At 38.2% G+C, this 130,496-nt stretch overlaps 9 protein-coding genes and 1 long non-coding RNA gene across 14 annotated transcripts; 5 read left to right on the top strand and 5 right to left on the bottom strand.

Moving 5' to 3' along the window:
• Positions 1-14,347: 14,347 nt before the first annotated feature.
• Positions 14,348-65,493, top strand: skap1 (src kinase associated phosphoprotein 1). Its single transcript, XM_028477173.1, has 12 exons — positions 14,348-14,477; positions 15,803-15,908; positions 16,146-16,171; positions 16,890-16,988; positions 39,698-39,778; positions 39,857-40,065; positions 41,153-41,216; positions 42,603-42,719; positions 48,317-48,370; positions 48,457-48,563; positions 62,959-63,061; positions 64,952-65,493. Exons 1-11 carry the CDS (start codon positions 14,435-14,437, stop codon positions 63,049-63,051), a joined length of 999 nt encoding a protein of 332 aa, XP_028332974.1. The 5' UTR covers positions 14,348-14,434; the 3' UTR covers positions 63,052-63,061; positions 64,952-65,493.
• On the bottom strand, positions 63,937-69,872 carry snx11 (sorting nexin 11). Its single transcript, XM_028477174.1, has 7 exons — positions 69,738-69,872; positions 68,602-68,637; positions 68,434-68,520; positions 66,980-67,080; positions 66,686-66,781; positions 66,258-66,482; positions 63,937-65,314 (listed from the first exon to the last, which is right to left on the bottom strand). The coding sequence occupies exons 2-7, from the start codon at positions 68,620-68,622 to the stop codon at positions 64,948-64,950; spliced, it is 897 nt and encodes a 298-aa protein (XP_028332975.1). The 5' UTR covers positions 68,623-68,637; positions 69,738-69,872; the 3' UTR covers positions 63,937-64,947.
• A 1,154-nt stretch (positions 69,873-71,026) lies between these two features.
• On the top strand, positions 71,027-77,275 carry cbx1b (chromobox homolog 1b (HP1 beta homolog Drosophila)). The gene is made up of 6 exons (XM_028477175.1): positions 71,027-71,321; positions 72,471-72,544; positions 72,619-72,775; positions 73,064-73,217; positions 73,508-73,602; positions 76,907-77,275. Exons 2-6 carry the CDS (start codon positions 72,490-72,492, stop codon positions 77,043-77,045), a joined length of 600 nt encoding a protein of 199 aa, XP_028332976.1. The 5' UTR covers positions 71,027-71,321; positions 72,471-72,489; the 3' UTR covers positions 77,046-77,275.
• Positions 77,276-77,601: 326 nt separating this feature from the next.
• Positions 77,602-89,543, bottom strand: nfe2l1b (nfe2 like bZIP transcription factor 1b). 3 transcript variants are annotated; one of them, XM_028477170.1, is made up of 6 exons: positions 89,339-89,543; positions 86,250-87,046; positions 82,924-83,148; positions 82,682-82,771; positions 82,453-82,602; positions 77,602-81,767 (listed from the first exon to the last, which is right to left on the bottom strand). In XM_028477170.1, exons 2-6 carry the CDS (start codon positions 86,796-86,798, stop codon positions 80,409-80,411), a joined length of 2,373 nt encoding a protein of 790 aa, XP_028332971.1. In that variant the 5' UTR covers positions 86,799-87,046; positions 89,339-89,543; the 3' UTR covers positions 77,602-80,408. The 3 variants fall into 3 exon arrangements, with proteins under 3 accessions (XP_028332971.1, XP_028332973.1, XP_028332972.1); XM_028477172.1 differs by having other exon boundaries at positions 82,453-82,554; XM_028477171.1 differs by lacking the exon at positions 89,339-89,543 and adding an exon at positions 88,502-89,318.
• Positions 89,544-90,162: 619 nt separating this feature from the next.
• On the bottom strand, positions 90,163-96,821 carry cdk5rap3 (CDK5 regulatory subunit associated protein 3). Its single transcript, XM_028476530.1, has 14 exons — positions 96,684-96,821; positions 96,438-96,483; positions 95,361-95,492; positions 94,576-94,676; positions 94,436-94,484; positions 93,793-93,971; positions 93,039-93,175; positions 92,832-92,973; positions 92,109-92,192; positions 91,953-92,037; positions 91,788-91,876; positions 91,393-91,598; positions 90,321-90,492; positions 90,163-90,248 (listed from the first exon to the last, which is right to left on the bottom strand). Exons 1-14 carry the CDS (start codon positions 96,687-96,689, stop codon positions 90,183-90,185), a joined length of 1,494 nt encoding a protein of 497 aa, XP_028332331.1. The 5' UTR covers positions 96,690-96,821; the 3' UTR covers positions 90,163-90,182.
• Positions 96,822-98,162: 1,341 nt separating this feature from the next.
• On the top strand, positions 98,163-105,789 carry prr15lb (proline rich 15 like b). Of its 2 annotated transcripts, none has more exons than XM_028476533.1 (2): positions 98,163-98,330; positions 104,333-105,789. In XM_028476533.1, the coding sequence occupies exon 2, from the start codon at positions 104,348-104,350 to the stop codon at positions 104,681-104,683; it is 336 nt and encodes a 111-aa protein (XP_028332334.1). In that variant the 5' UTR covers positions 98,163-98,330; positions 104,333-104,347; the 3' UTR covers positions 104,684-105,789. The 2 variants fall into 2 exon arrangements, with proteins under 2 accessions (XP_028332334.1, XP_028332336.1); XM_028476535.1 differs by lacking the exon at positions 98,163-98,330 and adding an exon at positions 103,962-104,016.
• A 243-nt stretch (positions 105,790-106,032) lies between these two features.
• On the bottom strand, positions 106,033-111,002 carry pnpo (pyridoxamine 5'-phosphate oxidase). 2 transcript variants are annotated; one of them, XM_028476532.1, is made up of 8 exons: positions 110,817-111,002; positions 109,964-110,088; positions 109,788-109,887; positions 109,328-109,381; positions 109,118-109,246; positions 108,154-108,224; positions 107,909-108,086; positions 106,033-106,205 (listed from the first exon to the last, which is right to left on the bottom strand). In XM_028476532.1, exons 1-7 carry the CDS (start codon positions 110,991-110,993, stop codon positions 107,924-107,926), a joined length of 819 nt encoding a protein of 272 aa, XP_028332333.1. In that variant the 5' UTR covers positions 110,994-111,002; the 3' UTR covers positions 106,033-106,205; positions 107,909-107,923. The 2 variants fall into 2 exon arrangements, with proteins under 2 accessions (XP_028332333.1, XP_028332332.1); XM_028476531.1 differs by lacking the exon at positions 106,033-106,205 and having other exon boundaries at positions 107,078-108,086.
• Positions 111,003-111,321: 319 nt separating this feature from the next.
• Positions 111,322-114,041, top strand: mrpl10 (mitochondrial ribosomal protein L10). Its single transcript, XM_028476699.1, has 5 exons — positions 111,322-111,405; positions 112,007-112,179; positions 112,408-112,572; positions 112,640-112,784; positions 113,767-114,041. Exons 1-5 carry the CDS (start codon positions 111,363-111,365, stop codon positions 113,970-113,972), a joined length of 732 nt encoding a protein of 243 aa, XP_028332500.1. The 5' UTR covers positions 111,322-111,362; the 3' UTR covers positions 113,973-114,041.
• Positions 114,042-115,247: 1,206 nt separating this feature from the next.
• Positions 115,248-128,628, top strand: osbpl7 (oxysterol binding protein-like 7). Its single transcript, XM_028476223.1, has 23 exons — positions 115,248-115,278; positions 117,942-118,104; positions 118,189-118,332; positions 118,403-118,464; positions 118,853-118,958; positions 119,805-119,939; positions 120,024-120,135; positions 120,741-120,859; positions 120,943-121,032; positions 121,368-121,391; positions 123,080-123,230; positions 123,759-123,850; positions 123,924-124,092; positions 124,381-124,527; positions 124,590-124,726; positions 125,486-125,623; positions 125,692-125,755; positions 125,831-125,909; positions 126,291-126,435; positions 126,510-126,660; positions 126,779-126,905; positions 128,005-128,127; positions 128,488-128,628. The coding sequence occupies exons 2-23, from the start codon at positions 117,970-117,972 to the stop codon at positions 128,594-128,596; spliced, it is 2,559 nt and encodes an 852-aa protein (XP_028332024.1). The 5' UTR covers positions 115,248-115,278; positions 117,942-117,969; the 3' UTR covers positions 128,597-128,628.
• On the bottom strand, positions 117,918-122,736 carry LOC114481410 (uncharacterized). Its single transcript, XR_003676243.1, has 4 exons — positions 122,657-122,736; positions 120,928-121,023; positions 118,805-118,945; positions 117,918-118,127 (listed from the first exon to the last, which is right to left on the bottom strand). It is a non-coding gene; the product is annotated as an uncharacterized LOC114481410 (long non-coding RNA).
• Positions 128,629-130,496: the final 1,868 nt, after the last annotated feature.

Raw genomic sequence — 130,496 nt, 5'->3', positions numbered from 1 at the left:
TTACGACATAACTGTACTTAATTAACAATTACGCAATTACAATTCTAACTGACCCCAACCCTGGTGCATGTACACATGCACATGTACCGTCCTATGGCTCCTGCTCATCTGACCTGACCGCCAGGTTTGCTCCTGCGGCCATGGAGGGGGTGCAGGCCCAATATTTGCACTGGGTGTTGGGTTTGTTCTACTACTTCCTTCCTCTCTCTCCCCACCCCCCCACCCCACCACCACCCCAGCTCCAGTTCACACAGAGTTCAGCTACAAATGAACGCAGGGACGATCAGTCAAGACACTAGGAGCCAAACGTGGGCCATCGTTGGTTCAGGGCTGGAGACGCGCCATCACTCCCACTAACAAGCCCCGACACAAACATTCTCCACACACACACGTTAAAAGAGCTGCCGTGTTTTAAATCCACTGTTTTGATGCAGGGCTATGGAATAAGCAACAATTTTGATGGTGAGGATAATTTTGGGAAAATCAAGAATAAAGCCAAAATGTCAAGATTAAAATTTAAATTTTAAGATTAATGTCAAAATTTCTAGGTTAAAATCGAAATGCCAAGATAAAAGTTTAAATTTTAAGATTAATCTCAAAATTTCTAGGTTAAAATCGAAATGCCAAGATTAAAGTTTAAATTTTGAGATTAAAGTTTAAATTTTGAGATTAAAGTTTAAATGTCGAGATTAAAGTTGAAATTTCTAGATTAAAGTCAAAATTTCAAGACTAAAGTTGAAATTTATAGATTAAAATTGAAATTTCTAGATTAAAGTCGAAATTTTAAGATTAAAATCTAAATGCCAAGATTAAAGTTGAAATTTTGAGATTAAAGTCGAAATGTTGAGATTGAAGTTGACATTTATAGATTAAAATTGAAATTTCTAGATTAATGTCGAAATTTTAAGATTAAAATCGAAATGCCAAGATTAAAGTTTAAATGTCAAGATTAAAGTTTACATTTCTAGATTAAAGTCAAAATTTCAAGTTTAAAGTTGAAATTTCTAGATTAAAGTCAAAATTTCAAGATTAAAGTTGAAATGTCGAGATTAAGTCAAAATGTCGAGATTAAAGTGGAAATTTATAGAATAAAGTGGAAATGTCAAGATTAAAGTTGAATTTTCTAGATTAAAGTTGAAATGTCGAGATTAAGTCAAAATGTCGAGATTAAAGTGGAAATTTATAGAATAAAGTGGAAATGTCAAGATTAAAGTTGAATTTTCTAGATTAAAGTTTAATTTTCTAGATTAAAGCTTAATTTTCTAGATTAAAGTTGAATTTTCTAGATTAAAGTTGAAATTTCTAGATTAAAATTAAAATTTTTAGATTAAAGTTGAAATTTCTAAATTAAAGTCGAAATGTCGAGAATAAAATTGAAATTTCAAGATTAAAGTAGAAATGTCAAAAATAAAGTTGAAATCTTGGGATTAAAGTTGAGATGTCGAGAATAAAGTTGAAATTTCTAGATTAAAGTTGATATGTCAAGATTAAAGTTGAAATGTTGAGAATAAAGTCAAAATCTAATATGGTGATAAAAGCTGCAGGTTCGGGGCGGTGTGTAGCTCAGTGGGTTGAGCGCCCGCCCCATGTACGGAGGCTGTAGTTCCTCACCTGCAGCGGGTCCAGGTTCGATTCCCGGCCTGGGACCCTTTCCTGCGTGTCATTCCCTGCTCTCTCTCACCCCCTTCCTGTCAAGCAACTGTCATATAAAGGCCACTAGAGCCAAAAAAATCCTTAAAAAAAAAAAAAAAAAAAAGCTGCAGGTTTGCTAATGAAGTCAAATCTACAGAAGCTGACTGGGACCAATTCACCATATACTCCAACAAACATCAAATCGTGGCCAAGTATCAATGAATATGTTAAACTACACTTCAAAGTTGGCTTTAATAACAAAGATTGTATTTCTCTTTCAGCTCATAAACACAGTGCTGTTATCTCTTTAAGGACTTTGAAAATATATTGTGTTCAGAAGTAAAAACCAGTGAAGAAGTGGAGCATTCAGTCCGTCTGTGGCTATTGAGGAGCTACGGAAACACCTTGACTCACGGGTTGAGAACATGTTTAACTTTCTAATTCAGTGCTTTCATTTTTCTGACTAACGAGCTCACAGGAGAACTTTAAAGTCTTTCAGGCGTCTGAAAACATGTTTCTGGCAAAAAGAAATCAGCATTTGTTTGTAACTATTAAAAATGAATGTCGTTACAGTTGGAATCTCACCAAGAACATTACGGGAAATTAGAAAAGGTTGGAGGCCGTTCTTCTGTGGATGAACACGAGACTGAGGAACAGCTACAATCAGTAAGGAGGGCGAGGTGTGACCCTCCATCTGCAGCTGGAGGAGGAGGAGGAGGAGCTTATTCACTTCCTCACCCTCTGAATGTGCATAAATAATACATTAACAATTTCCAGGACTTACACCCCGACACTCAGCACCAAAATAAAACCAAAGCGTATCTCTTATCTAAGAATGTCACATACACAGATGTGTATATGCACAGAGAAAGTGCTCTGCATCCTAAGTAAATGTCTTTCAAAATTAAAGCACACTACATGTTGAGAACCTGTGTGTTCCACATGAATCCTGCCTAACACAACATAACCTCAGCTGATGTAATCAGATGTTTGTGTGGTTATTGTTCTTATTATGTGATTATTTAGTATATTCTGTGAGCTCAGCTGTGTTTGGGCCCCATGCTGCTCACAGTTGTCTCAGCTTCTTTACACGTCTATATCCAGGCTCACTTCCTCAGTTTTTCACCAGTTCCTCTGATGCTTGTCTCTCAGTGGGACTCCAAAACATCAAAGGACAAACAGAGCAGGACACACATCAAACACAGGCTTTATATAGGTTAACACTGTTAATCCATCACAGCACAGCCTTAATCAGTTAGCTAACATCCTAGCCAACGTGCTAGCGAACGTTCTAGCTAACTGCTTAGCTAACATCCTAGCTGCTTTCATGTGATTATTTCAAATACTGACGATGAGTCGTAGCATTTGTTAGTTAGTGTAAAATTATGGTGAGCAATGTGTTTAAAGTACAATAACAAACCCTGTGTTTTGTACCTGATGAGCCACTGTAGTCTTCAGTTCACTCAGGTAGCCAGTAGGTGTGTTACCTGCTTCCTTAGCGGTTGGTTGCTAAACATAATGCTAGCATATGTGTGTGTGTGTATGTGCGTGTGTGTGTGTGACGAGATATCGAGTCTTTCAAACCTCCAATAAATGGTACGTTCCATTGTTTTTACACTGATAAATTGACCTGATCACATAGCCACGCCCCTTTACGCTTTGACCCTGCTCATTCAGTGCTGCTATGTGCTAAGCTAACTAAACATGTGCGACTGGTGGCTACATGCAAAGCTAATCAAACATGTGGGACTGGTTGGTACATGCTAAGTTAACCAAACATGTTGACTGGTGGCTATGTGCTAAGCTAACCAAACAGAGTTCTGAGTGTCATTAGCTGCGTTTCCATTACCCTCGGAAATGCGTAAAATCTAAATAGTGTAATAAAAACTGGTAATGGAAACACTCAAATTTCGAAAAAACCCTCATATATCACAAAAAATGTTATGTTTTTATCAGAATCAGAATCAACTTTATTGACCAAGAGTGTATGAATACACACGAGGAATTTGTCTTGGTGACCTGTGCTCTCTCAGATAGTGTAACATTAAATAATAACAATCAACTAGAATAAAGAAAAATAAATAAAAAAAGAAGCATAAACATAAATATAAATATATAAGTATAAGAATAGTTAGACAAATATGTGCAAACTAAATAAAATAAGATAATAATAATAATAATAATAATAATAATAATAATAATAATAATAATAACGAAATAAAATAAGAATACAATAATAATAATAATAAGATAATAGTGCAGTAGTGCATTGATGAGTAGTGTAGGTGAACATTTAAATGAAAATATTATGTCCATGAACATTCACAGTGACAGGTTGATCCAGGGTTGTTATGTTTAGTTCCATGGTTCTCTCCGAGTAAACATGACATGGTACGTGTGGACAGAAGAGGAAACCGGGACATTTCTCAGCGTTATACTCAAAAAATTATTACTGCCACATTAGACAGTAAACAACAAAGGAATACAGAGTGTTATAAGGAGGTTCTGAGCGTCCATCTTCCTGCACCAAAGTCTCAGGAGTTGCGAGGCTCCAGCCCAAAACAATATTCAATGGAAACACGATCAAAGCGCAAATATATTTTGTCGACATTTAGAAATATCGCTTTTATTTTGCAAAAATCTGTAATGAAAACCCAGCTACTGAATGCAGCATGAGAACAGTGACTTCCTGGTGACGATGAACCCTGTAGGCGGGCTTAAGAGTCCATGTGGGATGCAAGCCGCTGATTGGCTGAAAGCCTTTCACTCAAAGCTGTCCTTGGTCTTGTTATTGGATGAAGAGCACCAGGGTGGGCCTTAATTAAAGTAGTGCCGTGGGTGAACCGAACTCTGTATGGAGTTCCTTCCTGGGCTTGTAATCGGAGGGTCACCGGTTCGAATCTCACCTGGGCCATCACTGTGGGATGTTGAGCAAGTCCCTTAACCCTAACTGCTCCCCGGGCGCTACACTGTGGCTGTCCACTGCAACTCCTCTGGGAAAATGGGTTAGATGCAGAGAAAGAATTTCACTAAGGTTTCACTGCGGTGATTAATGAAGGATACATTATTATTATTATTATTATTAAAGATACACAACATGTTTGGAAGGAATATGAAACTGACGCTGCACAGACTGAGAGAGAAAGGTGTGGAGGAGATGTTTTTTGTCTTTCAGTGAAACAGCTACATGTTAATGTGTTTTCATGTTCGTACTTGTAGGAACAGATCTATTCATTATACGTCTGTAACAATGGGTAAGTATGTAAAAATGTATAATTTCAAATATCAGTTCCCAGTGTCGTAGCTGAACACACGTATGAACGGCGCCCTCTCCTCCCTCCTCTTCCTTTGTTGTGGCTCTCTACAGCCCAGCCTGGCAGATTCTTGACAACCATCCCCCCTCCCAGTCTATTGGACCCACCTAACCCCCCCACATCCACAACCCATCAGCATAGTAACTGAGAGAGACAAGTGACTTGGCCTGGGTTCACGTCTTAATGCTCCCTGGGATTGCCTCCAGGAGCCAAATGGCTCCTTTAATAGTTTCCTCCTCCAGGAGCAGCTGAGACGGAGACTAACCAAGCAGCGCCGTGAGTTAATGAAGGACGGAGACAACTTAGCATGGAGGGAATATTACAGCGTTAAAACTACACCCAACTCATTTACAGCAACACTCTGAGGACGACAGTGACAGTTTTGGTGTAAATTACAGTTGTTGAAACATTGTTACATTCCAATACTTTTCTCATATTTCTGTGCATATTTGTAGCCATCTTGTGTATTTTTGGAATCACTTTGCATCTTTACATTTTATTCTGAGGGCTGCCCCGTGCTGCCAGTCACCCCTGTTTGCCCCTACAGTGTTAGATGAACTCACTCACACTTACAAAAATGTTAAATTTACTCACATCTTCAAATATTTTAACACTCACACCTGTGTGATTTATTAAAAGTATTGGCTAGTTAGGACAATGTGTGCCCAATGGTTCAGGAAGTGTATTTGTTGGTTTGAATCCACTGTGGGTGGTCAGTGGCCATGTTTACATGAGAGCTTTAATTCAGAATACAAGTTAAGTCCTGTTTAAACTGACCTTGTAAACATTTAATTACGCTTTAAGTTATTTCTGGTCTTTCTGAGCATGCTCGTCCTGTCGATGACGCACTGGTGACAACATAATCCAAGATGGCCGCCTGGACCGGAGCCAAGACTGTTTAATTAATAAGAGCCTAGAAGACATGGACATAATGAAGAGTGGATGGACGGAAGAATAAACATGAGGACATTCGCACACACAGACTTATTTCCCACATGCACGGACATCGGTAAACGAAACATACTTCATCAGGGATTTGCACCAGGACACAGAGCTTCACTAATGATGCCATTATAAAGTTATCCTTCCTCTCCAATGGCCTGTAGATAGAGGTAAAGCAGTCACCGCTGGCTCTGATTGGCCAACGTAAGGTCGCTACCTTCCTTCTCCTGCCCAGCTGACCAAAGTGAAACTGTATGTCATTATCGAGCTGCTGCTTCAAAATAAAAGTGAAAACAGTTCTTATCATGTGGTCTTCTATGTTGGAGCCAGAAAAAAGTTTTTGTGGTGTTTTTTATCCTGATAGACATGAATATGTCACGTTCTCCCCCTGTCCAATCAGAACCCTTCCCAACCCTCAGACCTACAGACCTTTTTCCAGGTAAACCTCAATTCGGAATTACTATTTCCATGTAAACACAAAGCAGAACACTTTAATTCTGAATTTTTTAATTCTGAATAATTAAAACATCATCTAACCGTGGTCACTGTGAGCTCATAAGCAATAATTATGAAACAATGAGGCTCCGCCCACTGTAGCTATCGATGACGTTGGTATCGGTCTGATTATCAGAAAAAATCTAAGGAAGCCGCTTGTTTGCGTTCGCCATGTTTGGTCGGTAACGAGAACTCTCCACCAATAAAAGAGCCTTGTTTCCACCGTGGCGTTCAATGGACCAATGAACGACCAATGGAGCGACGTCTTTGAGAATATTTTGATCAAATGTTAATTTACTCTCAGCGGTAGATACTGGAAAAGCTCAAAGGTTTGGATTCAAAGCCATTCGGGCAATTTAGCTTTGTAGGGTCGGATGAAGAGGAGGAGAAAGAGGAGGAGGAAGAGGAGGAGGAAGAGGAAGAGGAAGAGGAGGAGGAAGAGGAGGGAAGCAGAACTCAATCAGTGTCACGTCACATGGTTCAAAGCGGCCAATTGGCTGCAGCAGGAGGCTGAGAAATGTAAGGTGACAGTTTAATTTTAGTGGTGACAGTGAGTCGGTCTCAGTGGCTGGTTCTAGTCAATACACACACACACACACACACACACACACACACACACACACACACACATTGGTGCACATTGACTTTGCTCTGCTTTGTATTCCAATTAAGTGACAGAGGTAGCAGCGACGCTCGTGATCGTAGAAACATCATCAATACTACAGTTCCTTCTCTTCTCTTCGCTTCTCTTCTCTTCTCTTCTCTTCTCTTCTCTTCTCTTCTCTTCTCTTCTCTTCTCTTCATAGATCCTTCTCTAACAGCCTTTGGGGACAATGTCGGTCTAATGAATAATGGACCTCATACATCACGTGTAATAGAGGCGTGTCACCTTTAACAGACACCTCAGATAATGCTGGATTAATATTTGTTAGCATCTCATACATCCTGGCATAACACCGCAGGGATGGTTCTCCATCTCTGGGGAAACATCCAGAACAAGTCGAGCTCACTCAGTCCACTGAAGGTTTGTGAATTTACCTCCACATGTCTATTGTGCCTGATCTATCATCACCTTCTACTGAGCAACGAGACAATGAATGTGTGTAAATCCCAAAGGTAAACAAGCTCTTTCTGCAGCAACCCAAACGTTTGCAGAGAGATCCTGTAGAATCATGTGTACTCTAGTACTGTAGTACTGTAGTACTGCTTCATCTGACTGAAGGCTTCGTTTACTACCTCCAGTAGACTCGACCAATGATTTACGCCGCTTGGAATAAACAACTCCTGATTGCATGATGTTAAAAATGGAGTTTTGTGTCAGACTTTTATTGTCTGCTCTGAATGAGGGATTCGTCCTTGGAGGACATTTCTCTCTTTTTTGACAGATATCATACTTTTTTTAAGACATAAAAATACAAAGTTAATCACAAAAAAGCCACTTATGGAAAGACGTGATGTCAGAGTGAAGATTCACCAACAGAACTTCTCCACATTTATCCCCTGAACATCTAAGTTTCCATGCCTGGTTTCACCATGTTTGATGTCTCCATGTCCTCAGGGTCAGGAAGTGGAGTCTAGAACACTTTAGGACACTTTAGCCACAGACTCAGAGAAGACCAGACCCAATCCAACCTGTTGTTAAAAAATCCTCAGTTTCATTTTGTTCTGTTGATCCACAGTTCTGACACTGCTTCTCCAGCCTTTATTATGTCAGCGAATGTTTTTCCTTATTCTAGCTCTTTATACAGCACATTTTTACCTTTTTTCTGCAACTACTCCACTTTTTGCTTGGTTTTAACCTATTTTCATCACTTTTTCTTGTCACATTTTAGCTCCTTTTAATGCCTTTTTGCTCCCATTTCTTTTTTTTTTTTTTTTTTTTTTTTTTTTTAAAGGATTTTTTTTGGCTCTAGTGGCCTTTATATGACAGTTGCTTGACAGGAAAGGGGGGTCAGGGAGAGCAGGGAATGACACGCAGGAAAGGGTCCCAGGCCGGGAATCGAACCTGGACCCGCTGCAGGTGAGGAACTATAGCCTCTGTACATGGGGCGGGCGCTCTACCCACTGAGCTAAACACCGCCCCACATTTGCTCCCATTTCTGCCACTTCCATCACATTTCAATGGCTTTTCTGCACATTTCTTCCTCTTTCAGGACATTTTCACTACTTGTGAACCTCTTTTCACCATATTTCATGATTATTTTTGCCAATTTATTCACATCCACCATTTGTCATGCCCATTATTTACCAGTTTAAACTAATTGTTCCAATATTGACACTTTGAACCCCTTTTTTTTTTACCACTTTTCCTCTCTGTTTTTGCCCACTCTAATGTGCAACTTTTCCCAATTTCTGTGGTTTTTAAAATCCCATTTAACCATATTTTCCACCAACTTTGGTCACTATTAACCCATTCTATTTTTGATTAAAACAAGGGTTTCTATCTTTAAGATGACTATATACTATGGCCCAAATAATAGTATACTTCATGGATAACAGTGGATGTTATTCAGATGAATAAATAAATGTGGTTATCACAGAACAATGGACCAAAAATCTCTCCCTTTTATTCTCCCTTATAAAAGGCCCTGTCTCCACGTAACTGTTCTTCATTGTTCATGTCTGTGTTCTACCACATCCAGCTACAGTGGGGATCCCCAGTCTCTGTAACCTTTATTTTGGGGGTTGTGGGCTGAAAAGGTTGAGAACCACTGATATAAGCATTGTGACTCCTTTAAAGTTCAGTGAAAGTTATCAGTGAATCAGCAGGAAGTGATTCTCCTGATGTTTGTGTAGATTTAACCCAATGAAGGACATGTTGTGCATTCATCAGCTTTACTGTCACACACTCAAAGCTTTTTATCACTTATCACGTATATTTCTACCCACTGACAACATGAATCGGGTCTGTCACACAGTGTGTTATGGATCGGGAAGGATTACAAATAACTCGATTGATTTTCATCCTGAATTTAAGATTGAAAGTGGAGAGTCACGCTGCTGAAGGACGGGAAAACTTGTCCTCTGAACCGCAGAAGACGAACAGCAGCAGTGTGAACACATTCTTGGCCAAAACTAATGAAAGATTTCAACAGAAACTTTTTCTTTTTCTTCTTTTCCCACTGTTTTATTAATTACTAACTATGATCAACTTGGTTTTGATGCCATTTACTGATCATTTATTGTAGTCAGACCCTTTTCCAGAGCAGAGCAATGATGCTCATCAGTAAATAATAGAGATAAGACTTTAAAGATATCACTGTACTTTAAAGTACAGTGATATCTATTTTGTGTTTTTGTGTTTAAAACGTCGTCCCCAATCTATTGGTTTTCTTCTGTGGCTAAAAAAGAAGTGGAATGATCAGTTTTCGGTTTCCAATCTTTCAGAGACCAGAGGGTTGACTCTGTGTGAAGTCTGACACAGTTACACAATCAGAGAACGACTGTACAACACTTAGTTGCATGTGTTTTTGGATAAATGCTGAGAAAAGCAGGGGCTGACTTGACTGTGTTTAACTGAAGCTTCTGAGCACAGGATGTTTGAGGGTTGACTCACATCATGGTGAGTTATCACACCAACATTTGGTTAACACTTTAGAACAGTTTAATGAGAGAAAGAAAAGCCCAACTCTTCATGGATCTGGTGATGGTTTATTTGATACTTTCACTGATCAGTAAACTCTGATCAAAGAAGCTTCAGAGATTGGTTTGTGTTTATCTAAAGAATGCACTGTGTGTGTGTGTGTGTGTGTGTGTGTGTGTGTGTGTGTGTGTGTGTGTGTGTGTGTGTGTGTGTGTAGCCCTCTTGGCTCCGTCACATCTTCTCCGTCCCTCCCTAAATGTAAATGTGGAGGAATGTGCTGATAAAAGAGCAGATCTGTGAGATGAGATGAGAGGAGGACGGCGGCCAAATGCCACAGAGAGGGTGTGGGGTGGGGGTGGGGGGTGGGGGGTTCAGTGTTGGTGGTGGTGGGAGATCATAGCTCTCGCCCCCCCCCCCTCAGCGGTGTTTGATACGGGGCTTTTGTCGCCCTTTGTCGGCCGGTGTAATCCCTGTCGGATTACAAAGGGCTTCCCTTTTCATATGGGCTCACCCAGCAGGCGAGGGGCGGCCCCTCTGTGGAGCTGTCAGGGGGAGGGGACCTCTATTCCAGGGGAGGGGACCCCTAGTTCCTCTCACCTTCCCAGGGGCTTTTAGCTGGGAGGCCCGTTGGAGCAGGTCAACGTGGGGACAAACCTGACGTGGCCTAAACTCACCATGGCCTCATGGCGTCCTGCAGAGAGCCCTCAACCACATGTTTCAAACATGGACCAAAACATCTTTTATTAATACTGTCACACTGACGTGAGTCTGAGGTCAAAAAACTGAACCATACAGTGACATTTTTCATCCACTGCCTTAATGGAAGCTATGGGCTACCAACATGCAGTGGGGGGGGGGGATTTGAACCAACAGCCTTCGACACACTAGTCTCAGAGGTAACCTGGGGTTACGGAGCATAGAGAGTCTGATTCAGTTTACACATTTCTCTTTGGTTTCCATTTCCTCATCCTCCCATGTTTAAATAAATAAATGTTCTAATTCAGTGGTTCTCAATCTTTTCAGGCCATGACCCCCAAAATAAAGGCCCCAGAGACCGGGGACCCCCACTGTAGCTGAAGTTAGTTGAACACAGACATGGACATTGAAGAACAGTCATGTGGAGACAGGGCCATCTATAAGGGGGAATAAAGGGGAGAGATTTTTGGAACCCATCCATAAAGTCAGCAAAATAATGGTTCATTATTCTATGAATCTGAGATAAACACATTTACTATTATTTGGGCCATAGTATATAGCCATCTTAAAGATGTAAATCCTTGTTTTAATCAGAAATGAAATGGGTTCAAAGGGACAAAAAGGGTGTTAAAGGTGGTGAAATGGGATTTTACAAACCACAGAATTTGGTTAAAAGTTGCAAATTAGAGTGGGCAGAAACGGACAGAAAAAGTGGTAAAAAAGGGTTCAAAGTGTCAATATTGGAACAATTAGTTTAAACTGGGAAATAATAAGCATGATAAATGGTGAACGTGGTTAAATTGGCAAAAATAAGCATGAAATATGTGGTGAAAAGAGGTTAAAAGTGACAATAATGGGTCAACATATGAGACATTAGGTTGAAAAGTAGTGGAAAGGGTTTATAAGTGCTGAAAATGTCTAGAAAGTGGAAAAAAATGTGCAGAAAAGGCTTTGGAATGTGATGGAGAAGTGTCAGAAATGGGAGTAATGTAGCAAAAATGCATTAAAAGGAGCAAAATATGGCAAAAAGTTGATGAAAATAGGTTAAAATATGCTTTCTTTAACTGTTTGTGTTACTTCTTTTATATATTAATTTTACATAGTTCAACCAAAGGTTTTTTATTATTGATAATAATAATAATAATAATAATAATAATAATAATAATAATGTTAAAGATGAGTTTTTAAACAACTTTATTCTGATTGATTTGCAGTGTTGTTAAAAATTGACTGTGAGTTTTCCATCAGCCGTGGAAACGTGTCTTTTCTCTTTTAAAATTGGAACATCAGCGATGGATTGATCATCTGTCGATGTGAGGCAGTCTGATCGAGCTTTAGTTGGTGATGGATGTGCTTGTTGTGTCTCATCCACTGTCAGGACGTTCATAATTAGCCTTTCAGCTCCAATAAAAGAGCCACAAAAGTGGTAGATTTTCCAATGGTCAAAGCCCAGAGTTTTTTGTGCCACACAAGTTCACTTTGGAGATAATGTTCAGCCATTTGAGTTTTTTGTTTATGGTGGCTGAACTGCCACCAGCACCTTCGCTGCTATTTATCCCCCTATCTACAAACACTAGACACTTTTATTGCAGAAGGTTTATCATCTGCTGTTATTCGGCCTGCTGCTCATGTTTGGGAGTAAAGTGGACCGGCCTGAAAAAATGACAGGAAAAAACAGAATCTAAGAATTTAAGCTGATAGAAATCAGATTTAAACTCAAACATAAAGAAAATAAAGAATATAATTCGGGGTAAATTATGCAAATATGCACAGAAACATGAAAAGTGAAGGCAAACAATCATGCAATGAAAGTAAGAACTATACAAATTAGTTTATTGACCCCAAAAAGTGTTAATCTGCAGAACCATAAAACAAATAAATCACATAGATATGGAAAACAAACACAAATACAAACCTAAAAAAAAGACAACAAATACACATAAAAAACACAAACCACAGAGGACAGAAAACAACACAAATAGACGAGAAAAGATCACCTGACAAATAAAATTCAAAAATAATAGTGGCACAAAAATAATAAGTCAATGAAAAGGCAATTTACATAAAATAAAATAAAAACTGTTTCAAAACATTTTTTATTTCCCATTTTTCAGTGTATACCAAAGAATGATGTTGTGACAGCTTTAACGCAGCATTTACAAAAACAGCGACCAAACGACTTAAATTATAAAAGTAAAATATTACCAAAGTATAACTACATGATATTTATGGATGGACGAGTAAGATGAAAATATGTAGAAACAATATATAAGTTAACAGTCGTTATCACTTGCCTTTACATGTTGGTAAATACAGTGTAAATTATATTTACGTTACCCGTGATATAAAAATAACTGACGGTCTTTGAACACAGCACAGGTGTGTGAACCATCGAATTTGTCGTCACACAAATTAAAGAGTTGCGTAACGGGAAATGTGCTCCGGTAAAAGGTAAAATCGGTCCTTTTTCTGGTTCTTTGGACCGTTTGTGAAATGATAAACAATCCAGAATAACCTGCGATGATGTTTTACGTAAACGCTATCCATTCTTTTTTTTGTCATTATTTACCCTGTGACTTCACCGGACTGTTGTTAGCTAAAGTAGCATCTATAACAAAAGCAGTTACACACACACACAAAAACGTAATATGTAGTTATTGTCTTTATTTATTTGTTTATTTATTTTAAAGAAAATAAGTAAATAAATAGCAATTTGGCTGGCCGCGGGATTTTGGAAGTCACCTATTGAGTCGGTTACTGTTTACACCACAACACTGTTAGTCATTAGCTAGCCTCATACTTGAAGTATGTGAAATATTTCTGTTAATTTATCACATGCAGATTATTTCCAAGCAAAACAATCAATTTAGTGGATGTGGTAAGATTTATTTGTGGGTTTTTCACGACCTGATTGGTTTAATTATCGGATTATGATCGGTTAGCATTTATAGCAAATAACTGCCAACGCATCAATAATGGTAAGATTAACCTTTTCTTTTAGAGTAAATGTCGGTACAAAACCTTGAAATTTGTACACAAATGGAATATAAACTGTATTTATTTAATATAATGTTCAACAGGTCACATTAAATCGATTAAATGCTATTGCTACGTTTTGCTTAAAAAAATATTGTGACGTCAGACTTAAGTGCACATAAATTATGATGACGTGCTACTGTTCTGGAAATGTTCAGGGAGTGTGTTTTTTTTTATTCATGGGAATTTCTGTCTTTATTCTTACAGAAGCATATTTGTCAGGTGAGGCGCTGATGTTGGATGAAAGGGTGAGGGTGGAAGTTGCCACCTCACTTAAATCCAAAGGCATTTTTTGTCAGAAGTAGGTCATGACCCCATGTTTGAAATGTAGTAATTTAAAAATTGTTTGAAAATTATCAAAAAAAACGCGAAAATGTGCTTAAAAAATCCAAACCAATCACGAAAAAGTCAAAGTAACTGAGAACTACTGCTATAGAACAATGGAGCGTTAGTATACAATTTGTTTTCCATTCACAAATGCTTGTATAGGCAGAATAAGTTCATTTAATACGCCTTAAACAGTGTTTAGTGTGTATTCCATGCTTTGCACGGTATCAGCATCAAATGAAAATTAAAGCGTGCACAGGAAACACTGAGCGTCTGCTTCCCCTCAGGCAGCGCATGTGCACGGAAGTTAAGTCTCACTACAGCTCCGACGTAGGCTGTTGTTTTCACTAGTTTCTCCTGCACTGACCGTACATGGAACAGAAAAAGCAAAGTTTAATGTGACAAAAGAATGGCAGAGATGATCCCAAACGACTTCAGGAGACTTTTGGATGGTAACGTGTTTTATGTTTTCATCACTTCAAACCCGTTAAACAAAATAGTTTGGTAAGATGAGGTTAAGATGAGGTTAATTTTCTCAAACATATGGTTCTGTAAGAAAAAATAATGTTAATATTGACCAATTTCTAAATAAAAATGTATGTTATTCATACAATACACATTTCTAGATTTTATCATTAGAAAATGTTTGCAATGACGATAATGAGGCAATAAATGCGACGTTAATAGGATTTTCTTTAGGGTTTCTTGGAGTTTTTATGAACAAGCAGCCTGCACCAGGTGATTGTTGTGATCTTTGAAAACTGTGTTAAGCCTCGCGTTGGAAACACAAAAATCAGCTAATCAAACATGTAGACCAGGGATGGGCCCTTTATCACAAATATATGATTGTATCTGATCAGAGGGTCATATTATCAACATTATTATGTCAGCATTAGAATAATGATTGATCTGAGCATTAATACAGTGAGGTAAGGGTTTTGTCTTTGTTTGCGGTTATGCTGTTTTGTCAGTTTTTAGTCATTGTGTGTTTTTTTTAATTATTTCTTTGTGTTCTTGTTGTAACTTGTGCATTTTTCTGTCATTTTCTGCATTTCTGTTGTTAACATTTGCGTTTTTTGGGGTCACTTTCTTTATTGTTGTTTTCTGTATTTTCCTGTCTTTTTGTATAATTGTGTTTACAGTTTGTGTGTCTTTATTCTGTTCGATGTGCTGCTGTTTTTGTGTATTTTCGTGGCGATTTTGTTTGTTTAAGTGGTTGTTGTGTTTTGTCTTTGTCGTTTTGTGTTTTAGGAGTAATTTTGTGTATTTTAGGAATTTTTTGTGTGTTTCAATGTGTATTTTGCTGTTTATGTGTGTGTTTTGGGAGTTATTTTGTGTATTATGTTAGGCTTTATATTCTTATAACAACTTGAATTACAATTTTTGGAGATTTGTTTTGGGGGCTGCACAATATTAGACCGAGGGCCACATGTGGCAATCAATTCAATCGCCTGTTTTCTGGTGAAAAAAAAGGTGTCTAATAGTGTAACATTGTCCCATATCATTTTCATGCCCTGTTGGGGATTTTAAATAGATTGAGACAGAAAAAAAAAGAAACGTATCAGCTGGATTCTTCTGTTTCAGAACAGGAATTTTGAACGATTTGTAACCTTTCCAGAATGTATCGATTGAATATTGAAACTAACTGTTCTTTTCTTTCTGAATGTGAATATTGCATCGTGAAGAGTGTTTTTTGTGGGTGTTAAATGTTTAATTTGCCCTCTTTATTTCCTTTTTTCAGCCTTTATCATAGTGCGTCTCCTTTCTTTGTCCTCAGACTGTGAGTTGTTTGTCTCAGAGATCCTCTCTGATGAAAACCTCAGTGAGCACGCAGAGGAGACCCGACAGGTCCTCCTCAACAACTTCAGAGTGGTTCGAATCAGGTAGGCCTTTAGCGTTAGCTGCTAGCTATCCTTGTCCCCACGCTTGGTTCCAACATCGTTTGTGTGATGATAAACTGTGGGAGACAAAGTGAAAACGGTGAAGCAGGAAGTGACGGGCTGTGCTACTGAAGATGTGTGGTTTGTGCTCTCGTTCCTTTACAGGAAACGCTGCGTTTCACAGGAGAAATATCTGACATGACAAAGAACACTAAAACCCTTTTTCATCTCATTTCACAGGAATCCACAGGAATTCCCTCCAAGATGTGAGTAGAACACCAGAGAACTTCTTAATATCACTGACATGTTGAATTCATACCCCATCATTTGCTTGAATCCATCAAAGTTTTATATTCATGCAGCAAAATGCTGACTATGCACAAATAAAACCACATACTTCTTTAACTAAAATAAATGCTGTTGGACACAATGTTTAGGTGATAAGTCATTGAACTGTATACAGTATATCAGGGGTTCTCAACCTTGGTGTCAGGACATTGGAAAAGGGTTGCCAGATGCTTTCAAGTAACTAAGAATCATTTTTCAACAATTTGAGCCCATTTTTGCTTATTTTTTATCCTTTTTCTGCAACTTTTTTCAACAATACTTCCATTTTTGACACTTCTCCATTAAATTTCAATGTCTTTTCTGCACATTTTTTCCACTTGTAAGAAATTTTCAACACTTATAAACCTTTTCCACCTAATGTCACATACAGTATGTTGCCTCGTTATTGTCACTTTTAACCTCTTTTCACCATATTTTATGCTTATTTTTGTCAATCTAACCACATTCACAGTTTGTCATGCCCATTATTTGCCAGTTTAAACTAATTGTTTTGATAGTGACACTCTTTTTCTGGTAAAATAAGTATTATTTTTCAGTCTTCATTGTCTCAGAAAGTTGGTTTTTGTCATTAGTTCTGATATGCGTTTCTGTTTAAAATGAGTTTAAATTCATTTATGTTTGATGTGACTCTGTCAGTGGATGAAGACGGCTCTGATGACAACCGCAGCTCCAGTTTGGGTCGCTCTGACGGCGCTTCCGTTGCCTCGGACGACCAAGACGACGGAGCTCCTGACCGTAAGTGTGTGTGTGTGTGTACAGTGTTGGCATCTTTGTATCAAACCTGTTTGCGTCACATTCTTAGAGAAACCCACTTTGAGATAACAAATGTATCAGATTTTGCATCACCCTGTTTTATCTTCTTCATGCCGTCTACGAAACGGCAGAGTTGAAATTGCGGTCACAGATTTTTTCGGCACATGGATTTTGTTTATCAAATTTTGGTAAACAAGAGGTTTACATCGACATTTTAAACTTTTACTGATTTTTAGAGCAACCCAAAGCAGCACAAGTAGTCATTTTGACCGAAAAAGCTCCTAAATGATCCTGAATGCTTCACCTCCTACTGAACTCAATGGGATGAAGGCACTATTCGTGTCATCAGTGACGTAATTTCAACATTGCGGTGCACAGACTCTAAAACGGTAAAGTAGTCTCATTTTTAAAAGCTGATAAAACAAATATGGTGCAAAATAATGCGTTTTGTTAGGCATAGATCTTCTAATAAGGAGATTTCAAAGGTTTTAGGCCACATTTGTAAAAATGGTGGAGGATCCCTTTAAGATGACTATATACTATAGTAAACTTCCTGGATAACAGTGGATATTATTCAGATACATGTATACAGTGTATTTACTATAAAGAAGAAAATATGTCTGTGTAATAATAATAATAATAATAATAATGCATTGGGTTTTATATATTTCTCCTTTCATAGACACTCAAAGCGCTTCAGATTCAATTATCCTTTCACTTCACCCACAGTGGAGGTAAGCTACTGTTGTAGCCACAGCTGCCCTGTCTGAGCACAGCTTTGTCCTGCAGTGTGATTGGTCGGAAATATGCTGTAGGTGTGGTTTGTGTTATTGCCCCGCACCTGGGCCAATCAGCTGTGTGTGTGTGCGTGTGTGCGTGCGTGCGTGCGTGCGTGTGTGTTGGGCTCCTGCTGGGAGCACCCTGGTTCTGAATGGTGAGCTAGAGCTCCCTCCAGTGGTGGAGTGCATCCTGCTGCTCCTCCCCCTCCCTGTAGCTTCAGGCTAACTAAGGCTCTGATGGATGGACCTGGAGCTCCTTCTTCTCTTTCACAGGCCCGTTTGAAACCCAACACTGTACCTGAGGGGCCGCGTGTGTCCCTTCCCTCTCTGCCTTTATCAATCTTCCTCTCTATCGTCCATGCTTCACGCGCCCTCCCACGCACTGTGTTTCAACAGCGACGCACCAGGAATTTCTGGGTTTTCCAGCTTGTGTTTGATGGAGTCGTGCTGGAGCAGAGCCCGCCTTCCTCTGCAGCAAACCAATCAGGGCAGATGGTGTGACGACAGAGCTCAATGAGTCAAAGTGTTCACTTCAGAATCAACAGAGACTTCCTTTGGGGAAACGCACACACGATTAAAGAGTGAAATGTAAAAAAAGAGAAGAGTCCCCCGGAGGCTGCAGCAGTAACACAGCGTCTGTTCCTGAGCTTAGTTAAATGTGGGATTGTCTGCGTTCAGCGTGTTTCTCTTCCTTCTGTTCAGAATGTGAAGATTTAACAGCTTCCTGATGTTAAATTACAGTCAGATCGATAATCATAACGTTGGATGTGCTAGAGGAAGGTGCAGCTGGCAGCTGGCGTGTTTTATGGGGGGCGTGTCCTCAGTGAGAGGGCAAGTGGAGGTCATAGTTCATCCTCTGTTCACGCACCTACCCTCCAAACTTCCAGGGTTTGTTCTTTCAGTTGTTGCTTAGCATGCGCCTATAGATTAACCTGCTTTTATAATATAACATTTAATGATGGCTAAAAGTTAACAAAGGTTAAAATACATTTTAAAATATGGTAAAACATTTAAAGACTGCTATGTTCACTTGAATATATGTAAAGTTCTACTTCCAAATCTGTTGAAATGTTTTTTTAAAGTGTATCATTTTGCATGGATGCCAATTTTTGGATATGATACAGTGATTTAAAATTACTCTCAATTTCTGGTTAATTTCAATAAATAATTCCCATTAAAAGTTTTTATTTCTTTGAATCTTGACAAAATTTCTGAGTTTAAGTTTCCGTTGACATTTGCCAGATTATATTTTACACCCCTTTGCAACCGTACTGAGATATCCACACCTAATTTATTTGGTCATTTATACAACGATTTATGTTGTCATTTTTTTACTTTCCTCAGCTTGCCAATTTGGATGTTTTTAATGGCCGGATTTGGCCCCCGGGCATCGAGTTTGGCACGTGTGCATTAGCTTATCATAGCCTAGCTGAGTATTGTTGTAGTCTTGATCAGGATTCATTTTAATTTAATCATTTTTTAAAATCTGTATTATAATTTATTCAGGTTACAGGATTCCTTTAAATATTTGAATCCAACTAATTATTTTGGATTTCTTAGTAAAATCACTTCCTTTACCTTATTTTAAACTTATTTATTTTATTTATCTATTTAAAGTTACGTCTGACCGAGTTTGAGTTTGACACGTGATTCCAAAGAAAGTTTGGGCTTTGAACTCCTACTGTACACAATCGAGACTTATCCACCATTGGGGGTGATTTCCCTAACCTGGGAGTGAGAGCGAGGCGGATAGTTTTTATGTTCTGATGCAACGCTGCTGTTTTCTCCACCATCGACACCACATTTGTAACGTCTGACGGGAACAGATGGAGCCTCCATTGTCATTCACCGTCTGCATGGTAATGTGAACTGAGTTTCACCCGCCGACCGCGCTGCTGACCTGACCACGCCCTACGTCGTCTGCCCCCCCCCCCTCCATTCCAGTGCATTATGCAGATGAGGAAGGGGTGATGAAGACACAAGGCTTCCTGCCATCACTTCTAATGTGAAAGCACGTGTGCAGATGAAGTCAAAGGATTTTGATATGAAAACATAGTTTTTCTGTCCTGCAGTGTAGGAGGGACCATGTCCATTGTCCTTTGATCTGTCTCTTCAGCCCTTTAATGTTGCTCTTTTGGCTCTATAGTTTCTTCTTACTGGTGTTTATCTGAGCTGTAAACGTTCTACTCACCGTATACAGACGCTCCTCGCTCCCCTTTATTCACCTACACATCATTTATTGACTAGCTTCTTAATTTATGCCATTTTCTGGATTATAGGATTTAAATCAGTATCTTATCAAGTCATTTGAGTTTGGAGTTCTTTTTATAGACTGTAATATATATTTACCTTTAGTACAGGGTGGTGAATGGTCCACATTTTTCTGCTAGACAAACAAACTGAAGAAAGGATGTTGGTCACAGTAAAGAGACCAGATTAAAGTCTATAAAAGCTTGGTAAGGGCTTTTCTTTGTGCTCTGCTCTTTTTATTTTTGCTGTAAGTTGGACAAAGTGCAGCGAGAGGAAACTTTAACCTTTTAAATTCTCAAATGAGATCTTCTTTAATCTGTAAATGTGTACATTTATCAGACGGAGAAAGGGTTTTGTAGCCTCGGCCGCTCAGTTTGAATCCCTACACGCATGCTTCGCTTTGACAATGGCTACATAGAAGTCACACGAAAAATATCTAAACACGTTCATTAGACAATGGATTCATTTTAACGCTGCCTTCACAAAGATCAACATAAAAATGATAAGAATATATATTCATTAATAAAAAACCACATGGAAAATAAATTTTTATACATTGTGATGATATTAATGTATCTGTAAAAACCTTTTTTTGGCCAATCATGAGTGTTTTTTTATTTAAACTGTTAAAAATCCAGTTTATTTTAAAACTTTTTCATCACTGCGACTTTAGGAAATAGAAGATAATAGTTAGTACACATGATTTTTCTTATAATAACAGGAGGAAGTGAGTTTCTTTTGTTCAATCCCAATAGGTTTTTAATGTAAAGGTATTTACTCATCGTAATTTTCCACACACACACACACACACACACACACACACACACACACACACACATTGTGGGTCTGTGTTTGAAGCCTGTGTCCAATCGATTGGAGAAAAAAGAAGAAAAATTGAATTTAAGGAAGGTTTCACCCTTTTTCTCCCGTCTGCTTCTTCTACAAAGCTGCCCCTGCAGTGTTTTCTCCGTCATCGCTTCACAGCAAACACCCCAGTGAGCGCAGCGCTCCAATCAAAGGGAGAAAAACGGGCCCTGTGGACCCTGTGAACTGGACCGAACAACAGCATGAAGTGTGTGCCTTAAATAGTGCAACAGCAAAGGGACGACCAGACGTAACTTTAAATAGATACATGAAATAAAAGGTAAAATAAGAGATTTTATAAATATATAATCCAAAATGAAATTCTTTAAAGGAATCCAGTAATCTAAATAAATAATTATTCATATTTGATTTGTGTCATTTTCTGTGCAGATATATAACAATTAGATGTTGTGTTGCAGAGAATTAAAGATAGTCAGTGTATCAATGAAAAATAAATTAAATTAAAATAAATCTAACATCGATCGTTATCTTGATGAAGACACAAAAACAATACGGAGCTAGGCTATCTTTGTGATGAACTAACTCATGTGTCAAACTCAAGGCCCGGGGGCCAAATCCAGCCCTTTAAAACATCCAAATCGGCCCACAGGGGAAAGTAAAAAGGAGAAAACATAAATCATTGTGTAAATGACCAAATCATTTAGTTGTGGATATCTCAGTAGGGTTGCAAAGGGGTGTAAAATATAATCTGGCAAATTTCCACAGGAACTTAAGCTCAGGAATTTTGGCAATATTAAGAAAATAGAAACTTTTCTGGGGAATTATTTATTGAAATTAACCAGAAATTGGGAATCATTTTAAATTACTGTATAATATCCAAACATACTATAAATATAGGCACCCATGCAAAATTATACTTTAAAAACAAACATAACATTTCAACAGGTTTATTTGGAAGTAGAACTTTACAATTATTCAAGTGGAGTTTCATTGAATTTATCACAAGTTCAGTGAAACTCTACAATATTTGCAGTGGTTCATAGTTTTCCCATGTTTGTAGAACACCATGGAAGTCATTTTCACTCTCAAACAGTTGAAAGAAACCACATTTTTCCAAAATCTTGCTCAATCCTCACATTATCTGACAATAATTTTCCCAAAATAAATAAATATAGTCACTGCCTGTCACCTATTGGTTGAATATTGTTGGTGCATTATATACTACATACTTTATTTCATTTATACATGGAAATACAAAGTAGCACTAATGTTGAAATGGTTCAATTCCCAACCTCTGTGGCCCACTTGAGATTTGGTCCTTGTACTAAAATGAGTTTGACACCCCTACCTAGCTAACTTGTCAAACCTTTTGACTTTGAGTATTTTCAAATCTTGAAAATCTGAATTTTCAGCTGTTTTAACTCGACCCTGTTGTGTATCTTCATATGAACACGTGTGTTTAAAATCAGGAACGTTTTGACAACATTTTAAGGTGATTCTGACGTCTACTGGATTGTTATTTTTGTTCCAGAACACGGCTCAAACGTCCCCGTGCTTTATTTGTGGAAAATGAAATGTTAGTGTTTTTTTGCGGTGCTGCTTCCTGCTCTGCTTCGTGTTCACAGTGGGACTCGAGCCACCCACGACCTCCTGAACCAATTACCTGACGCACTGGGATAACCAATTTGACATCGTGCCTTGGCGTCGCCTGTTTCTCATTAGGAGAACGGGGGAACCGCTGCACGGGAACGAAGTTATTACACGGCGCATGCAAATAGAATATTAAATGTGAGTCTGTCGTTGTTCGGTGCCAGCAGACGGATTGATGCTTCATTTGAGGGTTAATCAGTGATGTTTATAGCACCAACTGGCTGTTGTTTGTGTTGGAAGTTTCAGGAAACAATAAAGACACATTTTGACAGTCGCACATTTATAATTTAGCTTTGACCCAACGGGCAGTTTATTATCATTGTACGTATTAGAATACATTGGTTGGGAGGGTTTTTACAGCAGAGTTCTTTAAAGCAATGGTTCTCAACCTTTTCAAGCCGTGACCCCCAAAATAAAGGCCCCAGAGCCCGGGGACCCCCACTGTAGCTGAAGGTGGTTGAACACAGACATGAACATTGAAGAACAGTCATGTGGAGACAGGGCCATCTATAAGGGGGAATAAAGGGGAGAGATTTTTGGAACCCATCCATAAAGTCAGCAAAATGATGGTCCATTGTTCTATGAATCTGTGATAACCACATTTATTTATTCATCTGAGTAATATCCACTGTTATCCAGGAAGTTTATTATTATTTGGGCCATAGTATATAGTAATCATAAAGATGGAAATCCTTGTTTTAATCAGAAATAAAATGGTTTAAAAGTGACCAAAAATGGTGTTAAAGGTGGTGAAATGGGATTGTAAAAACCACAGAAATTGGTTAAAATTTGCAAATTAGAGTGGACAGAAAAGTGGTAATAATGGTTCAAGGTGTCAATATTGGCTTTAAAGTAGCAGACATTGGGGGAGGGATGGTTTGGGGAATGTATTTTAAAAAGTAGCAACAATTCGTTTAAACTGGTAAATAATGAGCATGACAAATCGTGAATGTGGTTAAATCGACAAAAATAAGCATAAAATATGATAAAATAATGGGTAAACAAACGTGACATTAGGTGGAAAAGTGGTGGAAAAGGGTTTATTAGTGCTGAAAATGTCTTGAAAGTGGAAAAAAATGTGCAGAAAAGGCATTGAATTGTGATGGAGAAGTGTCAGACATGGGAGTAATCTAGCAAAAATGTTTTTTGCAAAAGTGTTTTTTTTTGCGACCCCAAGGTTGAGAACCCCTGGTCTGAATTACCAAATATTTCAGTTGTAGATCACTTACAGTACATCAGATATATATAACATATGTTTAACAAGTTAAAGTTAGTTTTTTTATTATCATGTTTTTTTTTTTAACTGACTTATATTTGACTCAGGGAAAGTAGTTGTTTAAGATGTTTTCTTCATTTAAAAAAAATTAATATTCTAAATTTTCAAAAATGTCTTTTAATCAGTAATTTTCTTCTCTTTTTTTTAAAATGAATTAGTAGACATTTTAGGCGACCCCACATCGGGTGTCGACCCGGAGGTTAAAAAACCCTGAGTTAAGTCTTCCTTAATTTTTAACGTTAAAAAATAACATTAAACAGAACTACTTTCATGCAATCAGTAGCTAATGTTGGGGACATGATGTTACATGAACCAATCAGAGTTAATCTCTGTGTTGGACTAGATGAACCAATAGTAGACGACTTTAATTAGAGGTCATTTTACTGTACTACATCCACTGAAAATAATTCTGATGCTGAAAATTAAATTCCTTTACAAGACTCGGAGTAAGACACTCCTACACACACTCTTCACACATGGAATCAAACAGGAAAAGAAAAGATCTGATACTCACAACATCAGCAGTTCTGCTGCCCCCCACTGGAGAGACAGCAGAACTGCACCAAGCATAGAGTGAAGGAAGCTCCATTACATCAATAGCTCTGATACACACACACACACACACACACACACACACACAGACTCACATTAATTTTGAAAGTTTATTTACAATATATTAAAAAATAAAACGAATAAGAAAAATAAAGGTGGTGTAAACTAATCAGTAAGAATAGAAAATAATTAATTGTGACCAAATAAATAAATGTAATGACGAAGTTCATTTCTCATCAGAAAAAGAAGTTCAAACGTATCATTTCATCAGTAATTATTCACATATTACAAAAGTCCTTAACTTTTTAATAACAGTTATCCCTGCGTATCATTTTCTATATTACTGTACAGTATATATTACAATACGTACCATAAATCATTATTGTTGTTGACTGTAATCCTAAAAGCTGCTACACAACACATCCAGCCTTAATGGTGGGAAAACTGTGGTAAATGAAGCAAGTTTTAGTTTAATTTGACACTTTAATTAAAACTATAATGAGCTAAAGAGGCGAAAGCAATGCTAGCATGCTAGCTCCATCTTAGTGCTGGTGTTAAACACACTCGTGTGTAAATAATCTCTGCATTTCTGCCACTTCTCCATCACATTTCATTACCTTTTCTGCACATTTTTTTTCCACTTTCAAGACATTTTTAGCACTTATAAACCCTTTTCTACCACTTTTCCACCTAATGTCACATATGTTGACCCATTATAATAATAAAACACTCAAAGCGCTTTACAGACTAAAGGCATTATTCTTTCACTCCACACTTAGTGGTGGTAAGCTCTTGTTTTAGCCACAGCTGCCCTGGGGCAGATTGACGGAAGCCAGGCTGCCATAGTGCGCCATCGTCCCCTCCGACCACCACCAACGCTCACTCACACACTACATTCATACTAGGCGATGTGGGTGAAGTGCCCTGCCCAAGGACACAATGACAGATACCACTGGAGCGACTGTCCCCCACTGTGGCACCTGGAATTCTCAGTGGTTTCCCATCCAACTACTAACCAGGCCCAGACCTGCTCAGCTTCCGAAATCTAACGATTGGGCAATGACAGGCTGGTATGGCCACATGTTATTGTCACTTTTAACCTCTTCATTATATTTCATGATTATTTTTGCCAATTTAACCACATTCACCATTTGTCATGGCCGTTATTTGCCAGTTTAAACTAATTGTTTCAGTATTGATACTTTGAACCCTTTTTACCACTTTTTCTGTCCGTTTTTGCCCACTCTAATTTGCAACTTTTAACCAAATTCTGTGGTTTTGAAAATCCCATTTAACCACTTTTTCCACCATTTTTAGTCACTTTTAACCCATTTTATTTCTGATTAAAACAAGGATTTCCATCTTTAAAATGACTACATACTATGGCCCAAATAATAATAAACTTCCTGGATATCAGTGGATATCAATCAATCAATCAATGTTTATTTATAAAAATCGCTTTTCATACATAGAGATGCAGCTCAAAGTGCTTTTACGTAGTTTACAATAAATCCACCCCGTACAAACCCCGCCCACCACACACAGACACACAAGTTAAAATAAGGACAATGGCTCATGGCTGGGTACAGAGGATCTAGGTAAGGAGCCGTCTGCACCAGGTGCAGGACACAGACTGTGGACACTGGCGCTGATACAGAGCCCCCAGTCCAGCAAAATAGTGAAAGCTATTCACCATCACTGAGGGCCCACGAAAGAGATAGCATCACTGCATCATGGCCCATCACAGCCCCTTGCGCAGAGGGCTCCCTCCAAGGAAACACTGGGATAGTAATCCTAAACAACATAAATATAAGAATCCTAAAACTATAAAAACAACAAAAAATAACAATCCTAAAACTATAAAAACAACATAAACAATAACAATCCTAAAACTATAAAAACAACAAAAAATAACAATTCTAAAACTATGAAAACAACATAAACGATAACAATCCTTAAACTATAAAAACTGAATAGACGATAACAATCCTAAAACTATAAAACTGGGGTAAAACTGGAAGAACACCTCATCGTGAGTGCGTGTCCTGACTTTTGGGATTAGTAAAAGGCCAGAACCGGAGGACCTCAGTGCCCAGGAAGGTTCATTGGGTAAAAGTAGTTCTGAAAGATAAGAAGGCCCAAGACCATTAAGACACTTAAAAACCAGTAAGAGAACCTTAAATCCTGAAACACACGGGGAGCCAATGCAGTGATTTTAAAATGGGTATAATGTGTTCCCGCCTCCTGGTTTTTGTCAGGACACGTGCTGCTGAATTTTATAATAATTGTAGACTTCAATACTCTTTTTGGGAAGACCAGAAAGCAGGGCATTAAAGTAGTCAATTTGACTAGTGATAAAAGCATGCATTAGCATCTCCGTGTTGGACTGAGAGTGAATGGGACAGACTTTGGTGATGTTCTTAAAATGATAAGTTATATTTTTGATGTGAGAGATAAAATTGAGCTCAGAGTCTAAAATAACTCCCAGGTTTTTAACTTGTTCAGAGGGAATCAAAGATGCTTTTAGAAGTTTAGGTAAATGTTTTTCTGGGCCCCGGGACCGAGAATTAAATCTTCAGTTTTGTCCTTATTGAGCTGGAGAGAGTTTTCTGCCATCCATGATTTGATATCTAAGACACAGTTAAAACGAGCATCCATTGGACTGGTGTCATCAGGTGACATGGAGATATACAGCTGTGTATCATCAGCATAAGTGTGGAAGTTCACTCCGTGCCTCCTGATGACACCACCAAGAGGGAGCATATATAGATTAAATAAAACAGGGCCTAAAATTGATCCCTGATGTTATTCAGATGAATAAATAAATGTGGTTATCACAGATTCATAGAACAATGGACCATCATTTTGCTGACTTCATGGATGGGCTCCAAAAAGCTCTCCCCTTTATTCCTCCTTATAGATGAACCTGTCTCCACATGACTGTTCTTCAATGTCTGTGTTCAACCACCTTTAGCTACAGTGGGGGTCCCCGGTCTCTGGAACCTTTATTTTGGGGGTCCTGGTCTGAACAGGTTGAGAACCACTGCATTAGTGAGCACGTCTGTGAACTGTCTGTCCACTCTGTGAACTTTTCACCCATGACCTCTGACCTTCCTGTGAACCGTCTGCTCTCTAAAGTCCAAATATAATCATCCGTCACAAACTTTCTTTCTTCCTTCCCTCGTTGGTCCGTTCCTCACCGTGTTCGTCCGCATATGGATTTAGTGACATTTAGATGGCGGGCGCTCACTGGCGAGGAAGCGAGGGAAATGCTAATGAGCTGCACTCTTCCTCTCAGTTTGCAGAAACACACACACCCACACACACACGAGAGGGCTGCGTCGCCATCAGGGTTCAAAAGTTCATCCCGTTCCCCCTGGAGCTACTGTGCTGCTGCAGATGCTGATAGTCTTTTCTCTCTCTCTCTCTCTCTCTGGCTGTTTACACGATTAATCTCGTACACTCGCTCTCACACACTCACTCACGCCGCCTGGCAAGAAGAGAGCAGCTTGAAGGGGGGATTTGGACGTATTTAACCGACGGGCATCCATCACTCTCCTCCTCTGCTTCTTCACCCCCACCCAAAAGCCAAAAGCCAGAGCTGGAGTGTGCGCGTGTTCATGGTGCGCGCCCGCTTTGCTCTGACGCAGCTCTCCCCTCATTTGCTTTGTTTTATTGTCTCGCTGCATATAATTACATCCCCTTTTTTCTGCTTTGCCTCTGGTGCCGTAGAAAGTGAGGGAAAGAGAGAGAAAGCAGGGCAAAGGAGGTAAATGTGCAGCAGTCCATCTGCAAACAGGCACATGGGCAGAATGCAAAGTGGGACGGCGGCTCCTAATCTCCCCCCGAGCTGTCAGTGTCACAGACAAATAGCAAAACTATCAGATGCGGCGGGTTCACCCAGAGGTTAGCCTTTCCCAGGTACCTCCTGCACACACACACACACACACGCGCGCACGCACACATACACTCTCTCCCCGCCCGCTCGCTGCCTCGCAAATGAGAATTTGATTTTGCCCTCCACCGGAATCCATTCGTGGAGATGAATGAAGTTTCAATGGCGAGCCCAGGTGGCCTCGCTGATTTCTTAGGGAAATAAATGGAGATGGTAGAGATGTGTGGGCCTGTGCACAGACAGTGATACGCTGCATCGCACCTCGGGAAACCAGCGCCGCACCGTGCTTAATTGTTGCTGTAACGCCATTCTGAGAGGCCCTTAACGTGTCCTTGTAGAGTTATTTCAGGATGCTCTGAGATCTTTACTTCGCTGTGAGAAGATCACTTAAATAGCTAAAATAAACCAGTTTGATGCACATTTTATTTTGAAAAATCCTAAAGAATCAAAGTTTAAAAGTTGAGTAACAATAAGGGTTGGGGTCAATCACAATTTTAATCGCGTAATTGATAAATAATTACAATTATTGTGTAATTGTAGTTTAAAAAAATGATTTCTGTTGTAATTGTAAGTGAGTTCAGATAATTAACTTTGTAATTGTAACTGGCATGAAAATTCTATAAAAACTGCCAATTTAATTAAATGCAAACCTGTGGAACCATGTTACAGTTCTATGTCTCACACATACGTAGTTAATAATTATTAAAATATGTCAGTTCTCTTCAGGATCATTTTACCAACAAGGTAACCAAGAGATGAGAATCTAATTAGATGATAGATTTTTAGTGTATTTTACAGTTGATTTAAGACATGGGTCAAACTGACCCATTAGCATTAGAGATGCGAACAGAAAGCTAACACAAGAGGAAGGTTATGTTTCAGTAATTGTGATTGAACTCTAGTAATTGAGAAAGTAATTTTAATTGACTTTCAGCCGAAAAATAATTGTCATTTTGGTTGTTATTTGAAAAAATTATCATTATTGAACATGAATAATTGAAAATGTAATTGTAATTAAAACGTGTAATTCCATTTTATAATGTCTGTGTCAAATGATTCAAGATCGAGTCTAGATTTTATTTTGAAAGAGTTTTAAGGAAACAGGCGTTTTAGAAGTTGACGTGTGTGTGTGCGTGTGTGTGCTTGTGTGTGTGTGTGTGTCTGCCTGAGGGCTCTTCGTTTTCTATCTATCGTCAAACTTTCCAATTTTCTCAAATCTTATTTTTGTCTTAGAGGAATTAGTTCTGAAGCTTTGACGAAACAAACAGTTTTATTTTATTTTTTTAAATGCTCCTGGATTATTAACTCTAAACCATTAATTTCCTGCGGCGCTGATTACAATGAAAGTGAGTGAATTGTCTGGCTGAACATAATTTAATTGTTTTTTCACTTCAGGCTGTTTTGCGTTATTTATTTATTCCTTTCGGAGCTGCAGAAACAGTGAAAACGTTCACGAGCATCATTTAAAGAATGACAGTCAGCGAAACTTGCGATTAATGTTCTCTCTCTTGTACTTGCAGTTTTATGGTGTATTTAATGCTCTCATGTATTTATTCTCTCAGATTTGTTATGAGTTAATGTTGTCACGTTTAGATTTACTGTCTCTCTCCTGATGAATGAAACACAACTTGGTTTTGTGTTACTCTTTAAAAATTTTACGCTTTATTTTCATTACAAATTTAAAGAAATGACACAAAGAAAAAGTTGTCCAGTTCATTTATGACTCAGTTAACTGGTTCAGTGAAGCTATCTTTGTAATCGACTGTAAGCTGCAATAAAGCCTCAATAATTGATTTGTGAGAATAAAATCCAAATGGTAATTATTCCTGCGCTCCTTCTGACAGACTGTAATTATTATTTAACGCTCTTTGGAAAGTTGAAAACAGTGTGAAGTGGATCTCTAACGTGATTGATGATCATCGGCTCAAGTTGAACATGTTTGAGTCTTAAAACGACTTTGTGAAGTGAAACCTGTTCACCAACGTGAAATATCACCTCTTCTTCCTCACACCGGGACAGACTTTTGGTTTGATTTATGGACGAAGTCACAGAATAAAAGCCTGATGTGTAGCTGGAGCAACTGGGGACAGGAGTTTGATTTGTGCAGAGGACAGAGATGATGTTTGAGGCGTTTAAGAGGAAACATGCGAAGCTGCAATAACGGTCCATTCAGAGGGCAAACGTGTTGATTCTTCCCTGAGCGTTTCTCCCTCCAGGCTCCGTCCACCACTGCGTTATGTCTCGTTTTTATGGCCCATACGCGGCTCCTCCGTGGGGTCCAAACCCTCCATTGTTGGTATTTATATTCTTTCTTCCTCGTCTCTGTCATTGAAACAGCTGAAAACCATCCCCAGCGATTAGAGGATCATTGTATCTGCAGTTAAGCATTTGAATAGTGGTAGTAAATCTAGGAAAGGGAAAGTCGGGGTCGGTGATGGCTGCCCAGGGGGAAGCCTGTGTCACACACTAAATTTAGCCCCTTAGTGTCTGTGTGCAATGCCTTAAAATCACTTTTAGTGAAGAAAACGTGGAGGAAAATTAGAAATCTTCAACCTTTTTATTTCCTCCATTAGTGGAATTTATGAGCACAGAAACACAACAGCAGGAATAAAGATGGAGCAACACAACAGCATCTTTGTGATGAGGAAATGAGCAGTAAACACATTTAAAAAAGGATCTGATCATATTTAAATATATTAAAACAGGTCAGTCCTACTGTAGGGATATTATTAAATAACGCAACATAAATAAAGAATGAAACAAGGCAACATGGTAATAACTATTTTAGTTCCCTGATTTAGGTGACAGATATAAAACACCTTTACTATTTTTTCATTTTCTAAAGGAATAAACTAGTTGAAGAAATGTATACAAACCTACTGTATATACAGTATTTAGTCCCATAAGATCCTTTTTAATCTTTTTATGAGGGAAAATTAAATAAACAGCGTTTGTGTTAACTTTATCATTAAAGAAGATTAATTAAACATTAAATAGAAAAATAAACAAAAGATAGGAAAGGATGAGTCGGAATAAGGTAATTAAAAATTACATAAATTAATATTCCTTTGCGCTTTAAAGCAAAAATCTGAATGTAATTTAATCTCACTTAAGCATATTGATTAGAACTACGAGTTCAGTATATTGTTTTTAAAATAATGTCACCAATTTACAGAAAGAAATTCAAAATAATCAAGTTTTACAACAAATATAAAAATATCCAGAATAAAACACTAAAATAATTTTTTGTTACAATTCATATGATGATATAATATTAATTTTAAATTTAGGGAAAAATGCTATGAAAATAAGAATATTTAGGAAAATAAATCCAATGCTGGGTTAGGATTAGTTCTGTTTAAGTTTGATACTCAAAAGTTCCTAATTTACTTATGTAAACAACATAAGTAATATTTAACTTAGAAATTAACTGTGTCACATTAAGATAAATTAGATAAATAGATGTGAATAAAAAAGGACGAATAAAATATATTTTATTAATAATACTGGTAATAATAATAATACAACTGTGTTTCCTACCTTTTTGTTCATTTAATTAATTAATTAATTAATTTAGTTGTAGTTGTATTTACTTTTCTCATCTTAAAATGATACATTTAATGAATAATTAAGGAATAACATAAACAGAGTGAGTTGGAACCTTTACAGTTGTACCTTGTAGTTTTCTAAAGTTTTTAAAGTAGTTTTAATTGATGGATTGTTGAATGTGAAACCTATCTATTATATTTTAAATGACCTGTGCATAAATGGTGTGCTCCATTAAAGGTTATTAGACGCTGATGCAGGCCTGCTGCAGCCTGACGTCTAATGCACGCCTTCAAACACATGCATTAGGAGCTTCTAAACATGGTTTATGTATCGCTGACTGCAGTCCTAATCAGATCAGGAGAGGAGGAGACGAGGTGCCCTTAACCTCCGAGCCGCTCCGTCTCTCTCCTCCCCGCTGACGCCCGCCGCCACGCAAAGGCCTTCCACCGTAATGAGGAAAAATGCTTCAATTTAGCCAGGCCAGCGCGCAGATGGAGGGACAGGCGGGTGAAGGTGCAGCCGGAGAGTCCTTTTTCCTCATCAGGGACTCGGGGAGGAGAGGACTGCGGCCCCCTCAGGGCCGGAGCCTCAGTGTGCCTTCTGTTTCACCTCATCAGCACGGTTCACTCCGAGGTCACTGTAGAAAAAACTAGTCCATCTACTCCATGGAAGTGAGGGAACAATTACACTCAATGTGTTGGTGTAGATTTCAGTGTTCACCTGCAGACCAGCACTAAAAACCTCCTGATGTTCCCGACACAGTCACAGGAAGAAAAGCTGAGAATAAAAAAGCTTTGACCCAACGGGCAGTTTATTATCAGTGTACGTATGAAAATACATTTATTGGAAGGGTTTTTACAGCAGAGTTTCTTAAAGCAGTGGTTCTCAACCTTTTCAGACCGTGACCCCCAAAATAAAGATCCCAGAGACCGGGGACCCCCACTGTACCTGTAGGTGGTTGAACACAGACATTAACATTGAAGAACAGTCATGTGGAGACACGGCCATCTATAAATAAAGGGGAGATCTTTTTGCAGCCCATTCATAATGTCAGCAAAATGATGATCCATTGTTATATGAATCTGTGATAACCACATTTATTTATTTACCTGAGTAAAATCCACTGTTATCCAGGAAGTTATTATACTATTATTTGGGTCATAGTATATAGTCATCTTTAAGATGGAAATCCTTGTTTTAATCACAAAAAAAAGGACAGAAAAAGGGTTAAAAGTGTCAATATTGGAATAATTGGTTTAAACTGGCAAATAATGGGCATGACAAATGGTGAATTGGTTAAATTGGTAAAAAAAAATCATGAAATATGGTGAAAAGAGGTTAAAAGTGACAATAATGGGTCACCATATGTGACGTTTGGTGGAAAAGTGGTGGAAAGGGTTTATACTGTAAGTGCTGAAAATGTTTGGAAGTGGAAAAATTGTGCAGAAAAAGCTTTGAAATGTGATGAAGTGTCAGAAATGGGAGTAATGTAGCAAAAATGCATTAAAAGGAGCAAAAATTTGGGAAGAAAAAGTGATCAAAATAGGTAAATATGGCAAGTTTGGTGTAGTTGGGTAAAAAATAAGCAAAAATGGGCTCATATTGTTAAAAAATATTTTTAGGTTCTTGAAGGCATCTGGCGACCCCCTCTCAGTGTCTTACGACCGCAAATGGGGTCCTGACCACAAGGTTGAGAACCGCTGCACAATAAGAAAGTAGTTTTAAATGTATAAATATGGTTTGTTCACTGGACGTGAAAATATTTGACTTTTCTGAAAGATCAAAGAAAAGCCTTCACATTTGCTGAAGTGTTTTTTTTTTATTTTCTTAACAATTTTAATCTTAATAGAGGGCGACTTTTTCTCAAAGTGCTGAGAACTGTGGACATGTTTAGCAACTTATGTGTTTAAACAGCAACATCAATAGTATAAAGAATAAAGAGTTTAACACTTAAATGTCTTAAAAGATGCAGAAATGTAAATAATCTAACTTCTGACCTCCAAATATATTTTGTTCTGCAGAAATCTCATTAAAACACTTTCATAGGATTTATTTCATTTCTTAAGGCCTCATTTATAACCCTCATTGGAAACCATTTTAAATACACTTTTAAATATAGAGGAAAATAATGATGAACCTTGAACTTTTAGAATTATTGTTTTAGAATTATTGTTTTGACATTTTAACAAAGGTCTGATGATTTCATGCTGATCTAATGTTGTTATTTTTGTTGGTGAAGCTGTATTTAACTCTGTGTGATCGTAAACTCATTTGTCTCAATTAGATGTGGAAAGTTGAAACTACAGACAATGATTATTATTAATATTATTATGTATTTGTTTAAGCTTTACAACAGTAGAATGTGCTGACTGTGCTTCATATCTGAGAATCTCCTTATCATTGTTAATGTTTCATTCTTTTATCAATATTATCAGGTAATAATTTGTGGTCCAATTGACCTGATCCACATCAATAACTTCAATCATCCAAACAAAGATAATAAAAGCTGACTGTGCATGTTTTGGTTTTGAGCAGCTAACGAGCTTTGAATCACACAGGCAGAAGATGCTTATTGATCCACTTCTTAATACCGTATCAAACACCAGCTCCATAAAAAGTTAAAGAGGAGTTTCCAGTTTGTGCTTCAGAGTCGATGCCAAAAAATAGTGAATATTTTGTTTTTGTCTCTCTGACGTCCAACAGTGAGTGTGAGTGTTTGTGGTTTGGTTCCCACGGGGGAACAGCCTGTTGGTCTCATGGGTCCTGATGATCATGATGGCCTCCGATAGCAGGTCATACACGTGCACCTCTCTTGTTGGATGCACAGGCAAGCCTCTGTGGCTCTGTCACACTGTAGAAACACATGTACTCCCTCTGTTCACCCATGGAAAGATTACACTACATGTGACTCTATAACGACACGTAAAGATATGGAGAAAAAACAGAATAAAAATAATATCAGGCTATACTCAGCCTTAAGAGAGGGTGAGGAGCTCAGAGTAGAGCCACTGCTCATCTAGGTGAGGTGGTTCACCTGGTCAGGACACAATGGAGAGACTACACTTCTGGCCTGGCATGGGAATGTCTTTAGATAACCCAGAGCAGCTTTTGGAAGTGACTGAGGAGAAGGTTGTCTGGTCGTTCCTCCTCACCGGAAGTTTATTCCATTTAAATTCAATTACCCTTCTCCAAACCTCTTTAAAATTCTTTGGAGTTACAAAAAAACAGTTTAGTTAGTGCTGGAATTTTTTAAATAAAGTGTCAATTTAAATGACCTGTAATAACATTTAAAGATGGAATAAAACCAGATGATTTATTTTGCCTTTTTTATTATTTTTTTTATTTTCATTTTTCCTGTCCTGTTGTATTTGTATGTTTATTGCATCGTATTGTCAGGGCATGAGTGTAAAACTCCTTCTCTTCCTTGTTTTGTGTGCACGTGCGTGTGTGTGTGTGTGTAGACGAGCACTTCCTGCTGCGACTGTCCCTCCTCTCGTTTTCATAGCATCTCTGCGCTCTAATGTACGGTATCCGTCCTCCCACCTCCTCCCTGGCTTTGATTCACTCTCCGTCCTGCCTTTGATTGACTTTCAGCTTCACTAAAGTGGCTTTTAATGAGAGAATGCATTAACTCCCTCTGGTCATGCTCACATAAATCAGCCTTTTCTTGCGGGATCAACCGCTGAGCTCATAACACCACGCTGGGAGAGTGTGAATAACCAAATAAGAGATGGGCGAGCGCGGCAGCTCAGATGCATTGTTGTGTTTCCCTCCGAGTTTAACACGAGTTCACGGCGGATGGAGAGCTGCTGGGAACATGCCTCGGTCGGGATCAATTAAACACAAATCCTGGCTCGATCCCCATCGATCGTCCGACTCAGATCTTCATCTGACGACCACGTAGAGCAACAACTCCTCACCTTGATTTAGGAAAGACGGGATGCGGCTGCAGCCTGGCATCTATCTGCCTCGGTTTTGCTAATTGCACTTAGCTAAATAGGTTATGCTGAAATATCAATAAATTGTCATCAAATTAATGTCAATACCAAAGCTGTGGATGGCGCTAATTAAAACACAAAAGTGATGAAAATGAAGTCACGGCATTGCCCTGAATAATTGATAACCCAATTTATGATTTTTATGAAGGAGTGCCGTCTGTCTGCACTTTGATGAGCCTCTAATTAGATGCATTAACACGTCTCTCTGTAGCTGTGCTCAAACTCAAACACCTCTGATGCTTTCACAGGCGTTTCTAACACGCTGAATGGCATGTTTTCAAATAACATTACCTCTCTTAAGATCGCATTGGTCCCAAAGAAGGTTTTAGTGGGTAATTTTCATTAAAGCAGGCATTGTTAGCACCATTTAAGCTTCGTTAGCGCACAGAGGAGCACAACCTCCACACGCCATTTTGGCTCTGCTGTTTCCTCTGCTGTTCAAATATTAATAATTACTGAATGTTCATTTTAAACCAATAAGAAAAGGATAAAGTTACACATCAACAAATTCTGACTTTTAAAACCAATTCTACAAATGCTTGGACCAAAGTGAGAAAAGGATTTTCAGTTTATATTTTATGTTAAGTTTGTTCTTGTTTAGTCTTTTTTTTTATTACTACCAATACATCAACAGATTTTTTTTAACATTTGAACAGAAAAAGCATAATGTAAGCATGCAATAAATTACAATTTTATTATTTTCTTCTTTTTATTCCATCCACATGTTTAGGTTAGCTTAGCGCAGAGTGACTAGTCCCACAATTTTCTTTTAGCTTAGCACATAGTGACCAGTCCAACAGGTTTTTTTTTTTTTTTTAGCTTAGCACTTACTGAATAGTTTCACATATTTTTGTTAGCTTAGCACATAGCAACTAGTTCTACATTTTTGGTTTAGCGTAGCACATAGCGACTAGTCCCATATGTTCTTGTTAGCTTAGCGCATAGCGACTAGTTAAACATGCAGGATAGGAGCTCTCCAGGGTTAAAAGTATTTTTCATTGTAAATATTTGATGCTTTTACTCTACAGAGCAATGACTCAGCAGCTTTACTTTAGTTTGTCTGCTTGTTACTCCATCATTTCTGCCATGGTTTCACTGCTCTGAAGCTCCTGGTGTTATTTTGAGTTAGTTTGGCCATTGGTAGTGGTTTAAAACATGCTTGTTGAGCTAAGGTCAGGATCAAAGTGTTAGGGTGCGTCAAATTGTTAGTTTGGATTAAAGTGTTGGCGTGTATGAATGTGGGATGTTTATTGACTGAAGCAGATCAGAGCGATCCCGTGTTGATGTTGCACCTCTTCATCCATTAGCTGGACTCGACCTTTGAGATGGATGAAGAGTGAGGGATGCAGACGGATGAAGAGCAAGGGATGCAGACGGATGAGGGGACTGGTAGTCAGCTGCAGCAGGGAAGCGAGTCGTGGGGGAAATGGACGGTGTGGCGGTGGATAAATGAGGTGCAGGGACGTAATAACTGCAGCGTGTTATGATGTAGCGGAGCTCCAGTATTTATGGCGTGCGTCCACAAAGGCAGGCGCTAACGTGTTAGCGTGTTAGTGTTGTGAGGTGTCGACGGCTCTGCTCTGCAGCGACCTGCTCATCAGTCACTATGCTGCTCGCTGCTTTGTGGGTAAAGCTAAATGTGTGGAGTTATCCAAGCACCAACAACAACATCCACCTCCAATCAGATGAAAGTGTCCACACATGGAACACTCCATTACTGGACCTAAGGAGGTTATTCATTTTTACACTATTATATTATCTGTACTTCCTGTTTGTAAGAGAGCCAGAGAGCTTTATGTGATGCTTCAAGAACACATGGAAGAAGGAAATGAGCAGGAAACGGACGCACACGGGGAAACGGACGTTAATCACATAAAGACTGGATATTAGTGCACGATTTGCTTTGGTGTCACGTTGCACTTTACAGTTCAACAGAACAACATGTATTCATAAATTATTGGACAGCATCGGTAACAAATGTTTCCCCCAAAAAATTCATTAATCCAATGTGTTTCAACCTCGGGGTCGTGACCCCATGTGGGGCCGCCTGGAATGTGTTAATTACTAATGATTACTAGTGCTGGGACTTTATGATGTTTATTGCAATTGATTAATTACAGAAAAATAGTGCAGTTAATTGTTTTTTGCACTCTAAACAGCGCATAACCTTTCTTTTTTTTTTTGTCTGCACATGCTGTCGGGGGTCTACGCTACAAGAAGTGCGATCTTTTTAAGACAGCAATGCATGTTTTGTTATTGCAATTAAATAAATGAATCTTTCTTATTTCACCAGTTCCCAGTATACCCATAATATTGATGCACAGATCTTTTTTTTGTCATTTGTTTATTGTTTAATGAATAGTTGTTGTTTTGTGTGTTTTTGGAGTTGTTTTGCATAGTTTTCTGTCATTCTGTATAGTTTTCTTGCTTGGTGTGTTAAGAGTTATTTTGTGTGTTTCAAAGTCATTTTTGTAATTGTTTTGTGTTTTTCTTATTAACTCATTTGTAGTCATCCTGCTTTCTGTAATTTTGTATGTTTTTTGGAGTCATTTTGTGGGTTTTTTAAGTTGTTGTTTTAGGTATTTCTTTTTGTCATTTTGTGGGTTTTTTGGCGTATTCTTGCTCATTAACTTGGATGGCAGCACAAAATTAGACCAAGGGCCGACAGTTGCCTATTTCAAAAACAAATTCTAGAAAAAGCTATTTGGAGGTTGCCAGAAATGTGTGATATAAAAATAGGGTTGCTATCTATAAAATGTCGGAAACCACTGGTTTAAGTGTTATTCTATTGCTTTCTCATCACCTGAAAAAAACCCCAAAAGAAACCCTGATATCGAGTGTGGCGATTTGTACTTTTTATTTTTATACTTAAGTACATATTTGAAGTTGTAAATATTTTGAACACCAATGTTTGTTTTTTTTTTTTTTGCTGCAGTGAAGTGTTTCTGTTGGTGATTTATTTCTGAATGAGGTGGAGGATATTTAGCATGTTAGCGTTGGTATTAGCGATGTTAGCGTTTAAGGCCCATTTGTGTGATGAGACGTTAGCTTCTCTGTTCAGTGTTTCTCAGTGAAAAGCCTCTCCTCCTGACTGATGGACTCACAGGAAGTCGGGCTTTGTTTCTGACACATGGAAACGACAGGTACTCCTCTTGAAACTTATGGCGGGAGATTCCCTGGCGGGGTCGACTGGAGGTCAAGTTCCTCCCTGTGGAAGCGAGTTAAAAAATGGGAGTGGTAATTGGATTTTTTTGCCAGCACTAATTCAACAGGAACAGCTGGTGGAGAGCGATCTCTGGAGGGTTGGCTCACGGCTCGGCGCCTCGGTTCAGAGTTAGACTCAGTGTGCTAATGCTAAGTGCATCATGCATTACTGAGCTCCTCTGATTCACTTACACTGCTCAGCTTTGATTTTAGCAGTTAAATACAATGTGAGCGCTGCAGTTGTATTGATCTCCTTTATTCTCTGTTTGCTTGTTTGTGCTGAATATTAACTCTTGGATGCATATTTTATTTTATTCACATCATATACTGTGATTTAGTAATATCTAAGGTCGTGTTTGGAAACAACCTCGCAGATTGTTTTTCACTGCATGACATTTCATAAAATGTTCATCAGGCAAGGTTTACATGAATATTATGATGGAAATAAAAATAGAAATACTTATAAATCTTATACAGGTCTATAATAGCTCTAAATTAGGGCAGAAAATGTATTTAAATACATTTAAAGAGTATGTTTTAATTTGTTTTCAAATGTGAATAGATTTAGCGTAATTTTAAAGATTTTTTTAAAAACAGCAGTCATGGCCAGACAGTGGTACCACATGATATTTGGACACTTTGAATAACAGAATGAATTACAGAAGTATAGTAACATTTACATGATGATGAGTCATCCGTTTGCGTTTTGACAGATTTTGCTGACGTGGCCCCGGTGGCTCCTCAGGATCTGAGTAATGTTTTCAAGAAAGGCTTCCTGGAGAAGAAACGCAAAGGTAGGTCATCCTCACACACACACACACACATATTGTGCAGCTGGTGTTTGACGAGATGACTTCATGCTCGTTCCTCAGACCACAGCTTCTTTGCCTCAGAGTGGCAGAAGAGATGGTGCATCCTGAGCGGCTCCATCTTCTACTACTTTGGGAGTGAGAAAGACAAACAGCAGAAGGGTTGCTTTCACATTTATGAGTACAGCGTGGAGCTCGTGTCCAGCCTGAGGAAAGACTCCAAGAAAAACTGCTGCTTCCAGTTCTCTGCTCCAGGACGACGGCCTTACCAGGTTTGACCCTCACAGTGAGGACTGTAGAACATCATCCTGATCAGTGTAGAAAGATTAGGAACGTTTAGAAGCATCAACATCACTATCTAGTTATTTAAAACGGGTTCTCAACCTCGGGATCAGTACCCCATTTAAGGTCGCCAGACACTGGGAGGGGGTTGCTTAATGCCTTCTGGAGACTAAGAATATTTTCTGAACATTTTGAGCCCATTTTTGCTTATTTTTACCCTTTTTCTGCAACTAAACCAAATCTGCCATATTTTAACCTATTTTTATCACTTTTTCTTGCCACATTTTTGCTCCTTTTGATGCATTATCGCTACATTACTCCCGTTTCTGACACTACTCCATCAAATTTCCATCACTTTTCCACATAATATCACATATGTTGACCCATTATTGTCACTTTGAACCTCTTTTCACCATATTTCATGATTATTTTTGCCAATTTAACCACATTCACTATTTGTCATGCCCATTATTTGCCACTTTAAATTAATTTTTTCAATATTGACACTTTGAACCCCTTTTACCATGTTTTCTGTCCACTTTTACCCACTCTAATTTGCAACTCTTAACCAATTTCTGTGGTTTTTAAATCCCATTTCACCACCTTTTCCACCATTGTTGGTCACTTTTAACTCATTTTATTTCCGATTAAAACAAAGATTTTAATCTGTAAGATGATTATATACTATGGCCTAAATAATAATAAACTTCCTGGATAACAGTGGATATTAATCAGAAGAATAAATAAATGTGGTTATCACAGATTCATAGAACAATGGACCATCATTTTGTTGACTTTATGGATGGACATGACTGTTCTTCAATGTTCATGTCACCAGTGAGCATGAGGCTTATACTTCATCTTCAATTGCAAATATTAAACAATACTGAACCAGTTTCATTGATAAACCAGTGTTTCTAACTGAGATCTGCTGATTGTATCATTCATGTTTCATTTCATTTGAACGTGAGCTAAACAAACACTGCTGACAAAGTCTACGTTTAAGACTTAAATTTTATTTTTTTTTTTAAATGCTTCTAAGCTTGATGATGATGATGATGGTGTTCTTCGCTGCAGTTCACTGCCAGCAGTCCTCAGGAGGCTCGAGATTGGATGGACCAAATCAATTTTGTCCTCAGAGGTAAGTCTCTTTTTATTCTTTCTAAGGTCGACTTAATTTTATTCATCCCTGTCTGCAGCGGTTCATCTTTTCTTCACATACTTTTGACAGTGATTCTCAATTGGTGGGTTGGGACCTGTACTGGGTGGGTTGCAGACAGCTGGTCAACAATAAATAACTACTTGATGGCATATGTTGGACTTGTCTTTTATTTTGAAAGAAACTTTTCCTTTGACAGGCATGCCGTGAAATGCATGTTGCATAGGAAAATATATAGATTTATGTTTTAAAAAAGATTACATATGTGTTTTCAACACACACGTAAAACTAAATTTGGTTGGTTGAATTAAAAAAAAAAGTAGGTCGCGATTTAATAATCGTGGCAAAATGAGGGTCCCAGGGTGAGACTAGTTGAGAACTCCTGATATAGATGACGTAACGGTGTTAAAAACATACATGGATCATGAGCAAATCAGTAAGAATATATATATATATATATATATATATATATATATATATATATATATATATATATATATATATATATATATATATTTAAAAGCTGATAATCGTCTTCAAAACATAAAACAAAACAAGCAAAAATATAATATAGGAGGAGGAAAAGTGAGGAGTAAAACAACATGATATAAATAGTAGAAAGTAAGAAAAATCACTACAGTCTACTGAATATAATGAGTGGAGTATGAACGGACTATCGCAATGACAGCACACCTCACTGATGTCTGTAACCCTCACTATCGTGTTTCTGCTTTGTGATGATGATGATGATGATGCTGGGCTGATAAACGGACACAAGTTCTTCTTTTTTCTGAATCTTCTTCTGAATCTGTCGTACAAGTACAAATATCAGCGATGCAAGCGAGTCCTTAATCATCTCAGCTTCACATGAAAACCACTCGATCCGTCACCAGAGTTAGTTGGAAGCATCAGCGCGTCGTCGTGTAGCTCCGCCTACACAACTCCAGCTTACAGGAAATTGATTGTTGGGTTTCCTCCGGTCACATCGATCCATGCTGGAGGATCTGATACTGTGTGTTACAGCAGCCAGTCTCCAGCAATGACACAGCTGCTCCATCTGAGCCATGAGCGGGAAGTAACCCACACTCAGCTCTCTGTCTACTGTCCTCTTAGAACAGATAAAAACATGAGACATGGTCCCACAATAAACAAGCTGAGCAGAGTTTACAGGCCTTACCTTTACCTTTGTGATTTTATCTGTGAAAAGCGCTATATAAATAACATTTCTTGCTTACTTACCTTTAGACTGGAAATTAATATATTTACTCCATAATTTACATAGTTTCCTGGTAAATCTTGCAGTTCTCATCTTTAATCGTATAAACGAGTGTGTCACACTGCTGTCTGTTCGTCTCATTGTTGTGATAGATCTGAGCTCCAGCTCCATCCCATATGATGAGGAGGAGGAGGAGGAAGAGGAAGAGGATTACGATGACATTGAAGTCGTCTCTGCGGCTGACGAGGATATCTACGAGATGTTGCCAGGTAGAGATGGTTAACAGATACACACACACACTGCTGTGCCCGATGGCTCATTTTAAACTAACAAGCCAACGCCACACCTGCTCCTCTGCCTTTGTCCAATTAGCAATGGTTGCTAGGCAACAAATAGCCCAGCTCTCAGTTTGGGCCAGATCTGCACCATCAAACATTTGAACGTCTCATTAAGAAAGTGTGAAAAACACTGAACAGATTGTCAATAAATGAGGCTTTGTCGCCTCAATAATAATCATAATAATAAATAGATTATCCATCAATCCATTTTCAACATGTGGCGTGTGGACCCAAAAGTCAGGAAACATGAAAATGATTGTTGTCATGAGCCAAACCTCATTAATTTTGTAGCAATTTGTGAAATCTGAATATTTTTAATTAATAAGTTAACAAATGATGTAATGATGTGAGCACAGATGTGTCTTTAAACACATTTACAATTATCTTACCGTGGGGACGCGAGTTTCCGACTCGGACCTGAGTCGCACTTAAGTCGCGCGCACAGAGACTTCAGACTCGACTCGGACTTGTGTTTTGGGGCTAGTGAACAACGTTGCAGAGATCTGCCTGAGTGCTCCAAGCACGTTATGCTGGGTGCATGTGCCGCTCCAAGCGCATGCCCGAGTGCTCATACTGCTCTGTGTGCGCGCATGATTCTCTGCGGTACACCTCAACAGGTGAGCGCAATTGCACTGATGAGAAGGTCACCCTATAAACGAAGGGGAAAAGCAGTACGCTAGCTTTTGGCTGTGTATATAGTGTATATATACAGTATTTATATATGTATATATATACACACTGAAAAAAATATAAATGCAACACTTTTGTTTTTGCTTCCATTTTTCATGAGCTCAACTAAAATAATTTCTATATACACAAAAGACCTACTTCTCTCAAGTATTGTTTACAAATCTGTTTAAATCTGTGTTAGTGAGCACTTCTCCTTTGCAAGATAATCCATCCCACCTCACAGGTGTGGCATATCAAGATGCTGATTAGACAGTATGATTATTACACAGGTGTATGTGCAGTTTTGCTTTATTGGGGGAGGATGAGAAAACCAGTCAGTATCTGGTGTGACCAGCATTTGCCTCACGCAGTACAACACATCTCCTTCGCATAGAGTTGAACAGTTTGTTGATTGTGGCCTGTGGAATGTTAGTCCACTCCTCTTTAATGGTTGTGCCAAGTTGCTGGATATTGGCAGGAAATGGAACACGCTGTCGTATACGCCGATCCAGAGCATCTTAAACATGCTCAGTGGGTGATATGTCCGGTGAGTATGCTGGACATTCAAGAACTGGGATGTTTTCAGTTTCCAGGAATTGTGTACAGATCCTTGCAACATGGGGCTGTGCATTATCATGCTGCAACATGAGGTGATGGTCGTGGATGAATAGCACAACAATGGGCCTCAGGATCTCGTCACGGTATCTCTGTGCAAAATGCCATCAATAAAATGCACCTGTGTTCGTTGTCCATAACAAACGCCTGCCCATTCCATAACTCCACCGCCACCATGGGCCACTCCATCCACAATGTTGACATCAGCAAACCGCTCGCCCACACGGCACTACACACGCTGTCTGCCATTTGCCCTGAACAGTGAAAACCGAGATTAATCCGTGAAGAGAACACCTCTCCAACGTGCCAGACGCCATCGAATGTGAGCAGATACCCACTCGAATAGGTTACGACAACGAACTGCAGCCAGGTTGAGACCCCGATGAGGACAATGAGCATGCAGATGAGCTTCCCTGAGACGGTTTCTGATAGTTTGTGCAGAAATTCTTTGGAATTCGATCATGGAGGTGAACATCCTGGATGTGGAGGTCCTAGGCTGGTGTGGTTACATGTGGTCTGCGGTTGTGAGGCCAGTTGGATGTACTTCCAAATTCTCTGAAACACCTTTGGAGACGGCTTATTGTAGAGGAATGAACTTTCAATTCACGGGCAACAGCTCTGGTGGACATTGCTGCAGTCAGCATGCCAATTGCACACTCCCTCAGAACTTGTGACATCTGTGGCATCGTGCTGTGAGATTAAACTGAACATTTTTAGAGTGGCTTTTTATTGTGGCCAGCCTAAGGCACACCTGTGCAAAAATCATGCTGTCTAATCAGCATCTTGATATGTCACAGTTATGAGGTGGGATGAATTATCTCTGCAAAGGAGAAGTGCTCACTAGCACAAATTTAGACACATTTATGAACAATATTTGAGAGAAATAGCTCTTTTGTGTATATAGAAAATGTTTTAAATCTTTGACTTCAGCTCATGAAAAATGGGATCAAAAACAAAAGTGTTGTTTATATTTTGTCTGTATTATCGGTGTTCATTAGGAGGGAGTGTGTTCTTTTCTACTCCCACTTTGAAACATTTCTGTTTGTTTGGAAATGAACACAATCGTTTAAAGAATGAGGAGTCAACTGAACATCCACCAATCAGGAGCCAGCTTTTCTCTCTGCCGACCATACAACTGTAACTGAGTAACTGTAACCATGTAACAAATTAACTGTAACTAACAAACTACGTAGCTAAACATCTGTGCTCATCCTCACACCATTAAAGGATCATTTTATTGCACGTTGTTTGCAATAACTTGTTGTTTTTCAAAAAACTAATTTACTCTCAAATAATCCTCTAACATTTATTCAGTTCATTCAAATCAGAGGCAAAATTCAAGGATTTTTTTGCACCAACGTCTCAAAGCCAATGAGAGAGAACGATCGTGACGGTAAAGTTACGTTTTGAATGAATAGTTTTTTGTTCAACCGATGTGTATCTGCCAGTATAAACCCTCAGTCTGTGCTCAGAGGTTTTTATTCACTCCACAGTGCATGTTCTCCTCAGCAACATTAGAATTAAAATGAGTTTCTGATTCTAAATACAGGATTACAACAATACATCCTAAAAGGTTTTCATCCACACTCCAAACATCAGCATTAACTTCACTGATCCCCTTTGTGGGAGGGGCCTTTTTTTAATTAATTTGGATATCAAAATGTTTAGTTTGTATGTAATATGTTCACAGTTTACATCTGTGATACATCGTTGCTCATTACTACATGGTTTTATATTTTATTGCAAATGTTTAAAAAGCTAAATTTTTCCCGAACAATCCCGCAATATGAAATCAAATTATGCAAATTTACAGGACTTTATGAAATGATTCCAAGTTCTTTGGTCATTTTTAAATGAGTCGTGTTGTTTTAGGCTGTTAGTGTAGAGAGACAGTCTGTGTTCATTGTTGCCAGGCAACAAAAACTTCACAAATCAATCCAATAAGCAGAGTTTTGGTCCCAAATTGCCCAGCAACAGCAATTTAGCTGAAAGGAAGTAAAAAAAAGTGCATCTGTCAGGGCCTAAAATATCTGCGGCGCTCTTAATGCCTCGTCTTAAATAGAAATTAGAGTTTGACGGACGACAGCGTCGGACAGTCCCATGTGTCAGGGCGGCTACGAGATCAGAGAAGGACAAAGAGGAGCCATCGGATCCATCACTGCTCCTATTAAATAAGATACATCAGTATCAGCTTTCTCTCTCTGAGACTACATTACCTACGCCAACATGGCTGGACCCAGTAGAATCAGTCATCTGGGGGGAGGAGCTAAACCCGACCACAGATGGCGTATCGAGTGACGGCCTCTTTCCTTCACTTTCTCACCCCGTCCCTGATCCATCACTCTGTGCTGCCTCTGGCTCACTTACAGGCTTTTACAGCCTCCTCCATTATTCACACCTTTTCTGCTTCTTCTCATTGTTTTGGTTCGTTAAAGAACAGTCCAGTTTCTTTTTTCTTCCTCTGCTCATTTTGAGCCACATGAATGTTTTAGAATAGCTGACAGCTCCACTTCCTGACGTTGTTAATATTAAATCTGTGGAAATATTAGGACAGGTTTTTTTTTTAAAGCAGTTATTTTTCTCCTATCAGAACGAAGGCTCTGTTTGCAGTGAGAGCTTTGATTCACTTTCGTTTAAAAACCATCGGCCTCAAACAGAAACACTCACAGGTTTTCATTGTGAAAATCATGTTTAGCTACAATATTTAGCATTTCAAAAAGAAACTGCAAATGAGGATGCTCAGCTGAAACGCACCTGTTTGCTGGGAAAACAATCTCTTTGTTGACCATACAACTGTAACTAAGTAATTAACTATGTAACTAGCTATTTAAATAAGTAGCTGTGTAACTAAGTAACTGTGTAACTCATTAACTATGTAACTGATGGTGATAAACATCAATGGCAAGCATTTCCCTCTGCTGGCTTCTGGTTGGCTGGTAAAAAACATCAAAGGGCCACCAGCCCTTACTGTGGATTAAAATGAAAAAATGGAATAACTCAAAAAGTTCAAAAGTTATTCAAAAAGCCATTACATAGAACAATGTCCAGAACTGATCTGCATGTTTTGATCCCTTACTCGTCCAAAAGGTTGAAAACGAGTGTAAGAGAGTAATTAGCATGTAGCATGTTGTATGCGAGAAACTGTCCTGAGGTGTTTTTACTAATCCTAGAGAAACAATATTTTTCACTTTTTACTTTAAGTCTTATTTCAGCAGAATATTTGTTTGTTGATATTGTGATATCGTCCAAAAACATGCACAAGGCCTGATTTTAAGTAAAGGAATAAGAAATGGTCAGATTGGTTTTTCCATCCCTTTTCCCTCCTTGAGGCTAATATCTATTAATGTATTGCTTCTCTATTAAAGTGTCACTGATGTTTTTCAGTTAAACTAATGGTGTGTCTTTGAAGGTTGAATGATTAAAATATTATTAAAAATACAAAGTTGTTTTGGCTTCAAACAAGCAAGAAATCACTAAAAAGCTCATTTGAAATATCACACCACTTTTAGGCCACCCATAGATATCCTTATTTACCGTACAAAACCATGAATGATGTGTTTAAAACTACAATTTCTACCTGTTCAATAAAACTACTTAGTTTTATAGTAGGTGCATTCAACTATCAAAATGTTGAACTATTACAGTTTTCCTTTGACATTTTCAAACCCTTTCAACCTTTAATCCAGTATTTCCAGCACACAGTATTTCAGTATCAGTATTTCAACACACAGTTTTGTCACTTTCAGTTTCTTTGGAAATGCAATTCATCCATCAATTTATTAGTTTTGTGTTGTATGTGGATGTGTGAAAAAGTAGACACTCACTAATATTCCCCTACAAGAAACTGTCTGCATTTCCTGCAGATACACTTTTAGTGTGTGTGTGTGTGTTTTTTTCCTGGTCTTCCTGGAAGCTCAGCGGTGGCTGTGCTGGAAGGTGTATAGTGTTTCCTGCTTGTGTGTTGGATGGATGATGGAGGCAGAGTCTGGCGGATCACTGTGTCAGCGCTCATACCGCTGGGTGCCACGCCCCTCAGTCCGCCTGGTGCCACGCCCCCTCACACACTGACCCTGTCTTGTCACAACTCTTTAAATAACATTATAAAGGCTCTCAGGGATGATTTAGGAGAAGAACAGACCAGCTTTTGCATACTCTGTTCCATCTTCATGGATTCATTTAAAAATTAACATGAGTAAAATATCAAACATTTGTTTTTAATTTATCTTTGTGATGTTATTTTTTAGATGAGGAGCTTAACGATCCATCAGGAGAAAGTAATGAGAAGACCAACAAATCAGGTCAGTGCCTTTTGTTACACACTTTAATCCATAACTGTGAAGGCCTGTGGAATGCATCATCATTTTTTCTGCTTCTTCCATTCCAGAGAGCACAGACTTTGCAAACTACTACCAATGTTTATGGGACTGTAAGGCCGACGAGGCTGATGAGCTGAGCTTCAACAGAGGAGATCTCATCTACGTCATCAGCAAGGTCAGCATCAACATTACCACTTTATCTCATTTTTACACAACATGCACTTATCCTGCACCATCTTTATTAAACACATGGATGATCATATTGTTTTGTTTGGATAAAAAAGGAAAAAACAAAATGAAGAAATACAATGAACAAGAAATGAATATATTTCTTCCATAATTTACAAACTTTTTCCTGATAAATCTTGCAGTTTTCATCTTTAAAAGTATAAAGGTGTGATTTCCAGAGTGGTTGGCATTAGCAACTCATAATCATGGGAATAAAGCTATGGATTTGTTGCTTTTCAAACCAGTTAGCCACTTAAAAAATATATTTTAGGCATCATTCCCACTTGTTTGGTTAGCTTTGCACGTAGCCACCACTCCCTTATGTTTTCCTAGCTTTGCATGTAACCACCAGTCCCACTAGTTTGGGTTAGCTTAGCATGTAGCCACCAGTCTCACATATTTAAGTTAGCTTAGAACATAGGCACCAGTCTTACATGTTTAAGTTTGCTTAGCTTGTAGCCACCAGTTCCACATGTTTGGGTTTGCTTAGCACATAGCGACTAGTCCCACATTTTTGTTGGCTTTGCACGTAGCCACCAATCCCACATTTTTGTTAGCTTAGCACATAGTCACCAATCCTACATGTTAGTTAGCTTAGTATGTAGCCACCAGTCTCACATATTTAAGTTAGCTTAGCATGTAGCCACAAGTCCCACATGTTGGTGTGGCTTAGCACGTAGCCACCAGTCCCACATGTTTAAGTTAGCTTAGCCTGAAGCCACCAGTTCCACATGTTGGGGTTTGCTTAGCACATAGCGACTAGTCCCACATTTTTGTTAGCTTAGCACGGAGCCACCAATCCTACATGTGTGTTAGCTTAGCCCTTAGCCACCAGTCCCACATGTTGGGGTTAGCTTAGCATGTAGCAGTGCTTGCTGTACTGGGTCAAATGGTAAAGGGGCGGGACTATGAAACCAAGTTGATTTATTGGTTTAAATAGTCTTTAAATAAATTAAAGAATAAAAAAGAATTAAATCCAGTGTTTTTCCTTGAACTATTTCTCCCAGTAACTCTAATGTAGATTACGCTCTGTAATGGAATCTATTCCCGATCGCGTCCTTAACTGGCAGATATAATTACCGGAGTTTAGAGAGTAGAATGAGGTGCGGGCGTGTAAAATGTGTAATTACTTAAAGGACTAAACAACATCAGTGCCTGAACATGCTGACATCGTCACCATCTGAGTCTATTCCCAGGCCGTGGGGTGAAGTGCCATTTGGCGCTGCGTAATGGCGCCGCTGTTCATTACGGTGCCGCTATCACAGAGGTTAATTGAGTAGGCAGCCATGCGAGGCTCTTCTTTCTGTTGGACGTAAAGTGCAGGTGAAGCCGCGCAGCATCCCGCAGCATTCCGCAGCATCCCTCCTCCTCCATTTCTATTTCCTCCTGCTTTATGACCATCATGGAGCCACACACACCAGCACAGCAGCGACGCCCTACTGGAAATCAATGGCTGGTAAATTGGGAACAGGAAAAGCACTTCTCCGACTGTCGCTATTGGTCGGTATGAAATTGAACCATCATGTTTGGTGTTTAGGTCAAATGATGAGAGGAGAAGGAATCAAGCAGTGATTTCTTTTGTCTGTGAATGAATGTCGTACAATAGAAACATGAAAACAGAGGAAGATAAATCTAACTTATACAAAACAAAGTATTTACTCACCAATCTCACTTTTGAACAGGCGTGTCAAACTCATTTTAGTTCAGGAGCCAAACAGAGACCAGTTTGATCTGAAGTGGGCCACATATTTTATGCTGAAAAAAAGCTATTTTCCACATTTTTATTCCCAAGTTGGTACTTCCTTGTATAACTGGTGTATGACAGTATGTAAGGCACTAATCCAAGCAAAAAGTGACAGATTTCACTCGTAGGGACCTCACCTAAATTTCCTTCTTTTTGTGGCCAATTTTTATTTAATTTGGGGAGATGTTGTCGAATAATTTGAGGAAATTGTCAGAATTGAGAATTCTTTCAACAATCTGAGACTAAAAATGATAGCCATCATGTGACATAAGCATTGGGAAAACTGTGAGCTCTGCAAATATTTAGGAGTTTTATTGAATTTGTGTATTTGGAGGGACTGGAGTATCTACAACTGAATTAATTGGTAATTCACACAATGATTTATGTTTTGTCTCTCATTTTTACTTTCTCCTGCAGCCCACGTTGGATGCTCTTAGGGGCCGGATTTGGCCCCCAGGCCTTGAATTTGACACATGTGCTCTAGAACATTCTAACAAGTGCTAAATTGCCTGTTTTTTTTATCTCCTCTTACACGTGTCAAACTCAAAGCCCGGGGGCTAAATCCGGCCTTTTTAAAACATCCAAATTGGCCCCGCAGGGGAAAGTAAAAATGAAAAAAACATAAAGTCATTGTGTAAATGACCAAATAAAGTAGTTATGGATATCTCAGTAGGGTTGCAAAGAATAACTGAAGGTCAGGAATTTGGTCAATATTCAAAAATTAGGAAGTTTCATGGGAATTATTTATTGAAATTAAGCAGAAATTGGGAGTGATTTAAAAAACCACACATTTCACCAGATTTATTCAAGTGGCGTTTCATTGAATTTGCTACAAATTTGGCTATTTGAAAGTCATTTTAACCCCCCCAATATTACAAAATCCTCCTCAATCCTCAAATATTTTGACAAAAATGTCCCCAAATTAAATAAGTATAGTCACTAGCTGTTACCTACTTATGGTGCCTCTTCATATTTTTATTTAATTAATACATGGAAAAGCAAAGTAGCACTAATGTAGAAATGGTTTGATTCCCAACCTCTGTGGCCCACTTGAGATTTGGCCCCTGATCTTAACAGAGGATAAAGGACAGAGCTGTGTTTAATGTGTGTCTTTTTGGTTCCTTTGTGTTTCTGTGGTGAACAAACATGATCTGATAATCTAAAAACCAGCTCCAGGGAGTTTGAAGGAAAAGCAGCTCAGCGTTGCGACCGACAGCTGAAAAATGCTCCTCACCGAAGATTGAGCTTTAATTGCGCTGGCGGTGACACAGTGTCAGATTAATGTCTGAGCGCCGCCTGATGAGGGAAAAGCTCATTTTTCACCACGCCACTGCGTACATGTAGGAAACAAAGGAAACACGCCGTGTCACTTCTCACAAAACACATCAGATTAGGAGCTAACGTAGCTTTAGCGCATCTTTCCGTCCTCACAGTGCCATCTTGTTTTATTCAGCCTGTTGTTTGAAGTCATAGCAGGAGGAGGGAGACTTCCCTAACTGTCGTCTAATGGACTTCAAATGAAGGTCAGCCGTGAATTATTCACAGCGTTGGTTTCCTCTGACGCAGCGCTGCTCATCAATAGCAGTATTTAGGTTATAGTCTGTAATCAGCGCTTTGGCTAACGAGCCCTCGGGCTGTGTTTCTCAGGGACACTACACAACACACACGCACACAGTCTTTTACCTGTGTGAATGTTAGAGGAAAGAGAACATGCAAACTTTGGATTAAAGATGGAGCTGTGGATTTTAGTTGATAAGTTAAATCCTCTGTTCAATAGGCAGTATGCTCAAATGTTAGGCTGCTTCTGATTGGCTTGATTAGCATTTCACTGGGCCCTCTTTTATTATGAGGCATATGATTGGCTGGAGATGGTGCCCCTCAAACATCTCAGCCAATCAGAGCAAGCCTGGGGACGTGTTAAACTATCAGACCTGAGCTAACCTAATGTGGTGGTTTAGATACTTCATGCTAGCATGCTTGTTATTGTGTGCCAATGCTTTCTATTCAAACCTTGTTGAATGCTAAATGCTTACACATATTTCTCCCACAAACACCTTTTCTGTTTTTTTTGGCGTACCATAAATATCTAAAATCCACCCAAAGCTCCACCCACACAGACACTGTTTGGGTGGGTTAGATGGCCCTGCTAGATGAAAGAACACCTATGGATAAGTCGCTGTGGGCTACAAGTCCACAGCGACTTGTAGCCCAATATGAATAAAAACAGGAGTGACTTCTATTCTAGAAAATATGGTGGTTCAACCTGAGGTGTCACTGAGCTGGGCCGTATGAATGAACATTTGGTTCCCACATGGTGACAGCAGTGCAGTCCTCATGAATAACATTATTTGGATTATAGGCATTAATCGGCCCTTTATCTAACGAGTCCTCGGGGAGGGTTTCCCTGGGGGGCGAGAGGGGGGATTCCTGAGCATCTCCAACATGGTGAAATACGGACTCCAGCCTGTCTCTTAAAGCACACGCACTCCCATGAAATGGGCTCATAAAAACGGAGCCTATAAATTCAGCGTGAGGGTGGGAGGCCCTGGTGGTCGGCCGTGCTGTTATGTCAACACCGGCCATAATTACAAGGTAATAAGGACACGCTCTAAGTGCTAAATCAATGACGCTAACAAAGTGCTATTTTTAAAGCTTTGCTGTGATGGAGTGGATGGCGTGCACCAGGAGCCACAGGCGCGGTGTCGTATAGCGAGAGCTGACGAGAACCTGCCCGTGGCATCAAAGGCCGACATTCGTCACTATCGATCCCTCCCTCGCTTACTGTAAAGTGGACACATTTTTACTCTATGCGTGCCCTCATTTCCCCCCGTGCACCAGACCTAGTGGATCTGTGACAACGCAAATAAATTAACAAGATCAAAACTCATAGCAGACGTCCACGCCGACGGATACACGAGGAACAATTGTCAGATCTGTCTCATGTGGGAGAGCTGGAGTTATTCTGACCAATGTTTAGCTGCACACTGACAATTAAGAGCAAAAATCACAATATTCACTTGAAAAACTGACTGTTTTCAGCTCCAAACCTGCCCCACATTTAAGAGAGGCTGTCATGTTTTAAATTTAAATATTATTTTATAATCTAATCGTCCCTACAGTCCTCCAAGGCCTTCAAGAAACTAAGAATATTTTCTGAACAATTTGAGCACATTTTTTTTTTTTATTTTAACCTTTTAACTGCAAATACACCACACTCGCCATATTTTAACCCATTTTCATCACTTTTTCTTGCCATCACATTGCAATGCATTTTCTGCACATTTTTTCCACTTTCAAGACGTTTTCACTGGCTGAAAAGGTTGACAACCACTGCTCCAAAGCATCTAAAACACATCATGGTACAAAAATTAAAGCCTCTCTTTCAAATTAAAAGCAGACATTACCAAATTTTGATCTGGTTAACGGAGAACGTATGTGATCCATCATGAATGGGGCCGCGACCCACTTTTAGGTTCCCCAACCCAGATTTGAGAAGAAATCTGAGGTCTCAAACTCAAACTGTCTGAAGGCCAAAAAAAATTTAAGGAAAGTGGAAAGTGAAATTATATACGTTTTTTATTGCTTAAAGATTTTTTCCCTGACAAATTACATTTTATAAACCTTTTTCAAAGATTAGTTATTAAATCCTGGTACATTAAAATCAGTTTGAACATGTTCTTACAATAGAAAACATTTAGTTATTTTCCATCAATATTCCAAATATTTCATAACAATAAATCCAATGTGAGAATAATTCTAATTAATTTAAAAGATAATGAAAGTTGTCTATTTCACTTTGTAAAATAAATAAAGGTAATTGCAGGTGTTTTTTTTAAACCTGTGATTTAAAACATCTCTAAAGCTGTGTTACTAAAAGTGTTAAAATAAGTAAATGACAAATAAAAAACATAAATAGGTAAATGAATAATGTGGCAGTAAATACGAAAGAATACGACTAGAAGAATATATCACAACAATTTATATAAAATATACAAAAACAAAACAGAATCAATAAAAATATATTTGGGTCAAAGACGTGTAAAGATTTTTACTGCATAATATTTCATAAAATGTTCATCGGGCAAGGTTTGAATCAATATTATTATGTAAATAAAAATAGAAATACTTAACCATCTTATACAGGACTATGATAGAACTAAAATAGGAAAATACATTTGAATAAATTTAGAGTAATTTTAAAGATTTCTTGTAATTAGCAGTCATGGTCACAGTCACATCACATATTTTGACACTTTGAATAACAGAATGAATTACAGAAGTAACATTTAAAAATAAAAGTTACTAAGTTACTACATATTTTGAATCTTTTTACACATTTAAACCTTTTTTAACTCAAAGAAATGCAGTTGGACAGAATATGTATGTGTTACGTCATTGAGCCGTATATATACAGTATACTGTATGTGGGTCAATGATGTGACACCTAAATATTCTGTCTATCTGCATTTTAATTTCTGTTAAAAAAAGTTTAAATGCATAAAAATGTATAAAATATGTAGTAACTTTAAAAAATAAAAAGTGAATTACTAAATGACTTGTGTAATTTATTCTTTTATTCAAATTGTTCAAATATCATGTGGTGCGACTGTACTCTAAATCTACTCATATTTATTTTCTGTCCTATTTTAGTTTTATTATAGTCTGGTATAAGATTTATGAGAATTTCTATTTTTACTTCCATCATAATATTCATGCAAACTTTGCCCGATGATGAACATTTAATAGATTTCATGCATGATATTTCATAAAATGTTGTTGCGCAAGGTTTGTATGAATATTATAGTTAGAAATATAAATACTCATACAGGATTATAATATAGCTAAAATAGGACAGGAAATAGATTTAGGGTAATTTTAAAGGTTTTTTCGAAACAGCAGTCATGGATAGAATAAATTACAGAAGTATTTAGTAAATTAAAGATACTAAGTTACTACATATTTGGAATATATTTTATGCATTGAAACCTTTTTTTAACTAAAAGAAATGCAGTTTAACAGAATACATAGAGGTCATCATGTCATTGACCCACTTACAAAAATAGGCCAAAGAAAATGTTTTAATGTTTTTGTTTTGTAATGTGTGGGTAATGTAAACTAGATGAGGATTGGCTATTGTTTCTGACGTTTCTGGTGTGTTTCTGACTCTGTGGCTGTAAATAAAGCGTCTGATTTCATGTCTCTAATCCTGACGGCGTGTTTCTCTGACCTCTCTGAGCCTGCGGCTCGTAAAGAGATCAGTGCGCCCCTAAATCACAATAATTTACTGCTGTGCTCTCAGTGGGCCGGACGCCTGCACTAACTGTGTTCCCCGCCACAGCATACGGCCCAGCCCCGCATTCCTGCCCTCTAATTTATGACGGGCCAATCAAAAGACAGCAGCTCCACAGGTCAGCCGTCACATTCCTGTATTCCCACTGGCACTCATGGGGAACGGCGCGATGGAGTGGGAAGAGATTTATGATCACAAGACGGTGCACAGAACCTCCAAAGTGCTGCTGTCGCCTCCGTCCAATCACGAACTCAGACAGGAGACAGGCCAGCCAATCAGGAGCGAGCTCCAAAGCAACGAGAACGTGGACACCACTGACACCTTGTGGCAGAATCCAGAAAAAAACGACTTTTGTTTACACTAAACAATTTATCAATTATACCCAAAAACACTCAAAAAAACACTTTAAACTTCATTTGTTTTCTTATTTCTAAAAGAGCCTCAGCAAACAACAAAGCAAAACAACTAACAGAATAGATCTGTTCCTAAATGTACAAACATGAACCAATTCCTCCATGAACATGCAACTGTTTAGCCAAAGTCACATGTCAAACTCAAGGCCCGCGGCCCAATTCCGGCCCTTTAAAGCACTGGTTCTGAACCTTTTCAGGCCGGGAACCCCAAAATAAAGGCCCCAGACAGTGGGGACCCCCACTGTACCTTAAGGTGGTTGAACATATTAACATTGAAGAACAATCGTGTGGAGACAGGGCCATCTCTAAGGGGGAGTAAAGGGGAGATTTTTGGGGTCCATCCGTAAAGTCAGCAAAATGATGGTCCATTGTTCTATGATTCAGTAATAACCACATTTATTTATTCATCTGAATAATATCCACTGTTATCCAGGAAGGTTGTTATTATTTGGGCCATAGTTCATAGTCATCTTAAATATGGATATCCTTGTTTTAATCAGAAATAAAATGGGTTAAAAGTGACCAAAAATGAATGAAAAGTTGGTAAAATGGGATTTCAAAAACCACAGAAATTGGTTAAACCAAAAATGGAGAGAAAAAGTGGTAAAAGGAGTTCAAAGTGTCAATATTGGAATACTTAATTTAAACTGGCAAATAATGGGCATGACAAATGATGAATGTGGTTAAATTGGCAAAAATAATCATGAAATATGGTGAAAAGAGGTTCAAAGTGACAATAATGGGTCAACATGACATTAGGTGGAAAAGTGGTGGAAAGTTGAAAAAAATGTGCAGAAAAGGCATTGAAATTTGCTGAAGTGACAGAATTGGGATTAATGGAGCAAAAATGCATTAAAAGGAGCAAAAATATGGCAAGAAAAAGTGATGAAAATAGGTTAAAATATGATGAGTTTGGTGTCATTGCAGAAAAGTGGTAAAAATAAGCAGAAGTGGGCTTAAATTGAAATTATTTATTTAAAATCCCATTTTACCACCTTTTCCACCATTTTTGGTGACTTTTAACCAATTTTATTTCTGGCTAAAACAAGGATTCACATTCAATCTACATTATTTACATTGTTTAATTTCTCAGAAATGTAAGAAAGTCAAACTGTTTAGCAGTGTGTACACGTGCTGACAGGTAGAGCGTTGTGTAGCACACTGATCATTGGTTGTGATTGTTGTTGTGCGTTTGTTGTGTGTATTTGATGTGTGCATGATTTAATGTGTGCGTTTGTTGTGTGTGGGTCGTGGCTCGTCCTGGTTGAAGAAAAGGAAAAGTGATGAAACTGAGGAGGGAAAAGACAAAGCTTTTTATTCTTTTGTGTGGGAACCCACCCCCCCTCGACCACTTTCTCCTTTTCTCTGTCACACCATTTGAAGCCCCCCCCCTTCTTTATTCAGCCCATAGACATCCAAAGACATCCTATTTACCACCCAGAGGAGCAGGAGGTGAGTCTGGGGTCTCAGGGTCAGTCAGGAGGCAGCGGTCATTCCCCGGTCAACTACAGTAGGTCATTATTCAGCCCCCCCCCCCCCCCCCCCCCAACAACCCAATCCATTCTGCTTAATTATTACAAATGAGGATGGGCGTAAACAGCCATCATTACACACACAGATCCACTTTAAATTGCTATTAAGTTAAGGATCCATCTGTAATCCCACAGCGTGCGTTAGCTTAGCTTTTATTAAATCCTTCGTTCCTCACATTTTTCACACGCTCTCATGCTTTGTCATGTTTCCCATGCAAAGGATTTAATTAAACACACACTTAAAGCTCAGTTCACAGTCTCAGGTGAGAACAACCTGTCTTTGATCTCAACTCATCAGTTTTTATAATAATTAGAAAACAAACTACTTCTCCTTTAATGAGATGCACAACACGTGCACGTTGGTTTTAAAACTGGAAATTATATTAAGAGGAAGAGTTCAGACAGAAAATAGATGTTCATGATGGACGAACAGTGAGAGAAGGTAAATTTAAACTGAAGCTTTTGAATGTTGTACAGGAACAATTAACTAAAGTTGGACAAAAATAAAGCCTCTCCTAAAAAATAAGTGCTTCACATTTTTGTTCAGCAAAAACTGTAAAACTGAAATTTCTATTTATTATTAATAATAATAATACAATTTAATAAGATATACAAAATAATAAGATAATTTAGTAGTATTATTAATATTCTTATTATTTTTATTATAATTAATATGACTTAAATTATTATTAATATTATACTAATATAAAATGTCAAAAATAATAAGATAACTTAGTTTAATCAGACACGTAACGTTGTTTCCTTTCTAAACGCACACTAATGTGTGTTTGATGGATAAATAACAGTTTAAATAAACCTGCTTTTCTCACACAAAGATGCATTTAGTGATAAACTGAATAAAGCCTCTCCTTCAAAATAAGAGCCCTTTAGATCAGTACATTTCACATGCTTTAAAAAAATAGATAATTTATGATTTGACTTCCTCGTACAGTTTTTGTTGGATTTTAACGACTAAGGGAGCAAAACATTTTTTTTAATCAGTATATTAATTCTCTAGAAATTGGACCTTTTTTAAAAATAATGTAACTTTTTCCTGTGTATCCTGAGCCCATTATTTCTAAAGTGATTTATCTTTATTCTGCTTCTGCGTTGCACTTTAATGTACAAACACATTCATTTGTTGAAATTTGGGGATTTTTCCTGTTTTAATTGCAATAAAAAGACAATGTTAAAATGGACGTTGGGTCTCAGGTGTTTAATGATGAAAAACAAAGATCCATCCGTAACAATTTAATCTGAATTGTAATATTTACGCTCAAACACCTACAACTAGCGACACACACACACTATTTATGAATAATATTAACAAATGAACCGTTTGTCATCAAATCCTGATATTTAGCAGGCAGGGATGCACAATACTGTATTGTTAGCCGTCATGTTTCCATCTCCATAGAGACGCTAACGTTAGCTCTGTCCAAAGTCACATAAACACTGGATCACTTTGAATCAGTGTTTTTCAACCTTGGGGCCGCCTGAGATGTCTAGTAATGATAAAATAATTTAAAAATACTGATTAAAATTAAACTTTTTAAATGTATACATTTATTTCAATTATTTTGCACGTTTTAAAAAAAAAAAACATAATTCAAGGATTTTTATTTGTCATTATGTGCATGAACATGTACATAATGACAAATAATGTCCCCAAGTTCCCCGTTAAGCCCTAAAGAATAAATAGAGTAAAAGAATAATAGTATAAAAATAGAAAAACACCAGTAATATAAATAGCATATATACAAAAATATACAATGATATACAAAACAGTAGTGACATAAATATTAGAAACAGATCTAGAGTACAGGAAGGGGCAGAAAGAGCTTAAATAATTATTATTCTTTTTCAAATTAAAACACCACATATACATTCTCTAAAAACTGTTATCTATACTTTCACTTTCTCAAATATAAATTTAGTTCAAATAAAAAGCAGTAGGAAAATATCTGTGCTGGTGCATATTGTCACTTACTTACTTTGAGTTTGTGGGGTTGCCTGAAAATAGTGAAATAATAAAAATGGGGTCACGACAAGACATTTAAATGCTGAAATGAATTAAATGAATTCAGCTTCTTTGGTAGATATGATTTGTTGTTTCTGCGTGTTTATATTTTTATTGATTATTTAATTATTTTAATAACAATGGCTCTATTACACAGACGCTTATGAAATATGATCAGTGATTGGCCATAAAAACACATTTAATTCAGTGTTTTTAGTTAGAAAAGGATTTTATCCCTCAGATCATCAACAGAGAGAGAGAACAGAATGTAACGGTAGCGTCAGGAAGTGAACAAGAGGAAGAGGAAGAGTAGGGGAGCGAGGGATGAAGGGAGAACAGGAGGAGGGAGCGACGGGTTCATCAGCAGGGCAGCGACACACTTCCTGTTCTTCATCACTACAAGGCCTGCCTCAGTCAGCTGGAGGAGATGTGTCAGCCTTATTAGCACTGTGTGTGTGTGTGTGTGTGTTTTTGTGTGTGTGTGTGTGTGAGACTAAGTACCGCCGCGTCCTCTGAGCAATGTTTTTGTGCAGCACGATCACCTTTACCTGCATCTGTCTCACCTCAACACACACACACACACGGTTCACATTTACTGACATTTTCTCTTGATCATTAATCTACATTTGTTTATTTTCTATGATTTTTTTCTCCTGACTTCTTTTTTTCTTTAAAAAGACATTTCTTACAAACACATTTAACATTTTTCCTATTTTTCTTTTTTTTTGTTAATACTTTGTTTTCATTACTGTATTTTCATGTTTTTATGTTTTGTTCGCGGCAAACAAAAAAAATGTCTAACATCAGTCACAGAATGTGGAGCAACACACACACACACACACACACACACACACACATAGGGGTGTGAGCGATGGTCCTATCAGGATGCCACCATTATCCAGCCCCCCTGAGTGGTAAATAAACGACCGCGCCGGTACACTGCAGCTGTTGTTATGGCAACGCACTCTCATCACCATCACACACACACACACACAAACTATGAGGAGTCACTGGGAGGTCAGAGAGACAATGTCTCACTGTCCACATGGTGGCGTTGTTTGTTTCTTTGTGTTATTAAATTATATATATTTTTTCCGTTTGACAATCGTATCCTATTTATTTATTTATTTGATTATTTAATATACAGTATATCTTCCTTATTTTGGTATTTTTACTCTTGACTTAAGGTTTATTATTCTAAGTAATTCTATATAAACATACAATAATCAAAGTACATACAGTAGATAATAAGATTAGAAATAAAACTATAATTTTAAATTGTTTGATTGACATGTTTTATTTTAAGTAAAAACTTTAAAAATCAAGTTTTCAATGAAGCTTGGGTTTTATTATTGTAGAATGTATATAAACATAAAATAATGAGAGGATTATCTTCATAGTAATATTAGAAAATATTAAGTTTTTAAAAGAATATTTGAAACAGTCAGAAACCAAATAAACCAAAAATGAGAGTAAAATAAACGTTTAGAAACCATTTCAATGAAAGCTAAAGCTACTTTTATTATCATTAGTGAATATATATAAACATACAATAATCAGTGTATCAATAATAAGAGCAGAAATAAAAAATCGAAATTATACATTTTTATTTTTAGCAAAAATAAGTTTGACAATCGTTTTTAACAAAGGTTGGGTTTTATTTATTTATTTAGTAGAATTTATATAAACAGAAAACTATGAGAAAAGTATCGTCAGTAATATTAGAAAATATAAAGTTTAAAAAATAAGAATCTTCAAAACAAAGTTAGAAATAAAATATAACAAAAATGAGAGTATAATAAATGTTAAGAAACTGTTTCAATTAAAGCTACATCTATTTAAATAAGACTAATAAATATAGATTAGTTAAAAGTTTATAAATAATAATGTAGGTAAATACTGTAGAAATATGTTTCATGTATTTGTCAGAAATACAAACAAACAGGAAATAATGACTAAATAGAGGAATTGAAAAGGTTTGTGGTTTTTGTTTTTTTTTTAGGTTCTTCATTTTTTTTCTTATTTGTGGTTTTGAGCAGAGCTCAGACTGAAGTGTCTGATGTTCTGCCTGCTCAGATTGTGACAGGCTATGGTGCTGGTCCTGGTCCAGCAGGTGGACTCTGGATGAACTCGTCTCAGTGATGTAGCAGCGCGGCTAAACGTTAGCGCTGATCATCATTAGCAGGAAGTGAGCGTAGCTGCACAGATGGAGCCACCACATAAATACACTCAGTGTCTCCGCCCGCTCCGTTTGCTCTGCACGCCTGTCTACTCCTCTTCCTCTTCCTCTTCCAGGTCGAGAACCTGAGTTTCCCTCAGATGGCTCTTTGTTTCTTTGGTTTTGTTGTCTTCTTGTTGCTGTTTTTTTTATGCTTTAAAAAATAATAAGCAAAATAAATGTTGTTTATTTATTTTTACTGATTTTATTCATTTTTTTTAATGAAACACTTTTTTTTTAATGTTTGTGTATTTTTATCGACGAACTTTGCTTTCGACAGATTGCAGACAGTTAGCTTAGCATATAGCGACCAGTCCCACGTTTTTTTGGTTAGCTTAGCACATAGCCGTAGTCTCATATATTTGGGTTAGCTTAGCATGTAGTGACCAGTCCCACATGTTTGGTTAGCTTAGCACGTAGCGACCAGTCCCACATGTTTGGTTAGCTTAGCATGTAGCGACCAGTCCCACATGTTTGGATTAGCTTAGCACGTAGCAACCAATACCACATGTTTGGGTTTGCTTGGCACATAGCGGCCAGTTCCACATGTTTGGTTAGATAAGCATGTAGTGACCAGTTCCACGTCGGGTTAGTTTAGCACGTAACTACCAGTCCCAGGTGTTTGGGTTATCTTAGCATGTAGCGACCAGTCCCACATGTTTGGTTAGCTTAGCACGTAGTGACCAGTCCCACATGTCGGGTTAGTTTAGCACGTAACTCCCAGTCCCACATGTTTGGTTAGCTTAGCACGTAGTGACCAGTCCCACGTGTTTTGGTTAGCTTAGCACGTAACAGCCCTGGCTGATTTGGGTCAAAGGGGGGCTATAGTATCAGGTTGATGAACAAAAAACAGAAATACGTAAAGGTAACAAATATTGTAAAGTGTGAAAGAAAATAACATTTATTTATGTAATAATAAACACAACAAAGCTGTCAGGTTTGTTTCAAATTTTATCAGATCGATTTTAATGGTGACTTCAGCATCAGTGATCAGTTGGTGTGTGTGTGTGTGTGTGTGTGTGTGTGTGTGTGTGTGTGTGTGTGTGTGTGTGTGTGTGTGTGTGTGTGTGTGTGTGTGTGTGTGTGTGTGTGTGTGTGTGTGTGTGTGTGTGTGTGTGTGTGCAGGAGTGGAACATCCAGGGCTGGTGGGTAGCTGAACTAAACGGACTCGTAGGAATTGTTCCAAAGGATTTCCTCCAGTCTGCGTTTATCCTCTGAGCTCCAACAGGTTGGTTTAAAACCTTTATAACATAATTATTTAACATCATCAAAACAAAGAAAGCCTCAAACTTTCAATAACTGACACATTAATGTGATGTTAATGCACTTCCTGTCAATTATTAATCATATTGATATCATCATTAATCCAATCTTGGCGTCTTATCTTTAATCACGTCAGTTTGACTAATTAAATGATGGTAAATGTTACATTTTCATCTGGGTAAATTTTTATTTTTTTTTAATTAATCTTTTACTTAGTTATTAATTAAATACTGTAATCAGAGGAACAAAATGAACACAGCTGTTTAGGATCAGCCACTTGGGGGCGACATTACACCGTAAAGCCTGACAAACACTTAAGCATGTGTAATGTAAATATAATTTATAAATTAATTCATAGGATTAAATTAAATCTCTATTTAAAAGCCTGAGATATGCGTCTGTTTAACTTTATAAAATATTTAGATAATACTATCTATTATTTACACACTTATATCCATCTAATTATTATTGAAATACATATTTTTTGTGTTTCTTAAAATTCCTGCAGACCTTGAACACACCGTAAAGCAGCTCATAAAATGTCTTTCAGGAAAGTTTAAACATTCCAACAATACAAAGCAAAAGTTAAAGCAGTTACCAGTTTGTTTTGTTCTTTTAATTTTTATTTAATCAAAGATGTGAATCATACCTTAGACAGAAATAATTTACATTTTTAAACGAATTAAAGTTAGAATTAAAGGATAAATAAAGTATACCTTAAATTAATATTTTAAAGCTTAATATTTTAGCAGCAGATGCTACATAATGTTAAGTTCAAGGTCTGTAGGAATTTCTTTCATCATTTCTTACCAATAATGGATGTGTATTCAGTGTGTGGGAGACTTTTAATAACTGCTGGACAAGAAAACATTAGACATTTTTCAAAATAAAAGCAGCTTCAAAACGAGCAGGAACACGACTGAAGGATAAAAATAAAATAATCCACTTTTTAATCCTAGCGAACCGTCCCTTTAAAACCATGAGGAATGAACTGGTGACACATGACCCAGCAGATCTATTACACAGTTTAACACAGAGCGGAACAGCAGCTCTCCAGCAAACAGCTGAAAGTTTGTAGCAGCCTTTCAAAATAAATTCACTTCTTAAACACAAACAGAAATAAACGTGTTGAATTTAGCAGATTCAAAGATTCTTTGCTTCATGTTTACACAGAAGAATCTAAATTCAGATCCTTGGATTATAATCTAGACTTGTTTTATCCGGAGTTAATGCCAGCCAAACTTTACATTTGATGAAAATATTTCAAAAACAAAAACACAACAAAATGCAGAAATTGTTGAGAAACCGACTGAAATCTTTGTTTTTGTAGCTCTGTGAAAGTAAAGAGCAAATAAAGTGTTTCAATAAATAATCTCATCAAATTAAATCAGATTCTACAAACTGACATTTTTAGTAGAAACAAAACAAACCCATTCAGCCTGCAGCGCCCCGTGAAAAAACCATCAGATTGAAATTTAACTCTTTTTTTAATTTTCCAAATTAGAATGAAAAAAACAAACTTTTTTTTTTAAAAAGTTACTAAAAAAAATTGTAAAATAATTGGATTTAACGTAGATGTAAAAAATGTTATGTTTTCCTTCTTCTAAATGTTTTTATTCGTGCACATTTTAATAAAAAGCTCTGTAAATAAAACCAGTTTAATTTCTAAAAATTTGAATGTTTGAGTTTCTGTGAGAATTAAAGATAAACATGTTTTAATTAAAAAAATATATTTTTCAAAAATTAAGGAAAATGTAAAAATAAATTAAAATCAAATGTTTTAAAACTCAAAGTAGTAAAAGCGAGGATCAGAAAGGAAAGTAAAGTTTTCTGACTCCACCTCCTCCTCCTCTAGCTCCTCCCCCCGCTGCTCTCCAGGATGCTAATGTCACTGTTTTCATTCCCGTCGCTGGGGGACGACTCACGTGGAGCCTCTGGGACGTCACAGTCCTCACTCTCATCCTCCTCCTCCTCATCATCGTCGTCTTCGTAGCTGACCTTCTCTATGCTCTCCATGGAGGACTGAAGGTCCACGTCCTGGAGCTGCAGAACTTCCTCTTTCACAGTCATAGGCGTCTCCGTCCTAGAGCTGTCCTCATCGCTCTGAGACTCAGGGACGTCCTCCAGATACGAGGACTTCTGAAGGAAATTTTGGAGAGGGTCCTGGTCGAGGCTGGAGGAACCGTCAATGGGAGAACCAGGCTGATGTGGAATGGGACTGTGAAGAGAAACGTAGACAAACTGCAGCTCAGAGCAGACAGTGGACATGTTTGTGTTTACGTCACAGGGGTTCTCAACCTTAGGGTCACGAGATACTGGGAGGGGAGATGCCTTCAAGAAACTAGGAACATTTTTTTTAACAGTTTGAGCCCATTTTCTCTTATTTTTCTGTTTTTCTTCAACTCATATTTTAACCTATTTTCATCACTTTTTCTTGCCATATTTTTGCTCCTTTTAATGCATTTTTGCTACATTACTCCCATTTCTAACACTTCTCCATCACATTTCAATGTCTTTTCTGCACATTTTTTTTCCACTTTCAAGACATTTTCAGCACTTATAAACCCTTTCCACTACTTTTCAACCTAATGTCACATATGTTGATTCATTATTGTCACTTTTAACCTCTTTTCACCACATATTTCATGATTATTTTTTGCCAATTGAACCACATTCACTATTTGTCATGCCCATTATTTGCCAGTTTAAACTACTTTTTCCAATATTGACACTTTGAACCAGTTTTTCTGTCAGTTTCTGTCCACTCTAATTCGCAACTTTTAACCAATTTCTGTGGTTTTTAAAATCCCATTTCATCACCTTTTGCACCATTTTTGGTCACTTTTAACTCATTTTATTTCTGATTAAAAACAAGGAATTCCATCTTTAAGATGGCTATATAATATATAAAAGGTTGAGAAACACTGGTCTAAGTAATGTAGATAGAACTTTAGCTCCTCCCACTGCAGTTCAGATGAAGAAATATTAGTATGTTAAACTTTCCTGTGCTTATTAAATGTCTCTTTTCGTATCACAAATAAAGTAAAATAAATAAACTGATGGCGTTGGCTCTTATTGGTTAAAGTTGCAGGTCACATGACAAGAGTCGCTGACCTCGTTGTGAAACACAAACCTTAGTTTGAAACTCAAGCCTCTCGTACCTTTCCATGGACTCGTAGAAAAACGTGAGGCTGTGCTCTGTGACTGACTCCTCCTCCTGAGCCTGAGCAAAGCCCCGATTGGACGAGGCATAGGTGAGGATGGCGTCCGTCACCGTGTACGGCGTGAGTCCCTGAACGCAGTCCTGGATGTGACCAATGGGAAGCTGCGTTTGCAGGAAGAGGTGGAGCTGACTGTCCGACAGACACACGGTGGTGTGTAGGACTCTGCAGATAGAGTGAAACACGCCTGTCAGACCACACCCAGGGGACCACGACTCCAAGACTTATTTTGACAAACGAGTGACGCAGTGGGCGGAGCTTCACCACCACCATCACATAAATATCAGTCAGATCTATTCTCTATATGTCTGTGATAGATGTGTGTAGGTTATCATAGAGCTATATAAACAATGACTGTGTTGACTGACTTCTGTAAGAAGAGCTGAAGTCCTTTCCTTCTTGATTCCAGGAAGTTGTCGTTATTGAAGAAGAAGAAAGATTTCCCTGGTAGTTCCGGTACTGGCCTGTAGGGGGAGACATCACATCCACTGCTGCCTTTAACACTTCCTGGATAAGTCGCTGTGGCCTAAAGGTCACACGCCTGGATGTTTGTAATTTATGTTTTAATGGAATTACGTGTAGAAATAAAAGAGTTCATTAAAAAGACTTTGATGCGAGTCCACCTATCATAACGTTTGTGGTTCAAACAGGAAGTGACTCACGCTAAGCCGGCGTTTTTCTGCATCATCTTCCTGAGCCACACAAACTCGCTGTAGCGGCGCCGCACGCACGACGTCTTCGCTGTGAACGCTCGGCTGTTTGTCTGACAATAGAAATTAAATGACATTATTTCACCACCTTCATATCAATCCTTTGTCACTTTAACAGAGCTCAGCTGAAGATTAGAATCCTGAGGTCGACTTTGTGGAGAGAAAAATAACAATTAAAGACGTGTCACGTGACCTCTGACACTTCATGAGTCAACGTGACACGGCTGGAGGAATGCTGTGTCAGCAAAGTCTGCACAAACATCCGTCACAGCAGCAGCATGACAGTGACACACACACACACACGCACTTATAATTACAAGGAAACACAAATGTGTGGGAAAAAAACCTACTAGCCTGAAAAAACAAACCACAGTTACAAAATAAATTAAAAAGTGATTAAAAACACTTCTTAGAGGCCAAGAATCCTCTACTAGACCCGATGAGATGACAAAAAAACATCTGAAAGTGTCTAAAAAACCCCACAAACTAGCACTCAATCTTCAGACAACAATAGTCACACAGTAAATGTTTAGTTTGAGCTGATCAACACTTTTTGAGATATGAACAATTTAGCGAGGGGGGTGTTTCCTTTTTTTCTTCTATTTTTAGCTTCCAATATCTCAGAAACTGCACCACATAAGAAAGTGAAATGCGGTACAGTAACACAGCTCCACCCACTCTCTCAGAATATACAAAAATATATGCTATACATCATATCTGGTGGACATGCCAGCTCCTCAAAACAGTCAAAAAGTGAGTGTGTGTTTGGGTCTGGAACATGTTTGGGTGTTCAGTAAACAACTTAGCATATGCCTCAGCTCCCTGTAATTTGATCAACTTTGAGCTATAAACATAGACTGTTCACATCACTAATGATTTGTCATATATATGCATTGGTTCTTGGGTGACACGATCTGGAAATATAAAAAATATATACTTTTTAAACTATTTTCATTGGCCCAAAACTGCATGTGGGAATGTAAGAAAAAAATCTGATTTGTTTTAGTTTATAGTATAAAGGTTACACTTCATTGGGATATAAAACTATTTTTCTCGAGAATGTTGAAAATCTTTTACATGAGGTCATTGTAGCTTGGCTCTGTGCCATCATGCGTAACCACAGGAATCATATCATATATTTATATGGACGGACATACATGTTATATAATCTGAGGGTGACGTCTCGTCTGAAGCAGGAAACGATGATGAAACTTTTTTTTTTAGGATAAAAATCCTAAAAAAACAAACATTCAAACTCGAAAAATGACCAAAAACCACTTGAGAGCCCAAAGTAAAGCTCTGATAAAACAAAAGGAAAGCTTTAATAAAGCTCAGATGAACACGATAAGAACCAAAATCCTGAATCAGAGAAACTCTGACAGTTTCTGTTTGTTTTTCAAACTCACGTGCAGGAATATTTTATAATCCACGTAGGAGTTCCAGGAGCCTTCGTTTTGAACACGAGGGTCTTGGACTCGCACCGCCACAAAGTCCTGCACAACAAACACACAATTCACAGAGTAAGTCCTGTTCATACAAAGGTCCTTCAAAAGAGTGGAGAAAGTTCTACTCACGTCTTCTTGGTTCCTGCTCATCGTGTCGACGCAGCACTGAGAACAAAAACACAATGTGTTATAAACTCTACAATCTGAGGAACAAAGAGTTGGAATTTAAAGAAAAGTTAAAAAAGTTGAAGTTGGGATTCAATTGTTAAAATCTCTCATCAGTGAATAACTGATAATAATAATTAAAACTTTTTTTTTTCCTTTTCTTTTTGTTTCTGTTCAAGCAAACGTCTGTGTGACCCACATTTGGGTCCAGACCCACGAGTTTGAAGTTCAAAGCTTGCTGACACCAAGCAGGAATAATTCAGAAACACTTTTCAAAAACAAACCCTTAATAACCAGTTTTACTCCCAGTCCAACATCAAATTATGAAAAACTGATTAATGAAAAAACAAAAGGATATTTTAACATTTTGAACAATACCATTTCTGACTTAATTATGGTCATCAATTAATTCTGTAAATTCAAAATTCAATTATCCTTTTTGGTAATAATATTTACATTTTAGTTTTTTTTTTTTTAAATTGCAGCTTTCGATGGTATGTGATTGTCTTTTTTTAAGAATTAGAATTTTGTATCCATTATCTTTATTGTTAGAACCTTTCCACTGTTAATGTGTTTGTATTTTATAATTACAAAATGATTTAAGTCAAAATTCAAAAATCCATAATAATTAATTGTGATCCGCATGTTTAAATGAAAGTGAAAGTATGTGTGTATTTTAATTAAAGGTGTGGCCTACAGGAAACAAAGCTGTTTTTTTTAAAAAAAAATTTTAAATATCATTAATTTTAAATCATTAAATGATACATTAACGTCATAACGTCATTTTAGACACGTTTATTCTTCATATTTCAATCATTTTCCAGACTTTTCCCCACAGGTTTGAAACCAATAACAGATGACGATAATTATGCTAATGAGAATCGTGTTTACATATGGATAAGTGAGCGTTTCAGATTAAAACAAACAACATTAATGGGAACTAGCTTTTACAGTTTGGGGAAAATGTTGTTTTACAAAAAGTCATGTGTAATTTAAATAAAAAAGAAGCTAAAGACGACAAACAACAACTACAAGCTGCTAATGTTTAGGCTTTAAAACGTTAGCATTTGCAGCATGCTAACATGAGCTAACGGACTCACTGTCACGGTGTCGGTTCGGTCCAGATCGATTAATCCGTTCGGTTCTGTTCGGTTTTGTGGAAACGTTGAATGTGTTGCGTTTACTGAATGTGTTGCACGGTCTACAGCGCCGGCGCCTACGTCATGACGTCATCGTGTTGCATCAGCACGTAAACGTAACGGGGCGGGGCGTAGCCCTGAAGTAATCCGTAAAACCAGACACAGATTTACAATATTTTCTTACAGAAAAAAAAAACACGTGACTTCAACTTTAAACTGATTTTCAACGTCAGCGACACACGTTCTAATTTTTATTTCATGTCCTGAAAATATAACAGTTTACATCCCAGCAGACACTTAATTTATTATTATTATTATTATTATTATTATTATTATTATTATTATTATTATTATTATTATTATTATTATTATCAAATCTAAATAAAGCAGCAGAAAAAAATGATTGAAATATTCTTGAATACCAAATATGTTCAAAAATAAACCTGAAATAAATTAAATAAATACAAATCTGAACTAAAACTGTTAAGGTATAATTATTTTGTTCATAGACGTCTCTTGTAATAGTGGGAACATTTATTTTAACAAACATAATATTTCATATTGAAATTATCTGTGTCCCACAACATTCATGCATTTTTTTTTATCTCAACAACTTTAATATAGTAGAAGAGAAAAAAAACGTAAGTCACATGACACAACGGAAATTACGTCATCAGTTTCACTCACGATTAAACTGATGCATTGTTTTATTTCTGTTATTAAATTTGTGTCTTGGTGTGTGACTGTGATTAGTGCGACAGAAGAAGAAGAAGAGCTTCTGATGAAGTGTTTTCTTTCACGCATGTCTCTCACTTTGTGCCGTAGTTTACCAAACACCTTCTTCATCTATGGTGTTTTATAGCGGTTTGCATCTGAGTGGCTCCCAGTGTTAATTTTGTCGACTAAAAATGTTGACTAATTTAAAAAATACATATTAACAAAAACTATACCAATATATATTTATATTTTCGTCGACTAATAAGACGAATATAGACTATGACTAAAACTAAATAATGCAATATATAAATGTACTATATCTGTAACAGATTTAGTCAACTCAATTTTAACCAAAACTACATTATATTTCAGTCAAAAGACTATGACTAAAACTAAATCAATGTACATTCATGTTGTGGGAGATTAAAGGTTAATTTTCCGCAGCTTTTCTTTGATTCTGTTGCTGCCCACAAACGGTCCTGATCCATGAATCCAGTCCTGGATTATCTCTCAGCAGTAGAATCCTAAAACATCTGGATGAACCTCCTCTGCTCTCAGTGCCATTGTGTGTCCTATCCACACGCTTATTGGTCGGCGGAGCCGCTCGTGGGGTTCGCTGCAGACAAAGGGGCGGGGCTCCACGTTTTAGCACAAACTGGGCTAAGGGCTGCGATTTTTCACTCAAAATCAGCGCCAGCAGCGACTTTAACTGTTTTGTTTCCCACAGACTAGACACGGTGGTCAGTCGAGCTATTTTAACTCAGTTTGGGACGTGAGTTAAAAAAACAAAACAAAAAAAACCCCAAAAAAAGCCCCTGAGTTCCATCGGTGAGTGTTTTTGTTTCTTTCCTTCCAACATGTCGGTGTGATTGTGTTGTGATCAGTGTTATCTAATTAATGACAGTGATCGGATGAACCCAGTGTGGACACGAACACGTCCTCTAGGTTCTAACCGTCCTCCACAGACACACCACCGCTTTACAGCCGGTGTTCAGCCTCTGTTTCTGTGAAGCTGCCGCCGGAGAGAGTGAGAGGGCGGCGGCCTTTGTTAGAGCCTCAGAGCCGCTGCAGAGCTCCACAGCAGCTCCGTTACAGCTCCCAGTCCAACCAGTGCCTCCACCAGACTGGGTCTTTCACTCCTTAGTGCACCGTTGCACGTTACCCGCTGCTCCCGATGTTGTCCGCGCACGAGCACCGTTTAGCAGGCTTTTGATCGGGGCTCGTGCACAATCCACATGTGTGGGCCACGCGTGCGCGGTTCCAAGCTCAACAAAAACAAAACGAAACCTGAAACGACAACATGAAAACCCTTCATTTGTGATTGAAAGTGTTCATAAAAACATCTACAGCTGTTACTGGCATTTGTTACCATGGAAACCAATGAAAACACGTGACTGCACTGGCACCACTGTGATAACCCCCAACCATAGCACATTTGTTGTTTCTGTTTTAAATGGTATTTTAATTATTTATTTTTTCTAATTCATGTCCGTCCCACAGTTTGCACTATTATGTTGGTATTTATTTTTGTTCTTACTGTTTTGTTATTCTATTGTGTTGCTGCAACGTGTTGAATTTCTCCTCTGGGGATCAATAAAGGTGTAAATGATATATATATATATATATATATGTATAAAGAGTGTGTATTGCCTGGCAACTGGTGATACGATTCGTATCCCGATACATAGGTCACGATACGATATATTCCAATATTAAAGTGTGCGTGTCTATTTGTGCATTACTATGATTCATAATGTCATTGTTCTTACGGTATATTCACATCAACATATCTAACGATAACATGTGGGTCATTTCAACACATTTTCAGGGCATCCCGCACACTTCTGTCTCAAAATACTCAGAATTTTTTCACCAGTTGTTCTGTGATTTGTTGAAATGACATGGACTGACTCATAACTATAATGTGTTTGTTTATATTAATTACTTCCAGCTTTGTTCCGTGTTTTTTCTTCACAGGAAGCTGCTGCTGGACCTGATGAGTATGAGCCAGACGACAGAATCCACCAATGATGCTCCTGCTGTCACTGAAGGTCTACACACGCACGCACACACGCACACACACACACACACACACACAGAGCTAATGAAGCTCCTCCTCCTGCAGAGAACAAAGTGATCTCGGTGGAAAAGAAGGAGAAGAAAGCGGAGGATGTGGCTGAGGAAGAGGAGGAAGAGGAAGAGTACGTAGTGGAGAAGGTTCTCAACAGGCGGGTGGTCAAGGGCCGAGTGGAGTACCTGCTGAAGTGGAAAGGCTTCTCCAAGTGAGTCCCAACTACTTAACACAACGGTTGTCATGACAACCATCCAAACCAAGGTGTATAAAAGCACTATTTATTTTCTCATAAAGTCATCAGCAATTCTACTTATAATTGTTTTAAGTGTTTTGTTAAAAAAGTCTGCAAACATTCTAAGAATCACATTTTTTCCGGTTGTTTATAATAATAATTTTGAGAATTAGAAACCTTTTTTTTAATTAGTTGAGAGCTTGTTGAATGCAGCGGTGTGTTCAGGCTCCCTCTGAAAAGTACGTGTGTGTCTCCGACCCACAGCGAGGACAACACGTGGGAGCCCGAGGACAACCTGGACTGTCCCGACCTGATCGCAGAGTTCCTGCAGTCGCAGAAAACGGCTCACGAAGGAAAGAGGAAGACGACTGGAGAGGCCGACGGAGACGAGAGCAAATCAAAGAAGAAGAAGGAGGACGTGAGTCTTTGAACGCCTCACGTCACCTTTGATCTGAAGCTTTAAGTAAAAACGTGTTCTGATCATGTTTGCATTGGTTCAATTATCAGCAAAACTTCATCAATAATGTGAGTAAAAAAATAGGTTTTTCAAAGACAGAAAGCCTGCAATCATCACAGAAATATTATTTTATTGAGGGATTAAAACATTTATAAAGTCGACTACAGCCTCTGATTTATATCATAAAACTTTGACTTTAAGAGACTAAAACCATTAAATTGTAATCATTTTCACCATGTCCTGTTCCACAGCCAGAGAAGCTGAGAGGCTTTGCTCGAGGTTTGGATCCAGAAAGAATCATTGGCGCCACCGACTCCACCGGAGAACTGATGTTCCTCATGAAATGGTTGGTTATCGTCCTGGAGAGATCCTGTCCTGCCTGTTTGAGCCGCTCCACCACAGCTGGTGGTTAAGGCTGCATGATGACACCGTCATTAGATTCAGGGATACACCGAGTTTGAGCATTAATGTGATAATTGTGATATTAACCATAGCTAAATTCTACTAGTGCACAAGTAGTTATCTCAGAAAAAAATTTAAATTTTTTTCATTTTTATACCTCACTGCATCTTCACTCCGGTTTAAGTGTGCTCCATATTTGCAGTTGTTTTACGGGTTTTATTATAGTCTGACCCCAGAAAAAAAATTTCTTTTTTTCGTCTTCCTAAAAAATTCATATTTTGTCTGAAAAAAAATAATATGATTTTTGAAGGCATGAAATTGGAAAGTTTTGGATGTTTTTTCTAAGGTAAGAAAAATGTGGAAAACACCCACATTTTTTATGTAAATCTATGTGTCCATACCTGCCTGTGAATCGCTGAGGTGGTCAGTTCTGAGAAGCTAAGCAGGGCTGGGCCTGGTTAGAACTTGGGTGGGGGACCACTGTGAATAAAAGGTGTTACAGTGCTTATTGGTGCTATAGTAAGGCATATAGCCTCACCTCTGAAATTTTTTTGCTCGTCGTTGTGCCGTTTTTGTCCGTTTTTATGCCTTATTATAGCCTTACCTCTGTTTTTTGGCATTTAATTTTTTTCGCCCATTTTTAGGCATTTGAAATTTTTTCGTTCTTTTTTATGCCTAACTAAAGCCTTACCTCTGTTTTTTGCATTTTAAATTTTTTCACCCGTTTTTATGCCTTACTATAGAATTACCTCCGTTTTTGGCATTTGAAATTTTTCGGACGTTTTTATGCCTTACTATAGCCTTACCTCCGTTTTTTTGGCATTTAAATTTTTTTTGTCCGTTTCAGGCATTTGAAATTTTTTCGTCCTTTTTCATGCCTAACTAAAGCCTTACCTCCGTTTTTGGCATTTTACATTTTTTCACCTATTTTTTTGCCATACTATAGAATCACCTCCGTTTTTTTGGCATTTGAAATTTTTCGGCCGTTTTTATGCCATACTATAGCCTTACCTCCGTTTTTTGGCATTTCAATTTTTTTTGCCCGTTTTTAGGCATTTGAAATTTTTTCGTCCTTTTTCATGCCTAACTAAAGCCTTACCTCCGTTTTTGGCATTTTAAATTTTTTCACCCGTTTTTATGCTTTACTTTAGCCTTACCTCCATTTTTTGGAATTTCAATTTTTTTTGCCTGTTTTTAGGCATTTGAAATTTTTTCGTCCTTTTTCATGCCTTACTATAGCCTTACCTCTGTTTTTGGCATTTGAAATTTTTTCGCCCATTTTTATGCCTTACTATAGCCTTACCTCCGTTTTTGGCATTTTAATTTTTTTCGCCTATTTTTATGCCTTACTATAGATTCGCCTCCGTTTTTGGCATTTGAAATTTTTCGGCCGTTTTCATGCCTTACTTCAGCCTTACCTCCATTTTTTGGCATTTAAATTTTTTGCCCGTTTTTAGGCGTTTTAAATTTTTTCGTCCTTTTTCATGCCTAACTAAAGCCTTACCTCTGTTTTTTGCATTTTAAATTTTTTCACCTGTTTTTATGCCTTTCTATAGCCTTACCTCCGTTTTTTTGGCATTTAAATTTTTTTTGTCCGTTTCAGGCATTTGAAATTTTTTCGTCCTTTTTCATGCCTAACTAAAGCCTTACCTCCGTTTTTGGCATTAAATTATTTTTGCCCATTTTTATGCCTTACTATAGAATTACCTCCGTTTTTGGCATTTGAAATTTTTCGGACGTTTTTATGCCTTTCTATAGCCTTACCTCCGTTTTTTTGGCATTTAAATTTTTTTTGTCCGTTTTAGGCATTTGAAATTTTTCTGTCCTTTTTCATGCCTAACTAAAGCCTTACCTCCGTTTTTGGCATTTAAATTTTTTTCACCTATTTTTTTTGGCATACTATAGAATCACCTCCATTTTTGGCATTTGAAATTTTTCGGCCGTTTTTATGCCATACTATAGCCTTACCTCCGTTTTTTGGCATTTAAATTTTTTTTGCCCGTTTTTAGGCGTTTTAAATTTTTTCGTCCTTTTTCATGCCTAACTAAAGCCTTACTTCCGTTTTTTGCATTTTAAATTCTTTCACCCGTTTTTATGCCTTACTATAGCTTTACCTCCGTTTTGTTTGGCATTTAAATTTTTTTTGCCCGTTTTTAGGCATTTGAAATTTTTTCATCCCTTTTCATGCCTAACTAAAGCCATACCTCTGTTTTTGGCATGTAAAATTTTTTCGCCCGTTTTTATGCCTTACTATAGCCTTACCTCCGTTTTTTGGCATTTAAATTTTTTTTGCCCGTTTTTATGCCTTACTATAGAATTACCTCCGTTTTTTGGCATTTAAATTTTTTTTGTCCGTTTTAGGCATTTGAAATTTTTTCGTCCTTTTTCATGCCTAACTAAAGCCTGACCGCCGTTTTTGGCATTTTAAATTTTTTCACCCGTTCTTATGCCTTACCTCCGTTTTTTTTGGCATTTAAATTTTTTCGTCCGTTTTTATGCCTTACTATATATAGCCTTACCTCTGTTTTTGGCATTTGAAATTTTTTCACCCGTTCTTATGCCTTACTATAGCCTTTCCTCCATTTTTTTGGCATTTAAATTTTTTCGCCCGTTTTTATGCCTTACCTCCGTTTTTGGCATTTTAAATTTTTTTTACTCGTTTTTATGCCTTACTTCCGTTTTTTTGGAATTTAAATTTTTTTTGTCCGTTTAAAATTTTTTCGTCCTTTTTCATGCCTTACTATAGCCTTACCTCCATTTTTTGTTTGAAATTTTTTCACCCTTTTTTATCTTTACTTTCTTACCTTCATTTTAGGCTATTCTAAATTTTTTCGCCCATTTTCAGACCATACGCTTTACCTCCGTTTTTTGGTGTTTGAAATGTTTTTGAGCGTTTTTTGCCTTACTATAGCCATACCTCAGAAAAAACATCCAAACATTTCTCCATTTTTATTCCTTGGCAATGAGTTTTTGTAGAAATTCCATGACAATCACAAAGCCAAGTATGATTACAACAGCCACTGATTTTTTCCAATTACAGTTATAAATACGTCATAATTGTAATCAATCATGATTGAGCCCATCTCTGTCACTGAGTTTTCCATACAGTGAGACATCTGAAACATACAGAACTGGAGCTTTACAGGACCGGACTGCAGCTCTTCTAATATAAATCTTTACTTTTTAACAGCTAACGTGTTATCGTTCTTATTAGTATTAAAGACGCTTTCGCCGATGTGTGATTGCAGGAAAAACTCAGACGAGGCCGACCTGGTTCCAGCTAAAGAAGCCAACGTGAAATGTCCACAGGTGGTGATTTCCTTCTATGAGGAGAGGCTCACCTGGCACTCGTATCCCTCTGAGGAAGACAAGAAGGATGAGAAGTGACGAGATGCCACCACTTCCTGTCGGTGATTCCACCTCTCTATGACAGTGTAAATAACCTTCAGTGTTAGGATTCATTTTAAATGTCACGTGACCACCGTTCATCAGTGCCAGCTGTTCTTCTGTCCATTAGTGTTTGGTGTCGAACTCTAACCATCACTGCTCACTGTTCTCTAGTCTTTTATGTGTTGCTTGGCAGTTTTTGGACAATAAACCACTTTTTGTTAAAAGCGCTGAGTTGTCTGATGCGTTGCAATGGATTTAATTCCATGTTAAATCTTTATCCTATTAGTGGCTAATTTTGGGACGGGGCATGGCATGTTAAATGAGCCAATCAGAAGTCATCCTTAAGTGTTAAGTTTAATAAGTTATTTAATAAATAACACTTTACTGAAACGTTACAAACAGTAGAAGAACAGACGACATCCATAGAACACGTCTGATCTCTGTTTCTAATGCAATGGGTGCAAACCTAGCTAGCGTCTCCATGACAACCAAAGGATAAACTCCTCCCACTGCAGTGTGTGCAAACAACAGGAATGACAGCGAGAAGACGAGCCCCGGTGAAAATAAAAACACTTTATTCAGAATTAAAAACAACTTGTTGATTGCCAGCAAACATCTCCAAACAAAGAAGACCACATCCAATCAGAGCCGAGGGTGGAACAAACAAACAAATAAACAGGAAGGAGATATTTACAGGAACAGGACAAACAGGAAGTGCAGGAAGCAGTAGCAGAAAGAACTAATCATCCCGTGTCACACATTTCATGCCTGAACATTTGAAGTCCTCTCGGCGCAGACGATGGAACAAACACACACACACACACACACACACACACACACACACACACACACACACACACACACACACACACACACACACACACACACACACACACACACACACACACACACACACACAGTAATAGCACTTCTTCTTCGTGTCGTCCTCAAACGTTGAACCGTGACCATGGAGAGACGTCGTGTGAAGGCACAAACGCATGCTGACACGTCACAGTCGCAAACGCACGACGACCCCGAAACGGGCGAGAAAAGAAGCGCGCGGCAGCGGGTCAACACACTGACTAGTACAGACGGGAACCCAATGATCCCAGTTCATCAGCAAACTTTCAGTGGAACGTCCTTTAGGTGACTTTGCAGATCTGGATTTCCTCAAAGCTCCAACTGGTCAACATTAACCATTCCACTGTTCCACCGTGGGAATAATCCATCTCTAAACTTACACTTTAAAAAAGTTTTAATAAATTGATCAGATTTTTGTGAACATTTCACATTGTACTCTTGGATTTTTAAATGCAAGCTAAAAACCTATTTATTTAGGTTTTTATCATTCTTAATTTCTTAATGTTAATTTGAATGTTTTATATTTAAAAAGATGTTCCCTTCTCTGCTGTGTTTTGTGTCTGACTCTTATTTTATCAACTTTTTAAAATAATTTCATTAAATTACTACTGTGTGCATTAGTCCCTAAAACCTTTTTATAATTTTTTACTTTTGTCAATCACATAAGCACATTTCTGTGAAGCACTTTGATAGACAATTAAATTTGTAAGAAAGGTGCAATATAAATAAAGTGTTTTATTCCATGAACGTATATTTTTGATGAGTCATGATTCCTTGTTCTTTAACGTTGTTTAAATTTGAAAATCTTTCTAGAATTTTTGTTTGTTGAAATGAAAGTCTGACTTAGTTGTCAACCTTTGGCGTTCTCCCTCAACACATTTAAACCTTAAAAGGCATTTTTAACCAAATAAATGACATTTAATAACAAGTGTTTTCAGTGAGCCAATCACATTTCGTCTCAATCCAAAGAGACATTTTGTTTCATTCTTCGACATTTCACCTCAAGTCTCATCTTTTCTATACCCACTGATCCTTTTAAGCCCCTCCCACTTTCCTCAGGGCACGCCCTGAACATGCCTCAGTCCATCACACAGTCTAGACATTTAAGTAGACATGCAGACTTCTTTCTAATTCCTGACAAAAGTTTACATTTCAAAATAAAATCTAATGTTTTCAATCCATTTCAAATGTTAGATTTTATCATGAAATTTTACAAGTAATCCAGCTTTTCTTTTTATATTAGATTAAATCTTGTTATAAGTATGACAGACATAGACATAATTCAAATATTATAATTTTTAATAATTATAATACAAAAATTTTGCCAACCAACATCATCAATCTTTCATTCTTGATTTGACCTTTTAATTACAATCAAACCTTGAGATTTTTTTTATCATTAAGCTTTACTCTCCACTTTTTATGTATTTATCTTCGTAACATTTGAATTTTTTTAAGTTTCTTTAAGTTAAAATTTTTTGCCAAATGTGAACACTTTAAATTGGACTTTAATGTCCTTTTTATATTCAACTTTATGATGTAATTTGACTTTTATTGTAAATATTCTCAGATTGAATATTGTTCCTACTTATTAAAACTTTTCTTCCTTGTCAGTAAAACGTTCCAATTGCTTGAATCTTTACTTGATTTCATGTCTCTTGTGTTACTGTTCTGCTGATGGAGCTGATCTCTGCGTCGCTCCCTGGTTACGCTGAAATAAGCCCCGGCATGCTGCTGCTACAATAAACAGGATAAGCAGGTATGGAAGATCAATTCTGAGTATATAAAGGTCAATTTGTAAACGTCTTTCCTCGTTAATAAACGCAGAATAATAAATAAAACAATCATTTGTTTCTTTCCTCGTGGCTCGGATACGATAACAGTGTTGAGCTGTTTTACGCTCGAACGCGAACAATCACCGTGACATCACGCTCAGGTCGACCCTTTAGCTTTTCTTATTCTACAGATAATGAGCAGTTTAATACGTGCGCCGCACAGCCAAGCCTCGTAAAGACAAAGTACAGTGCTATGTAAAATTGATAAGAAGTTGATACATAATACGATCCTGAAAACCTCCGCCTGCTCCTCGACTTCCTTGGGCGGCGGCCAGCGCGGTAACACTCGGTCCTGGCGTCTCAGAGAAGTGGACACACCCGCAGAGTTTAGTGCAGCGTTGGGAGGCGTGTCCTCACATTCTTCAGCGTGGACGACGTCCTGAAACCACAAAACTTCCACCAACCTTTTCTTCGCCTTAAAGAGTTTGAGTGAAATCCACAGAAAGTCTCCGGCGTCCTTCAAAGCTCCGCTGCTCCATCAATCGACTTCTCATCTGCGTTCTCGGTGTTTTGGTGCAAAAAGATGAAGAGCAGTTAAAGTCTGAAAGCTAACGGCTCCGTTAGCATCGTTAGCGTCTCTCAGCGAGTCGTGCTGAAAACAAAAGGCAGGAACAGAATGAAAAGGACAAACTTTCTGCGTCTTTTTACTGACTGGTCCTCTCCTTCATTTCTTTTTGTCCTTGGGTTTCTTCTCAGGTTTGCGGTTGGGTTCTGTCGCAGTGAGAGCGCGCGGCGCAATCAGCACACTGCCGTCGGCGCCGTACTGCAGCGAGTACTGGCTGGGAGGGAAGGGCCGGCCCTCCTCGTCCCTCAGCTGTGCGAACACTTCCTGGTACAAGCTCTGCATCTTCTGCTTCATCTGTCGCAGCGAGCGGATGAACTCCACCTTCTCCTTGAGGAGTCGCGCCTTGTCACGCCGCAGCTCATCCACACCCTGCTCCAGACCGATGATGGTGTCCAGCTTACGCTTGCGACAGTTCTGCGCCGCCAGCTTGTTTTTACCGCGGCGGCGGATGTCGCGAATGAGAGCGAGCTGCGGTTCGCTCAGGTGGTGCTTGGACAGCAGCTCGTTGAACTCCTCCACCGGCAGGTTGATGATCTTCTCGTTGGAGAACGGGATCTTCATGGCACGGGCGCGGCGCTCATCACGGCCTGAGTGTTTGTCCAGGAAGTCGTGAGGAGGTTGGAGTTTGGAGCTGGGTTTGTTTCGGAGGGTCTTCTTCGCGGTGGTGAGTGGCAGCTCCGGGTGCTCGGGGAAGGCGGAGCCTAACGGCAGGTTGTAGGTGTGGTTGTGGCCGATGTTGTCGAGCGGCGGCGGCAGGTTGTGGAAGCGAGCCAGGTCCTGGTAGCTCATGCGGCACAGCTTGCTGTAGCTGGGCTGGTAGCCGCCTACGGCTCCTTCTTCGCCCTCCGCCCCCGCCACCTCAGAGTCGGTGCTGTAGCCCACGGCGCCTTCCTCGGAGAAGGTGGCGGAGGTGGAGGAGGACGAGGCGGCAGACGAGCAGGACGTCTCTGAGCTGCTGGGCGACGCCGGGCTGCGGCTGGAGTCCAGAGAGAGTCCAGAGTCTGAGTCCAGCTCGTCCTCCAGCTGGGAGGCCTGGGCCTGGCTGAAGCCCTCCTCCATGGCCAGGTCCAGCAGGCTGATCTCATCCAGCATGGACTCCTCCAGCAGCGAGCTGAACTGCTCAGGGAGCACGGCGCCAGACGTCACGTTGCTGACGGAGGCGTTGACTTGCGGCGGGAAGAAGATGCCGGTCAGGTTGGTAACACCGAAGGTGGAGTTGATGTTGGTGGAGTTGTTGGATGAGAGCCTAAGCGGCGGGACACTGATGGACGGCGGGGGGGTCGTGAACATCGGGGGGAAGTCCTGGCTGCAGCCGGGGAGCGATGCCTGATGGAGACTCACGTCCTGGTTTATTAGCGGCGGTCGAGTCGAGAGTCCAAAGCTTTGGGCGGAATTTGGCTCTGATGGTCCTGCTGCACTGGAGTCAGTGTGAGTGGGAGAGTCGTTTACCTCCATCGCCTTCAAAACAAACAGGAATCAAGATCAAACACACACTTAAATGTTCTTTAATTTCTTAAAATTTTAATTTATGAAATATGATAGAAGTCCAAAATAACAGAAGGATGTAACGATTCATCCATTATATGGTATATGTGAAACTCAATTTTAATGATTGTCCAACTTACCAAATAATTAATTTGTAGATAAATCAGCTCAGATATCTAAATCCACAAATTCAATGAACCTCCACAATATTTGGAGGATGGCAATTTTCCCACGCTTTTTTTCACGACTTAGTCATTTTAAATTTCAAATTTCTCAAAGTTTTTCAAAGAGTATAGAAAATGAGAGCAGAAAAGTTAACATCCTGTTAATTTAAACTGAAGTGTTGGTTGGGCTTGTAATGTGAATACATTTGACAATAAATGTTGTTTACGTGTTTGTTTATGTCCATCATTAATTTATATACCATTCCCTTACAAGAAACAACAGGAATCTATGAAGGCTCACCTGTACTGTCCAGTATCCAGGGATTTATTTCATTATTATTCATTATGTTACAACTAGGGGTGTGACTCGGGGCTTTGTAGTTAATTAATTTATCAAAATTAATCACAATATTATTAGTGCATAACAATATTTGCCCTAAAAAGCAACACTTTTTATTTAAAGTGTTTCCTATAACACAGGCGCTCAGACGTACCTGGAGCTCCATGATGGCCATGATGTCCTGCCACTGCTGCTCCAGGTCCAGCTGAGGCTCCTGAGCCTGTTGTGGCCCCCCAGCCAGAGGGAGACCCTGACCCTGAGAGGTGGAGGGAGAGTCTTCATTGGAGGAGGCAGAGGCTGCAAACTAACCGGAAATTCATCCAGAAATTTAGCCCTAAAAAGAATAAAACATCATGTGCTGGTTCATCTCTTCACGTTCTCACCTCTGTTTCTTCTCCAAAAGGGAAAGTGGCCTCCAGCAGCCTCAAACATTCTTGCATGGAGAGAGACGTCTGAGAGCCGAGAGCTGAGAGCTGCAAACAATCAGAACATGTGACGTTCACTAAAAGTCAAAACAACCTTCAGGAGAACAGAAACTAAATGTTTCTGTTGTTTCAGTGAAACTTAGATTACAGGTTGTGGTTCCACCCTCTCAGCAGTAGAAGTGCTGTGAACACACACACACCTGCTCAGGGATGCTCTCTCCAGTCTCTGTATCCACAGGGGGCGGAGCCTCCTGCAGGTTAACGTCGTTCCTCCAGCTCTCGCGCTCCTCGCCGCTGCGTTTGCTCTCCTGGGGGCGGGGCTCCTTTTCCTCGCTCTCCTTCTGACGGTTGCTGTAGTTGAAGACTTCACGTCCGGCTCCGAGATCGATGTCCTGTCGCCACAGGATGTCGATCAGGTCGATGTCCTGCAGAGACATGCAGCGCACGTTTCTAACGGTTGCTTCAGATGCTACTTTCCTCCACTAATCAACATTTCTTATACTGATCACCTGTGTTCTTTTTTATCTATTTCTTTAAATAAGAAATAATTTAAAGCTTTTGTTTCTAATCTTTTTTATATATATTTCTTTAACATTTGAAGCTTTCGTTTCTAATCTTTCCATGTTGACTGATCCCTCACCATTAAGTCTATTTACTCTCAAAGTGGTGAGCCTACAATTTAATATTTAGTAGGGCAGACATAGGCAACAGGCACAACCACCCTCGGTCTAAGTTTTGTGGCCCTGAAAGTAAGCAAACAAAATGACTAAAGACACTTGTAAAATTACACAAATATACACAAAAGACAGCAAAAATAAACATGTACAGTATATGACAACAAAAATACACAAAATGACAACACCACCCACTACCCATTACCACCGTGGCTCAGGTGGTAGTGGGTCGTCTTCTGATTGAGAGGTTGGGGGTTCAATCCCAGTACCTGACTATGTGTCGAAGTGTCCTTGGGCAAGACACTGAACCCTAAGTTGCTCCCAGTGGTCGACTAGCGCCTTGCATGGCAGTCCTGTCCCACTGGTGTGTAAATGTGAGAGTGATTGGGTGAATGAGCTGATATGTAAAGCGCTTTGAGACTGCTTCAGTGTGGTGATAAAGCCCTATATAAAATCAAGTCCAAGTCCAAAGACACAAAACTAATTAATTAATAATGAAAATACAGACAAGAGGACTAAATATAAACAGAGAAATTTACAAAAGAACAACAAAAATAAACAAAATGACTACAGAAATACACAAAATTAACCAAAAATAGACAACTAAAAATACACAAAATAAAACTATTTCGAAAAGGACAACATAATAATACATAAAATGAAAAAAGAAAGACAACTAAGAATCACAACATAAAAAATTTACAAAATGACAAAAATAACACAGCAATACACAAAATGAACCAAAAGTTGTACAAGATGACTAAAATACACAAAAATAACAGGAGAATTTACAAAAAGACAACAAAAAATACACAAAAAAATAACAGTGAAGTAAATAACACTGCAACACAAATACACAAAAATGATTCAGGCAAGTTCTTTCAAAACATGTCAGGAGATCAAAGTAAATTTCCTGAAAAACAGTTTTCTGAATAAACCTTAACATATTGTTTTATATTTGCTTACTTAAAAGGTTCAACGCGAGCGAGTAAAAGTCATTCAATTTAAAAATGGTCTGTGGTTACTGAATACTAGGATACAATGATGTATCTCCATATACTGTTTTACTTTTTATTGACTTACAGGTTTACCCAGATTTTTATTTCTTAAAGTGAATTTAGTGAGTATTCCTTCAGGCTTTAAAGACCGAAAGCAGCAGATTTTAGTGACAATCCCTTAACATTAACATCATATTTTTAATATGGTTTTAGGGTCTCATCATGTGATTTTGTTGTTTGTTTACTCCAAGGTTTTTTCTTTCACAGGGGGTTTAATCTTAGCCAAGTCGTGTCATGTAACCCGATCAGATGATACAACCATGACTGACTGCGTTTGGCACAGTCGGCTTCATGTGATCACAGCGGAGTTTCCCTTAAACTCCAATTAAAGTTACACAAAACGCAGCCTCGCGTGATCATCTTAAACACTAAACAGAAACAAAAACCTACAAATATTATAAAGGGGGGGGGAAATGATGTTTTTTGTGCCATTTAAAAAAATATAAAAACAGTTTCCCTTTAATGTGCAACAGAAAAATGAATGTGACTCAACTGGTTTGACTAAAAATATCCACATTTAAAAAAAACTGGGTGTGGACATGAGTCAGACAAGTCAATACAAGGTTCTATTTATGAGAATAAAGTGTATTTTAAGTCTTTCATAATGATCTTATATCACGAGGGAGAAAAAGATCATTATTGTGCCTTTTTTCATATTATTTTTACTTCAAAACTTTTTAATGTTTCAAATGTGAATATTTTTATTCCTCTGATATTGTGATGATCTTTTGGTTTTATTCAGTGTACATTCATGTTGCTACTTTCTGCTGTTTGTTACTGTCATTTCTCACACAATGCAAGCAATAATTCCCTCCTGAATGTTTTATCTAATGAAAAAATAATTATGTTACCTAAAGTGTGACAAAAACATAATCTCACACCATCTCACGATTAAATATTATTATTTTCATTAGATTGGGAGTTTTTTTTTTTAAATGTCAAAATAGTCTCCCAATAATTTGAATGACAATCTTCTTTATTCATTTGGTCTAAAAATTGAAAATATTGACGATCTTTTCATTTGTTTCCTATCTGGATATCAGGTGTGTAACAGGTACGCGATGGCACTACTTACGAGAGAGAGAGAGAGAGAGAGAGAGGAAAATTAACAAATAAAAGCATGAACAATATGGAGATTTAAAAATGTGTTTTTTTGTTTAAAATAATAATAATTATAATGATGATAAAAATGATTTTGATTAGAAGATGAAATGAATATACACTACAAGGGTCAGTCTTGGTCCCACAATAGGCAGGAGATGACAGGAAATGATAATAATATATTCATGAGAAACCACATACTGTTTCTTTCCACTTATTTACAAAGTTAGATTATATAAAATGTGTAAAATACGCTCTATAGTTGTTTTTTATAATATTCTGAGCAAAATGTTGTCGCTGGACAAAGGGGGTACGTGAGCCAAACAAGTTTGAGAACCCCTGCTGTAGATAATTCATAATTTAGTTTTATTACTTTTAGTTCTTTCTTTCTCCTTCGTTTGATTTAATATGATTAGCGTTCTGTTTGTGATGAAGGGACAGCTCTGCTATTTTGTTGTATTATTATCGTAAAAGTATAATTGACTGTAAATTGGAAATGTATGTTTTGAAGTAAGATGGTCTGACCTGTTTTGCTGCCTTTTAAATGCAGATGTGAACAGATGCTTTACCCTGAACATGTTGGTTTTTGTCTCAGTTATTCCATTGGAAATAAATGATTTATTGTGGTTTAATTAGAAAACATGGCTGACTTTAAACATGTATTGCCTGGTGTGAACACTGTGGTTGAGGTACCTCTTTGGTGAGATTGTCGTTGCCGTCTTGCTCCTGCTGGCCCTCGGGGGCCACAGCTCCCGGGCTTCCGTCCGCCGCGTTCAGGCTGTACGTTGATTCAGGTGCTCCGCTTCCTGCCCTCATGGCCGGGGTGGCGTCGGCGTCGTGCGCGTCTTCTAGGCCGGCCCCATTGTCCAGGGCGAGGCCGGGGCCGGACTGGGCGCAGGCCGACACCACGGTCTCTGTGTCGCGGTGGACCAGCCAGGCGCTGAGCTCGGGGGTGGGCACGGAGAGGCGATCCAGCTGCCTCACCTGGTTCAGCAGGCGGCGCGTCGCGAAGAAGTGGTCCAGCTCCACGCTCTTGGGATGGATGCCATAGCCGTCCAGCGTGTTGCGCAGGTTGTGGAACTGGGTCTGGGTGTAGGCTGAGCTCGGCCCCAGGATGATCTCTCTGAGGGGGGGCAGCTGGCTGCTCAGGTAGGAGTCAACGTCCACCTGCACCCCGATCAGGCTTAGAAGGATGGTGAACTGAATCAGGCCCTCTGTGAAGTACTTTTTCAGGTAAAGCATTTCTTTACAAAGGACCAAAAGGTAAAGGAAAAAAAAACTAAACAAAAAAAAAAAACGTCCAGCTTGTTTGAAACGACCTCTGCGCTAACACGAGAAGATGAACACAAATATGGGAACTGGAAACCGGTTTGGGGGTAAGAGTTCTGGGCAGGATTGTCAATGTTGATCCGGTTTATCCAAAAAAGAAAAAGATTTCCTTCAAATCACAAACAGTTGGTGTTCTTCACGAAGAATTCATTTCCTCATTCCTGAAAACACAAGAAGAAAATATCTCATGATCCAAACACAGTATTCTACAGCAGTGGTTTCAACCTTTTCAAAATAAAGGTGCCACTGTAGCTGAAGGTGGTTGAACACAGACATGAACATTGAAAAAAGAGTCATGTGGAGACAGGGTCATCTATAAGGGGGAATGAAGGGGAGAGATTTTTGGGGTCCATCCATAAAGTCAGCAAAATGATGGTCCATTGTTCTATGAACCTGTGATAACCACATTTATTTATTAATCTGAATATTAATCACTGTTGTCCAGGAAGTTTACTATTATTTGGGCCATAATATATAGTCATCTTAACGATGGAAATCCTTTTTGTAATCAGAAAAAATGGGTTAAAAGTGACCAAAAAATGGTGGAAAAGGTGGTGAAATAGGATTCTAAAAAAACACTAAATTTGTTAAAAGTTGCAAATTAGAGTGGGCAAAAACAGACAGAAAAAGTGGTAAAAAGGAGTCAAAGTGTCAATATTGGAACAATTAGTTTAAACTGGCAAATAATGGGCATGATAAATTGGGAATGTGGTTAAATTGGGAATAATAATGATGAAATATTGTAAAAAGAGGTAAAAAGTGACAATAATAGGTCAACATATGTGACATTAGGTAGAAAAGTGGTGGAAAGGGTTTAGAAGTGCTGAAAATGTCTTGAAAGTGGAAAAAATGTGCAGAAAAGACATTGAAATGTGATGGAGAAGTGTCAGAAATGGGAGTATTGTAGCAAAAATTCATTAAAGGGAGCAAAAATATGGCAAAAAAAAGTGATGAAAATTGGTTAAAATATGGCAAGTTTGGTGTAGTTGCAGTTGTTCAGGAAATATTCTTACTTTTTTTTGAAGGCATATGGCGACCCCCTCTCAGTGTCTCACAACCCCAAATGGGGTCCTAACCCCAAGGTTGAGAACCCCTGGACTATTTCATTTATTCTGAAGTTGTTGTTCAAGTTGTTTTTATCCATGTTTAAATAGGCTTTATTATGCATGTTCAGGGGTAAAAAACATTCTATATAAACCTAACTTATTTGCATTATCTCCACTGAATGCATGGAAGTCGATGTTTGATAATTAAATCAATTTTACAGTGGGGGTTTCTTTAAAAGAACACCTTTAGGACAAGTTCAGAGAACCGAAGATTAGATATCAATGGAAGAAGCCTGGTACCTGGTCTCACACTTTGATTTATGGAGGTCACAGGATTAGATATCAAATATTAAATGTTACAATTGGAAAAGCAGTTTATGTTATAGCTAATGTTTTTGTATGTTTATTCTATCACATCTCTATATGTCTATTTGCTTGATACAGTGAATTTTGTGTAGTTTTCAGGATGTGAACAGTTATTTTTTCAATAGTTGTCATTACCTGTTAATGAATGGCTGTGTTATATTAATAGAGTTGACCTGTCCATCAGTCATTATTATCTGATCTTACCTGAACACGTGTCAAAGGCCAAAGCAGCCCCTCCATCCTCCCAAAAAGCAGAAGGAAGTGATGTCGGCTCATAACATCGCACCCTACTATTCCCACACCCTCACACACTCAGACCTTCAAACACGATAAACGCACAGCACAGACGGTCACCCTGACTGAAGAGCCACGATGGTTGGTCACCCCACCCTTGACAGGACGGCTCCATCAGCCGGTGCTGCTGAAGGTGAACAGGGCTGGTCCGGGTCCCTCCTCCTCTTCACAGCTGCGCAAATCTGCGACCTCCGGACGTTAGCTGTTAGCTGCTACCCGGCTTTTGTAGACACGCCAAACGTTACTCACACTTCCGACTTTCTATTTAGAAACAACAATGCGGCCATGACTAGACGTCGGGACGCGTTTATTTAGTCCATTTGCATCTGTGTTTATCTAAAAAGTGACAGGAACAGCCGTGGGTAGCATCAGACATCTCCCTAGCAACAAGTGGTAAAGCGACGATGGACGGGGCGCGCAGCCAATCACAACTCTCTACCAACGTGACGCCATATGAGTCTAGTTGGCTGTGGCCAATCAGTATGAAGAGAGGGCGGGGCTTCACTGACATTCTAGCAGTACTGGACACCTAACCCGTTTACTGGTGATATCAATGAAAACTAGTTTTAATTTCACAACCTTTCTGTTAACTTTTAGAAAAGACATTTATCGAAACAGAACTGTACAAAATTACAAACAATTATGTGTAAATTTCTTGTTCAATGCCGGCTTGTAAAATGAAGCAAAACAATAAAAAAATCACTGTAAACATCAGATAATACCACATTATCTGTATTAAATACTTACCCGTTATTAATAATGACTCCTAACGTCCGTTAATGGCCTGAAAGCAGCACGTATTTCCCGTTAAATCACGTTAATAGTTCCGATTTAGTTTGCCCAGCCTTTCTCATTGAACGGCCCACCATGACTTGCAGAAATGTTAGCTCAGCCGGTGAGCCTAGCCGCGCCGGCCCGCGAGACACCTAAACACGCGCCCACACTGCGCATGCGTAGAACATTCTAGTGAGCATGTTTACATCAGCCGACCAGGAACTGAGCAACGGGTCGAATTACGTAAACAAACTGGATTAAAAATACCACGTTTTACTTTTCAAAACACACATAATTATCCGTGAAGTGTATAATGCAAAAATATATATTTGGTAAAACAAAAAACACGGTTATTATTCAATTATAAACTGAAAAAAACAAAACTGTACTAATGGACCTCAATGAGACTAGAAACCCAATGAGGAAACTTTTTAAAACAAGAAAATGTTCCAATAAAAACCAGCAACAACAGCTGTTGTTTAACAGAAAACTACCTTTAATATATTATGCAATAATATACAACTTACATTATCATACAGTACATACCAACAAGCTACCATTTTATAAATAATTAATCATGAGCAAACTAGACTCAAGCAAACATGTCAAGACATTACCTACCAAAAAAATATATATATATACATTTGTCCCTTTCTTGGACCTTTTGTTGTAAATTAAATACTGCAGGAGATTAAAAACAAAACTGAGATTTATTTACATATTTCTTGATTGAAATATCAACACTGTAAAAGAAAAGAGACAGTTCAAATGTTTTTAATAAAAACATTTTTTTTTTATTTTTTCTTGTTGATATTTCCTAAACATTGACTCCCATCAGGTTGACTGGCCTGTTGTGGTATCGCTGTGAAATGTCAGCTTCGATCTGAAAACAAACCAAACAGTTAACACTGTGATAACGTGTGTTGTACTAATGGTAATCCTGGATGTGTGATACCAGTTTCTGGAGCTCCCGGGTACATCCTGCCAGCAGGTCAACACGAGGCTCCAGCCTGGACTGCTCCTCCAGGGCCTCTTGCCTCCGCTGGGCCATGGAGGAGGCCTTCAGCAGCAGCATGTCAGCCTGCTTCATCTTCTGCCTCAGCATGTCCGATACCCGCTCCACATACCTGAAAACACAGGCTGCATTAGTAACTATGAACCTGTGGCTTTTTGGCTCCTCTGCCGAGGCTCCATCTCTAATGTAGGGTGACCATATTTTGATTCTCAAATCACACTTGGACCCAACCTGGCAGAACATGACATTTTCTTGACCCTACGGAAAAATACAATATAGTAGATAAATAAGTTGTTATTGTCCATAAGGTTTAAACATCAATTTCTCTTTTTATAACAAAAACTTATAAACAATCTGAAATCAGTGGTGACTTACGTCAATCACCTTTATTATAATTACAACAATCTGTCCTTGAAAATAAAAATCTCATTTAAACCTTCTTAAAATCTCTCAAACATAGAAACCATGAGGAACATCTCCTCCTAGAAACTAAAACTCTAAGAAAACAAAAAAACCCATCAAGGCTTAGAGAACATAGTCATTAATTATACACTTCAATAAATAACTATGACCATAATCTCCTATAGGATAAGTTTCTCTGAACCTCCATGAAGGTTTTATCATCCAGGACATTTTTTAATTACATCCACCAGTATTTGGCCTCTTTCAGTCACTCTCTTCTCTCTGCTGTGTGTGACGATTTTGTCAAAACAAAGCAGCACCTTCAATGATTTCAGCACGTGTGAGTAAAATAAACCCAAACAGATGGAATTTCTCCAATAGAGCAAATATTAGCAGAGTTATGGTCATTAAAATTAACTTATTCTCCGAGATGCGTTCAGGGTCCCTGGGAAACCTGGACACTTTCACCTATTTATTTATAAAATCCAGACAAGACGTGAAAAGAGGACATGTCTGGGTAAATCCAGACGTATGGTCACCCTATCAGTAACAGAACAGCATCAACTGTGATTGAGTATTGACTGTGGGAGGAGCTAAAGTGATCAGTTACCCAGGAGAGGCCAGGATCATGAACAGGTGCTGCATGCGGAGGTTGGTGAGGCGACTCAGGAGGTCCTGGACGTGCGACAGCATCACGTGCACGTGCTGGACGCTCTGAGCCTGGATGACGGACGGAGCAAGCTGGAACATGCTCATGGACACCACGTCTCCTTGTTCCCCCGATTCCTTCGCTCTGTGCGTCAGGAACGCCTCCAGCTGTGGGGACAGAAAACAGTCCTTCATTATAGACGTATAAAGAATAGATCTGTTTCTGTCCTTTGTTATGAACCTTCTCCAGGTAGGTTGGGGCTCTGTGTGACCCCAGCATTAATAGCAGACATATATACTGTAAATACATATATATATATATATATATATAAAGATAATGAACGTAGAGTTTTGTACCTCTAATAGCTCATCAATGAACTGGCTGCGTGACTCAGAGTTTCCTAGTAAACTCAGGGCGTCGTCTCCCCTCGCCACACGGTCTGAGCCTGAAAGACGACAACACATTGGTGCTCGTTACCGTGCGAGCGTAACCATGACAACGAGGTTTTAAAACACACTCACAGTCGGCGCCTACATCTACGACTTCTATTTCAACAGGAACTGCGTCGGTGTCTCCCCAGTCGATGACGTCACCACCACCACTGTCCTGTGGGAGGAGCATCAGAGAGAGTTTTGAAGCTCAAACCGTGCACGAGCTGCTCACCGTGCACGTTTTACCTCAGCGTTCGGCTCCACACTGATTCCCCAGTCTATGCCTTCGTCAACGGCGTCGGAGTCTTTCCCGAAGTCGCCCCAGTCGATCTGCAGAAGATGTTTAGAAAGCGGGAACATGTGATCGCTTTAATAACGCTCGCTGACAAAGAGTTGATGGATACAAATAGATTAACAGTTTAAAAAATAAACATGGAATATTATTTAATGAAAAAAAAATATTTTGGAGAAGTTAAAAATTAAGAAAAAAATCCCCTCAAAAAATTCCAAGAATAAATTAAAAATAAATAAATAAATAATACACATTAAAATATTATTATTCATTTAATAATCCAAAAATGAATATATTATATATATTTTTTATATAAATGCAAATATAAAAAAAATGTAAGTACATGTAAAAATAAAATTACAAAAATGGAAGGAAACACATAAATGCTTAGTAGAAAAAAAACATCCATGTTTAATTAGTGTTACAACAATGTAGCATTATTTGATTCATTTAATTTTAAGCTAAACAGAATGTTTAAAAAAAAAAAATTTAAATATGTTTCTTAAATTTATTCTTGTAAAGACTGAGCAGACATTTAAGGGTCTGAGTACTTCATAATAAAATATCTTGTCTAGAAAAATAAAAACAAATGTATGTAAGTTTGACATCTGTAAAATGTTCATGTATTATTATTATTTTTAAACGGGCATTAATAAGCACAGACAGTAGAAACTCACGGTGCCCTCAGTGAGTGGCTCAGCCTGCTTCTCCACCGTTGGACGTTCTACACTCGTCGGAGCTTCTCCGTGTTTCCACTCGTAAAACGTCACGTTGCCTTTACGCTGAGCAAACGTCAGCAGAGGGAGGACCGGCTCAGACCTACAGGGGTCACCACGGACGTCAGTTTGAACCAATGAACACCGAGCGTTCCTGTGTCCACTAACCAGTCACAGAGGAAGTGTGTGAAGGCTGCGTAGAGCTGGATCTGCTCCTCCAGCTTAGCAGCGTCTCTGCAGATTTCATCCAGAACTCCTGGTAAGTCTTTAACCAGACCCTGGAGCTCCTGAGCCACGTTCTCTCCCTGACAGAGCAACAGCACGCTTTACGTTTACGCCTCAGATACAAACTCACACACAAAACATAGAAAAAAACATAATAAAGTATTCCAAAAACAGAAAATTATGGGAAAAAAATACAAAAATTACTCAAAAAAAAAAAACATACATATTGACAGAAAAACACACAAAAAAAGAGAAACATATATACAAAACAAATTCAAAAACACGACAAAAATACACAAATGGGGCCAAAATAAAAACAAAAAACATAATAGAACAAGATACAGAAAATTACAAAACGACTCCAAAAACACAGAAAATAATGGTAAAATAAACAAATTACTCCCAAACACGCACTACATACTTAATGACAGAAAAATACACACAAAAAATATATATATATACAAAACAACTCCAAAAACACAGAAAATGAAGGAAAAATACACAAATTACTCCAAAAAACCCTGCAAACATACATGACAGAAAAACACACAAAAAAGAGAAAAAAATATTCTTGGCTACTCCAAAAACACACAAATTACTCCAAATTTAAAAAAAAAACATACATAATGGCAGAAAAAGACAAAAAAAGCTCTGATTGGTCGTTATTCTAATGATGACATGAATGTTGATCACTCACAGTGATGCCGTACTGCCTGCAGGAGGCGTAGTAGCGCTCCCTGAGCTCGGAGGCGGACCTGTGAGACTCTGTCTCCCGGCGGCTCAGCTCCTGCTGGAGCTGCTGAGCTTTGATGAGCTGCTTCCTCAGAGCTGGGCCTTCGTAACTCACGTTACGACACAGCAAGCTGGAAACCTCAGCTGAGACACACACAGTCACTTTTAGCTGGACAATCAAGGCCGTCTGGTAACATAGCCCCACCCCTTACCCTCTGAGGTTAAAAGTGACAATAATGGGTCAACATATGTGACATCAAGTGCCAAAAATGTGCATGAAAGGCAATTAAATTTGATATAGAAGTAGCAGAAATGGGAGTAATGCAGCAAAAATGCATTAAAAGGAGTAAAAATATGGCAAGAAAAAGTGATGAAAATAGGTTAAAATATGGAAAGTTTGGTGTAGTTGCAGAAAAAGGGTAAAAATAGGCAAAATTGGGCTTAAATTATTCAAAAAAAGGCCTTGAAGGCATCTGGCAACCCCCTCCCAGTGTCTTGCAATCACAAATGGGGTCCCAAACTCAAGGTTCAGAACCACTGGTTTAGATTAAACCTTGAGTTTATAATATTGATCCATTTAAAGCAAAGATGAAGTCACACAGACGTACCTAAGTAGACGTTATCCTCCTCGTAAAGGGACACGATCTCCTGCCAGTCCTGTCACAGGGCAAAGAGAAACACACAACATATACAAACCATTCCTGACTTTTATTTACAAACAGAGACGAGCGCTTTGAGCTGCTCTCACCTTCATCCTTTGAGACGAATACCTGCCAAAGATGTTCTTGGAAGAAGCCTCGGTTCCTTTGAGCAGCTCAACGATCCTCAGGCAGTGGAAGTAGTGGATGTCTGTGAGTAAAAATACTGGATTAACGTCTGTACGCACCCTTTTTACCACTTTTCTGCCCACTCTAATTTGCAACTTTTAAAATCCCATTTCACCACCTTTTCAGGTCACTTATAACCCATTTTATTTCTGATGATCTGTGTTATAAAACATTACATTTAATGCACATATGTTTTATTGTATTGTGCTGAGCAAATGGTCTAGATCCTAGGTTCCCAGAATGGGGTACGGGTACCCCCAGAGGTACGCATATTGTCATGGGGGTACGTGAATAGAAATGAAAAAACATTGATTAATGTACCCGTGACGTCAGTCCCTGCAGGATTTTCTCTTTCAAATTTAATTAATTTTGAGACCAATTTTTATTTAATTTGTGGAAATTATGTTAAGTAGTTGCAGGAAAATTGACTTCTTTGAAGATTTTAAATTCAAAATGACTGCAGTCATTGGAAAAAAGCATGAGAAAATTGCGATTCTCCAAATATTGTGGAATACACATTGAATTTCTGTATTTAGATATCCTAGCTGATTTATCTACAACTGAATTATTTGGTAATGTGGACAATTTTTTTTTCTGTCTTTTTAACGTTCTCCTAACATCTAAATTAATGTAAACAGTGAGCGACAGCATTAAAGTCTGACATGTCACCAGTTATAATGGTCACCAGTTGAACTGATGCACCTACAGGATCCAGACAGAAGTCGTTTGATCTCCTCGTTCTCAGGCATGTCCTGGATGGCGCTGTTGATTTTCCCTCTGATGACTTTGACAGAGTTTTGCCATTTCAGGTTACAGTGACGTCGGTCCACCAGCCAGTCTGACAGGAGAGGAATGGTTAGAAATCTCTGGTTCACGTCATAAAGAAGGGTCCAGTACTTGTAGTGAGGCTGCGCTCTCTATAGATATATAAAATGTCACTAGTTAGCATCATATGCTAATAAGAGGGTGGGGAAAGAAATTTCAGGCTTGCCATTGGCTTTTGAAAGTATTACAACCAATCAGAGAGCTGGATTTGGTTCTAATCCCTCCTACTAATTACATCATGTCTACTAGTGTAGTGAATCTTTGGGCTTTACTAGTAGCACGAGTGACATATTTTAAGTGTTCTAGTAATACTAGTAACCAAAAAAGTTTTTAATTTTTAGATTTTTTGTAATTTATATTTTATTTTAAAATGAGTTACATTTTTTACATTTAATTTGTGTGTGTTTAAACCATTATTACACATTTTTCAATGTAACGCACACATTTTACAACAACCACAATTTGTAAAAAATAAAAAAAGTTGTTTTCTAGTTTTAGTCCAATAAGATCAACTAATGATACATCTATAAAAAAAAAAATAATAAAAAAAATACAGACAAAATTTTTTTTTAAATCTAATTTAAAAAGTGACAAAAACGAGGAATATGAGACTTAACCAGCCTATACAGTTTTTGTTGTTTTTTTGTTTTTAAAAAAAAAAAGACAGAGAATAAAAGAATAAAATATATACAAACAGACTTACTAGATTTGTCTTATTTATAAACAGATGGTATTAAAAAGAATCACATTGGCAACAATTATGCGATTTTTTTTTTTTTTGCTGCACATCGAGTCTTAGAATTGTTCCCTGTTTTCACTTTAAAAAGGCTCAATAAACCACTACAAAAGTTTTATGAATAATAAATGTTTCTATGTGGTTCTGCGGTAGTATAAATGGTGTAAAAGTGTGAAGTTTGGAGTGTTTTCAGGTGAAATAAATGCACTGTCACAGTCTTACCCATAAGTTTGCTGGTCTGGATGTCGATGGGTAGATTTTGAATATTCTGTAAACATTACAAACATAAAACACTGTTAAAAAACAAATGTAATGACGTTTAAAAGTTGATTTGATTAAGATTTTTACTCCAAACGAGCCGCGGCAGTTTTAAGAGATCTTTGGACTTTACGCTTTAAATACACTAAAATAAGACATCCCAGGTATATTTTATAGATTAAAAAAGACACTAAACGTATCCCTACTTACCTCCATGACGTCTTTCCTCCATTAAATGTTGAGATTTAAGGTTTAAAATCGTTTTTTTGTGCCACAGTTACACACAGCTTCTAGGCATAGTCAGGATCCCACCATTAGTGACACGTCACACACAGCAGCCAATGGCGAGCGGCGATGTTCTTGTGTTTCTACAAGGCGACCAATCATCATTCAAGTTACTAAAAAAGTCGATGTTTGTGCTTGTGAATATGAAGTGAAAGCTTCTAACAGCAGGGGGCGCTAGATATTCACAAATACTACTAATAATGATACAAAGAAGATAAAACAACAAATCATAAAATACATTAAACAAAGAAATAAAAGTAAACAAAAAATAAATTAAGTTAACAATAATGCATTGGATTTTATATAGTAATTTTCTTAGACACTCAAAGCGCTTTACATTGACGTGCATTATTCTTTCACTCCACACAGTAGGGGTGGTAAGCTACTATTGTAGCCACAGCTGCCCTGGGGCAGACTGACATAGTGCCCCATCGGACCCTCCGACCACCACCAACTCTCACTCACACACCACATTCATACAAGGCAATGTGGGTAAAGTGCCTTGCCCAAGGACACAACTACAATGACTTGCAAGATTCAAACCCCCAACCCTTTGGTTATTGGACGACCTACTCTACCACTGAGCCTAATTTTGTTTTGCTCCCAAAGCAAACGCACAAAATTACAGACAAATACACAAAACAACAACAGAAATGCACAAAATGATCGCAACAACAGAAAAATACACACAAGAAAAAACTAATATGAACAAAAGAAAAACCCCACAATGTGAGAAAAATACACAAAGTGACTTGGAAAAACTTACAAAATGACAGAAAAAAATACACGTAAAGAAAATCAAATATGACAACAAAAAACACCAAACAAAATAACATAACAATGACCCTAAAAAAACAAAACAACAACAAAGACAGAAAATCTGAACAGTGATTTGTTGGTGGCTCCCATGCAGTGCACAGGCTTAGTTTTTAGTCACAGACAAAGTTACAGGTCATTTGAATTGTGGCCAAACTTGCAAACCTGTCAGCGTTTGGACTGAAGTTCATGCAAAGCAGCTGCTCAGTGTCCGTCTGAGTATGTGTCCATTTTAACTTTAAGGTTGTTCTAAAATAGGTAAAGAATAAAGCCCACGCTCTCTCCACAATAAAGAAAAATAAAATAAATCAGACTATTGACAGAGTTTGAGATTGTTGCTGTTCACTTTATTCCAATTTTCATTTAAATCTTTCAGTTTCCTTCCAACATGAGGCCATTGGAAACAATATGGAACAACCACTGCACAGGCTGAATTATGGTTTAGGATCCTCAGACTTTTAAATATTATATTCTGTATTTTCCTCCATATTTGATTCTAATTCTGTCGTTTTTTGACTCCAAAGTTCATGTGAAAGCACCAACAAAGAGACTCATAACAGTAACACACCTACAGGGCGGGCCTTTGGGTGTGTGTGCGTGTGTAGGGGAACCAGAGAGAAAGAGATGCTGCACCTGTACACCAACACCTGAGAAACCTGGCTTACCTTTCAAAATAAAACCACAACACACAGAGAGCGTGAGAGGAGCATGAAATAAAATGAAGGCACAGTGAGAACTTCTGAGTCCACGTCAAAGGTAAGAGAACTCTTCTCCACTGCTTTATCTGAGCTATTCAACTAAAGCCTGAAAGTCTGAGCTCCACTATCGACTGAGAGACGCTGAAGGAAGGATCTAAAGAGAAAATGAGGTTTCAACAACACAAAGTCTTTGTGTTGCCTTGAATATTTTAAGGAACAAACAGTGACAGCAGCTCTGTGTGCGGGAAAAAAGAAATGATCTGAAAATTCATTAAAAACTCGTCTCCTCCACAAACTTCAGCTCTTTACTGACAGTCTGTGCAGCGGCCGCTTCATATTCCTAAAAAATATTACACTTTGTTTTCATTTTGTCCATTCTACTGTTATATTTATTATTATCACTATTACTGTTAATAATATGAATCATTTAATATGTAATTAAATGTGTGTGTAGGTGTGTTTCTTTGTGTTTGTGTTGTATAATGGGAATAATGTCATTTTGTGTATTTATTTATTAGTCATTTTCTGTGTTTTCAGTTGCTTTGTGTCTTTGTGTATTTTTTGTCTCATTTTGAGTCTTTTTGGTGTATTTTTTAAGTTCTATTATTCTTTTATTTATGTAGTTGTTTCATGTTTTTTGTACTTTTGTGTATTTGTCTTATTGTTCTGTGTATTTTCTCGTCAGTTTTGCATTACTGTGTATTGAGAAATTTTTGATGTCATCATTTTCTTTTTCATTTTCCTTTGTTATTTTTGTGTATTTTTTTTCTCCGCTTTGAAATATTACTGTTGTTTTCTGTCCTCGTTGTGTCTCTATTGTGTAGTTCTTATGTTTTTGTTTTCATTTTTTTTTATTGTTTTTCAGTAACTGTTTTATATTTTTTGTGTATTTTTCTTCTGGCTTTGGTGTATTTTTGGAAGTTTTAAAAAAAGGATCAGTTTTGTATTACTGTTGTATGGAGAACGTTTAGTTTTTTTTACATAAACTTGATGTTGTCATTTTCTGTATGTTGTTTTTTAATTTTAATTTGTTATTTTTGTGTCTTTTTTGTTCTACCTTTTAAATCATTACTGTCATTTTCTGTCCTTGTTGTGTTTCTATATAGATACATCTGTTCAAAACTTTATGAAACTGAATATTTTTGTCATTTACTGTAAATTCTATGGCGTATTTTCAATCTTTATAGATGATTGAGGTTTAACGTAACATTCTCTGCGTAAAAGGAAAAAATGAATAAATAAATGAATGAATGACAGGATGGAACAGCTGAGTGTGAAGTTCACTGAGCTTTTATGTATAGGTTCATGTACTTTTGAACCTTTAACGAGTGGAAAAGAAGAGATTTGGATTTCAAAGACGACCAATCAGAGTAGAGCACTGCTCAACATTCACCAACAATGTTTAAAAAACATTTTAAAACAGTAAATAAAAACCAAAAGAGACATTTATCTAGATTAAATACATGTGGAAAACACATCCAATCACTGCGTCCCTCAAAGCATTCATAGACATACAGTAGTTGATATTTCAGTGATTCATAATGAGCAGAGCAGCGCTCATTTTTCTATAATCATTGATTCAATGTAACAGAAAGACTGAAACCTCGAGAAGCATCAAACATTTGACCTGCTGCTGTTAGTGATTTTCACACACGCGCGCACACATGCACGCACACACAGTAACTTATTGAAAGGCCTCCTTTGTGTCAACATCAGGTTAGTCTCAAAGGTCATCACTAAGTCAAACAAAAAGAAATATGTACTGACACAAACTGATACACACACACACACACACACACTGCTACACACAAATTAGAAACATACATGCACTGCTGGACACACATTAGAAACATATATACTGTTACACACACATTAGAGAGACACATACACTGCTACACTCACATTAGAAACACACAAACACTGCTACACACAGATAATTCAGAGTGCTAGCACACTGCTAAGTGCGAACATTACACTGCTAACACACATTAGAGACACACACTGCTAATTGCTGATACACTGATAACACACACTGGGGTTCTGCAGGGCTCTGTACTTGGTATCCTTTAGTTCGTCATTGATATCAGTGTTGTGTGTCTAAATGTGTCTGATGCTAACATGCTAAATGCTAGCATACATACAGTTACTCTCTACTGTGGACAAACTCTTGTTCAACTCATTAAATCTCTGCACAAACCTTTGACGCTTTCAGAACTCTCGACTCGATTTGTTCAAACTCAACAGTTTTCGCTCTGAGGGCTTTTATTTTGAAAACACTTTGTTTCTCATTTGATTTCACACTAAAAAGGTTTTGTTGCTACTTTTTTTTTTAAGCTGAGCTGGATTATGATGATTTGTGACATGCTTTGTCCCATTCTGCTTTCTTGTTTCCTGTAGTTTATTATGTTTGATTAAATGTTTATAAAATGTAAACAATCATAAATAAATGAATAAATTATTTTACTCCATATTTTGTTTTCTCGTCATAACAATTTTAAAGTCTCTACCATTTATTTAATACCAAGTATTTTTTAATATTTTAAAAAATTATTTCTTTTGCCCCTCATACAATATTATTTAATCTAAAATGTGAATTTTCAGTGATTGTTTTATCTTCTAATATTACTATATATTTGTTTCTATACATGTTGTTTTATGCCTTTTTTAAATAGCTTTTATTATTTTTTAACACAAAATCAATGTTTTTGATTCACATTTTAAGTTCATTAATTTCTAATTATTCAGATGATTAAATATTTTAAATGTCAGGATGAAAGAAATATTTCAGAGACTTTTTGTTTGGGAAAGTTTGTTTTTTGTTGTTTTGCAAAAATTACTGAGTGGAAGGTCAACAAGAAAATACAAATTATCTGCAAAGGTTTGTAGGAAACAAAAGGAAGGAGACAAGAAATAATAGAGAAGAAAGGCTAATTTACATAAATAATCTGGAGTTCATAATATCAGTCTGATAGAATATTTAAACAAATAAGTGGACCTGATAGCATAGCCCCACCGCTGGTGGCTACGTGCTAAGCTAATAAACATGTAGGACTGGTGGCTGTGTGCTAAGCTAACCAAACATGTAGACTGATTGCTATGTGCTAAGCTAATAAACAACTGGGACTGGTGGCTACGTGCTAAACTAACAAACATGTGGGGCTGGTGGCTACATGCTAAGCTAACAAATGTGGGATGGGTTGCTAAATGCTAAGCTAACCAAAAGTGGACTGGTCAATATGTGCAAAGCTAACAAACATGTGGGATGGTTGACTATGTGCTAAGCTAACAAACATATGGGATGGGTCGCTATGTGCTAAACTAACAAACAAGTGGGACTGGTAGCTACGTGAAAACCTAACAAACATTTTTGACTGGTCTCTACGTGCTAAGCTACCAAACATGTGGGACTGGTGGCTATGGGCTTAACTAACATACATGTAGCGCTGGTCGCTACGTCCTAAGCTAACAAATATATTCCACTGGTAGCTACGTGCTAAGCTAACATAAATGTGGAACTGGTTGCTACGTGCTAAGCTAACAAAAATATGAAACTGGTCTCTACGTGCTAAGCTAACAAACATGTAGGACTGGTTGCTACGTGCTAAGCTAACAAACATGTGGAACTGGTCTCCGTGTAATAGGCTAACAAACATATTTGACTGATGGCTACGTGCTAAGCTAACAGACATTTTTAACTGGTAACTACGTGCTAAGCTAATAACCATGTGGGACTGGTTGCTATGTGCGAAGCTAACCAAACACGTGACACGAGCTAACAATCAAGTGTAGTGGTCTCTGTATTGAGGTCCTTCAGTCTCAGAGGAAGGAGAACATTTATTGTCTGTAACACGTAAACGAGGATTCATTTTTAAGTTTTTAAGAAATATGAAAAGGATGCTTCACAGACTGACAGAAAATAATAATAATATTTGATTATTAGATAATTCGACAGAAAGGTAAAAAGCAGGCTGGCTGTGAGTGGAATTAGAAACGTGTGCTCGACTCGTCTGACTCACAGCAGGTGAAACATCACGTGTTCAGATAAGAACAGGAGCGTCTCTCTGTATTTGCATTAAAGCTCTGATGAAAACCATGCACGCACACACACTGATGTGGTTGCATTATGGAGGCTTGTGTAAAGGGAGTTTCACCCTCAGCTTTGTGTTGAATGCAGACACGCCTTTGCCTTCTTCTGAAACACTTTTTGTTTTCTGCTCCCATCAAAATCACATTGTCAACTCCCAAACTTACCGTTTACTGAACTATTCAGGCCTATATTTGTGAGGTGTTAGTAATAATAAACTGTTGTATCAGATGATATATTATATATTTCTGCCTCTTTCTGACAGTTTTCTAACAATCGTGCAATGAATTGTTTTTTAATGTCACAATAAAAACACAAAAATTATAAAGATATTTAAAAAACAATACAAAACGTAAAATAATATGTTTAAATCAAAGTGGTTCAAAACAAGATCTTTTTTTTCAAATTACAAGCTTTGGGAAAATGTTTGCTAAATAAAATGTAATTTAGATATTCCAGTAAACTTTTCCCTCTCTATACTTTACTACTGATATCTATGTTGTATAGATAATTCTGTGCTGTGATATATTCTCTAATATATTCATTATTTCTTGTCATTTTGAATACTAAACATTTAATGTTTATTAATCATCATTCATTCTAAATGAAAATGTAAAAGTTTCTAATTTCCAGTTGTTCACCATTATTTAAATATTTTGTAGTCCTATTTGCTTGTTGATTTTATAAGAATATAAATAAAAATAAAACTGAAATGTAATGATGTGCCATTGCTGCACAGATGAAAAGTGGGCGTAATAACGTAATAATACGTGTAACCTCTTAATCGCAGCGATCTGACCTGGATGTTCTGATCGTTGTCTCCATCAGTAACTCTACACTGCTTTTATTGTGAAGGTGTACAGATACAGATTAAAAGCATTGTTTGTTGGAGTGAAAGCATGTTTTTACTGAACGTTTCTTATAGAATAAAGACAGTGACACGCCTTCATCCACAGCAGCAGATTGAGCACTGATAAGCATCTTTCTTTTATTGGTCTACATATGAATGTATTTATCTATCCTGAAATAATGTGTCACAGTTGTTCATTTGTCAAGTGTTCAAAATAAAAGAACCAAACACTAAAAACATTGGAAAATATTTAAAAAGCAATAAAAACTCAAAAAAATTGTAAATAAATACATAATTTTAAAAACATTAAAACATTTAAAAAAAACATGTATATGAAACTATAAAAATATAGTTAGACCTGAATATAAAACATAATAAAACCATTAGAAAGGCATTGTTTAAACTACACTACAAAATAAAAGCTTTTTTCTGACCGTTCTTATGTAACGTTCTCTCTCTTGGTGTCTTCAGATCAGATCAGATTACACGTACCGACATCAGATCTGATTAGATTATTAATTCATCACAGGGTCAGGTGTTTCCTCTGCGTGGGGTCGAGTTACAGCCCGACGTCGCTATGAGACGCCAAAATAAAACTGCTGTTATCAGCAGGAAGTGGAAAATGCTGTTTTAGAGCGTCAGAGGTTTTTGAACTCACACAGTATCTAAAACTGATCAGATTAGTTAATGAGTTACTAGGTTTAGTTAATAAGTTACTAAGTTAGATCTCAAGTAGATCTCAGGTAGAGCTCAAGTAGATCTCAAGTAGATCTCGGGTATACCTTGGATAGATCTGAAGTTGTATCTCAGGTAGATCTCAATGTTGTGTTTCAGTTGTATCTCAGGTAGATCTCATAGTTGTATCTCAGGTAGATCTCATAGTTGTATCTCAGGTAGATCTCATAGTTGTATCTCAGGTAGATCTCATAGTTGTATCTCAGGTAGATCTCATAGTTGTATCTCAGGTAGATCTCATAGTTGTATCTCAGGTAGATCTCATAGTTGTATCTCAGGTAAATTTCAGTAGATGTCAGGTAGATCTAAGTTTAGTTGATAATTACTAGGTTTAGTTAGTTCAGATCTCAGTGGCTTTATTTCCTGAACGTGCTCTCTGATCCCTATACAGATCCGACACTCCGTCATGGCCGACCCGAGCTGGTGGAAGCTGACCTTCTCCCGCAAGAAAAAGTCCGAACCCAAGGTTCTGTACGAGATCCCGGCCGAGCATGGCAGCAACACGGGCCACGCCCCGCCCGTTGACCACATGGACAGCCAGCTCAACGCGCGGCTGGAGAAGATCGTGGACAAGTCGTCGTCGTCCACCAAAGGACGACACGTCAAGGTGTCGCACTCCGGACGCTTCAAGGAGAAGAAGAAGGTCCGAGCCACGCTGGCCGAGAACCCAAACCTGTACGCGGACCACCACCTCAGCCATGAGAACCACAAGAAGAAGAGCGAGAAGAAGAGCGACATGTAGCCCCCACAGAGGGGGCGGAGTCCTGCGACATGTAGCCCATAGAGGGGGCGGAGTCCTGCTCACGTGTCATAACCAGTGAGAACTGAGGATTCCAAACACACACGCACACACTTCACTCCTTATCCTCCGTGTTGTTAGCTTAGCGAGCTAACGGCGGCGTGTCAACAGGAGACAGACTGACGCAGGACGCTGAGTCATCGTATTTACAACAGAGCTGACCATACTTTTCTCAGCATTTAACGACCTGATGGGCAAAGCCAAACATTAACTGGAAGAACAAATGGTTTGTGTTTTAGTCATTTTGTTTAGCTTTGTTTCAGTTTTGTATGTTTTTGTTTACTTTTTTTTCAAACAGTCTCACGTTGTGTTTTTAAACCAATTACAAACATTCATAGAAACATAGAGCATCTCAATGCAAGCTTATGTCCAATGCTAATGCTAATGCAACTGCTGCTGTTAAACAGAATGACACAGCATTAATACCTGATACAGCCCCGCCCACACTGCCCCCTGCTGGCAGAACAAAGCAGAGTAACGAGTGATCAAAACCTAAACAGGGCTAATTTTTACCCAAATAATATTTATAAAAACACTATTGAATCAACCAAGCTAGAGGCTAAAATGTCCCGCAGTGTGTATTAATTAGGTTTTAACTAGATCTTGAAGGAACCGCTTACTTTGAAATCACTGGATTCATTTTGTAGCTTTAGGCTTTTGTTTATCTTGTCATTATTTGTCGTTTTTGCTTGAATATTAGAAAAAGAAATTATATAAATAAATACATTTGTGTATATTTTGAATAAAAATGTGGAGTGAAATATGTTTTCAGGCATTAAAAATATTAATTGAATTTAATATTTCTGTCACTGACGAACCAGTAAGTTTTGATGAAAAAAATACTAATACTTTTTGGAATACAAATGTTAGATTGTAAGAGAACATGATAAACTAGTAAATAAGTACGTTTCTAATCATTAATTGTTTTGTTTTTTTAATTAAAATGATCATTAATTCTTAAAATGACGTATTTTTTCCCAACATGTTGATATTTGATGATTATTATGACGTGTGTATGGTTCATTAAAAAATATTTTATGTAACTTTTACACAATAGGACGATGATTTTCTCTGTTGCATGTTTGTTTTTGTACATTTCAGTAATGGTTCATAGATAATGCCGTGCGTTGGAAATGTTGTGACGAACTACGATGATGATTGATTTATTTTGAAAGGATCAAACGTCACCAAGTGCAGCTTTGATGGTTCTGTAATAAAGACACGAGGAACTATTGATTGGAAAAACGGAGGACGTTTACGTGTGGGAATCTATGATTTTTTTTATTTGTTTGTGCGTGTGATGGCTGATTGGAGGAGAGTCTGATGACATCACAGCACAGGTGAGTGCACGCTTCACCTGAGACTGTGTTGGTGGCTGCTGCTGTTGCCACAGTAACAGTAAGCTGACCCTGACATCCGACTCCAGGCTGGGTGTGATGCTGCACTTCTTATGTCACGCCATCCTCTACACAACATAAACACACCAACATCAATGACATCAATGAGATCAATAAGATCTGGTCCAACAGGAGGCAGAGTCGGCCCTTACGTTCCTCAGCATTTAACAACATGTACTGTACATGCAGATCAATAAATAGACATTAGTGGTCTAAAGATCTTATTTACATATAACTAACAATTATTTGGTCTGTGACCCTCAGTGAGTGAAACAGTGAAATAGTGACCCCTGCAGGCAAAACACACTCAGCGCTCAGTTAGAAACACTTTATTACACATTCAGAACCATTGATCACATGTTCCTCCTCCATCGTACAAGACACACAAAATATGGCACAAAAAAGGGGCACTTTTATCACGCACATGACGTGACTGTATCACAATCAACTGCATAAGAAAAACGACCAATCTGAGCATTGAATCAGAAGAGTCGGTGTGTTTCTGGAGACATTTTGTGCATTTTTTTTGTTTTGTTTTGTGTTTTATAAAGACGTTTTTTGTGCATCTTTGTGTGTTTTTGAAGATGTTTTTTGTGTATCTTTGTGTGTTTTTGAAGACGTTTTTTGTGTATCTTTGTGTGTTTTTGAAGACGTTTTTTGTGTATCTGTGTGTTTTTGAAGACGTTTTTTGTGTATCTTTGTGTGTTTTTGAAGACGTTTTTTGTGTATCTTTGTGTGTTTTTGAAGACGTTTTTTGTGTATCTTTGTGTGTTTTTGAAGACGTTTTTTGTGTATCTTTGAAGACGTTTTTTGTGTATCTTTGTGTATTTTTGTTATTTTGTGTGTTGTTATTTGTATTGTATGTTTTTGGAGTCGGTTTGTTTTGTATACTTTTATTATTTTGTGTGTTTCTGGAGTAATTTTTTGTGTTTTCATTATCTTTTTGTGCAATGTTGTTTTCATTTTGTGTATTTTTCTTATGTTTCTTTTGTAGTTACTTTGTGACATACACAGACAGTTACTAATATCTGATATTTGACAACACACACCGGAAGCAACATTCACTGTTCCACCTGCTTCTACACGCTCACAAAATCAAACGCATCTTTAACAGTAAAGAAAACTCAACAGAATTTTAGAAAAACTGCGTGTGGGAACAAATATTAAATGAATAAAAACACTGAACAGTTTTTAGCTTCATATGAATTCATTAAAAAAAATGCATTTGTCGTCTCTTGAAAGCTTTCAGCAGCAGCTCAACACATGTTCACATTAAATGTATTGAAGTAAAATGGTTTTTAAATAAAATACAATTACAATGTTAAATAAATATTCAAACTATCAAATCATAAAGTATTACAATTACTATTTATGTTTTTACTTATTGGAACCTAAAACATAACAGCAGTTTTTATTCTACAAACTTGAAATTATTCCCACACTAAGTTCAACATAAGCTCATTTAGGCTGCACTTTAACGTCACTTCTTAGATTTTATTGCACATTGTTAATTTCTATAACAAAAAATAAATATTTTTTGTCTTTTTAAACATTTTGCATTAAAATAATACCAAAAAGTGGCTCATTACTGCTACCTAGTGTTTAATATGTGATAGAAAGGACTTTCTAACACATGTACATAATAAAAAATGTATACATTTTATTATTATACATCTATAACATCACATATGGATGAATTCCCCTCAAAATAAAATCCATTTGAGAAACGTCATCCGACCTATTGGCGTTGGACGCTCTGTCACAGACTCACGTGGAGGTGGAGTTGTCACGGTGACAGGCGCTGGTACACCCATCCTCCTTCGGCCCGGTGCTGGAAGTGGCCCAGCCCCTCCCCCTCTCCGGGTTTGGTGAAGACGATGCGGTCGTGGAGGCGGTTGGTTTGTCCCTGCCAGAACTCCATATAATGAGGCTTCATCACGTAGCCACCCCTGATGGAAAAAACACGCCATCGTATGACATCGCAGCCTCAGGACACGCCCACATTAATCATCTCACCAGTAATCAGGCATCGGCACCTCACAGTCCTTGTACTTCTCCTCCAGCTCAGCGTTTTTCTGCCTTAAAAACTGACAGGAAACAGGAAAAACTTTTTAAAGAAGTTAATTATGTTTGCCATAAAATGTAACATCGGTCGACGTCGGATTTTCCACCAATACCTAAAAAGTGATTTCAGATAATAGTAATAATGATTCAAATAAAGTGACTTTATTCTTCGTATAAAGTTAATTACATGTGGAGAAACAAAACAACACAATGTCACTTTAATAAGATTCAAACTGATTTCATAAAAAGACGTTTTCACTTATTTCACAGTGCAACGTTGTGTTCAAAGTCCGTTGGATTTCTGACCTTTGTAGATGATTTACACTTGTTTCCAGTCACAGGAAGTAAATGTTTAGATTTTTATGAAGCTCCTCGCTGCAAAATAACTTTTAAGTATTATACATTTTAAATTTTTTAATTATAAAGTTTGGCTTTAATTTATTGATAGGGAAATTATATAATGTTTATTGGACAAAGCGCAAAGGGAAAATAACTTCTATATTTTTAATGAATTAAATAAATTACCGGAGTTTGAGAAGATTTTATTCATGAAGAACCTTTTTATTTATTTGATGAATTATTCTTTATTCCATTTTAATACTTGTTCATTTTGTGTTATTTTATCATGCATTTTATTATTATAATATTATTTTGTTGTTTTTGGAGATGTTTTTTGTGCATTTTTGTTGTTTTGTGTGTATTTTTTGCATGTTTTTGGTGTCATTTGTTGTATTATTTTGTGTTTATTTCATTTTTTTTAATTTTTATTATTGATTCATTTTGTGTTTTTTGGCTTTTACTTTCCCGTTGTTTTTTTTTTTATTATTTTGTGTTTGGAGATTTTTTGCACGTGTGTGTTTATTTTTATTATTCCAGTCTTTTTTTGCCCCCTCAGTGTTTCCAGTGCTGTACTCACATTGCGGTCGGGCACCGGGCGACTCTGTCGGCTCACTACGGCTCCGATCTGACTGCTCTTTGGTCGGGAGTGGAAATAGTCACAGGAGCTCTGGAAGGGAATCCTCTCCACCGACCCCTCGATACGGATCTGTGGATCCACCACAGGAAAATATTTAGGATTTACAGCAGAAACAGAGAGAAGTGAGGAGGAGGAGCAGAGCGACCGTACCTGTCGGTTCAACGGTTCCCAGTAAAAAACCAGAGAGGCAAACGGGTTCTCGTCCTGTGGAAAACACACACACACACACACACACCAAATAATTCACTTCATGTTCCAAACCTGTTGTGTTACTGTTTTTGTGTGTATATTTACTGTTTTGTGTTTTTTTCGGGGTCGTTTTATGTCTTTTGAATTTCATTTTATGTTTGTGTATTTTTGTTGTTATGTGTGATTTCTTGAATTCTTTTGGAGTTGTTTTGTGTCTCGTTTCCTCATGTCCTTCAATCCCCCATGTTTGAGTTAACTTAGAATGTAGCAGTGCTGGCTGGGCAGGGTCAAAGGGTACAGGGGCGGGGCTACATTACCAGCTCCACTTATTGCTTCAAACTGATAAATGAATGTATATATCAATAAAATTGTGGTTTTCTTTGTGTTGCTGATTGGATGAAGAGGTGTAGAGACTCCTCACCAGCTCCGCCCCCTTCCTGCTCTCGTAGTTGGAGAAGAAGCGGAATCCGTCGCTGCTGAAGCCTTTGAGGAGAACCATGCGAGCGGAGGGGCGTCCCTCCCTGAAACACCAACATTGGTCACGTGACGTCCTCCCTTTCCTTCACTTGTACCCGCCGCGAGACGGGGTACACTCACCTGGTTGCCGTGGCGATGCACATGGCATTGGGCTCACCGATCTCGGGGCATTTGGTGGCTTCTTCAAACCAGTTCCCGAACTGTTGAATGGGATCCAATGAGGCCAACTGGCTCTCCTCAAAGCACTGGAAATTAAATAAAGGGTTAATATCTGGGAACGCCATGACGCAGGAACAAGTTTGGTAGTCAATATTCTATCATTAGCATTAAGTTAGCATTAGCATTAACCTAGCATTAGCCTAACATAAACAACATTACCTAGTAATAGCATGAACCTAACAATAGCATTAACATTAACCCAACCTTAACCTAAAAATAGCCTTCATCTAGCATTACCATTAACCTAGCATTAAAATCAACCCAATATAAAAATTAGCCTAGCAATAGCATTAACCCACCATCAGCACTAGTAACAGTAGCATTAACCTAGCATTAATAAAGCCTAGCAATAGCATTAACCTTGCATTAGCCTAGCATTAACATGAACCTAGCAATAACATGAGCCTAGCATTAGCATTAACCCATTCATTGTATTAAGAATTATAAAACACGTGTAGATTTATAAAAAAAAATAAAAAATAAAAAAAACAACAACAACTCTTGTTTGTATGTTCATTAATTTAATATTAATTTAAAAAGCTCACATTTATTATCTGTGACATTCATACCATAATTGAACCTTACCACTAATATATATATTATAAAAAATTGCGTTTTTGGACAATTTCAAATTATGAATCTTTATACAACACAAACATTTGTATTCATTTGCTGCATTTTTACTCTTTTGCTCTGCAATAAAAAGCACAGGAAGCTGTAAATCGGTGTTAGAGAAGTGAACAAAAGCTCTCACCTCTTCGTCTCGTTTGTATTTCTTCCTCATGTCGCTTAGATCCATGTCAGACACGCTGCTCGTCGCTTTCCTGAGCAGATTAAAGATTAAAACGTGTTTTTTAGCGCCTGTCAAAGACAGATTTGAATTAAACGAGCCAATCTGCTCCAATAAAAGCGAACTGAGTCTGCGCAGCATGCTGCTCGCTATGGCTCTGACGTCACCACGCACGCTACCTTACGCAAAATGTTATGAAAACTATTTCGTAACATTTTGTTAGAAAAATTAAATCACAATTATTGACTGTGGCTGTGGATGATTATTAATACATTTTGTTTTGTCATGTGTTTGTATTGTTGTATAGTTATATATATATATTTACCTAAAAATACAAAACTTTCTTGTTCACATCTTTTTGAAAACTGAAACAAACGGACTTGATATGCACGTATTGATATTTATACATTTCTTTTTTTTATTGAATAAAAGTATTATCTATAAAATAAAATCATCTTTGGCCGTGAACACAACACATCGTCACTTCCTGATGACGCATTTCCTCTAAAAATGGCAGCGACCTTGTGTTTAAGGCTTCGTCTCCCTAAACAAGGTAAAACAGACACTGTTTATGGATTGTTGAAGTTATTTTTGTGATTTAAAATGTGTCGTGTTGTAGGGAAACAGCTGCTTTAAGCAAAAACCCGGAGCGGCCGTACGGGTGTGGCAACGGAATTGGTATCCCGTTACATTCTGTGACCACAGGAGGGCGCGCGGTTAAAAAAGAGCAGCGAAGAAGAAGAAGTTACTGATTAAATTATTTATTTCTTTAAATTCATAAATAATGTATATACAAACATTAAGGTAATTAACTGTAGCTTTTTAAATGCAAAATTTCGAGTTTGTGATTTTATTCTTTGTGAAAATATGAAAAAAGCCAGCATTTACCCACAAATAATAATTAGTAACAATATTTCCCATACATGTAGTTAGTTTTATTATATATAAACTATAGATACATTTAGTTTTATGCTTCATTTATTTGATGAAAAAGGTACCTTTACTAGTTCTGTTCACGTGCACATTTATTAAAAACAAACTCACTTTAAAGCCAGATAGGGACAATGATCATTACATTCTAGCAATTCCCTGGAGGAACCATTTTCCCACTAAGCGGTGATGAATCTGCTCTGACTTCCTGGTGTGACTCACAGGATGGCTTCTGACCAACCAGAGCGTCCGTCACGGCTCCAAAGCGGTGACTCGTCATCGTAGACCACTTCACATCCTCAAACAGAAGCTGCTCAGCGTCACTGAGTACATCCCCCCACCCAGAGGCCCCGCCCCCGGAGCCTACCCCAAAGAAACACAACACACTGTGCAGGAGGTAACACACACACGGTACAGGAGGTACCACACAGACACACATGCATGCACAGATAAACACACACACACACACACATACTGCTGTTCTGCTCCAACTGGTGTTTGTGTTAACTGATGAGTGACTCCTGAACACAACCAGCTCACAGCTTTACACTGAGTCTAAACTAGTCGGTCCTCGCTGTGGGGGGAGTGACCCAGCGATGTAACGCTGCCCTCTGCTGGCCTACAGGACAGCGGTCTGATGGTGCTGATGATGAGGAGCCTGAGGAAGACGTTTGAGGAGAGCAGGATGGTGGGCGTGGCCCACAACAGCAGCAGCAGCGCACAGGACATGATGATGCTGAAGCACCGCCTCCATCGCCACGCGATCAGCGTCAAGTTCTTCCCCAACCAGGTCAGACCAGGTAGGCCCCGCCCCCCCATGCCACATCACACTGACCCATCCCTGTTCTTTATTCCAGGTGGTACGCTCTTTCCTGATGGGCGGGGCCTACTCCAACATGGCTCCTCTGTTCATTGGTCCGACCATCCTCCTGGTCAGTGACCAACCAAAGGCCAAAGAGATGTTATCGGCGCTGAGGGCGAGTCCTCAGATAACGCTGCTCGGTACGATGGCATCACACACTGCTGAAAGGCTTTTACATCACAATAAAAAGTGGACAAAAATTAAGAATTTAAGACAAAATGTTAACATTTAGGAAAAAAAAAAATAGAATTTAAGAAGACTTTAAAACTAAATTCAAAACAAAATGAAAATTTAAAAGAAATCTAGGACTTAAATTTAAAATTTGAGACACATTTTGAAATCTAAGACAAAAATGTAGAATTTTGGAATTTTAAGAGAAAATGTCAAACTCAAGACAAACAATTTAAAATTTATTAATTTAAGCAAAGATTAAAAAAAGACAAAAATGTTAAATCTAAGACAAACATTTAGAATTTAGGAATTTTTAGGCAAAAAACCCCTCAAATTTAAATTTTGAGAACAATTTCGACATCTAAGAAAAATGAAGATAAATGTAAAATTGGAACCAAAATGTATAACTTTTAGAAAATAAATATTAATTAAAAAAAACTGAAATAAAGACAATTAAAAATTTCCAACAAATTTTGATTTTGAGAATTAAAACAAAATCCAAGACAATTTCTTAAGTGGGATTTAAAATTCAAAATCAGAAATAAATGTAAAATTGGAGCTGAGATTTATAACTTTTAGATAACTGTTTAATTAAAAAAAAACAAAAAAAAAAAATCGAGACTTAAGATACAATAAAAAATTTGAAAAAAAAAAAAAGTTTTTTAAAATGTGACATAATCTGAAACAAATGTAAAATTGGAGCTGAAATATAACTTTTAGACATACATTTTAATTTTAAAAAGAACACAGTATTTAGACACTTAAAAACTTCAAACAAATTTAGATTTTGAGATTAAAAAAAAAAAAATGTAAGACAAAAATCTGAAACAAATGTAGAATTTGGAACAAAATTTTTTAACTTTTTGACAAAAATTTCCAAATGGTAGATCAAAATTCTGAATCTGAGACGAGTGTTAAATCTGAGCCAACATGTCGCACTTTTCTGTTCAGGCGCCTGCATCGACCACACGCTGCTCAGTGCTCAGGGCGTCCTCTCCTACTCTAAACTACCGTCAGTGACCGTGGTCCAAGGGGAGCTGGTCAGCGGTCTGACGGTGATGACATCACGGACCGCCTCTATGCTGGGGCACCACCCGGCCCGTCTCTCCGCCCTGCTGCAGCAGTACGTGGATCAGAACCAGCAGGAGGTGCCCTAGAGCAGCTGCTCTACTTCCTGTTTCACTCTATTTAAACATGTTCATGTGTAATAAATGTTTTCTCTATGAGCTCATGGCTGTTACTGAACCTTTATTGTGAAAAAGCAAAACAAAAGATGGAGTCTGTGCTTTTATTTTGAAGGGGATTTACTAATGCATCTTATTCATTTATTTTTTTTTTATCACTTAATCTAAAGTCTTGAAGGAATATATAAATAATATATTTTTATTTTGACCTTTAAGCTGTTGGCCTACATTGTTTTGTATGTTTTGCTATTTATCTTTTTACTTTACATTTTATTTTTACTACAATGTAGTGAAATTAAGCATCAGCCCGGGCAGTTTGTCTTTTATCACATTGTTTTACTGAAATAATAAATACAATTTCACTTTATTTAATTATAATTCATACATTTTTTTTTTCAACTATTTTTGACTTCAATGCCGCTGATTATGCATCACATCGGTTTTTTTTAACTAAAAAAATAAATTTCATTTATTTTAACTAAATTCAAAACAAATTTAAGATAAAAATGTAGAACAATTGTAGGGTTTACATTTCAATTTAAATATTAATTTTTTTTTTTAATGTATTCATTTATTTAAGAGAAAAATGTAAAACTCAAGAAAAACAAGGCAAAGGCAAAGATTTCAAACAAAAGAAATGAAGACAAAAGTTTAGAATTTAGGGATTTCAAGGCAAACATTTAAATTTTTAGAAATGCATAAAATTAGGCAAAAACATGTAAAATTGGGGCTAAAATGTATAACAGACAAAAATGTTCAAATGTGAAATAACAATTTGAAATTACATTTTTAGTTTATTCTTAATTAAATTTGATCCATGTATTTATTTTTTTACCCAGTAAAATATTCTCTTTTCTTGCATCACATTCTGCTGCTTGGGTTTTACATTATTTCTTAAAGTTCCACTGTTGTAAAATAGTAAATGATTAACTTTAAAGATCTGTTTGATCCTCAGCACGGTTTCCTTTGGTTGGATGTTTTCCTTTGGGTGGTTGGATGCTTTGGTTGGATGAGGAGCCTCCTCTCTTCTACTGACAGACAGTGGCTGTAATAATCCAGCTAATGCGGATCAATCCCAGCAGCCTGGACACACTGAGCTGAGCCTGTGGGGATTAACGTCCTCACAAATAGAACTAAAATATGTGCTGACAAACACGTCTCCAGCTGATGTTTTAAAGGAAGAAGAAAAGAAGAAATGTGGGTGTTTTGCAGTTTCCTGGAGGCGGGATCATATTCTCAGTGGATTCATCAGAACATGAGTGACAAGCTTGGATTTCAGGTGAGAATCTGCTCCCTCACCACCTGCTCACACTTTCATAATAAAAAGATTTACAGGATCAATATCATTATTATTATCAAAAGTATTCACTCCATCATTAACGATAGAAAGCTTTGAGCTTTAATAGTTTTTACACAAACATCCAAACCTTTTTGTTATCATTATTACAATAGATTTATATCTATATAGTGGGATGTAATGATGACTAAAGGTGCAAATTTCACAATAAAAGCGTATTTTCCTGTGATGCGACTGTTGGTAAAATGTGCTGCAGGAAATAGAAACATAATCTGTGCATCTTAACGCTCTGATCTTCTCCTGCCCTCACCATTCTGCACTAAATAAATAAATAAGTCACTTCAACAGATGTAACAACAACAAAAAAAAGCCCCAAAAACAACTGATGAATAGTGAAAGTATATGACTGATAAACATGGATCATTGGAAGCATTTAACTGTAGCATTAGCATGGAGACAGCAGCAGGTGTGCACTTTGTTCTATATATTCATGCATAGATATATATTTCATTTAATTTATATATGTATACACTACCGGTCAAAGGTTTTAGAACAACACACTTTTTCCAGTTTTTTACTGAAAATTATTCAGTTTGTTGTGTCATTGCACTCTGAAATGAAAGCATATAGAAAAAATAAGCAATTTGAGTTGAAAAAAAACATCATGGAATCCATGAACAATACTGTTGTAAGTAACCAGGAAAAGTTGGAACACCTGTAGGAATGAGTAGCACCAGCTTTCAAGGCTGATTCAACCTTCATTGCTGCAGAACAGCTTTAAATCATTACTTAACCCACTTTGTGTTCCCTGAAAAAGGCCTATTTGTACAATTATGAAATGTACATTATTTTGGACTTACACGACTTGAATTGCAATAAATAACTGGAAAAATTAGGGTGTTCTAAAACCTTTGACCGGTAGTGTATATATGTTGTTGTACATGCTGCAGCTCAGAAAGCTTCCAATCCTTTCATCCTGTTTCCAGCACGTGCCTCTGTGGGCAAGTTACACAACACAACATGTACCTTTTAGAAACACACAACAACACCACACACAGCGTCGCACACACCTCGTTTCCACATTCTGATGTCACGGTCATGACCTCATGTCACGGGAACATCATATCAGCAGGTTTGGAGCTTTCAATGGTGTTCTGCTCAAACTGGAGTCTATATTAACTGATGACTGACTTCTGCTGAGCACTAGCTAAACAAATGGACTAAGTCACCACTTAACATGATCACCAGTTAATTTAGTTTCTCACGGCGTGTGCAGCAGTGCAGTGATTGGTCCAAAGGGAAAGAAAGCCCAGCCATTGGATGAAATCACTGGAAGCCTCAACACGGGAGCTTAAAAGCCGTATGTGGCTCGAGAGCTGCAGGTTGAATCCCTTTGGTTTAAACTTTAAAGTATGTCACTTCCTGTTCCAGCCTTAACTCTCATTGCTCAGACGTTCAGGTGTAAAAGTCATAGTTTCACTTTCTGATCTTTTACGACCCTCAGTCTCAGACTCGCTGCTATGACCTCAGGTAACATTCATGACATCAGAGGTTGAATCTCTCGCTGAGCTCTCCCCTGTGTTAGATAAGTGGATTACCCAGAGTCCTCTCTGATTTCCCTGAGTTGCTCTAACCTGTTCACGTTGACTCCTGGAGCTGGTTTTACACCTCCTGAGTGTGTGCCAACCAGGACTAACCAGTCCACCACATAAATAACCAGTTCTCTATATCAACCTGCGACCCTCAAAATAAGGGTCCCAAAGACTGGGGACCCCCATTGTAGCTGAAGGTGGTTGAACACAGACATGAATGAACATTGAAGAACAGTCATGTGGAGACAGGTCCATCTATAAGGGGGAATAAAGGGGAGAGATTTTTGGGGCCCATCCATAAAATCAGCAAAATGATGGTCCATTGTTCTATGAATCTGTGATAACCACATTTATTTATGCATCTGAATAATATCCACTGTTATCCAGGTAGTTTATTATTATTTGGGCCATAATATATAGTCACCTTAAAGATGGAAATCCTTGTTTTAATCAGAAAAAAATGAGTTAATAGTTACCAAAAATGGTGGAAAAGGTGATGAAATGGGATTTTAAAAACCATAGAGATTGGTTAAAAGTTGTAAAATACACTATAGTAGACAAAAACGGACAGAGAAAGTGGTAAAAAGGGTCTAAAGTGTCAATATTGAAACAATTACTTTAAACTGGCAAATAATGGGCATGACAAATGGTGAATGTGGTTAAATTGGCAAAAATAAGCATGAAATATGGTATAAAAAAAAAATTAAAAAAAGAGGTTAAAAGTGACAATAATGGGTCAACATATGTGACAATAGGTGGAAAAGAAGTGTCAGAAATGGGACTAATTTAGCAAAAATTTATTACAAGGAGCAAAAATATGACAAGAAAAAGTGATGGAAATAAAAAAAAATCAAAAAACTGCACAAATTGTTCCAAAAATATTCTTAGCTTCTTGAAGGCATCATTTTACAGGGAGAATATTTTTCAAGGACTTCCTCAAAATCCTCACGTCAATTAAACACAATTTACTGCACATTTTTCTATACAACTATGCATGAAAAAAATAATAATATATAGGAGGGCGTGGCCTCTAACAGAGGATGTCCTCTCTAGTCTACAGTGATCTTCTGATGTTCCAGTGATGGATTCTCATGGAGGTTCTTCACTCCATCGTAGCCAGTCTCTGGCCAGTGGTTTGGAGAAAACGTCTCCATCGTGGAACAAACCGTCACATTCTCGCAGCAGCAGCACGCTGTCGTCTCGCCACTCCAGACAGGTGAGAGTCAGACAGGTGCCTCCCTGTAGGGGGCGGAGTCACACAGAACCAGTGAGGTTGTGATGGGGTCTGTTTCTTACATAGATGGTCAAAGACTGGGAGGTGATGGACGACCTTCACGTTGACCCACAAGCTGTGAACGACAGCACTCGGGAAATAACGGCCCCAGGGAATTGTGAAGGTTATCTTCTGAAGAGGAGGAAGTGGCCCCTGAAGGGCTGGCACAAGGTGACGCACACCTGACTCTTTTTAATGTCTTCAGAACATCAAGCTCAACAGAACCGTGTTTGATTTTCAGAGATACTTTGTGCTGGAGTCTGGGATCCTACGTTACTCCAAGAATCAACACGATGTGAGTCAGTGGTTCTCAAACATTTTTGGTATTTCCCACTTTGAAGGAAGATGAACTTTCAAACCACACCTGCACCCATTTTTTTAAAAAGTCTATTAAAAGTTTGTTTATAGTTCTGCTTCACTTCAAATACTGACGTAAATCATCATTTTTACACTTGAGCTCCACGTTACATTATGTTCTTGGTCCATATTTAATGCAGTCTAATCATTTAATGCTCTTTTAATTTCTGCTACATCTTTAGTTCTTTGTGTGTAGGTGTTTTGTTTAGTAATAAAGATAGACATTTTATAAGATTGCCATGAAATTGAAAATGTGCTCCTGTTTGTCGCGCCCCACCTGCCATACCTCTATTCTTCAGTACTTGATGGTTTCTCTGCTCTCATAGGTTCCCAGAGGAAGAGTTCAGGGCTCGTTGGACGTCAGCTCGGCCGTCATGTCCATCAACAAGAAATCCAACCGCATCGACCTGGACGCAGGACACATCCTCTACCACATGAAGGTAAATCCTGAATTATTATCAGCTTTAGTCAAGAGATGAGTTATTCTACAACACACGAATAAAGATCTAAAGATTGATCTTACCTGATCCTAACTTAGTTTATCCGAGCTTATCTTATTCAAACACAACTTTAATGATCCTAATCTTGATTTATTCTAAACTTCTCTCATCTTATCTTACATAAAACTAACTTAACCACAATTATCTCATCATAACATGACGTATATCACTCCTTTCTTTTTAAAATCTTATCTTAAACTTGTCTTATATTCATCTTGTCCCATCTTAACTTAACTAATCCTATCTTATCCTCTGTCTCAGAGCAAAATGACACAAAATCATAGAAAGCAGCACAAAGGACAAAAAGAAAACAGAAATGTACTCAGAAAACACACAAAACCACTATTATGTAATGGTTTCATTTATTCAGACGACTTTTTTCCAGGAAATTTGATTTCCTGACATGCTACGACTGCCCATCGCCAGTCTTCCTCAGAGGCGTCTAGGCACCGTAGAAAAACGTTGTCTGAATAAATGAAACCTTACATTATATTTCAGAAAAGAAGACTAAATTAACTTTATACAAGATGACTACAAATATACAGAAAAATAACTGAAAATTGTACAAAATGACACTGAAACACACAAAATGTGCATAAAAAACAAACAAATCCCAACAAAAACACACAAAACTCTTTGTAGTTTCCTGTGTTAATGCTCTGGTTGGTCGTTATTCTAATGCTGACATGAATGTTGATCGTGTGACCCTCAGATCAGATACAGTCACATGTTTGTGGCCCCCGCCCCCTATGATAACAGATGTACTGTTTTCCTTTCTCGTCCAAGGCAAAGAGCGCAGATATCTTCTACATCTGGGTCACCAAACTACAAGCTCATCGTCTCTATAAGAAGTCCAGCAGTGTCCCACAGTACCAGAACCAGTACCAGAACCAGTCTGACCCTCAGAGGAATGGAGACCTGGTGACAACCATCAACTCATTAAACATGCCCCCTCCATCCCTGGCTCACATTCCCAGGCTCACTCTAGCTGTTTGGTTTCCTCAGAGCTCCTCTTCTGAGCGGGCGGTGGACGTCCTGCCATTGGCCGACACCGCAGTCAACACCAAAGTCTCAGATTGGCTGCAGCGGAGTTACGACCCAGACACGTGCGTTCAAGGTAAATCACACACCTGAAGGAGGAGGGGGGCGGAGCTAGAGCTGATGTGTCATATTCCTTCACCAAAGCTTACGAGAAGTATGTACGTTAGTGCATTAAAGTGGGCCGTCCTTCAGTTGCATTGAAACGTAGGCGACAATGTGCTGCAGTAGAGCAGGTGTTCTCAACCTTGAGGTCAGGACCCCATTTGGGGTCACGCGACACTGGGAGGAGGTTGCCAGATGCAAGAATTTTTTCCGAAAAATTTGAGCCCATTTTTGCTTATTTTTACCCTTAAACTGCAACTTCACCAAACTTGCCAAATTTTAACCTATTTTCGTCACCTTTTCTTGCCATATTTTTGCTACTTTTAATGCATTTTTGCTACATTACTCCCATTACTGACACTTCTCCATCAAATTTCTATGCCTTTTCTGCACATTTTTTCTACTTCCAAGACATTTTCAGCACTTTAACTAATTTGTGTGGTTATAAAAATGTCATTTCACGACCTTTTTCATCATTTTTGGTCCCTTTGAACCCATTTCATTTCTGATTAAAACAAGGAGTTACATCTTTATGCATAAAGCAGTGTGACAGGCTCACTGAAGCCGTTTCTCTCTCAGAGCTCAATCGTTGTCACCTGGAGCTGTCGGAGCTGCAGCTTCTGATCCAGAGGCTTCAGGCGTTGGAGGCCGGACAGGCTTTTACTAACGGAGAGCTGCAGCGCATCATCAGCATACAGGTGAGCACAGGGGGGCTATAGTCCAATATATACATACTTTACATGATCAATAATATATGCATGTTTACCATCCGTCGCTGCAGAATCTGTCATTGGAAAAGCCAAAGAAGTCCAAGTCGGGGAAGATGTGGGGTCACTCTCGTACTCTGTCGCGTGTGGAGGCTCTGGGAATGGTATGAGAAACATTTATAGCAGCTTTCATTCATCACTAAGTCATCTTGTTTGAACTAAGTGATGCACCAGAAATAACACTTTAATCACTTTAATAAGCAAAAAAAAAAAAAAAAAAACAAGCATTCCTGCTCCTATACCCTGGCTGAGCAGAGTCAAAGGGTGAAGGGGTGTGGCTATTTTCATCAGGCCGTCCAATTGGCTCAGTAGTTATGGTGCATCCCTAGTTTAAAACTTTTACCAACAATAGAAAATATAATTGATTGATGGCGTTTTATTGTTTCTGGGATTAAATCATGTGACATTCTGAGGCCTTTCTCTGTAATCCAATCCATAGCCTATTCGTGGGATTACGAAATCGGTGAGTGGCCAATGAGCAGAAACATTAAAACCATTGGACATGACGACATTATCAGTTACTGGAGCATAATGTGTTCATTCTCTGATAAAAACAGGAAAACGTATTTGTTTTAATGCATTCACACATTTCTAATCATGTGTTTGAAGTAGTTCCCCTTTCAGATACTTCCTCATAGCTGTGATGTTGTTTAGATCGGTGGTTCTCAAAGGGGAGAGATTTTTAGGGCACATTCGTAAAGTCAGCAACATGATGATCCATGGTTCTATGAATCTGTGATAACCACATTTATTTATTTATCTGAATAATATCCACTGTTATTCAGGAAGTTTACCAGTATATGGACCGTAGTATATAGTCATCTTAAAGATGGTAATCCACAGAAATTGGTTAAAAGTTGCAAATTAGAGTGGACAAAAGTGGGTTCAAAGTGTCAATTTTGGAACAACTTTTTTGGAACAAATGGTGAATGTGGTTAAATTGGCAAAAATAATCATGAAGTATGTGGAAAAGTGGTTAAAAGTGACAATAATGGGTCAACGTGTGTGACATTAGGTGGAAAAATGGTGTGAAGGGTTTATAAGTGCTGAACATATCTTGAAAGTGTAAAAAATGTGCAGAAGGCAATGAAATTTGATGGAGAAGTGTCAGAAATCGAAGTAATGTAGCATTGTGCAGTAAAAGGAGCAAAAAAATGCCAATAAAAAGTGACAAAAATAGGGTAAAATATGGAGAATATGGTGTAGTTGCAGAAAAAGGGTAAAAATAAGCAAAAATGGGCTCAAATTGTTTAAAAAAAACATTCCTAGTTTCTTGATAGCATCTGGAGATCCCCCCCAGTGTCTCCCGACCCCAAGGTTGAGAACCCCTGGTCTAAAAAATGTAGAGTGAGTCAGAACAGCGCCCCCTAAAGCTAACTAACATGTAAGACACTGGGCTTGTTTCACTCTTTTTCAAAGACACTAAAAACCGAAAGCCATTAAAAAAACTGCACACAAAGCAACAAACTGCTCACAATATCACACACATGTACAAAAAAGATCCACAAACTTCAGTTAGCTTAATGCTAACACACAACTTAAAACGCCATTACCATGCTAACGAAATTAGCGTCACGGTTAGAAACACGTTTACACATTTTTAACTGAGACAAAACGTCACACAACAGAAACACACACACGAGCAGCCCATGGTGACACCGACAGACACACATTTAGTACTTTACACAAAGAAAAGTGAGTTTAATCCGTTTTTTTTCCGGATTCTACCTGTAATGCATCCTGGGTAAAGTAAAGCTGCGTCACACAAATAAACCACTGGGTGGCGCCATTAACTCACATAACAGGGCAGCACAACTGATATAAACACAAAATGATCCTAAAACACATAAAGACGTCACAAATACACAAATTGACTTTAAAAACAGAAAAATGACAACAAATACACCACAAACAGCAACAATAAGAACAACCCACCAAGCTTTGTTGTCTCCTGTATTAAAGCTGATTTCTGTAGTTATTCTAAATGTTGTTATGTGACCAGACAATCACGTGTTTGTGGCCGTGCTGTGAGATTGTTGTTTTGTCACTTCATTTGTTTTTGTTAAATGCTGAGACTTAGTGACTGTGTGATGAGTAAATTATGATTGGCGATAAATTCCCTCCGCGATGTTTGTCATCTTCACGTCACAGCTCTCCTCGAGTCACCTGAGCAGCTCCTCCCACTTCGGGACGTCGGTCCCGTCCGTTCCCGACTACGTGTTCACACAGCTGACTCCGCCCACCGTTCCCTCGCCGGAGGGAAAGAAGATCCAGCAGGACATCTGTAGTGTGTCCCTGAAAGGTGAGAGAAACACATCTGGGGAGTTTCTTCATAGCTCAGATTCAGAATTCACATTTTGTTCACTAGATGGCCTTTTAGGCTGAAAGAATCCACAGATGGTTCACTCTGTTGTATAAGTCTCGACTTATACTCAGGGAAATACATAGAATCTGTCTGCACACGAAGGTTTTAAATGGGGAAACTGGTTTTTAAATATAAAAACTGATATAATTTCACATTTTACTCACTAGATGGCAATTTAGGCTGAAAAAAATCCACAGATAATTTGCGACTTATACTCAGGGAAATCTGTCTACACTGAGTTGAGTTTGTCATTGCACATGTTACAGAGCAATGAAATTACATTTTAGTCACTGGAAGGTTTTAAATGGGGAAACAGTTTGTTTTTTTTTATAGATAAAAACTGATATAATTCACATTTTAAGGCACCTTTGGGAACTTGTTCTTGAACGCTCGCCTGTTTAAATAAAGTTATTCACTGAGTGAATTGATAATAAATTAAAAGACTGGGTCCTCTACTTCTTCCAGTCTTCACTACTCTGAAGTTGGTGCACAACGCTCTGTCCCAGGAGAGGCAGAAGCTGCAGGAAGTGTGGGAAAGCAACAACACTTTGGCTCAGGTAAGGTTCACACGGGGGGTGGGGGGTTTCTCTGCTGGTTACTCTTGGTTCTTTATCTCCTGCTGTCTTACAGCCGGGGTCTGTGAGGCGTTCAGGGCCCGGTCCCCCTTCCATCGCTGACTCAGCAGCAGAATACTTTGATGCCAATGACGTGGTGGTTTGTGGAAGTTCCTTTGAGTTGTCGGAGGAATCCGGCCTCAGCGACGGTAGCTCCACCAACTCAGAACCTGAGGAAGGACACGGTGAGTTCACTGAGCTCAGATACTTCTTGTGAACTAAAGAACTGCTACCTTCATGTTTCAGTGTTGACTACAAAACCAATACACGAAATGACAGAAAACATACAAAATAACTCCAAAATACACAAAATAACCCAAAAGTAAACAAAAACACAGAACAAAATGACAACATAAAAACACAAAATCATAACGTGATCATGTGACCCTCAGCTCAGATACAATCATGTTTGATGTGTTATTGAAACACCTTTTCATTCACTCTTACGTGAATAAAACGTCTTTTTCTTGCAGCTTCAGCCACTAGAAAGTACCGCGCCAGCATTTCCAGGACCCCCAACAGCGTGGTTCCCAACAGTAGGGGCCATCGGACCAGGCTCCCGGCGCCGTGCCCAGACAACAGCCACGTGGGCCTGATGGCTATCCTCTACAACAACATAGGTGAGGATGGACCGCTCCTCGGTGTGTGTGCGAGGAGCTGAGTGTGTGCTCTGTTTCCTTAGGTAAAGACCTGGCCCGGGTCTCCATGCCAGCAGCCCTAAATGAACCCGTGAACCTGCTGCAGAGGCTGTGTGAGGAGCTGGAGTACAGTGAGCTACTGGACACCGCTAACAGCACCGCAGACCCCTATCAGAGAATGGTATGGTCACAGAATGGTACGGTTAGAGAATGATACAATCAAAGAATGCTACGGTCAGAAAATGGTACCGTCAGAGAACGATATGATCAGAGAAGGGTACGGTACGGTCAGAAATGGGTACGGTTAGAGAAAGGTACAGTATGGTCAGAAAATGATACGGTCTAGGATGGTAAATTTATATAGCGCTTTATCCCCACACTGAAGCAGTCTCAAAGCGCTTTACATAACAGCTCATTCACCCAATCCCTCTCACATTCACACACCAGTGGGACAGGACTGCCATGCAAGGCGCTAGTCGACCAGTAGCAACTTAGGGTTCAGTGTCTTGCCCAAGGACACTTCGACACATAGTCAGGTACTGGGATCGAACCCCCAACCTCTCGATCAGAAGACGATGGTCTGAATATGGTACGGTACCTTCAGAGAATGGTACGATCAGAGAATGATACGATCAGAGAATGGTACGGTACAGTCAGAGAATGTCAGAGATTGGTATGATCAGAAAATGGTATGGTCTCATGACCAACAGGACAAGGTTACGCTTTGATCTGCCTCTGAAAAATATCAGAACTCACAAATCAAACTGACTGAATTCACCCCTCATGTTTCTCTGATCTATGAGGTCACCGAGCTACGGCTCTGGGACCACACGTGGCTTCTTAGCTCCTCTGCTCTGACAAATCAGAGCCTTCCTTTGCACGTCCTGATACTTTAAACCAATCACAGTGTCACTTACTTCCTCTGCTCCTCCTCCCTTAGCTTTATATTGCTGCCTTCGCCATCTCCGGTTACGCCACCGCTACGTTCAGGAACCGCTACAAGCCCTTTAACCCCGTGTTGGGAGAAACCTTTGAGTTTAAGAGTGAGGAGCGAGGCTTCAGCTTCATCAGTGAGCAGGTGAACCATAAACATCTCCTCCACGTCTCTCACAGTTCTCTGACCTCACCTGTACGATAACGTTTCAGGTTCTGCACCATCCGCCTGTCTCCGCCTGCCACGCAGACTCTGAAAACTTCTCCTTTTGGCAAGGTCTGAGCGATCTGTGTGTGTTTGTTTCTCAGCCAATGAGAAGCTTAATGAGCATTTGTTTTTTCCTCTGAACAGATCAAAGATGGAAAAACAAGTTCTGGGGAAAATCACTGGAGATCCTTCCAACGGGAATGGTGAACGTGACCCTGCCCAGGTCAGCACATGATACATTATCACTATAGTTTACGTTACTATCCTAATTTATGCTTTGCTATATGTTATGTTAAGTTATGTTATGTTAATGTACACTATGATATGTTAATGTACACTATGATATGCTATGCTATGCTAATCTATGTTATACTATGCTAATGTACACTATGTTATGCTAATGTGTGCTATGCTAATCTATGTTATACTATGCTAATTTATATTATGTTATGCTAATGTGTGCTATGCTAATATGTGGCACGCTATGCTATGCTATGCTATGCTATGCTATGCTATGCTATGCTATGCTATGCTATGCTATTAAATTCAGATAATTGAAAAGGTTCCCATCCACATTAGAGTCCGTGTGTGTATGTGTGCGCAGGTATGGAGATCACTACGAGTGGAACAAAGTGGTGACGTGCGTGCACAACGTGCTGAGTCAGCAGAGATATCTGGAACATTATGGAGAGGTGACCATCAGGAACCTGAAGAGCGATGCCTGCACCTGCAAGATCACCTTCGTCAAGGTGAAGGGAAACCTCGTAGCTGTTCGTGCCCCCACTCTCTCTCTGTCCCACACTGACATGCGTCTCTACTCCAGTCCCGTTACTGGGGCTCTGACTCCAACAGGAATGAGGTTCAGGGAACGGTTCTGGATCAGAGTGGGAGCGTCATCCACAGGTTTGGAGGTTTGTGGCACGAGGGAATCTTCTGTGACACGCTGCCCACCCCCAAGTGCGTCTGGAAGCCAAGTGAGTTTATTTATTTATTGATTCAACAAATAGATAAAAAAAAAAAAAAACAGGGCAGTCTCACCGTGTACGTGTTAGCGTGGTGTTCGCTAACTCAGAGGTTTTTGTGTGCGTGCAGATCCTCAGCCAAAGGATCATCAGATCTACTACGGATTCTCCTCCTTCGCCCTCGAGCTGAACGAGCTCACAGAGGAGCTGAAACCACTGCTGCCCCCTAGTGACAGTAGGCTGAGACCTGACCAGAGGTGAGAAAATAACTACATCATCTGTTAATACAGTGGTTCTCAACCTTTTCTGCCCACGACCCCCAAAATAAAGGTTCCTGAGAGTTGAACACAGACATGAATATCGAAGAACAGTCATGTGGAGACAGGGTCATCTATAACGGGGAATTAAGGAGAGATCTTTTTGAATGGTCCATTGTTCTATAAATCTGTGACAACCACATTTATTTATTCATCTGAATAATATCCACTGTTATCCAGGAAGTTTACCGTTATTTGGGCCATAACATATAATAATCTTAAAGATGGCAATCCTTGTTTTAATCAGAAATAAAATGGGTTCAAAGAGACCAAAAATGGTGGAAAAGGTTGTGAAATGGGATTTTAAACACCACAGAAATTAGATAAAAATTGCAAATTAGAGTGGGGAAAAACGGAGAGAAAAAGTGATGAAAAGGGTTCATAGTGTCAACAGTGGAACAATTAGTTTAAACTGGCAAATAATGGGCATGACAAATGGTGAAGGTAGTAAAATTGGCAAAAATAAGCATGAAATATGATTAAAAGAGATTAAAAGTGACAGTAATGGGTCAACATATGTAACATTAGGTGGAAAAGTGGTGGAAAGGTTTTATAAGTGCTGAAAATGTATTGAAAGTGGAAAAAATGTGCAGAAAGGGCATTGAAACTTGACGGTGAAGTGGCAGAAATGGGATTAATGTAGAAAAAATGCATTAAAAGGAACCAAAATATGGCAAGAAAAATTGATGAAAAAAGGTTAACATATGGCAAGTTTGGTGTAGTTGCAGAAAAAGGGTAAAAACAAGCAAAAATTGGCTCAAATTGTTCGAGAAATATTCTGTTTCATAAAGGCATCTGGCCACTCCTGCCCAGTTTCTTGCAACACCAAATGGGGTCCCGACCCCAAGGTTGAGAACCCCTGTGTTAAACATTTGAAAATAGACAATTAATCAATAGAAGACGTACCAGTTTCTGTTCCTCCGATTGCTGAGCAGGATTACTATAGCAACAACACATCATCAGTAAGGTAAAACTAACCTGTCTCACAACGGTCAAAACCCAGCTCACGGAAGTCTTTGTTTCCTTCTCCTTGTTTCAGGATGCTGGAGGAGGGACGAGTGGAGGAGACCGACAGGAAGAAAGATGCCATTGAGGAGCGTCAGAGGGAGAGGAGGAAGGAGCTGAGCAGGAGAGGAGAGGAGCACCAACCACGCTTCTTCAAGTCAGTGACCTTTGACCCCGTCTGACCCCTTTAAACATCACTTTATCATCATCTTGTTTGGAATTATCGCTCTCGATAACAAATAAAGAAAGCCTGATAGTTCCACATTTTAATGTCACAAATACTTTTGACGTTAAACTTATGACATTTCTTTTGTATTCATTTATGCAGTTTAATTTAGGTTGAAATTCATGTTTTGGGTTTTTTTTTTATTGTTGTATAAAGAAAACTTTGGTACCAAAGTCTGATCCTTGTGGAACGCCATACCTTAATTTATATTCGGTGTATCTTAGATTTTTTAGTGTATTATTTAGATTTGTTGCCGTAATATTTGGATTATTTGCTCGTCTCCTCCTGCAGAAGGACCAAGGATTCCAGTGAACGGGACGTGTGGTTGACCAACGACTCGTACTGGAAGCTGAGGGACGATCCAGGCTTTGCTAACATTGCCAACGTAATTCTGTGGTGACAAGTGGAGGGACACGCGGGAGAATTCAGCAGCACGTATGAAGCGTTCAGGAAACGAATGGAGATGCTGCTGTTGGTCTCCTCCTCCTCCTTCTTCTGCTCTGAGCCGTGACTGGATCACAGGAAAACTCAGACTGTGGAGAAACTTTTCTAAAGAGTTAATTTTTCTAGATAACTTATACGATGGACGACTTAAACAAAGGTTCAGGCTGGGAGATACATACAAAATGAGGACAAAGTAGTAGAAAAAAGGGTGGAAGCTTCCTTTGAACTTGCAGCTTTTAAACATGTGGTAAGTTTATGTGAATGTTGGCAAAACCAAAGCTGGTTAAAAGGGAAACCACTACACTGTCGTGGGAAAGTGACTTTCTTCTTAATGTGACTTTAAAGACAAGACGACACAGAAGACCACACATCATCAGTTTGTCCAACCTGCAACATTCTGATGTTTTAGCCCCTCCCACCATACAACTATTAATACTTTAATAATGAATTACATTTTCTGATTTTTCCCACGGTGGACAACCAGAGGGTTTTACTGAAAAATAACAACCACGGTTACTCTCGTCTCTTGATGAAATACCAAATATGACTCCAACTTTCTCTTTGTATTGTCTCCGCTGAGAAAACATCACACGACATTTTACGTGGTGTTTTGGAGAATATTGTATCCATTTTATCTAATGACTGATTAGTTCTGAGCACAGCCTTCTATCAGTTTGTCTACAGAAGGAGAATCAACGTAAACATTACGGGAGGAAATACGGGTTATTATTATAAGAAAATGTTTGGAAACATGTTCACAAGACGTATTAAAAGTACTGACATCACCAAGTCCTTGTCTTTCTGCAGAATTGAATCTTTCTGCTCCTAAAACGTCTGAAGAACAACAAGAAACAACCGTTAGGTTTAACCTTTAATTATAATATACGGATAAAAAAACAGCAGTACGGCACAGTTAATTATCATTTGAAATAAATTACAGCCTTTCTTTCGTTCTCATCAAATCCTTTCTTTAATCATTTATGCATCACAAATTAAGAAAAAGATGCCAAAGACACACACACACACACACACACGTAAAGCAACATCGTCCTCATGGATCTGTTTTCAAATGTCAAATCTCTGGAAAAGTTCATGTGAAATGAAGGACGATCCAGCTGTAACAGCTGGTGGGTCCAGCAGGGGGCGACGTTGAGGTATTTTGTGCTTTTCGAGACCTTTGAGCTGCTGTAAGAGCAGCTAAACCTACGTCCTTGATTATTTTGTTCTAGTTTACACAAAACAATGTTATCCTCTAATAATTGCACTTAAATATATAAGATTTTCAATTTTAAAACTTTGTTTATAAATTATCTTTTTTCTCTGAGCTGCTGTTCCTCCACAATAAAAGCAGCCTCGGCTGTATTGGTGTCTGTACATCGGACTCTTCCACGCTGAATCCAGAGCAGGAGCGATGAGCGCACAAAGGTAGGGTGTAGGTTTTTAAAAATAAAATACACTGGCACACTCATGCAGACATGTCATTTTTCAGTCTGAGCGGCCTGGTAGCAGCTCTCGGCCCGGTGGTTGGGGAGCACTGGTGTAATCCCTCAAAATTGTTTATGTGCATTTGTCAAAATCCTAGAATAACTTAAAGTGTACCTGTAGTGTAAATGCATATTACAAAAAAATGTTTTGCTAAAACTAATATGTGCACCTTTTTATTAAAAAAAACATTAAAAGGACTTTTTAGAACAATTTTATACCTTGGAGCATAAACTTAAGAAAGCTCAATGACACATTGGTTGATTCCCTAGCTGTTGCTAGGCAACAGTGTTTCATTGGTCTACAGTTTCTGAACAATGGTGGAGTGTAAAGCTAATGTTGCTATAACAGAAACATTACTTTTGCGTCTCTAT

The sequence above is a fragment of the Gouania willdenowi genome, chromosome 19 (genome assembly GCF_900634775.1).
Source record: "Gouania willdenowi chromosome 19, fGouWil2.1, whole genome shotgun sequence".
Taxonomy (NCBI): domain Eukaryota; kingdom Metazoa; phylum Chordata; class Actinopteri; order Blenniiformes; family Gobiesocidae; genus Gouania; species Gouania willdenowi.
Note: the sequence above shows the minus strand (reverse complement) of the source record. Positions and strands in the feature narration are given on the sequence as shown.

What these genes read in the sequence shown, in the direction of transcription:
- mrpl10 (XM_028476699.1), top strand. Translation starts at nt 111,363, where the DNA reads ATGGCAGCGACCTTGTGTTTAAGGCTTCGTCTCCCTAAACAAG. An exon ending in GCTTCGTCTCCCTAAACAAG is followed by an intron (nt 111,406 to 112,006) that starts GTAAAACAGACA and finishes TGTGACTCACAG; the next exon opens with GATGGCTTCTGACCAACCAG. An exon ending in TCCTCAGATAACGCTGCTCG is followed by an intron (nt 112,785 to 113,766) that starts GTACGATGGCAT and finishes TTTTCTGTTCAG; the next exon opens with GCGCCTGCATCGACCACACG.
- snx11 (XM_028477174.1), bottom strand. Translation starts at nt 68,622, where the DNA reads ATGAGCAGGAACCAAGAAGAC. An exon ending in TGAGCAGGAACCAAGAAGAC is followed by an intron (nt 68,521 to 68,601) that starts GTGAGTAGAACT and finishes TTTGTTGTGCAG; the next exon opens with GACTTTGTGGCGGTGCGAGT. An exon ending in ATTATAAAATATTCCTGCAC is followed by an intron (nt 67,081 to 68,433) that starts GTGAGTTTGAAA and finishes TTCTATTGTCAG; the next exon opens with ACAAACAGCCGAGCGTTCAC.
- cbx1b (XM_028477175.1), top strand. Translation starts at nt 72,490, where the DNA reads ATGAGTATGAGCCAGACGACAGAATCCACCAATGATGCTCCTGCTGTC. An exon ending in AAGTGGAAAGGCTTCTCCAA is followed by an intron (nt 72,776 to 73,063) that starts GTGAGTCCCAAC and finishes TCCGACCCACAG; the next exon opens with CGAGGACAACACGTGGGAGC. An exon ending in CTGATGTTCCTCATGAAATG is followed by an intron (nt 73,603 to 76,906) that starts GTTGGTTATCGT and finishes GTGTGATTGCAG; the next exon opens with GAAAAACTCAGACGAGGCCG.
- prr15lb (XM_028476533.1), top strand. Translation starts at nt 104,348, where the DNA reads ATGGCCGACCCGAGCTGGTGGAAGCTGACCTTCTCCCGCAAGAAAAAG.
- nfe2l1b (XM_028477170.1), bottom strand. Translation starts at nt 86,798, where the DNA reads ATGCTTTACCTGAAAAAGTACTTCACAGAGGGCCTGATTCAGTTCACC. An exon ending in GAGAGAGCATCCCTGAGCAG is followed by an intron (nt 82,772 to 82,923) that starts GTGTGTGTGTGT and finishes GATTGTTTGCAG; the next exon opens with CTCTCAGCTCTCGGCTCTCA. An exon ending in CTTTTGGAGAAGAAACAGAG is followed by an intron (nt 82,603 to 82,681) that starts GTGAGAACGTGA and finishes ATTTCCGGTTAG; the next exon opens with TTTGCAGCCTCTGCCTCCTC.
- osbpl7 (XM_028476223.1), top strand. Translation starts at nt 117,970, where the DNA reads ATGGATTCTCATGGAGGTTCTTCACTCCATCGTAGCCAGTCTCTGGCC. An exon ending in ACATCCTCTACCACATGAAG is followed by an intron (nt 118,959 to 119,804) that starts GTAAATCCTGAA and finishes TTCTCGTCCAAG; the next exon opens with GCAAAGAGCGCAGATATCTT. An exon ending in TATCCTCTACAACAACATAG is followed by an intron (nt 124,528 to 124,589) that starts GTGAGGATGGAC and finishes CTGTTTCCTTAG; the next exon opens with GTAAAGACCTGGCCCGGGTC.
- cdk5rap3 (XM_028476530.1), bottom strand. An exon ending in ATTCGTCTCAAAGGATGAAG is followed by an intron (nt 94,485 to 94,575) that starts GTGAGAGCAGCT and finishes GCCCTGTGACAG; the next exon opens with GACTGGCAGGAGATCGTGTC. An exon ending in CGTAGATGTAGGCGCCGACT is followed by an intron (nt 91,877 to 91,952) that starts GTGAGTGTGTTT and finishes GTCGTCTTTCAG; the next exon opens with GCTCAGACCGTGTGGCGAGG.
- skap1 (XM_028477173.1), top strand. Translation starts at nt 14,435, where the DNA reads ATGGCAGAGATGATCCCAAACGACTTCAGGAGACTTTTGGATG. An exon ending in ACAGGAATTCCCTCCAAGAT is followed by an intron (nt 16,172 to 16,889) that starts GTGAGTAGAACA and finishes TGACTCTGTCAG; the next exon opens with TGGATGAAGACGGCTCTGAT. An exon ending in AGACGACGGAGCTCCTGACC is followed by an intron (nt 16,989 to 39,697) that starts GTAAGTGTGTGT and finishes GCGTTTTGACAG; the next exon opens with ATTTTGCTGACGTGGCCCCG.
- pnpo (XM_028476532.1), bottom strand. Translation starts at nt 110,993, where the DNA reads ATGCTGCGCAGACTCAGTTCGCTTTTATTGGAGCAGATTGGCTCGTTT. An exon ending in TGCATCGCCACGGCAACCAG is followed by an intron (nt 109,888 to 109,963) that starts GTGAGTGTACCC and finishes TTGGTGTTTCAG; the next exon opens with GGAGGGACGCCCCTCCGCTC. An exon ending in GTGCCGATGCCTGATTACTG is followed by an intron (nt 108,087 to 108,153) that starts GTGAGATGATTA and finishes TTTTTCCATCAG; the next exon opens with GGGTGGCTACGTGATGAAGC.